Source organism: Vicia villosa, linkage group LG6, assembly GCF_029867415.1.
Source record: "Vicia villosa cultivar HV-30 ecotype Madison, WI linkage group LG6, Vvil1.0, whole genome shotgun sequence".
Taxonomy (NCBI): Eukaryota; Viridiplantae; Streptophyta; class Magnoliopsida; order Fabales; family Fabaceae; genus Vicia; species Vicia villosa.
The window spans coordinates 135,246,883-135,391,061 of NC_081185.1; the positions used below are offsets into that span (position 1 = coordinate 135,246,883).

Consider the following 144,179-nt stretch of genomic DNA (forward strand, 5'->3'; position numbering starts at 1 on the left):
TTTGAGTCTTGAGAGAATGTTGAACCTCTTGTGGGCCTCAAAACCCTAATTTCTTCAGCTTTCTCTTGATCATTCTCCTGTCTTTTTAACACACAAGCAACAAACTTTTTTTTCTTTCTTTTTTTTTGTTAGTAAATAAAAATATGCATGATGATAAATGATAATGATAAAGATCATAATACTTAGATAAATGATGGGATCTCAGAGGTCAAAAATTGGGGTATGACAATGACCAACAAGGAAGTTGTAAGAGACATCTTGAGGTTTCCAAAAAGTCCAAGATCACCCTCATATGATAAAAATTGAGCAAGTTATGAGATGCACAAGTTGGGCAATTTGGAGAAAATTCATGAAAGTCAAAATGGTAAAACTCGAATTTTTGAACCAAGTGACCTATCTTTTAAGGTCTATTCATATATTTTTGGTGATTTTTTATTTCTTTTTATTATGATTTTATTCAATTAAAATCAAAATAAATCAAATAAAATACCAATTAATATAGTTTATGCATGTAGATATGATTTTCAAATCAAATCATGAATCCAAAATCATATCTTTTTGATGGAGAAATCATGTGACAATTTTTGGTACAAGATTGAACAAATATGGAAACTTTTCATGCAAATTTTCAATAAAATCTCCATTAATCCAATCTCGTGATTTCTTTGCAAACAAATTGACCTAATTCACTCTACTATAAGTAGACAACAATTCCAGACCAGGAGGAGGAGAGGAGGACGAGAAAAATTCTTGCTCCAACAAGGACGAATTCTTGCTCCATCAACACTATTCCAAATCGCAAAAAAAGCTTCAAAAAATAGGGCAGACTGGTTCCAATCTTGCATCCATCTCCAAGCTTTCCTAAGGATCAAACAAGCATCCAGAGGTTGATCGGAAGCTATTTCAATCATCACCAACATTCAAAACCTCGTGAATCACTTCAACTAAGTGCCACAGTTTGTTTACTTTTTTTAATTCGATTACATTGATTCACGCATCATAAACATATATTGATCTTATATTATTGCTTGTATGAATGCATATAATGTTTCTAGGTCATTTGATGGATGAGTAAAAGTCTTTCATCAAAACGAAGATGAACAATGTTTAGCGCGAGTTTAATTAGTTTTAATTTTTGTGGTTTTGTTTTATTATGTTATTTTTTATTATTTAGGTTTATGAACATGTTTCCTATGAATTGAGTGTAAGTCATTCCTTAGCGCACCAACGTGATTGGCCAAGTGGATGGAGCTTTATCCTGTGACTTCAAGGGGGCGGATTCAATTCTCACCCCACATAATTCTTTGGCTTCTTAGTTTTCTTTGCTTATTTCACATTCTTTTCTAATTTATCAACCGATAATTAACATAATCACAAACCTTCATTAACCATGAATCATTTGTTAAAAAACCTTAATAATAAAGGTTTTGGCCAAATAATTAGGGTTAGTCTTAATTTTAGGTTTAGGATGATTAATTTAAATTAGGTTTTTAGCCAAATAATTAATTAATTTAATTTAGCTGATTAGATAATTAGGTTTTCTTGGCGGAATAATTTAATTAATTAACTTAGTTAATTAGGGTTAATAACCTTAGGATTTAGATTAATTTAGTTAATTAGGGTTTAATAAAATTAGTTTCGACTTAGATTTTAATTAATTACGTTTAATTTCAATTAATTAGAATTAGGTTTCTATTACCCCTAAAACTTTTTTCAAACATTAACTTTCTTTTTTCTGATTATTTATTTTCTTGCTATTTTTAATTGTAACTGTTCACCAATTGTAATAGCGTAGATTCAAATTCCATATTTTTTATAATTAAGTAACTGCTCACACGTTGTAATAGCGTAGGAATTTTATTTTTTTGCACTTTAAATTCCTGTAAATATTAACTGTTAGTAACTAGGGTTTGTATGGCAAGACTAAAACGAATTCTGGAAAACCCTCCAAGATTAAATAACTGAAAGCAAACACTCTTCACGCTTGCACCTCTAGGGTAACCCTCTCTTCGTTGCCTTACAAATGGCCACATCCCTCGAACGTAGGGGTATCTTAGAAAAAGACGCTTACGAATAAATCATCATAGTCCATTCGGTACAAAAGATCATAGTCCCCTGATGACCCTTCGATTTACCTTCGAAAAAGATGATCTTGTCCCTCGATGTCCCTACAAAAAATGATGACAGTCCCTTCTAAATTGCTAAGGTATCCTTACAAATGTTGCCTTCGATGACCCTACGCCTGCCCCTTCACATCCAAAAGAAAAGACTACTTACCAATTAATGGTAAGGACAGTCCTATCCCAAAGGGAGAAGGAAAATAACAAGAACGACCTTGAGCGAGTGAGACACTCTTAAATGCTTGCTCACAAATAAATTATTTTTCACACCTCACACCTCCAAAATATTTTCAAAAAATAAACACGTTGTATACATTCATATGAGAATTATTACAATTCTAAACTTTTACGAAATATTTTCTAAACACATACTACTTTTCAAAAAGCAAGTAAAGTGAGCTAAGCATTTAAGAGCCCAGGAATAACCAAGGATACAAAGGGTGTTAATACCTTCCCTTTGTATAACTTACCCCCGAACTCAAAATCTATCAAGGTCTTTCCTGTTATTTTCAGGATTTCCTTATTGGATAAAAGAAAATTCGATGGCGACTCTAGCTATCCGCACATTTGAATAAAAACCAAAAAAGTCAGTTCTCTCACTGTATTACAAATACTAATAAGACGGAGGAAATTTTGAAAAAGAAAGAATTGGCAAATAAGTTATTGGAAGATCTATATTCCCAGAAGCTTCAACTTTCATAGCAAATCAAAAACTTGATAAAACACCTTTGATGTTTACCTATCTTTAAATGAAATAAGGGGAAGAATATCACACTTGATAAAGTTGCATGTTGATGGAAGCAAAGCCTTGGATCATTCAATGGTAGAATAATCAAAATTATCATCTTCAATTTCATGTGGCTTTGTCAACCTTAGTGAAAATCATGAGTAGTGTAGAAAATAGTCTTGAATATGTTAGATGATGCATATGATAAGTAGTTGTGGATTCATATGATATAATTGATGCTATGAATATGTGAATGTACTTAGATGATGCATGATGAGGTTAAGGATTATAAATGCATGCTAAATGATGCATGGATGTACTTAGATGATGCATATGACAAGTAGTTGTGGATTCAAAATGTTGTTTATCTATTTCTTGATTTTCCATTAGAATCATGTATGTTTATGATTTGAATCATGAAAGCTTTTTAGCTCCTGATTTGATTCTGAGAAGAGCTTGGTTCAAACCAAGTAGTATCATTTCGTCCTCTAGATTTGTGATACGAATCATGGGATTTCATGATTTTAAAATACTCAAAAACCCTCATTTGGTAAAGTAAATGATGCTTAATATTAATGAGTAATTCCAGGTATAAACATCATTTTAATTGACTTAAAACCAAGGCAACATATTATAAGAAATTGGTACCATCAAGTGTACAAGAATGTATGATCGAGAAATAATTGATATAATCATGTGGGCACTATGTGTTTCTGGAATTTTTATTTTATTTTATTTCAAGTTTTGTTGATAGAAATTATTTCATGTTTTGTTGATAGAAATTATAATAATAACGTAACTTTAAAAAAATTCATTAACTTTTAAATTAAATTAATAAAATGTCAATATAAAATTTTAACTAAAAAGAGCATCTTTGTAAAAAAATAAACATTTAAAAAATCTTTATTTTTTATAATTTTTAATTCACACTTTTTTAGTAGGAAACTTTTAATTCTCATCTTAGCTCTTACTTTAATATCTAAAAATAATAATTCATTTTTTATAAACTTATATACTTAATAATAGATATAACTTCTAAAAAAGATTTTTATAATCAAGTATAATAAAAATAATAAAGTGTCTATAGTATTTTATAAATAAAAAATCTCTTTTAATGTTGGGTGAAAAAAACACTAATTTATGTGTTAATTGTGTTATTCGAATTTTGGGTATAAGGATAGAAATAAGCTATTGGACCTAATTAAGTGAAATAGAAGTAATAAGAGGGTGTGAGTGACTAAGTCCAATAACTAAAATACTAGTTAGTAGAGAAAGACTAGGTTAGCGAATCATTTTGTGAAAAACAAGAGAGGAAAACAAGAGAAAAGAAGAAGAGAGGAAGAGAAAGAGGAGAAAAAGGGAGAAAGTGAAGAAAACCTAGAAGAAGAAGATTTAACCTAAGGTAAGGGGGATAATCCTCATTATTATGGGTATATATGTATGCAATGGGTAGTTACAGGCTTATGATTTTTCATCTCTCTATTTCATAATTTTCAAAATGTTGGGTTTTGTGTATAATCTATGAAATGGTGTGATTATCATGTTTTGTGTTGTTATGTTGATAACTCATGGTAGAACTATGATAAGAAACCCTTATATGCATGATTGTAGGTCTTGTATTCTCATTATTTAGTTTCATGGGGGTTTTTTTCAAATTGATGAAATTATGATGTTTGTTTTTTGAAATGGAAGATGAGAATTGTGTTGAATTGGTTGTTATAACATGCATATAAATTATCAAATAAATGCTACTAGTGTGTTGTAAAAATTGGAATTTTTGGGGTTTGAATGAGAAATTTTGCAGCAGGGAAAATGGCAAAATTTGGGTTCTGGTTCAGGGGGAACCGGGTTCTCAGAAACAGAAACTTAAGGAACCCAGGTTCCCGAATGGGGGAACCGATTCCCCTTAGTAAAAATAATTTTTTAAAAAACTTCAAAAAGCCATAACTTTTGACTCGGGTTTCCGTTTGACGCGCCGTTTGGATCTTTAGAAAACTAAAGCAATAACCTTTATGATGGAACTAGGTTTGTTTCCATTTTATGATTTAATAATTATGTGGTTGTGTAAATTACATGTATTTATGTATACGTATGTCATGAATTGATGTTATATGCAGATAACATGTATTGATATTGTTTACCTTGTGTTAATTGTGATGCATGAGATTGATGAATGTTATTTGAATGCATTGTTGATGTTGTTTACATGATGAATGTATGTGGTACAATTGGTGGATAATTTAATATGTTGAATTATGGTGATATGCTTGAATAAGATTATATGGATAATTTCTAATTGCATATGTTTTGGTAACTGTATGAATACATGATGCTTAAATTTAGCAAATGAATATGTTGTTGTTGGTGATTTTTGAGAATGACATTGATTGGCTTGTATGCTATATGTTATTTGTGATTGATAAATGCTATGTGAATGCTTTATTGACGATGTATGCAGGTTGTGCAACATTTTGGTAGATATATGATTTGAATTGTGTGAATTATTGTGATATGCTTGCACATGCATTCATGGGGAGATGATACTCCGATTTTGGTGGCTTTGATCCTATTTTGGAAACGGAAGCGGTGAATTATAAGTTCATATTTGGTTACTTTGATCCTTGCGTGGAAATAGAAGCATGGCTTTGTTCTTATGTGGATCGGAAGCGGTGGACTATATGTTCATATTTAAGGACTTTAGTTTTGTGCGGATCTGAAGCGTGGCTCTGGTTCTTGAATATGGAATCGGGAGCGGTGAGCTTAATGTTCACATGATACCACATGCATGAGTCGCATTAATTGCATTTGGAGTCACATTAATTTTTCTATGTGATATTTGGATTAATGCGTGCTTATGTGATAATTGGAGATTTGTGTTATGTGCAATAATTATAGAACCCATTAAATTATGAAGTGTGATGAATTTGTTGGATTGTAGTGTACTATATTCATTGTACATATTATATGTATTCATTATGATGTGAGTTCTCACCTTTCTATTTGAATGATGTTCAATGCGACATCGCGCAGGTTCCGACGAGTAGTGTGCTTGCACGATGATTTAGCCGAGGAGCGTATAAGTTATTTTTTGTTTTGTTAGGTATTGAGTCAATGCTCTGATTATGTAATATGAGGGGTATTTAAATTCATGTTTGGATGTTTGAGATATTGTTCTATCTATCTTATTTAAACATTGTATTGAATATATTATGTTAAGTGGCCTTGGTGCTTATGTTTGAATTCATATGACACATTTATGATATGATATTGTCATTATGTTGATAGATGATTATAATATGGGATATAATCATTGAAATTATTTTTATAAGGTATAATTTCATTGCAATATGCATACTTGAGAAAACATGAAGTTCGATATGTGTTATAATTTGATCAGGCGCATGTTAATTGTATGTTTATGTTTGGTTTTCAATTATATTGGGAATGACATGTGGCACCCTTTATTGTATGCATTCTATTTTAGTCTGTGAATAAATATGTATATTTGGGGTTTAGACAGGCCCGGCCCTGTGCCTGTGCAGCATGTGCCACAGCACAGGGCCTCACAACTTTTGGGGCCTCATAATGTTACCCTTCAATTCAAGTATTGGTTACGCATGATATATATATACATACAGCGTTGCTATTTGGCATGTGTGTTGCAATGAAGAAGCAGCTCACAAGCAAAAGACCAAAGTGCTAGTAGCTTTTCCTATGCAAACATGTCAGGAGTACTATAATGCAATATCGGATTTAAGTCAAAATTAAATGAGATAAATTACATTAAAAAATTAACTTCTTACAATTGTGAGGAATAACTTTTTTGCAGGCATATGTTATTTACTATGTTTATCTTAATTGATTTTTTTTAAGATATCACTTTAATAAATTGTCAAAAAAAATTACATTAATACTGGTGCTCTTAATTTTAAATTATTTTAAGTGAACTATATACGATTATAAAAATCTTATTTTTTAATATATTATTTTTTTATTATAGAATAACATATTAAATAGTAAATCAATTTATTTTAATTTAGTTTAATATATTGTTTATAATATTTTATAATCTATTTTACTAATTAAATATTTTTCATGTCTAGCTTATAATAAAATCTTTATATATTTTTTCATTTCTTTCTTACTAATTTATAATATTTTATAATATTTCATGCTGAGCTCCTAATAAAATCTTTATGTATTTTCTTAAGACAATATTTAATATATATTTTGTATAAAAACTTTTGTAAATGGTAAATATCGGTATCACAATTTACTTAAGTTGATTTAGCATGTTGTATCTAAATTTTGATGATTTATATTTTTGTATAAATTGAATTGAAACATAATTACAATGATTTAATGTATACAAGATTTAGAAAAAACTCTATAAATAAAAAAGTTATACGGGCCAAAAAAACATATGTAAATTATATTTCTATGAGATAAATTTTTACCTAAATATTTTTATTTAATTTTAATATTATTTATAATTTAAATATATGATATATGATATAGATATATATATATATATATATATATATATATATATATATATATATATATATATATATATATATATATATATATATATATATATATATATATATATATACATACATATATATATATATATATATATATATATATATATATATATATATATATATATATATACATACATATATATATATATATATATATATATATATATATATATATATATATATATATATTAAGGGGCCTATTTTAAAAATTAGAACTGGGTCTCTAAATTATTTGGGCCGGCCCTGGGTTTAGAAAAAGGGTGTTACATTAGTGGTATCAGAGCATGGTCGTCCAGTTGGCCATGTTATTAATGAGTTTATTCTCTTTGGTATACGACATGTATGTGAAGCACTATCGGTACTAAGTGTGTTTCTAGCTGTTTGCCTGCAGAGGTGGGATTGAAACAAGTAGGGGAGAAGTTGTTTCTACGTGCAACATTATGCTGATGTAACTTTAAGCATAAGATAGAGGACACTATTGCAGTTGGGTAACGTTGGTTTATGCTACCATTATGGTTGTCGGCTAGATGGTGCAGTGTTGTTTATGTTGTTGGCAATTTTTGAGGTCCATGAGGAACGATTGAGGATTTGCCAATAGTTCGTGATTTTGTGGAGGTATTTCCTGAAGATGTAAGTGATTTACCGCGGGAACGTGAAATGGAGTTTGCGATTGATTTAGTTCCTGGAACTAGTCCTATATCGAAGGCTCCATATCGGATGTCGACTTCTAAGTTGAAAGATTTGAAGTCAACTTGAGGATTTACTCGAGAAGAAGTTTATTCGTCTGAGCGTGTCACGTGGGGTGCGTCTGTTTTATTAGTTAAGAAGAAGGAAAATTCTATGAGGTTGTGTGTTGATTATCGACAACTGAACAAAGTGATGATTAAGAACAAGTATCCACTTTTGAGGATTGATGATTTGATGGATCAGTTGGTGGGTGGAAGTGTGTTTAGTAAGATAGATTTGAGATATGGGTATCATCAGATTCGTGTAAGGCTGAAGATATTCAGAAGGTTGCTTTTAGAACGAGGTATGGACATTATGAGCATTATGTAATGCCTTTTGGTGTGACTAATGCACCTAGTGTGTTAATGGAATATATGAACATGATTTTCATGAGTTTTGGATAACATGATTTCCATTTAGAACATCAAAAACATGATTCATACATCAATTTTATGGATTTCTACACAAACCCTAAGATACAAAGTTATGAGAAATTGAAATTAAGAACACCCAACACACAATCTACCCATTGTATACATATACACCCATAATAACATAGATTCTCCCCCTTACCTTGAGTGTAGATCTCTTTCTAGGATTTGCCTCTTTCTCCTCTTCTCTTCTTCTCTTCTTCTCTTCTCTTGTTCTCTTCTCTTATTTTTCACAAAATGATTCTCTAACCTAGTCTTTCTCTACTAACTAGTGTTTTAGTTATTGGGCTTAGTCTCTCTCACCCCCTTATTACTATTACTATTACTTCTAATAATTGGGCACAATAGTCATTCATTCATTATTCTACCAATAATTCAAATAACCCAATTAACACAATAACACATAAATAAATAATTATCATGCCACTTAATAATTAAATAAATAATAAAATAATCATTTAAATAAATAAATAATAAAATCGGGATGTTACATAAACCGTCCTCGTTTACTTTCCTTTTCATTTAATGACATTGATGATTGCTTGACATGTTAAGTGCTTACTCCTTTTGTGATTCCATATGATTGTTATCGTTGTATTTTCTGCTCGCCATGGCCATGTTTATTTTCTTTTCTACAAAGAGGTCTAGTATTATTGACAACACCCCATAACCATCTAAAGGAAGTCATGCATGAAGACGTAAAGGCTTAGAGAAAACCTTTCCCCGTCAAGGCTAGGATGAAGATTCAAAGACCAATCCTAGATAGAGACTTCATATCCATCCAGCTTAACAACAAACTTAACATGTATAATATAAATTAGGGTGAATCTCCCCAAGCATGTGGAGAACAGACTCATCAAGTGCCTTAAGGCCAATAAAGACTTGCTCGGATACTTCTTGTAGGAGATGTCAAGCATTGCCCCTAGTGTGGTATGCCATAAACTCAACATATGCCCTTTTGCAAAATATGTCACCTATAGAATAAACCATTAGTAACTATAAAGGCTAAGGCCTTCAAGAATAACGTGAACAAACTCATTCAAGTGAATATTAACTAAGAAATGAACTACATTGATTGGATGTTAAATGTTGTACTGGTCAAGAAGTCAAGTTGTACTTGAGGCATGTGTTTTGACTATATTGATCTAAACATAACTTGTCCTAAAGACACATATCTACTTTGCAATATAGACAAATTGGCAGACAAGTCTACCAAATACTTACTCTTGTCCCTCATGGATGCATATTTCAAATACAATTAGGTCTAAATGCAAAAGACAGCCGATAAAAAGATGACATTCATGAGAGAGCATGCCAATTTCAAGTATAATGATATGTCTTTTGGTTTGAAAAATGAAGGTGCAACCTACTAGTTTATGACGAACAATATCTTCAAGTAATAAATTTGGGACATGCTAGAAGTCTTCATGGACAATATAATAGTTAAACATGGAGAGAATCTGTTAGAACAAGATTTGTTCTGATCAATTATCTTAGTTTTGATGATAACAATAATATGAATTTTGCTTAAGATAATATGGTACTCTAATCCAATGCAATTTCCTTTTCAGGAAATATATAAAGAGTATGCATAATTCAGCGCTCAGAAGCTTTGTCTCAAAGGGTTCAGCATGCAACATCAGAACATGGTCTGGCAAGACATCAGAAGATGGTCGAAGCAGAATCAGAACATGGGTCTATGGAAGCATCAGAAGAACATGAGATCAGAAGCACTGAAGTTCTGATGGTATCACGCTCAGAAGCACTTCAAGGTCAGAAGATCAGAAGATGCTTTGCACCAAGCTGTTTAACTCTGATGATATTCAAACGTTGTATTCACAAACATCAGATCAGAAGGAAGTACAAGTGGCAAGCTACGCTGACTGACAAAAGGAACGTTAAAAGCTATTATAGGCAACGTCAGTAGACACAGCGTGAACAAGGCTCGAGGTAGTTGACAAAAGCGTATAACATTAAATGCGATGCTGTACGGAACACGCAAAGCATTAAATGCACTCAACGGTCATCTTCTCCAACGCCTATAAATATGAAGTTCTGATGAGAAGCAAGGTTAACGATTCTGAACAAAACAACTCATATTAACTTGCTGAAACTCTGTTCTACTCAAAGCTCAGAATCTTCATCTTCATCAAAGCTCACTACATTGCTGTTGTAATATATTAGTGAGATTAAGCTTAAACGTTAAGAGAAATATCACAGTTTGTGATTATAGCTTTTAAGAAGCAATTGTAATACTCTTAGAATTGATTACATTAAGTTGTAAGGAACTAGAGTGATCGTGTGGATCAGAATACTCTAGGAAGTCTTAGAGGTTATCTAAGCAGGTTGTAACTAGAGTGATCGTGTGGATCAGAATACTCTAGAAAGTCTTAGAGGGTATCTAAGCAGTTGTTCCTGGAGTGATCAGTGTGTGATCAGAAGACTCTGGAAGACTTAGTTGCTGACTAAGTGGAAAACCATTGTAATCCGTGCGATTAGTGGATTAAATCCTCAGTTGAGGTAAATCATCTCTGCGGGGGTGGACTGGAGTAGTTTAGTTAACAACGAACCAGGATAAAAATAACTGTGCAATTTATTTTTATCTGTCAAGTTTTTAAAGCTACACTTATTCAAACCCCCCCTTTCTAAGTGTTTTTCTATCCTTCAATTGGCATCAGAGCGCCGGTTCTAAGGTGCAAGCACTTAACCGTGTTTAGAAAAGATTCAGGAAGAGAAAAACGCTTCAGTAAAAGATGGCTGATGAAACTGCAAAGTCTACACCTGCATCTACATCTGGCTCTGCTGAGCAACACAACGGTAACAATGGTTATACTAGACCGCCGGTATTTGATGGTGAAAACTTTGAATACTGGAAAGATAAACTGGAAAGTTACTTTCTTGGTCTAGATGGTGATCTATGGGATCTTCTGATGGATGGTTACAAACATCCAGTAAATGCCAGTGGCGTAAAGCTGACAAGGCAAGAAATGAATGATGATCAGAAGAAACTTTTCAGGAATCATCATAAATGCAGAACTGTTTTGCTGAATGCTATCTCTCATGCTGAGTATGAGAAGATATCTAACAGGGAAACGGCCTATGACATATATGAGTCCTTGAAAATGACTCATGAAGGAAATGCTCAAGTCAAGGAGACTAAAGCTCTCGCTTTAATCCAGAAGTATGAAGCCTTCAAGATGGAGGATGATGAAGACATTGAAAAGATGTTTTCAAGATTTCAAACTCTTACTGCTGGATTGAGAGTTCTTGACAAGGGATACACCAAGGCTGATCACGTAAAGAAGATCATCAGAAGCTTACCCAGAAGATGGGGTCCTATGGTGACTGCATTCAAGATTGCAAAGAATCTGAATGAAGTTTCTCTGGAAGAGCTTATCAGTGCCTTGAGAAGCCATGAAATAGAGCTGGACGCAAATGAGCCTCAAAAGAAAGGTAAGTCTATTGCATTAAAATCCAATATCAAGAAATGCACTAACGCTTTTCAGGCTAGAGAAGAAGATCCTGAAGAATCAGAATCTGAAGAAGAAGATGAACTGTCCTTGATCTCCAGAAGGCTAAATCAACTCTGGAAGAACAAGCAAAGGAAGTTCAGAGGCGTCAGAAGTTCAAAGAAATTTGAACGTGGAGAATCTTCTGATGACAGAAGATTTGACAAGAAGAAGGTCATGTGCTATGAATGCAATGAGCCTGGACACTTCAAGAATGAATGTCCAAAACTTCAGAAGGAAAATCCTAAGAAGAAGTTTCATAAGAAGAAAGGTCTTATGGCAACCTGGGATGAGTCAGAAGATGATTCAGACTCTGAAGATGAGCAGGCTAACTGTGCGCTGATGGCGACAGAAGATGACGGATCAGAATCTACATCAGAATCAGATTCTGAAGAGGTATTTTCTGAACTTACTAGAGATGAGTTAGTTTCCGGTCTAACAGAACTTCTGGAATTCAAGTCTCAGATTAGTCTCAAATACAAAAAGCTGAAAAAGCTATTTGAATTTGAAACAAAGAAGCTTGAGTTGGAAAATTCTGAATTAAAAGAAAAACTTTTAAAATTATCCAATAATGTTGGATCTCCTTCTGATTCAGAAAAATCCACTCCTAGTCTAAACCATATTCTGAAAGAATATGATTTAAGTTTCAGGAAGTTCTTATCTAGAAGTATTGGCAGAAGTCAGCTAGCTTCTATGATATATGCTGTGTCTGGAAACAAAAGAGTCGGCATTGGTTTTGAGGGTGAAACCCCATACAAACTTGAACCTGTTGATGAAATGAAATTCACATACAAGCCATTGTATGATCAGTTCAAGTATGGCCACTCCCATGATATTAGGCACACTTCACATGCTCAAAGTTTTCACATAACACACACCAAAAAACATGTGACACAACCTAGGAAATATCATGAAACTCACATTAAAAATTATCATGCTGTTCCTCCTATTGCTTACAATGTTAAACCCAAGTTCAATCAGAACTTGAGAAAATCTAACAAGAAAGGACCCAAGAAGATGTGGGTACCTAAGGATAAGATTATTCCTATTGCAGATATCCTTGGCTGCAAAAAGGACAAAGCACAACATGTCGTGGTACCTGGACTCTGGATGCTCACGACACATGACAGGAAGAAGGTCTATGTTCCAAGACCTGGTGCTTAAGTCTGGAGGAGAAGTCAAGTTTGGAGGAGATCAGAAGGGCAAGATAATTGGCTCTGGAACTATAAAGTCTGGTAACTCTCCTTCCATTTCTAATGTACTTCTTGTAGAAGGATTAACACATAACCTCTTATCTATCAGTCAATTGAGTGACAATGGTTATGATATAATCTTTAATCAAAAGTCTTGCAAGGCTGTAAATCAGAAGGATGGCTCAATCCTATTTACAGGAAAGAGGAAGAACAACATTTATAAGACAGATCTGCAAGATCTTATGAGTCAGAAGGTGACTTGTCTTATGTCTGTTTCTGAAGAGCAGTGGGTCTGGCACAGAAGATTAGGTCATGCTAGTTTGAGAAAGATTTCTCAGATTAACAAACTGGATCTTGTCAGAGGACTCCCTAATCTGAAATTCAAATCAGATGCTCTTTGTGAAGCATGTCAGAAGGGCAAGTTCTCCAAACCTGCATTCAAGTCCAAGAATGTTGTTTCTACCTCAAGGCCATTAGAACTCTTGCACATTGATCTGTTTGGCCCAGTCAAAACAGCATCTGTCAGAGGGAAGAAATATGGATTAGTCATCGTAGATGATTATAGCCGCTGGACGTGGGTAAAATTCTTGAAACACAAGGATGAGTCTCATTCAGTGTTCTTTGATTTCTGCATTCAGATTCAATCTGAAAAAGAGTGTAAAATCATAAAGGTTAGAAGTGATCATGGTGGTGAATTTGAGAACAGATCCTTTGAAGAATTCTTCAAAGAAAATGGTATTGCCCATGATTTCTCTTGTCCTAGAACTCCACAGCAAAATGGAGTTGTAGAACGAAAGAATAGGACTCTGCAAGAAATGGCCAGAACCATGATCAATGAAACCAATATGGCTAAGCATTTCTGGGCAGAAGCAATAAACACTGCATGCTATATTCAGAATAGAATCTCTATCAGACCTATTCTAAATAAGACTCCTTATGAATTGTGGAAGAATAAAAAGCCCAACATTTCATATTTCCATCCTTTTGGATGTGTATGCTTTATTCTGAACACTAAAGATCATCTTGGTAAGTTTGATTCCAAAGCACAAAAATGTTTCCTTCTTGGATATTCTGAACGCTCAAAAGGCTACAGAGTATACAATACTGAAACATTGATTGTGGAAGAATCAATCAATATCAGGTTTGATGATAAGCTTGGTTCTGAAAAACCAAAGCAGTTTGATAATTTTGCAGATTGTGATATTGATATATCAGAAGTTGTTGAGCCAAGAAGCAACGCATCAGAAGCAGAGCTTCTCAGAAGCAAAGAATCTGAAGATCAAGTATCAGCTTCTCTGGAGAATCTAAGCATTTCTGAAGAACCATCTGTCAGAAGATCATCCAGACTCATCTCTGGTCATTCAGAAGATGTCATTCTTGGAAAGAAGGACGATCCAATCAGAACAAGAGCATTCCTTAAGAACAATGCAGACTGTCAATTAGGTCTTGTATCCTTGATCGAGCCAACTTCTGTTGATCATGCTCTAGAAGATCCAGACTGGATAATTGCTATGCAAGAAGAACTGAATCAGTTTACAAGGAATGATGTTTGGGATCTTGTTCCTAGACCAGATGGATTCAATATAATCGGTACAAAATGGGTCTTCAGAAACAAGCTCAGTGAGAAAGGTGAAGTGGTAAGGAACAAAGCCAGACTGGTGGCTCAGGGTTATAGTCAGCAAGAAGGGATTGACTATACAGAAACCTTTGCACCAGTGGCCAGGTTAGAATCTATTCGTCTATTAATTTCATTTGCCACTCAACATAACATCACTCTCTATCAGATGGATGTTAAGAGTGCCTTCTTAAATGGTTATATAGATGAAGAAGTTTATGTCCATCAACCTCCTGGTTTTGAAGACTCTATGTCTCCTAATCATGTTTTTAAACTAAAGAAATCGTTGTATGGATTGAAACAAGCTCCCAGAGCTTGGTACGAACGCTTAAGTTCTTTCCTTCTGGATAATGGTTTCACTAGAGGAAAAGTGGACACTACTCTCTTTTGTAAAACCTTTAAAAGGGATATTTTAATTTGTCAAATATATGTAGATGATATTATTTTTGGAACATCTAATGCTACACTTGGAAAGGAGTTTGCTGAGTCTATGCAGGCTGAGTTTGAAATGAGCATGATGGGAGAACTCAAGTATTTCCTTGGAATACAAATAAATCAAACACCAGAAGGAACGTATGTTCACCAAACCAAGTATGTGAAGGAACTTCTGAAGAAGTTTAATCTTCTAGACTGCAAAGAAGCCAGAACTCCTATGCATCCAACATGCATCCTAGGTAAGGATGAGGTAAGTAAGAAGGTAGATCAGAAGTTATACAGAGGTATGATTGGATCTCTTCTATATTTGACTGCTTCTAGACCTGACATTCTGTTCAGTGTTTGTTTGTGTGCTAGATTCCAATCAGATCCTAGAGAATCTCATTTAACTGCTGTTAAGAGAATTCTAAGGTATCTGAAAGGTACTACTAATGTTGGCTTAGTTTACAGAAAATCTAAAGAATACAACTTAGTAGGATTCTGCGATGCTGACTATGCTGGAGACAGAATTGAAAGAAAGAGTACTTCAGGAAGTTGCCAATTTCTTGGAAGTCATTTGATCTCCTGGTATAGCAAGAAGCAAGCAACTATTGCTCTATCAACAACAGAAGCAGAATATGTCGCTGCTGCTGGTTGCAGTACACAGATGCTCTGGATGAAGAGTCAGTTAGAAGATTATCAGATATATGAGAGTAACATTCCTATATTCTGTGATAATACTTCTGCTATATGTTTATCTAAGAATCCTATTCTTCATTCAAAAGCTAAACATATTGAGATTAAACATCATTTCATAAGGGACTATGTTCAGAAGGGTGTTATATCTTTAAACTTTGTTGATACAGACCATCAATGGGCTGATATCTTTACAAAACCCCTGGCTGAAGATAGGTTTAAGTTCATTCTGAAGAACATCAGTATGGATTTATGCCCAGAATGAGAAGATGAGAAGTTCTTACGTATGAGTATCTTCTGAAATGAATGTGGATTTCTTTTTAAATCAGAAGTTCTGATTGAAATCTTTTAGAAATTATGATTCGGTTATTACTAACGTTTCATTGTCTAAGTTGATTCAGAACCTCTTTTAAAGCAAAACAGCTGTAACGTTTTATCTCGGGATGGTAAACCTGTCATTACTGTTCATGGATAAGCGCGCGTGCAGTTGAAGGGACGCCGACCATAGGTAACTGTGCTAGTCACCTCATCTGTCTTTATTATCTCTCCTCATGTCACGTAACATTAAATGCTATCCATCATTTGTTTCATTGTATTTTCTTTTAAATACTCTTCAAACGCTTCTCTTTCCCTCTTATATTTTCTCTATTACACTCTGTCTTTGTTTTCCTTCTCTATTTTTTTTTTGCATTCATATCAACCCTAGCTGTTCATTATCTGCAAATCCATCATGAACTCTTCATCAAGCCCAGGAAACCATGAAAATGATCAAAACAAAAAGAGAAAAGCTGTTGAAACATCTTCTTCCAAACCCAAAAAGATAAAGATCACCTATGACCCTCTCAAGGTGAATCCATTCGAAGCAAAGTTATCTGGAAACTATTCTAGACGTGTGTTTCAACCCCCTGGTGAAAGCCCTCCATCATCTCCATCTTCTTCCTCATCTTTTTACCTACTAGACTCAACTTCCTCCTCATCTAACCTTTCCTCTCCCTCAACCCATTCCAAAGAAATCTCTTCATTTTCACCTGCTGAGAATGTTGTCTCTGATAAAGATTGTGGAAGATCTGCATCAGAATCAAGTCTCCCTGACCCCTCGCCTGGAAGCCCAAGAATTCATGGCAAGGAAAACTGCAACTAATGACAGGGTTCAAGACATGCTGGCACATATTTTGTCTTAGCTAGGGTCTTAGTCTTTGGTCTTAGTAGTTTTCTTTCCTTGTTGCATCTGCTTGTCAAAAATCCTCTCATGTAATATCCTTTGATTATCAATGAAAAGTTTCTTTGTTTTTACATTCCAGTGATTTTATTTGTCGTTTTATTCATCTGAATCTTTTGAAATATTCTTTTTGATGTTATGACAAAAAGGGGGAGAAGATAAATGATAAATGATTTGATTAATCTATCAGTTGCTGGGTATAGCTCCCACACATTTACTAACAAGAACTGCAAGTTCTATATGGCTTAAGTGTTTTGCAGGTATAAAGAAGTGAAGAGAATCTTCAAAGCAAACACAGAAGCAAAACCATAAGAAGTGTTATTCTGTAAAAAGAATAAACTCATGGAAACTGAAGCAAGCTGAGTGCTGTCAAGCTTCAGAAATCAGAAGCAAGAAAGAAGAATGAATCAGAAGCACTGATAATAAGTGTTTGATCCATATTTGTCTATTTGCTCTGACAAAATTCTATTTGCTCTGATACATTATTTTAGCCTATATGGCTCTGATACATATCATGTGTTCTAATATACATTTTATGTTCTGACTCGTTCATGCTGACTTTTGTCGTTTAGTTTTTGTTCTGTAACATTTCAGGATGTAGAGATGCTCTGATGATGCTCTGGTACATTCAACAATGTTCTGATACAAATCTAGCATGAAGTGAGGTTGGTAGAAATTCAAGCTCTGAAGCTATCCGAGGGAAGCAGAAATCAGAAGCTGTGAATGTTCTAAAGATCCAGAAAACTCAAGTTCTGAAGCTGTCCTAAATGGAAGCAGAAATCAGAAGCTGTGAATGTTCTGAAGATCAAAGAAATTCAAGTTCTGAAGCTGTCCTAAATGGAAGCAGAAATCAGAAGCTGTGAATGTTCTGAAGATCAAAGAAATTCAAGTTCTGAAGCTGTCCTAGATGGAAGCAGGAATCAGAAGCTGTGAGTGTTTTAGGGATCTAAGGAAATTCTAGTTCTGAAGCTGTCCAATGGAAGCAGAAGTCAGAAGCTATGAATTCTCTAAAGACAGAAGCTTATGTGATCGTCTCTACCGAAATAATCAGGGAAGTCTTTTATTAAAGTTCTTCGAGTATTTATTTCAGGGGGAGATTATTTATCTCAGGGGGAGATTGTTAATCTCAGGGGGAGACATATTCATATGCTTATGCTATAGCTGTGTAATTTGTCTTTTGCCGTCTGCTCTTTCTGATCGCAAATTCATATCATTTATATATGTTTTTGTCATCATCAAAAAGGGGGAGATTGTTAGAACAAGATTTGTTCTGATCAATTATCTTAGTTTTGATGATAACAATAATATGAATTTTGCTTAAGATAATATGGTACTCTAATCCAATGCAATTTCCTTTTCAGGAAATATATAAAGAGTATGCATAATTCAGCGCTCAGAAGCTTTGTCTCAAAGGGTTCAGCATGCAACATCAGAACATGGTCTGGCAAGACATCAGAAGATGGTCGAAGCAGAATCAGAACATGGGTCTATGGAAGCATCAGAAGAACATGAGATCAGAAGCACTGAAGTTCTGATGGTATCACGCTCAGAAGCACTTCAAGGTCAGAAGATCAGAAGATGCTTTGCACCAAGCTGTTTGACTCTGATGATATTCAAACGTTGTCTTCACAAACATCAGATCAGAAGGAAGTACAAGTGGCAAGCTACGCTGACTGACAAAAGGAACGTTAAAAGCTATTATAGGCAACGTCAGTAGACACAGCGTGAACAAGGCTCGAGGTAGTTGACAAAAGCGTATAACATTAAATGCGATGCTGTACGGAACACGCAAAGCATTAAATGCACTCAACGGTCATCTTCTCCAACGCCTATAAATATGAAGTTCTGATGAGAAGCAAGGTTAACGATTCTGAACAAAACAACTCATATTAACTTGCTGAAACTCTGTTCTACTCAAAGCTCAGAATCTTCATCTTCATCAAAGCTCACTACATTGCTGTTGTAATATATTAGTGAGATTAAGCTTAAACGTTAAGAGAAATATCACAGTTTGTGATTATAGCTTTTAAGAAGCAATTGTAATACTCTTAGAATTGATTACATTAAGTTGTAAGGAACTAGAGTGATCGTGTGGATCAGAATACTCTAGGAAGTCTTAGAGGTTATCTAAGCAGGTTGTAACTAGAGTGATCGTGTGGATCAGAATACTCTAGAAAGTCTTAGAGGGTATCTAAGCAGTTGTTCCTGGAGTGATCAGTGTGTGATCAGAAGACTCTGGAAGACTTAGTTGCTGACTAAGTGGAAAACCATTGTAATCCGTGCGATTAGTGGATTAAATCCTCAGTTGAGGTAAATCATCTCTGCGGGGGTGGACTGGAGTAGTTTAGTTAACAACGAACCAGGATAAAAATAACTGTGCAATTTATTTTTATCTGTCAAGTTTTTAAAGCTACACTTATTCAAACCCCCCCTTTCTAAGTGTTTTTCTATCCTTCAGAATCAACTACACAAAGACCACTTCACAGTTGTGTTTAACCATACGTAGGATCAACATGATATTGAACTTGGAGAAATGCACATTCGGAGTCAATATTGGCAAGTTCATCATATTCTACTTCATTGAATGAGACACACCATCATAAAAATGGAGACTCCCTTAACCAAAACAAATAATATTGAAGTTGAACTGTATGTTCACCGCCTTTAACAAATTTATCATTATGGATATATGCTTGCAGGTATTATCAAGATGATCCAAGGTGGTGAAATTTTGGATAAGCAAAATTGCATGTTAACTAAGTAGTTATTTAATTTTGATTCTGACATCACTTAATATCAACTGATATTTAATGACGTGAATATCTGTTGAAGATAGCTTAAGCGGTCAAAGATGCCCAAGATGGTTGAATAAGCTATCCTCATGAATCAAGCCATGCTCTTGAAAAAGATCAAGACACTTATATGAAGTCAACACTATCGTCAAACGAAAATCAAGTGAAGACTTCTATTTCTAGCGTTTAACCTCTCAGCTCTAAATTGATGGTGTTCAACATGAAGATATCTCAAGCCTCGTTAAGAATATTCAAGGCTTTTGTGTGATGCTAAAGTCAAATATAATGATGCCAAGACGCGAAGCTTCAGAGTTATGAAAGAAAGGAAGTGTGAAAGTTCACTTGGTTGTGTCTGTCTGAGTGACCAATGTCTTGTAAAGACACAAAGGTATTTCAGGAATTACAATATATAAATTACACACACTAAAAACATTTAAGAAGTCTATCATATTTTATTTAAATAAAATAAAAAATAATTGTATGGCCTAATCAATTGATTAAGGGGCGTCTAATGGATTGGAATATCTTTTCTAACAGAATAATTGATTAGACTATTAACCAAATCAATTTGGTCTTGCTTGGTTGAGTCTAAAATCGATTATAGCAATCTCTTAATGATTGATAAGGACTATATATCAAAACCTTCCACAGTGGCCTTAACAATCAATTATTTAAGGTCTATAATTGATTAGTTTAATCGATTATGACATTCATTTGACCCATGGATTGTTTCCAAATTTATACCACGCCCTTGTTTATATTTAAAGATCCTCTTTATCATTTTTTCAAATCTAAAGAACTGGTTTGAATCTAACTTTCATTTCTCTCATCACTTTTTCTAAATCTCTCATTTTTGTCACACATATTTAACCATAGTACCTTGATTCTAAGTAAAGATCATTGTTCTAGGTGATGGGTAAATTGTAATTTACGAATAGTGTATCATATCTTGTGTGAAGTATCCTTCCATAAGAAGTTTTATGGTTTCGAGCTAAGTCGATAAAAGCTGTTGAATTTTGGGGGGATTATCTTAGGAAGACTCTGTTTGGCTCATGTGTTTCGTCTTGAAGAAAAAGCTCTCCTTTGGTTTATGAAAACCAGCCAGTAAAATCTCCAAAATGATTATTGAATTTAACCGGTTAAAAGCTTTATCAGTTCGAGATCATCCTGGTTAAAATATCAACTTGGCTTCTGAATTCAACCCGATAAAAGCTAAGTCAATTTGAGATTAACCAGTATAAAATCTCACTCGGTTTGTGGCCATCTTGTTCAAAATGCCAACTCGGTTTGGAGGATATCCAAATCAAAACTTCATCTTGGTTCGAGATTATCCTTGGAAAAATCTCTGTTTGATTTGGAAAATAACCACTCTAGACCTTATTCGTTGTTTTGTTGAAAGTTAGCCTTAAAATTTCATTTCCTCGTGTAAGGTGGTTCATGGGCACATCCTTCTAAAAGCTCTCAAGTTTAGTGGATATTTTCAAGAATAATTCTTGGGGATTGAAGTAGGTCATTTTAGGTCGAACTTGTATAATTCTCTAGTGTACTTTTTCTCCCTAATTTCCAGTCATTTTCTTTTCTTTGTTTTTCTACTGCTTATTTACTCGCTTGTTTTACAAAAAGATTTCAAACTCTGATTTCTCAAATGATTTTATTTTAAATTAGATTTTTTCAAACCTCCACGATTCACTACTCCCATGAATGGATTCACATGTAGAACAATATCCAGGTACGTCGAATACACCCTTCCATTATAAAAACTCTTAAGAAATGAGGTAGGAATTTAATGGACACTGGAGTTCGAAGAAGCCTTCACACAACTAAAGCATGCTCTCCCTAAACCCTTAGTAGAAACAAAGATCGGTGACCTTGTGAGATAAGTAGGGACAAACAAAAGCCTAGGCTACTTCATCTCCAATGCCTTAGCAATTCATCAATATATACATATAAACTTACATTGAGAAAATGCCGATAACCATAATAGGTTTTCGACCATATCGATCACCATTCCCTAACAGGTGATTTATAACGGCGGTACCCATAAAACCTATGATTCGAATGCCACCAGCTCACTACGCAAGAAGAACAACATCAAAACCATAATCTATTTCATTTTTTGTTACCCTCAACTGCAAGATGACGTTTGGTAAACAATGTTATATTTCAGTGGTTCTCTAAAACAAATATATCAAACATTTTATTAAACAGGTTGTGTGCATGTACAAAACTGAAATAAAATAACATAAGATTCAAAGATTAAGTGATACAGAAGATAACAGAGGCTATTCTTGACTATACAAACAATTTTGTTTAACTTTTCTTGTAGGTAAGCTGTAACTTGTCCAAGTTCTAAAAATCCCAACAAATAGTCACATTTTCTTCCATTTAAACACTAACTCGGTAGCAAATCTGCAAAATTAGTTGTAAACTACAAACCTAACACTTGAAATCAAACTAACTTAGTTGAAACAATAATAGTTTAAGATAAATAAAAGTCATTAAAGTTTTGTGATGATAAACCCAAAAATTGAAATAAAAAGAAATCGAAAAAATGAAAAGCCACTGTTGACAACAGAACCGAGAAATATTAGGAAAAATCAATATGCTAAAATTGAAAAAATTTGAGAAAATCTAAACAACATCAGGAACTTACAGGATCCACATTGATACCCTATTAAGAAAAGATTATAAATTGTTACAAAATAATATACAGATAAAACAAAAAAAAAGTGGGAAAAGAAAGTACCCTTGAGAATCTGATGGTCTTTGCAATGACGATTAGCGGGAACAAATTCGTTCTTGCTTTGCCCCTTTGAAAAGAACGGACGACGGCTGCAAAAATAGTAGTAGCGAGAAGAGATGACGGCGGCAAAAATAGTGGCGGTGGTAAGATGAGACAGTGACGGAATGCACGATGGTGGCGATGGTGAGGAATGATATGTTCTTTCAAGTTTCTAAATCTGAATAAAGAGATAGAGAGAAGTTTAGGGTTTGTTTTTTTTATGATTTTAGGGTTTCAGAGAAGAGAGAGGAAATAGGACGTGAAAGAGAAAATGAAAGTGAGGAGGAAGAAGGCTCTTGGAAAAACGTATGGACTATAAAATCAATCTGGGTTTGAATTGCTATCAGGCCTGAAGGTGAATTTTCTTAAAAGTAAAATGCTGGGTGTGAACGTGGAGGAGTCGGTCCTGGAGGCTGCCTCTCAATTTTTGTGTTGTAATAGGGAGAAGCTGCCGTTTAAATTTCTGGGTATTCAGGTGGGAATTAACTCTAGGAGATGCGATGCATAGGGAACAGTTTTGGACAATCTGAAGCATAGATTATCTTTATGGAAATCCAGGACTCTATACATTGGAGGCTGAGTAACACTTCTAAATACGGTCTTGTCTTCAGTTCCGATTTACCATATGTCTTTCTACAAGGCTCCTGTTAAAGTTATTAAAGATATTATTCGCATTCAGAGTCGGTTTTTATGGGGCGGGAGTAAGGATAAGAAGTGTATTGCCTGGGTCAGCTGGGTTAATTCTTGTAAACCTAAGGCTGAAGGTGGGTTGGGGATAAAGCATATAGGTATTTTCAATAAATCTCTCTTGATAAAATGGAAGTGGAGATTGTTATTGGAAGGAGATTCAATCTGGAGAAATATTCTGCAAGCTTGTTATGGTGATGTGCAAAAAGCTGTGATTATGGGGGCTGATTTCAAACCGAAAAAGAATGACTCCGTTTGGTGGAAAGACATGATGGCGGCAAGCTTGCATTCTAATAACGTTATTGATTGTTTTGCAGGTCATGTAAGTTTTGGCTTAGGCGAGGGTATCAAAATTCTTTTCTGGCATGGAAGATGGCTCGGTGGGACTCCTTTCAAAGGGTTGTTCCCTTCGCTTTTTAATCTGTCCAGTAAACCTTTGGCTACTGTTAACGAAATGAGCAGCTGAAATGGTGAGGACTGGTCATGGAATTTTCATGTCGAAACAGAATCTTTGTTGGGCAACCCGGAGGCACTGCAGGAGGCATTAGATCTGTTAGAAATTTTAGGAGGTATTAGGCTTGTAGAGGGTGGAATAGATACAATAAAATGGTGGCCAAGCGTGGATGGTTGTTTTACGGTTAAAAGCTGCTACTCACTTCGGAAGGACCGTCAATTAGAAGAGTCGGTTGATGCGAATATTCTGGAGGCTATTAACAGGTTATGGGGGACTGCGGTGTCGTCAAAAATCAAGATGTTTGGGTGTCGGTTTTTATTAAATAGACTCTCGTCTAAAGATCAACTAGTAAGAAAGGATATTATTTACAGGGAGGAGGACAAACTGTGTGTTTTTTGCTCTACAGAAGAAGAAGATTTAGCTCACTTGGGTTTCTTATGTCCATTTGCTAAAAGAGTGTGGGATATTATTGTTGTTTGGCTATATATTAGGAAGGTGGACTCTTTGGTTGGCTCTACTCATCTTTCATATTTTATTCAGGAATTACATGGGAAAATGAACAAGAAGCAGGTTTGCATAATTTGGATGGCTACGGTATGGTCGTTATGGAATTCAAGAAACCACTTCATCTTCAATAACTCGAATATTGTTATAGATGAAGTAGTTGTGTGCATTAAAATGGTGCCTTAGATTTGGCTCTCGAAACGTGCTTTTATATCTTTTTACTCTTGGCTTCAAGCTCCATTGGAGGTCTTAAAAAACTTATAATTCTCTGTTGTTGTATTGGATTTTGAGTACCCCTAATACTCTTATCTTATATAAAACTCAATCTTGCATATTAAAAAAAAAAGAGTGAGAGATGATTTTTGAAATGGGCAATGGGCCAATGAGAGACAAACACTTGGCACATAGAATCTAAAAAAGTTATAAAGTTAACTCTTATTTTGGTAGTTACTGAAATGCCCCTTAGTATGTGAAAAATATTTTTGATGAAAGAGTATTTTAGGCTGATTAGTCAATTGATTAGTAATAGTAAGTTACTAGTAAGATACCCGTGCTTCCGCACGGGTAAATTTATTTAATATTGTATGAAATTAATTAGATACATATAAATTTTTAATAAATAATTTAATTACAAATGAAAAATATTATATAAATTTAATTATATTAAATAATTATATAAAAAAAGAATCTAGAAGATGAAGATAAAAAAAATGAAATTTTAACATTTAAAAATAAAAATTATCTCTCAATTTATAGTAATTGTTGATTAAAATAAAATAGATACTTTGTTGATAATGACCCGTGAAATAAAAAAATTTATTTGATCTGATATAAAATATATTTAAATACAAATGTAGAATGAACAATAATCATATGAATTTTATTGTATTAAATAATCTTTAAAAAAATCTTGAAATGAAGAAAAGAAAAAAAAATTAAAAATAAGGATATTATCTCTCTAATAAAAACAATGATTGATTAAAATAAAATAAGTATTATGTTGATAGTGACCCGTGATATTACAATATTTTTAATTTTATTAAAATTAAAAAATAAATTATTTTTTAGAGTTGATACATAAATAGAGAAAAAAAATTAAAATGAAAGTAAGAAAGTGTGGGAAGAAAATTTGAGAGAAATTTGAAATTTTAATTAAGAAAGAGAAAGTGTGTAATGATCGATTAAAATAAATTAAATATTGTATTAATAGTGACCCGTGAGATAAATAAATATTTAATTTAATTAAAGTTAAAAAAATAGATTATTAATAATTTTTGTGATTAAATGAAAAAAAATTAAAACGAAAGTAAGAAAGTGTGGGAAAATGAAATGTGAAAGAAATTTGAAAATTTAAGTAAGAGAGAGAAGAAGTGTGTTGGGGAGAAAAAGTTGGTTATTGAAAAGTTGGACCAATGAGAGGCCAACAATTGGCGCTTGGTTATTGAAAGGTTGAAAAAGTGATATGTGATTTTGTTAGTTACCAAATTGCCCTTTTTTATTTGTAAAGAAATTTTTAACTAAGGGCATAATAGTCAGATTGATCAATCTTTTATTAATTGTTTGTATAGTAGAGTAGATAGATAGACTAGATATCTGTAATAAAAAATAATCACAAAAATAAATAAAAAAGTACCGTTTCTATTATTTTATTCCCACTTCCTGTCCCGTGTGTCAACCTACTTGGCGGTACAAATCTCGAGATAGCACTAAATAATACCAAAAAAAAGAAAAGAAAAAGTGAAAAATTTAACGAGGCATTTCTTGCAGGGGAGAGAACATGGATGATGGATGTAGCTACTTTCAGTCTTTCTTTCTCTCTCTCTAAAAACCGAATAACTGATATAGACAGTTACAAGAAACCCTAGCCTCTGTAGATTACTTGAATTCAACGCATCGAATTTTCTCCGTGATCCAATTTCCGTGAAATGTGCTTCGCGATCGATCATCGATGAAGCAATCTCATCGGTGGCAGAGGACTTTGCTCCTCTGTCTCCTTTCTCTCTCCGTCGTAGCTCCGGTCATTTTCGTCTCTCGCAGGCTTCAACTTGTAACTCGCGATGGTCAAATTCTTCTACACCGAATTCTCTGTTTCCATTTTTTTGTTAATTATATCGGTTTTTTATTGATTTTTATTTTCTAATTCATTTCAGGTCGGAGAGAGTTTCTTGATGATTTATCAAGTGTGGTAAGAATCTTGATCACTTTCTTTTCATTTTTTACTTTTCTTAATTGCTATATAGTTTAACACGCTTGTGATGAATCTTAGCGGCAGAAAATATTGTGAAACGTTCTTTTTTTTTTTTTTTTTAAAGTAGGTATTTGATTTATTTGTAGTGTTGGTGAATTGAAATTTCTTGTGCTCTTTTGAACTTTAATAATGGTTGACATGATATGAAAGTTCATGTTTAGTGATTTTAAACCTCAGCTGTCAATTGAACTTTCTACAACTTTGAATGATCTGCTTTGGAAATTGAATCGATTGTTATTTGTTTGTTGCAGAAATATAGAACAGATCCTTTAAAGTTAAATGCTGTAGAACAGGTAATGCAATAATTTGATAGTCAATTTACGCTGACGTGTGTTAAATACTTAAAAATATTTCTTGTTTTCACTCTACTGATTTGGAGAATTAATACATCTAAATTTGGCTTGTGATTTGGTCATTTGGACCCTTTTATGCAATTCAGGAAGACTCGGAAGAATTAGAAGAGCCAAAACAAGTTGTTTATAAAGAAAATGATTTTGGTTCCAAGAATAGCAATGATTCGGAAAAAAATAATGATTATGAGGACTCGGAAGATTTAGAAGAGCCAAAGCAAGTTGTTTATAAAGAAAATGATTTTGGTTCCAAGAATAGCACTGATTCAGAAAAAAATAATGATTATGAGGACTCGGAAGAATTAGAAGAGTCAAAGAAAGTTGTTTATAAAGAAAATGATTTTGGTTCCAAGAATAGCGACAATTTGGAAAACAATAATGAATCTGAGGACTCGAGAATTGAGGGGTCCAGAAATAATTACTTGGAAAAAAAAGGTTTGCATCCCTCAGTGCACTTCTTAACTTGTACGGTCAACATAATGCCTCTGAAATACGCCACACCGTTGTTACTGGCTAAAATTTTAATTGTAACCAATTTTTAGAATTTGACCATGATGGTGATGAAACACAAGACCAGGAAGCTCAGCAGAAAGGATTGTCCTCCACATATGAAGATCAGGTTTGGACTATCTCTTTTTGAAATTTTGGCATTATAAACTTGGAGCTGCATGATTGCTATTTTTCCTGTTCTAAAAGTTAAAGTTAAACACGAAATTGTTCCCTAAAGGAAGTTGAAGAGCTATGTTAAGATATAATCTTCTTGTCTGTCTATATCACTTCATTTCAAAGATTAATTATATAGAAAATGTTTTCAAGTTAAAGTTTGAAGCCTCTCCTTTGGAAATTGAGTTTAGTGTTATTTGTTTGTAGCAGAAATATAGAATAGATCCTTTAAGATTAAATGCTATAGAATGGATAATGCAATATTTGATTATAGTTTACACCATTGTATGCTAAATACTTAGAAATCTTTCTTGTTTTCCTTAATAGACTTGGAGAATCAATCCATCTAAACTTTGCTTGTGATTTGGGCCCTTTTATGCAATTTAGGAAGACTCGGAAGAATTAGAAGAGCCAAAGCAAGTTGTTTATAAAGAAAATGATTTTGGTTCCAAGAATAGTGACGATTCGGAAAAAAATAATGATTCTGAGGACTCAAGAATTGAGGGGTCCAGAAATAATTACTTGAAAAAAAAAGGTTTGTATCCCTCCGTGCACTTCTTAATTTGTATGGTCAACGTAATGCCACTGAAATATACTCAACACTGTTGTTACTTGCTAAAATTTTAATTGTAATCAACTTTCAGAATTCGATCATGATGATGAAACACAAGACCGGGAAGCTCAGCAGAAAGAATTGTCCTCCACGGATGGAGATCAGGTTTGGACTAATTCTTTTTGAAATTTTTTGGCATTATAAATTTGGGGCTGCTTGATTGCTATTTTCCTATTCTAAAAGTTTAAGTTAAACATGAATTGTCCCTTAGGCTTTGTTTGTGAGTTTGGAGGGGAAGGGAGGGGAGAGTTTTGGAAAATAGGAAGGATTGAGTGAAAAGAATAGAAAGGTTTTGGGTAGGAGGGTTTTGGAGGATTTGATTTTATTCATAACACCAAAAACCTTCTAAAATGGGGGAACTAAAAAATTATATTGAAGGATGGTTTTGGAGGACTTACATAAATTTTCCAAATATCTTTTAAGTTGTTATAGTATTCTGAAAATTAAAAATATAGTAATGATAATGACTCTTTTATCATTCTAAATAAAAACTTTTTTTCAAAAAAAGTCAAATATTTTCCTATATTTTTTTAAAATTTCGTTTTCGGAAGCCTTTTCCTCCCCTCCAAACTCGCAAACAAAGCCTAAAGGAAGTTGCAGAGCTATGTTAAGATATAATCTTTTATCTGTCAGTATCACTTCATTTCTTTAAAGCTTAATAGCAAATGTTTTCGAGTTAAAGTTTGAACGCTCTCCTTTGGACATTGAGTTGATTGTTATTTGTTTGTTGCAAAAATATAAAATAGATCCATAAAGATTAAATGCTATAGTATAGAATGGATAATGCAATATTTGATTATGGTTTACGCCATCGTGTGCTAAATACTTAGAAATCTTTCTTGTTTTCCTGAATTGATTTGGAGAATAAATACATCTAAACTTTGCTTGTGATTTGGTTGGGCCCTTTTTTGCAATTCAGGAAGACTCGGAAGAATTAGAAGAGGCCAAGCAAGTTGGTTATAAAGAAAATGATTTTGGTTCCACGGTTAGAGACCCTTCGGAAAAAAATATTGATCCTGAGGAGTCTAGAATTAAGGGGTCCAGAAATAATTTTTTGGAAAAGAAAGGTTTGCATCCCTTCTTGAACTTCTTAATTTGTTTGGTCAATATAATGCCACTGAAATGTCCAATACCATTGTTTTTGGCAATTTTTTTTTTTAATTATAATCAACTTTCAGAATTTGACCATGATGAAACAAAAGACCAAGAAGCTCAGCAAAAAGGATTATCCTCCACGGGCAGAGATCAGGTTAGGACTATTTAATTCTTTTGAATTTCCTTTATTATAAACTAGAGACTGCATGATTGCTATTTTCCTGTTCTAAAAGTCAAAGTTTAACACGAAGTTGCTAACTAGAGGAAGTTGCAGCGCTATGTTAAGAAATGGAGGAATCCATTATGAGAGGTATGAGCGCATAAAGTAGATAGTTGATCTCTCCAAGTGGATCCCACCATCATTAAATTTTCCAAATCCCACTGTATCTATCTCTCTCCAAATGGAACTCTCTAAATCTATTGAGAAATGGAGAGATCCTAGCCCGCATTTAGTGACACTGACAGTTAATGACCATTATGTCAATATCAAAGCTTATCTTATATTTTGGACATAAATTTCTCCGGCCATGTAAATGCTATTCCTAATAAGAAATTGGATCTTAGACTTGGACTTTTTTGCTTGACCTCCTATAGATTGCACTTATTATACAGTTTCTTTGTGCTAATATCATGAGGATTCAGGTTTACTTAGCTGCTCTTTAACTTGTGTCACTGTAGAAAGGAATGCTTTATTACTTGCTGATGTTATAATTTAAATTTAAAGTTATCAAAAAGCATAACCTCATGTTAATGTTATCAAAAATATTAGAGTAGAGTATTGTGTTATATTGTGGACTGCCACCTGTCCTTTGTATTTCCCTATTACCTGCTATTGCAGGTCACCTGTTACTAGTATATAAGTAACAGGTGCCTCTCTCTATCATGTAATGAAAATCATAATAATAGATTTCTAACAGAATCAGTTACAGCACCATGAAGTGCTTCTCTCTCTACTCTCTTTCTCTTTCTAACATGGTAAAAAGCATAACCTCATGTTAATGTTATCAAAAAGCATAACCTCATATTGGTTTCATTCTGAGATTTTGTTGGCCAATCAACTTGAGATTGATAATTGATTCCTTTGATTGCTCTCCATTTTGCTTGAACACTTTCAAACCTGAATTCATCCTTAGTGATTGGTTTTACCTATGCCTAATGGCTAGCTAAGTGGGAAGGTCTAGACTTTGAAGGAGTTTTACAAATCAGTAATCTGTGAGGTTTACTATGCACCTAGCTTGAAACTTATGATTTAGTCAGAGGATTGGAGTTTCTGGTCTGTTTCTAAAGGGATCGGTTTTTATAATTGAAGCCAATCTAGTTTTATTGGAGACTTTAAAAAGGTCTTATTGGTTACATTTGTGGCTTATATATCAACGTCCAGATGCGAGCTGATCTGCTATTGACTATTGTAGTAATTTGAAACAGATCAAGGATATAATATAAATGACGCATGTGTTATCACACATGTTATTTACGTATTCTATTTCTAAAAACACTAGTTTGTTTTCCTTTGTATCACTTCTTCTGGTCCTATATATCAGAAAAAATGTAAATCATTAAGGCGAAGGAACTTCACTTAATGTTTTGATTATGAAAGTTTATTATAATATAATCCTGACATTGAATGTTTTTACACCAACTCATGGAGAATAATTGTATTTCTTGTAAAAATAGCAAATATATCAAAGTAATTTCAACAATTAATATATCTTAAAATTTGATACTTTTCTTATAATAAGAACAATAAACTCCCAACTTTTTCTTATACATGAGACTAGAGGTTGTATTTGTTTTGCATCTCCATGCTTTTATCCAGACACATATATTTTTTTACTTGGCAGGGAACTGGATTATATTATATACAGAGAAATAATAATGATTGTAGATGGAAAACTTTCGCTGTGTGTATACATGTTCAATGTATAATTGCAAAATATATTGTGGAGAAACTTATTCATGTAATTAACTTTAACCTTTTGAAATTGCTTTTATTTTCAGAAGAAATTTAATACAACAGTTATGGACAATCGGAATATACAAACTCCCTTTCAAAGAAAGAAAGTTGAGAATATTATTAAAGTTACTGAAAAGCAATCTGGTATGACAGTAAGCCGACATCATCAGATTTCACGCCGTCAGTCTCGCAAAGTGACAAATCAGACAGTTATGGAGATTAAGGATCAAATTATCAGAGCCAGAGCATACTTGGGATTGTCTCCACCAAGCAGCACCTCACACTTGGTGAAGGAGTTGAAGATGCGAATTAGAGAGATGGAACATGCTGTTGGAGAAGCTACCAAAGATTCTGATCTTTCAAGGAGGTAAGTATTCTCAGTAATTCTGTGACTTGCATTTTCTTCAGCAATTATTACTTTTATCTGCTAAACACAATGTGATTGTCTGTAGAGAAAACCAATGCTCGGATTCTGTAAATTATAAAACCTTGTTTTTCCTCCTCTCCACTACTATCAATTTTCTTAGCTGACTCCCAGTATGTTTAAATTTGCTTCTATTAGTTTCGTCATATCCCCCCTGCTGATAAAAGCAAATCAAATGTACATACTTCAGTAAAAGAAATTAGAATTGGAGCAATAAAAGCAGTTTTTTCTCAAAAGTTCAACAAATTCCAATCTTCGAAAATATTACATCGTCTTTCAGTATAAAATTAATGATAGAGAGAACATTTGTGCAGACTTTAGGAGACATAAGTTGTTATAAAAAACAAGAATATTTTCAATCTGAAAACAAGTGAAGTTCACAGTGCTTTGCAGAAAATGAAACGCATGGAGGGTTCACTGTCTAAAGCCAACCGTGCTTTCCCAAACTGCGCTGCTATGGCTGCTAAGCTCCGTGCGATGCATGATAACGCTGAAGAACAAGTTCGTTCTCATCAACACGAAGTAACCCATCTTGTTTATCTTGCTGCTAGGACCACCCCTAAAGGTCTTCACTGTCTTTCTATGCAACTAACTGCTGATTACTTTTCCCTGAGACCTGAGGATAGAAAGCTGCCAAATGAAAATAAGATTCATGATCCGGAACTTTATCATTATGCTGTCTTCTCTGACAATGTTCTGGCATGTGGAGTGGTTGTTAACTCAACCGTGTCTAATTCCAAGGTAAATATTGATAATGTTTAAAAAATTATTTAGCATTTATTGCTTTTTTTATTCATTTGTTCTGTGCAAATTCAATGTTAGTAAAGATATGGACCTCTAGTTCTGCAAATTAGGATTAACTACGCAGAGTAGGATTAAGTATGCTGATTATAATTTATTATTTAATTTACTTTTAATAAGTTAGCATAACAAAAATTTTAAATTTGAATTTCAGTATTTTTAGGATATTATTTAGGATTAGAACAAATCTTTTTCTATTAAATAGAATATTATCATTTAAATTTGAATGACAGTAAGTTTAGGAAAGAGTTATTAATCTAGTCTAATCAGGACTCTTCTTCTACTAAGCCTATTTAAAGGCACTATGATTGGGAATAAAAATTATAAATATTTATTATAAAAAAACTTGTGAATTTAAGAATAGACTCTGTCAAGAACAAGTTTGCTTTTGCCTTCACCATAGGCCCTGACTATAATAATTTGGTATCACGGGCCAACTTGGATGACGCAAATTTAGCATCAATCATGAAGAATTTCATGGAACAAATGACTTCTAGACAGACTGCGCTAGAAGAACATATAGCTAAGATCTCCATCATAATTCAAAGAGCCAATAAAGGTTTCACAAAAGACAATTGAGGAGATGCAAGAACCCATGAACTTTAACAATAAGGGGACTTATTTACTTCTGAGCTGATCGATGAATTGAGAATAGACATTGAACTTTAACAACCACAAAATCTCGGAGTTGCTATGAATATGGCTCGAGCATTTGAACACAAACTGAAGTGCTCACAAGGAATGCTAACAACACAAGATAATATTAGTTGAACCTTTAGAAATGGTTGTGCTATTTCAAACAAGAAAGGTAACGTACCCCAAGTGTTAAATGACAAGGCCTTTCCTATCCCCAAAGGAGCTCTTTGCAATAGAATTAATAGAGGAATTAGAGAGTTGTTAATCAAGTGGGCACGATATACTCTAGATGATGAAACACGAGAACTTTTTGACCAGTTTCACAAGACTTATCCCGAATTTGAGCTTGAGGACACACTCAATGCCTAGAGGGGAAGTGGACCTCTAGTTCTGCTGATTAAGATTAATTATGCTGATTGGGATTTATTATTTATTTACTTTTACTAAGTTAGCATAATAGAATTTTATATTTGAGTTTATATGAAAGTAAGTTTAGGGAAAAGTTAGTTGTTAACCTTTTTTAATTAGGACAATTCTTCTTGTAAGCCTATTTAAAGGCATTATATAACAACAACAACAACTAAGCCTTATCCCACTAAGCGGGGTCGGCTACATTGATCATTTGAAGGCATTATGATTTAGAATAAAAATGATTAATTATTGTAAAACAAAAGTGTTTCCACAGGAATTTGTTCCTTGTATTAATTTAAGGTATTTTATGACTAGTGAAGTGTAATTATTCTTCTAATCTAATGCATTCTCAAAAGTGTAATTCATAGGGGAATTTGTTCCTTGTATTAGTTTAAGGTATTTTAAGAATTCCATCATTAAATATAGCGAATTTCATTAAATTTCCATATATTTGAAACCAACTAATACGAGTATTTTTTTTTTTTACTTGTATTCAAGACCATACGGAGTAATCTCTAGTTTTGACATTTTACACCTTTCTCAATTTCTCTATTGCTCCTAAAGAACTGTTTTGTAACTATTGTTATTTTTTGTTTCTGATAACATCACATACACAGTTAAATAATGAAGAAAACATAACTTTCCAGTGAGGATGAACTCTTCTACATTGTTAGTCTTCTTAGAAATTTATAGAAGTGCCTAAGTTTTAGCCAATACATAAAACACAATGAGATAGGAAAGCTATATGATATCTCTCTCCTTAGGATTTAAAAAAAAAACTAAAGTATTAAGTTTGTATAATATAATGGCAATAAAATTTGACAACGACTTTTAAATTGCAGGAACAGGAAAAACTGGTTTTACACATAGTGACCAATTCACTCAACTTTCCTTCATTCTCAATGTGGTTCTTATTAAACCCTCCTGGGAATGCCTCCGTCCACATACAGAACATAGACAATTTTGAGTGGTTGTCCAAGTACAATACATTCAAGAAACAAAATGCCAGTGATCCAAGATATACTTCTGAATTGAACTACCTTCGGTTCTACCTGCCAGATATCTTCCCCACTCTAAATAAGATTTTGCTCTTTGATCATGATGTGGTGGTGCAACAAGATCTCAGCACGCTATGGAATATTAACATGAATGAAAAAGTAATCACAGGAGTTGGGACTTGCCAGGAAGGTGAAACTTCATTTCGCAGGATGGATATGTTCATAAACTTCTCAAATCCATACATTGCAAAGAGGTTTGATGTCAATGCTTGTACATGGGCATTCGGGATGAACTTGTTTGATTTGCAGCAGTGGAGGAGGCATAATTTGACTGGTGTATATCACAAATATTTGCAAAAGGTATGCATACAAAAATATATATTTCGTTACATGCTTCTAGTTACTTTCTTTGTTTGGTCTATCTATTTTACACCCCTCTCCAAAATCTCTCGGTTGCTCCTTGTATTGGTTTAGTAATTTAGAATTAAAACAATTCTTTTATTGCTTTATTTTACACCACTCCCCAAAATCTCTCTGTTGTTCCTTGTATTGGTTTAGTAATTTAGAATTAAAACAATTTTTTTATTGCTTTCACTGTTCATTGTAAAAGAATAAAAACAAGGTGGCTTTTCTGTAATTAAAATTAAAAAATAAGAAATGAAAATAGAAAAAAAATCTCTGAATCCGAATAACAATCCCTTAGATTTGTTTTCCAAAACTATGTTTTTTTATTTCTAATTGTGGTGCTTGATTTCAATGAGGAATGTGTCAAAGTTAATGTTTAAATTGCATAAGATGGAGCAGAAATGCATTTTTTTTATTCCGATGCAATGATAATCTGATATGATTTTCTCTGGGTAATTAATTGCAGGGTTCCAACATGCCATTGTTTAGCACCGGCAGTCTGCCATTAGGCTGGCTCACCTTTTATAACAAAACGATGGTTTTGGACAGACGGTGGCACATTGTTGGTCTTGGTTATGACTCGGACATTGACACAAAAAAGATTGAGCAAGCTGCTGTTATCCACTTTGATGGAATTAAGAAGCCATGGATGGATATTGGGTATGCAAGATACAAGAGTTATTGGTCCAAATTTATCAAGTTTGACCTCCCTCTTTTGCAACGTTGCAATATCCAGGCGTAGCCCAACATCTAAAATGATTCTACCTGGCAGGTGTTGATTGACTAGTTTGCTGCTGGCACATTTATGGATTACCTGCTTTAGTCGATTCTTTCTTGTTCTTGGAAATTTTTCTTGTAAAGCCCTTTGTAGCTCACAGAATTTTTACATATATTCTTTTAGAAAATTAGTTATTTGTAGTGATATAAAGATAAAATAAGACTTGTAATAGACATGTTAGCTGTTTGGAGATGCCATTTGTTGTGTAAAGGCCATAGTTTATTGGTTGTGAAATATCGCGGAGACTAGAAGTTGAAGATATGTTTTACCCTGGAGGACAGATTTACATAATTATTGAAATTACTGCTTTCATTTCAATTGTTGAGTCAATGATGCTTGGTGCTCGTTTATCCTGTTGCATGAGGCTAGAAAGCAGTGGGAATTCAAGTATTATTCGTTCAATGTTAATTTTTAGGAATACATTTTCTTAATGTAATTTATGTAGGAATACTGTTAACATCATAGTATTATTTTTACAAAATTTCAAACCAATTTACTATGTAAAATTAATTACTGAAATTAAATTTACTTATAATTGATTAGAGAGTGTATTATTAAACATGTCATCTGTGGAGAATGATATGTGGTGTTCTGGAATTTACTGTTTAATATCTTCTAGTTATGGTTGGGGATTCAGGAGTGATAGGGAAGCAATGGTTGTGCAAGGAAGTGTTGGGCAGTAAACCAAACTGATCGTATGACACGTGGATAAACTTAATTGGATATCTGTAGATATGGATATCTTTAAACGTGTTTTCATTTTTCAATCTATCCACTGTGTGGTGCATAGACTGACACACTTTCCCATTTGTATGAAATAAACTAGATTGTGAAGAGAAGTTGGCTTCCTATACTTGGAAACCTTAATCGATATTGAAGAAAAATGGCAACAATTATTGCTGGCACCTCAACTTCTTCAATCATCCGCTCAGGTCTTGTGTACAAGCAACCTCTTGGAGTCTCATTCCATACCGTTGTTGGTAAGTTTCTTTATCCTCAATTAACTAATATTCCTGGTGAATCAACCCGTTTATACCAAAATTAATTCTATAGGGTTGCCATCAATGGCTAAGGTTGGAAGAGTGAGGTGTTCCATCGAAGGAAAGCCTGATGTGCAAGAAAGCAGCTCAAACATAGGAATGGGAGCATCCCTGATAGCAGCTATCTCTGCTGCAACCATATCAAGCCCGGCAGCCATGGCTTTGGTAGATGAGAGAATGAGCACTGAAGGAACCGGGCTTCCCTTTGGGCTCAGCAATAATCTTCTTGGTTGGATCTTGTTTGGTGTCTTTGGTCTTATTTGGACTTTCTATTTTATCTATGCTTCCTCCCTTGACGAGGATGACGATTCTGGATTGTCTCTGTAAAACCTCAAAGGATCTGCACTGTAGAAGTTGTACAGTCCAATCCTTTTTTTGTTGTATTAAAGAACTACTTTATTATTCATTCTAAATTTCTACTTAGAGTAAATCACACTTATCTAAACACAAGTGGAACTATGTTGCAGTTTAATTTTAAAAGCACCTGTGTGATGTCGAAAAAAAATATATCCACTGCAATTATTATATGCTTGAGTGACAATCTACTTAGCAAAATCTCTTGGAAACCAAATTTTATTCTAAGATGCAGTGCACATTTGAAATCATGTAAACACAATCTTGGTCCCAAGACATGGGAATTAAGACACTGTTGTGCAGCAAGCCTGTTCAATTTTAAAAAAAGAACGAATATTTGTATTTCTCCAGTGGAACTTTTGGCAAATTTTGATGAAAATCTTTCTTTGCATTTATATTATATTTTTCATATCAATATATAAGTTAAGTTAATTAGTTAGGAAGTTGTCATAGCAAACACTACCAAGCATTTTAAAAGTTCATTTAGACATGTTTACCATTTGGAAACATAATCTTGGTCCCAAGACATGGGAATTAAGACATTGTTGTCAGAAAGCAAGTTCTTGAAAGATCTTCTCGGCAAGGAAAATATGGTCTCTGCTAAAAGTATTGCCTCATCTATGGCATCTAGCATCAAACTGTCAAAGATAGGCTGAGACAATGTTCCTGATCCAACAAATTTTAGGTCTAGTATAGGGGCCTTACAATATGAACTATAACTAGACCTAAAATTTTGGTGATACATGGATCAAATGGATTAAATCATGCGTTTGCTCTAGCTCTTTTTCTGTCCTCATAAATGGAAGCCCGACTAAGGATTTCCAAGCCTCAAGAGGTCTTCGACAAGGGGATCCCCTCTCAATTTCTTTTCATCATCGTTACAGAAGGTTACAGAAGGTCTTGCCGGGCTCATGAAAAATGTTGTTTCTCAAGCAGCTTTCTAACCTTTTTCCCAATTGGATAACCTCATATTTGATCTTCAATAATTTGCGGATGACACTTTTATTCTAAATCAATTTCATGGGAAAATATCAGGATGCTCAAAGTGATTTTACGTGGTTACGAAATGGTTTCAAGTTCAAGAATAAATTTCCACAAAAGTAGGATCTTGAGCTTCAAACCCGACTTTTCTAGAGGCTGCTTCTGATTTCTTAGCTTATTCAATTTCTTATCTGCATATCAATTTGTTAGGAATTCCTTTAGGCGTCAATCCTAGAAGGCCTAGTGCTTGGTTTTGATTCTTGACAAATTGAAATGTCGTCTTTCATCTTCGAAGAGCAAGTTCATTTCCAATGGCGGTCGAATAATTCTTTTAAATGTTGTACTCAACTCAATTCCGCTCTATTTCTTCTCCTTCTACAAGGCACCTAAGGTGGTGATTAGTGAGATAATTAAGATTTAGATTGCCTTTCTTTGGAAAGGTGTTGAAAGTAAGAGAGAGATAAATTAGGTATCTTGGTCTTTGGTGTGTAAATCCAAAAATGATGAGGGATAGGAAATAAAGCACTATAGAACTTTTAACGTAGCTTTGGTCAGTAAGTGGATTTGAAATATTGTGGATAAACAGAACTTCCCTTGGGGGTTCATATCTTGTCTTTTAAGTACAGAGATATAAAAATGTAGCTTTAAAAATGTAGCTGCTCAATTCCTCTATTCCTGTGGCTAAACATTCCTCATTGTGCTGACGATACATTAGAAGTATTGTGACTGAATCGAGTTCAAATTATGGTTGGTCTAAAAGTAGTATTTCTAGTAAATTTGGTGCAAGTTTGGATACTGATTTTTGGCGGTCTAGATGGATGAGCCACCAACCTATCAGAGAGATCTATCCAACTTTATGTCTATATTTAAATCTTGTTGCGATCAAAGGATGACTGTTTTTTATGCAGGTATTTGGCCTAATGATGACTGGTCTTGGAACTTATAAATTCCCCCAAACTTTTCTGTAAAAACTGATTCGCAGCTGGAGGAACTTTTGGCATTGTTGTCTTTCTTCTCTCATGATCCGCTTGTGGAAGATTCGGTTGTTTGGTGGAGAGATGAGCATGGTTTTTGACAAAATAACCTACATAACATTGGTTGATTTTTAGGTTTTGGATTTTTCAATTAACGTAATGCAGTCTGCTGCCTTAGCACTTGCCTGGAGTTCTTCTATCCCAAGTAACATTAAATTCTTCGTTTGGAGGCTGCTTCTGAAAAAGCTCCAAACACAGGACGAATTGTTAATTAGAGATTGTTGGTAGTTGATTAGTTGATAAAAGATAGTTTTAGAGAATTGTTTAGAAAGAAGACTATGTCATTGATTTCTTGGATGATGAATTACAAGATACCAATTGCCTATTTATAGGCTCAAATCACCAACCTCTCAATGGTGGTGAATATTTCTACATTAGTTTAGTTCTTTCTAGAGTTCTCATGATAGATTAGTATCATATGATAGTTCTAGGTTCTTCTATCTTTTCCATACACTTATAATTCTAAATTCTTCTACCATATTCATATGTATTATAGTTCTAAGATATTCTACCATTTTCATACATATTATATTTAAAAATACTCAAGAAATTTGTAGCAATTTCAACAGAGATATTCTCTTTAGTGCACACAATCTCGTTTGTCCGCTTTGTCTTGACCCTCCTGAAGATCTTGATCACCTATTCTTACTCTGTCCTGTTGCTTTTCGCGTGTAGGACTCTACGCTAAACTAGCTTGATCTTTCTTTTATGCCTCTGGATCAAGACACAATTACATACATGCTTGATTTCTTTAACTGCTTGGCAAGTACTTTAAAGAAAATTTCGTCTTCTAATTTGGCTGTCGGTTGTTTGGTCTATTTGGTTGATGAGAACATTAGCATCACGAATGCAATGTCAATGGAAATGTGCCAAATCTGAAAAATATTTCTGCGTAAGCGATGACACTGTTTCAAAAGATACATTTGGAATTATGATATTTAACTGTGTGACTAACACAAACTACCAGTGGTTATACTTGCAAAATAGTTTTAAAACAATATATAAAAAATAACATTCTGATAAAATTCGCATTCAATCCACTCCATGACACATATAGCTAGCATTAGTGATTTTTATATCACAAGTAGCTAAAGATAATATTCATTAATTGTGCACACAAAATTACAATATGATATTACTAGTACTCTATATATCATGGATCCATTGAATGAACTAGCTTTAATTAATTAGGTACATTGATGCCCATCTGCGTGAGATAGGAGCCAATATCAATATCTTCATTAGGTGTTTCAGCAACTTGTGGTCGTTGAGCCAGAATCCACTTTCCATTTTCAGCCTTCACCATATTCCTGTTCAATTCTTGCCTCCACTTTGGTGGCACAGAGAACTCATCTTTAACAAAGTCACATCCCTTATTCACCAATGCGATGTCTCTATAAGTTGTTGCCTCATACTCACGGTTTTTCCCATGGTATCTGTTCATCATCATCATCATCAAAGTTTATTAGCATTTCATTAGCTAGTTAATATTTTTACATAAAAACATCTTTTTTATTATACAAACTTTGATACGAAATAGCATTGGAAAAAGACAGTGGCCGTGAAGTGGATATGTCGGATTAGAGATCTCTTTGTGGTGAAGAACACAAGTTATTTTTACTGAAACTTAGTTGTAGCTACTGGTCCCTTCAATCATTCACAAAAAACAAACAAACAAAAAAACAAAAAAGTTCACCTAAAATATCGTAAAGGGATTTTCATGTCTATTTTTAGTGTCATTTTACTTTTTATTTGAATTATTTTATTTAAAATAAAATATAATATAATTTTCAATTTAAATTCTGTCAAATAATTAATTAATTATTTTTTACTGTACAATCAGAAATTATTACAAAAGATTAGAAACGAAACTCTAGTATCATAGATTTTGGTTTTTTATATTATTAAAAAAATAGATTTAGTTCTTTCTCAGTCATATATTTTTGTGTGAGACTCTTCATAAAGAAAATGACTTGTTAGAATAAATATTTTTGAAATTTTATGAAGGAGATTTATGAAACGCAACATTTGTTTTTTTTTGTTGTCACAACCTCAAATGAAAGTGATTTATACCAACATATGAAAATATAGATTATGTAATTAACTTTCTTTTTTCCATTTATGGTAGTGTTCCAATTTTTTAATTCGATGTTGTGACCCGACAAATGGTTTTCTCCCGTAAACTAATTTATTTTCTAGGAATTATCAATAATTCTCTAAACTACAAAAAGTTTTTTTTTTTGACCCGACAAAAAGTTACTCCTATAACTTGACTAGTTGAATTTGCCAACAATTTATAATATATTCTTAAAATTATAAATGTAGATAAAACTTCTGAATATTTAAATAAATTATAATTAAGGATTTAAATTTAAATACCTAATTATAAATAGGGTCGTAAAGTGGTTATTATTAATGTAATATTACTAATAACATTTAATCCAAAGATTTAAGAGACATAATTAAATCTCATAAAAAATATATAATTATTATTAATAATTAACAAATGTTTTTCATAAAAAACAAAGTTTCTAAAATTCAAGAGGAATTTCTTATAATCAAAAAAAGAAAGGACCTATGTTTTCAAAAAAAGAAGAAGAAAGAACCTAATTATAAATTATTTAAATACAAGTCTGTTGTCAAGCTATTTTTTTTTATATTATTATTTTAACAGCTAATAAAGGGTTGTTAACATTTGAAAGTATAAATACTCTTAACACTCACAGAGTATGTATATAAGATCTACAAATTTTTGATAAAAAATATAATATTTTATAATTTAATAATTTATTTTTAGTGAAAATGTGGATATCAACTATATATTTATTAATAAAAATATACAAACTATCACTATTATTTTTCTCTTCAAATAATAAAATAATCTTTCAATTAATTCACTTTATTTCAACCAATATTTGTCACATGACATATTTAACATTTTTTCAACTTTTATTTTCTCCCGCTCTTTCCACTATTTTCACTTACCATATTTTTCTCTCAATTTAAATTAATTTTTTTATATTATTTTATTTTTTAATCTTTATATCTTTCTTATAGTTATTAATTTATTTTTATTTTTTAAATCTATCAATAATGCAAATGAATGTAACATAAAAACACGTGAAGAAGTAGAAAAATAAAACACAAGAATACAGATAAATAAAACACAAGAATACAAACAAATAATTTAAATGTGAATACAAACAAATAAAACAACTAAGTTAAAACAAATCTCAAAATTCAAATATAGATAAATTGATCTCATTTTACTTTTAAAAAACTTGTTATTGTTTTCATTATATTTGTAAAATAAATATATTTTCTTAAAACGTATGATTATATATAAATAGAAAAAATAATTATAAATATTTTTTTTTTAAATTACTAATAAAATAAAATATTTTTACATTTTTTATGCATATTAAAAAAAATTGATCTCAAGTGTGACTTTTATGCATGTTAATTAATATTACTAAAATTATTAAATTTTAATAAAATTAGCAATTTATTTTCTTAAATTGGATAATATTTAATAGTCGTACAATCCACTAATTTTCTGTTGCACGGTACAAAATGTCTATTTTATTTTAATTAAAATTTATTTGTATTTAAGACGTAAAAAATTTATTTTCAAATGTTAAATTTTTTTTTACTTTCTTCATTTCATAATTCACTTGACTCTTTTTTCTTTTTAGTGCAAAATATCTATTTTATTTTAGTTAACATTTATTTTTATTTAAGATATAAAATTTTAATTTTCAAATTTTAATTTTTTTAAATTTTATTGACATATTTTTTATGATTATTTAATATAATTAATTTTATATTATTATTATTATTATTATTATTATTATTATTATTATTATTATTATTATTATTAATTTTACAATTAAATTCTCACTGGTATTTTTCTAGGTGGGTATAACTTATAAGTGCTTATGTGAATACGTGTTTTCACTGATATTTTGAAAATGCGGATTCAAAATGAGATGGATCTTATCTAGTTAAGTCATGTATTTTTTGAAATTTGTGACATGGTTTGGTTACATTTAAAAAATAATTACTTATAATAAATTTTTAATTTAATTTATAGTTACAATTATAATTAATTCAATATTAAAATTAACCTTAATTTTAACATTATTTAAATTAAACATATACTCAACTAAATTTACCATAGTTTTACATATAATTAATTAATTAATGATGTACGAAAAAAGTATGGACATGAAACAATTTTCTAAAAATATTTATTTTTTCAAAATATCATCTATTTTTTTTAAAGAAAGCAATTTGTTTTACCGACCATTTGTAACCAAAAATAATACTATAAAAGTGATAGACCACATGTAAAATGAGTGGATGCATGGTGACAGAAATACTAACCCATCGAGTAAATGCAAGTGGGCCTCCAAATTATGAGCACATGCAGCGTTTGCATCCGGTATCAGAAATGGCGAAATCTTATGGTCCAACTCCAAATCAACTCCCACATGAGTATAACACCATGGAATATCAACATCCTCCGCCATCTTCAACAACCACCACGGCGATTTCTCATTCACCAAAAACCCCGGTGACTTTGGCACCAAATCATGCTTATTATGAACCCTCAAAACCTTAACCCCTAAACTCCTTTCCAACCTCCATTTAAACTTTATATTCCCAACCCTAGGCCCTGAAAATGAAAACACCGAAACATGAACCTTTGTTCCATCTTCCCTAACATTTATCTTTGTTTCCGCTATATCATAAGCACATAATGTTGCCATTGCACTTCCTAAACTATGCCCGGTTACGGTAATACTAACTTCCTCGTTAGAATATTTCTCTAACAACCTTCTCATCTCGCCTAAAACCTGTTCTCTAGCTGAGTATTTACAGTAACCGTCTTTCCTTTGTCTATCTGTGTACATTTCGAGAAAACCTGCCTCAGCTCTAACATCATTGTCGGGACAAGGAATGTGTTCGTAAATAGGTTTAAGGTAGTTTTGAAGATTTGCCACCCATTCCACATTCGTAACGGTTCCTCGCCATGCGATGACGATGTCTCTACGACCGATCCGTTTTGTTTCTTCGTCGCTTGCGACCGCGATGTAACCCATCCAGTTTGCGTGTTCGGACCAGTATTTATCTGGCCAGCGAGATTTCTTGAAGAAATCTGGGACGTTGACATTCGCCGTGGCGTAGAGGTAGCGTGTTACGTTGTATTTTATGTGAGGAAGATCTAAGGATGGGAAAAATTCTTCGTGATGGTGTTTGCAACTGCCGCAATACTTTGAATATGGATCAAAATCGAAAGCATCATAGCATGCTTGGGATAATTCGCCGTAACGGATTAGTTCGGATCGGATGATGGGGTCCATTGGGTCGAGAAGGCCTTCCCAATCATCTTCGCCGTGGATTTTTCGCCATGCTTTTTCAATTGGTAGTTCGGTTAGTTTTGAGGTTAGTTTTGTGTTTTTGGATTTGATAAGGTTTGGGATTGTGTTGACTTGTTGGGTTGCGGTGCATCTTGTGGTGAGTTTATTTGGTGTTAGGGTTTGTAGGTTTGGTGGTTGGGATTTGAGGTGGTTGGAATTGGATCCGAAGAAGGAAGTGGATTCGGTTTTGGGAAAGGCTATGAGTATGTTTGAGATTGATGTAGCCATGTTGGGTTGGAGAAGAAGATAGGTTTTGGAGTTAGAGTCTCACTGAATTGATTAAGTGAGTATTAAAGGGTATACAATATGCTTTTTATAGAAAACTCAATCCGCTGGAGCTGCACAACCATATTAATCTCTTCAATATGAAAAAAATAATAATTAAAAAAACGTTTTTATTAAAATTTTTATTTTTTACTAATATTGAAAATAAGATAACAATAAGTTAAAAAAATTTATATATATTCCGGACCGGCCTAAACAGTTCAAAGCGGCTCAATTCACTTTATTAGATCCAATGTATAAAACAGTTCAAGAGAAAAAAATCCAATTTCAATTTTCATTATACTGTTTGTGGTTGAGCACGTGCAAACAGTAATAAACTGAGGTAGTATGTACCATAAATTGCAGAGGTTCCATCAATGTGAACTTTCTTGGCAGCTATAGGATGAATCCAAGTAATACAGTGACTAACTGCCAACTTCTCTCTAAAAATGATCCAATTTTAAATTAGATCCAAACATATTAACATATTAAATAATATTTAAAAGTTATATTATAATTTAAATATGTGATATGGGAAATTGATGTGATCGGGGCTAACTGGCATTGCCATCTCAACGGTGCACCAGCTCAATACTAAGGAAAACCCAATAAATATTGAATTAGAAGACTAAAATATTGATGTCGGAACTAACTCCAAATTAAACTATGCCATCTCAATGGTGTACCAGCTCAATACTAAGGAAAACCCAATAAATATTGAATAAGAAGACTAAAACATTGATGTCAGAACTAACTCCAAATTAAACTATAGTGTCAAAATAAAAAAGAAAAAAAAATTAAAGTAAGGACACAAAAGTATATTTAAAATTTTTTTCTTTCTTTCTCTTAGGTTCTTTCATGGTGGACCATGATGCTATTGCTAGGTAACTTCGTGACTTTCTACTATTTCCTTTCAAAATCATCCCTTCATGTTTGACACATCTATGAATGCTTCCATATCAACACAAAGATTTTTTATTATCTTCTTCTGATTAAACTTGTTTACCCTTTCAATTTTATGTAATTTAAAACAAATTTAAATACAACAATTATACATATTCATCTACAATCTCTTAATATTTTTTAAGAGACACTTTTTTTCCCATTTACATCCTCTTCAATTTATTAAAATTTTGTAAAAATATTTTCTGCACCCGAAACAATTTTGTTATATTAATGTATGCATGCATTTGCAATTTTTATCCTCTCATCTTTCTTCTCATTTTCATTTATAATAAATCTGAGCCATCTGTTAAATATAAGGGATCTAAGGGTATTATTTTTTGTTCACCGATGACGGATTTTAATTGAATCATCATCCTAGTTGCAACCTAATTTATATATCGAGTGTGAATTTATTTTTATACATATATTTAATTAAATTGTAGCATATAAATTGGTATGAGAATATTTTGAAAACTAATTTATAAAAAGGGGACAACTTCTTTATCCATCACAAAAAAAATGGGTAGTGTACATTCTACCAATTAGATGACATCATTTAAATTTTATGTATTTAATTATTTATTATATAGAATAATTGTTTGATGTTTTCAATGCATTTTACACTAAAAATAACCTTACCCACCTTTTTAAGGTGGGTAAATAAAAATTCACCTATAAAAATGATACAATGATATGATTTGTTAAATTACTATAAAATTTAAGTATACCGTAACACATACCATTAATTATTTATTTTGTATGCAAATAAAATATTGGTTGAATAGACACTATTTCTTATAAATTATTATTACAATTTTTGACTAAAACTATACAAAAAAACAGAACAGTACTACAATCATCAACAACTAAAAAAAAAAGTTGGGAGAAAAAAAATAGGCTTAAATATGTTTTTGGTTCTTATAAATATCTTAATTTTAGATTTTAATCTCTATAAATAATATAGGGTTAATACTTATTTTCACCCATGTCATATGGGGTTGGTTCGAAAAATCTCCCTGCCAAGAAAAAAATTGTAAGAATTCTCCTAACATTTGAAGATTATCTCGTTTTAAGCCTTTAAAATTTTTATTTTTGAAACCAACCTTGACACTTGAAGGACTCTATCATTTTGAACTTTGTAAATTATTTTTTAGTAAAACCAACCTTGTCCGTCATATTCCAGATTTAAAATAACATAATGTACAAGATTATAGGGTTCAAAATGACCAAATTTTCAAATGGCAATGTTGGTTTTAAAAACAAATATTTTATTAGATTTAAAACGAGAGAATCTTCAAATGTTAGGGAAATTCTTGCAACTTTTTTTTGACAGGGAGACTTTTCAAACCAACACCATATGACAGAGGTGAAAATAAATATTAACTCAAAAATATATTTATTTTTAGTTCTATAAAATTACTTATGCACTCACTTTTGATCTTCTATAGCGATTAAAAGTGAGTGCAAAAATAATTTTATAAAGATTAAAAATCAATATTTTTTATAAGAATTAAAAGTGATTTTAAATAATTTTTTAGATACTACAAATATATTTAATCTAAACCTCTATATTAAATTGGATGCTGAATTGAAATCCGCCCACGTGCTTAGCTTCAAGACAAAGCTGGGAAGCCGTGTCGGATTCTTTACAGAAATGAAATAAACGTGAGTCATTTTACCTTTTTCTTTTTTATGTTAAATAAAAAATAATTTTAATGAGAATCTAAGAAGGACAAAACCCTATCCTTTTGGATATGGTTTGCAAGGTTATGTTACATCATATTCCTACATTTCTATGGTTGTGTTCTTACCCCTATAATTTTTAAATTATTTTATTTTTAACATTTTGACATTTTCATATTTTTAATGTATTAAATAATTTTACCATTTTAATTAACTTTTTTTTTTGAATTGGAGAATCTGCATCTTAGGTTGCGTTTGGTTCAAGAATTTAAAAAAAAAATCTCAAAAATCAGTTATCAGAGAATAAAAATAAGGAAGTTTGATTTCAGTGTATTTTTAAGCAAAATAAAATTCAATATAGAAAAAAATATACAAAAGAGGGGGGCATGAACTAAAAAATCCTCTGAGCTTAACAAAAACGAAAGTAAGGAAGACTTAGCTTATTATGAACCATATCATCAAAAACAGACACAAAAGCTTCATACCACCATACAAAACCATGAATGGTAAAGCCTAATGAAGCTAGTTTGTCTACGCAATGGTTCCCTTCCCTAAATATATGGAATGAAACAAAAGACATGCTATTAGTTATATGTATCCAATTAAGCCATCAGCTCTTCACCAATCAAAGAACAATGTTACTGTTATTAAAAGCTAGAGATATTAATTTGGAATCAGTTTTTACCCAAAAATGTCTCCAGTTTCTATGATAGGCTAATTCTATTGCCCTCATTACATCGATAAATTCTGCATTAATATCATAGTTTTTCCTAAGATTTTCTGCAAAACAACCAATAAAATTTGCTGAGTGGTCCCTGAAAATTCCTCCACATGTCGCCTCACTAGGGACACCAAGAGATATTCCATCATAATTGCATTTGATCCAGGAATTGAGAGGAGTCTTCCAAATGACTTCAATAATTCAAGCCCCTTTAGGGGGATGCACAGAGACTTTAAAAGTTATCGGAAAAATAGCAAGTGTACTATTCTCACCGATGTAGTAATAATATGAGTTTATCCTAGTATCAATCTCAAGGACTGGGTAAGAAATATAAATTCTTATAGCGATTCAATTAAACAAAATACTGCGTAAGAAATATAAATTCTTATAGCGATTCAATTAAACAAAAGAACAATGGGGTTTGGTGTTTGTTTGTAAATAATAAGCAACAACGAGAAAGTAAAGCAAATGAGTAAAATGTGTGTTTTAAACGATATGAGAAAGCATGCTATGGCTAGGTGTATAAATTGTCTTGCATTAACCTTTAATCCTTATTTACGAAAAGTTAGTTGGAGTGAACTATTACCGAATCTCAAGAGTAATTTTCCCTAATTCCTTAGTAAAAAATCTTTGATATTCATCTTGTATCCTAATTCCTTAGCTATTCAAGATGATATCAAGCAATATATAATTTAAATAAGATTGTTATGGCTACAACAGTGTGAAATTCTAGTATGACAGACTCAGGATGTCATTCACGATGTCAAGACATCTGATCTGTTATCAGCTTAGCAAAGGCAGAACAAAACGATCCCCAATTGTTGATTACCCTTAAGAAGGAGGAGTCCATGAGTACTGGGATCATGTTTGTTCAGTCAACATAACCAGATTGTACACTTCATTGGTTTTGTAAATGGACAAGCTGTCAAACCTGAACCTGATGTTATACACGATGTTACAACATCCAAGACTGAACAGACAATACAATGCAGAAGATAAATAACACAACGAATTGTTAACCCAGTTCAGTTTAACTACCTACTATGGGGGCTACCAAGCCAGGAAAGAGATTTCACTATCAGGAGTACTATTTTATGTAAACAACCTCTGGTTTACCTAGTCACTACCCAATGTAACCTTTATCTTAGAACTCCATCTAAGACAAGAGAGCCTGTCATACCCCAAAATTTTCCCATCATATTTCAATGTATTTTGACTCATATGATCTTCAGACTATGCAAAGATTGGACACTTACCTGTCTCATAAACAACAAGCCACAAATTAGGGTTTTGCTTCTCTCAAGGTGAAATCAACTTCGGATGCCTCAAGAGAACTCCATGGCCTCTCATATGCCTCACGGTATCCTCATGCCAAGTTTCAAGCTCTAATTCATAAGACTGCTCATTCAAGTGCTCAAATGGTCCACAGTCGACCTAAAAGTCAACTATGGTCAAATTATAGTTAAAACTCCTGATTTTTGGTCAACATCAACATTTTGAAGTCCCATTCATCATTTGATCAAGGGTTGATCATGATTCATCAAGGAAAGCTCAGAAATCATCAAAACTTGAAGTTGCTAAATTAGGGTTTCGAGGAGAAAGTCAATCCAACTTTGACTGATCATATCTCTCTCATACTTTATCAAAAATTCTCCAATCAAAGCCTATTCTCAAGGAAATTTTATTCTTTACAACTTTGATGATGGGCCTAAAGCCAAGAAATGTACCATTTGGGAGATATGAGCCAAAACATTATAGGTCCTTCTAGAAGCTCGCAAAAAGCTGCTTTTTGTCAGGAGTCATATCTTCAAGATAAAATCTCCAAATGCAATAAAGGTTTTAAAGTGGCTTGTAGAGGACATATTGAGCTTTCCAAAAAGTCCTAGAATACCTTCATAGGATAAATATTGAGTGAGTTATGACTGTCAGAAGTTGGCTAAAAATCAAGAAAAGCACCAAACCTTAATCGAGAGATATTGAGTTTTTTGAGTATTGGGCCTAGGATTTGTGATTTCTCACGTGGATAAAAGTTCATGAGAGGCCCATAAATCATTTCCTTGTATTTTTATGATTTTTATTTCTTTTATTTTGGATTTAGCCATTTAAATTCAAATCAAATCAAAAGAAATTATAAATTGAAAGGAAAAGATTGTATAATTTATTTCCAAAATCCAAATCATTTTCCAATCAATCCCAAGGGATGAGACACATGAAAAAAGATTGAAAAATAGCATGGGTTCCAGAATAGAAAGTTTGAATATAAAAGATTCCAATCACATTTTTTCATAAACCAAAATTGGATTTGATTTGATTCTTTCCAAAGAAGTTGACCTAAATTGATCCCATATATAAACACAAGATAGTAGCCTCCAAGGGGACGATCTCACAGCCTCCATACTTCTTCCAAACTTTCAACAAAAAATTCTAAAAGCTAGGGCGCGAAGAAAGTGACTTTCCCCCAAGATTCAATTCCTCCCATTCATCCCATTCGCCTTGCAAGAGGTTGTAAGGTAGGTGCAGGTATTCTCTATTCATGAATCGTGACTGGAAATCATATGCCATGATCACAACTTCACACATATTTTTGAATTTTCATATTTTGCATTTTAATTCGTTTTAATGTAATCTAATCGTTGGTACAAGTTTTTGAGATGATTTAGAACGCGTCTGGACCATTAGAAAGGAGCTTTGGCGTGAGGACACAGATCCACCATTACTAGGGCATAAGAGATGAAACCATTCGTTTTCATGTGCACAGGGTGTTTCAGACCAAACGGACATCACCAATAAACTCAGGGGATGTTTTTACATGAATCTGGGCTATGATTGTTCTTGTTAATATTGTTTTTACAGGTTTTATGTGTCGAAGGATTTTTCGCATCAAAATCCGCAGCTGATTGTACAGCCAAATCCGCAGGTAAAATGAAGAGGGGGATGAATAGGAGAGTGGACTCTTTGACTAACGCGTGGAGGTACTTGGTTGGCCAGACAACACGGCCAACTCTTTCCCCTATTCTGATTCGACCATCCAACGCAGTGGGCCCAGTTCTGATTGGTTTTTGACTTTTTCCATATACTCACCTTGTTTTGTATTTATTTTATTTTGGTCAATCCAATAACAACAAAAAAGTGCAGCACACATGTTCAGGTGGGGGAGCGTGTGACATTAAGGACATGGGATCGATCCTTGGCACTTACATGTATTTTGCTTATTTTCTTTGAAAGCCTTTGCTCTCAGATCCAGCGTAACGAGGTTGTACACGTGCACGGTACACCCATCTCTCTCCACCATCAGATTATCACGAAAGCTCATCTGAAGGTGCCAGGAGACGTGTTCCATAGTGTACCCCCAGGGGTTCGCCACACTTGATTAGGCGCCCCACTTTGTTTTCTTTTGTTTGCTATTATTTTTATTTGTTTAAACTTAAGTAATTACCACTAACCATTAATTAACAAAAAAGAATCAGTTAATTTAGTAATTTAGGTTTTTAGTTTTAGGTTTTATTTTTTAATTAGTCAACATCAATTTTAATTAGGACCTTAATTTAATTTAGGAATTAGGTTAGTTATTTAATAAAAAATAAAAAAAACATTAGTTCTAGGTTTTTAATTAAAATAATTTTTGACATAGTTTTTACTTAATTTAATTAGTTAGTCAATTAGTTTTTTTAAGATAATAGATTTAATTAGTTAATTAGTTTTTTCTAGCAAATAATTAATTAGAGTTTAATCAATTTAAATTAACTTAGAATTAGTTAGATTTCTAACTTTTAAATTTTAGTTTCTTCTCGATTCTCTTCTCACCTCACACTTCAATGAATGCCGCGTGCCTGTTTCGAATTCTGTCATTTAATTATTTACTTATTTATTTAAATACTAGAAATCAATGTATAGGTTGCAAGGGTTTTTTGTAATAGCTTAGGATTTATTTCCTCGCACATTTACCTTCCGCATATTATAACTGCTATTATTATCGATTTAGATGTATGGTTTAGGATTGTATGGTAAGATGAAAGTAACCGTTAGATCACTAAATTCAAGATAATATAACTGAAATTAACACACCCTTTTATTGCTCACTGTCATACCCCAAAATTTGCCCATACTATTTCTCCTATTCAAATTCATACCAAGGCACAATGCTTAAAGATACCTCCTCCTAAGCAAAGGCTCAGAGGAAATTGAATTCTCTACAAACTTGTCTCTCACATGCCAAGTCTAAAAATGCTTCATTTGAGAGATATGAGTTAATACATTACAGGTCCTTCTAGAAGATCGTAAAAGAGCAGTTTTTTGTCAGGAGCAATATCATCAAGATAAAATCTCCAAATGAAAAAAATATGTTCCAAAGTGGCTTGTAGAGGACATCTTGGGCTTTCCAAAAAGTACAAGAACATCTTCATAGGCTTAAAATTGAGAGAATTATTACTTGCTAAAGTTGAGTAATTTTTGAGGAAAACGCATGAAGCAAATATTATGCAATCTTAAATTTTTTTCCAAATGGGCCTACTTTTTTATGTTTGAAACATATTTCTCACATTGTCAAAGGCCTATAAATCCAGGCCCATATTTTTGTGAATTTTATTTATATTTATTTGAATTTTTTTTCATATAAAAGCCAAATAAATTGAATAAAATACAAAAAATGCAAGAGTAAATGTGGGACATTGTTTTAAGTCACTTGGAGGCCCAAGATATCAATCTTGGGAGTCAAGGAACCGAGCTAGCATGATTGGAGATGATTAAGGATCAAAAAAGGCAAGATTGAATGATGATTTCCAATCAAATTTTTTACAAGATTTCTCATCAAATCTGTGGACCTAATTCGTTCCACTACATACACACGAGATTTCTGAAGCCCTAGGGGGAGGATTCATAAGGATTGGCAGCCAGAAGAACTCGGCCAAAGCTTCAAAGTTTGGCTCAAGAAACATGAAATCGGTTTTGTAATTACAGGGGAATTCAAGGACTTTAGATCATCAAAACATCATCCTTGTAAGGTAGTGAGGCGATTCAAATCAATCCCCAGGCCCCAGACGTACCGAATCGCGTGTAGTGAGTCACGGTTTGCCTCTATCAAACTCAAGTTCGTTTCCATACATTCATGCATTATTAATGCGTTTTGATTGCTCTTTATGACTCACATGATTGTTTAGAATGTTTCTGGATACTTGAATTTAAGATTTGCTGCAGTGTTGAAGATCCGCCATGGCTAGGTTACCCAAGCTTTAAATTGGGGATTCTCGAATTAGAGGAAATTGGCTAAAACTATGGACACCATTAGATTTAGGGGGTGATTTACAGTTGATACATGTCCTTAACGATAATTTTTGTTGCGATTTGTGGAGGTTTGGATTTTGCAGGTCTTGTAGCTATGGTTTTGACCGTAGGGAAAAGCTGCTGAAACCGTTGGCAAAAGTCACAAAAAAGGGCAAGTGAAAACGAGGAAGAAGGTCCTTGGGCGGCGCGCGTTTCCAATTTAAATTCTCTGAATCTTTTATTTTTATATATTGTTTATGGTTTGATGCAATATCAGCGCAAACAAGTGGCATAGTTGGCTAGAGGGAAGGCGTTGGTACTAACATGACCTGGGTTCGAACCCCAGGCTATTACAAATTTTTTTTCTCTTCGTTTATTCGCAGGTCTGGTGTTTCTCTCCAATGCAAGACTATGATGCACATTCAGACGTCTACCCTTAGATCGAAGCCTGCCTGGATCTGACGCCTGTGAAGACTAAGGACCACCATGGACACTAAGAGCCACACAACACAGAATCCAGCTGAGTTTCTCTTTTATTTTTATTTTTATTTTCTTTTTCTTTATTACATAACTTGTTTTTTTTATATTATTCATTAAAAATCTTTTAAAAAAACAAATTTGTTTTTTTAACTTATTTTTTAAATACATAATAAAAGAATATATTTATTTTACTTTTCATTATTATTATTATTATCATTAAATAATTTTATTTTAAGTGTTTAAAATCAATTTAATTTATTTAAATCATTTGCTTAAATTGTTAATTAATTTTTATCAATTGATTAAAATATACATTAGGGTTAGGTAATTTAATTGAAACTCGATTTTCACCAATTTAATTAATTGGGTTGAAAACCAACAATTAATTTGTTTTTATTCTATTAATTATGGCTAACTTGTGCCCTAATCAGGGTTTGTGAAGATCACTCACTGAAGAATTTTCTGTTTCTTCGCTCAATTTCAGGGTTAGCAACAGGATTTCCTCTGACTACGAACCATATCAGATCAAATCAAAAGCTAAGTCTTACTTCATATTTATTTAAATGTTCCATATTTATTTAAATGTTCCATATTTATTTAAATGTTCATTCTATTTTATTTTTGCTTTTTTTTTAAGTTAGGGTTAGCCCTGACTGTCCTGGAATTAGCCATACACTCACTACTCTCTGTTTATTTCTTTTTTCCTAATTTGCAGGGTTTGCCAACCGCCAAAGCTCGATAGTCGGTAACCCTAAAACTCTAATCTCTTTTATTTTTCTACTTAATTATTACTTATGTCAAACCCGCTGGTTTCTTTTTCCCTTCCCCATATTCTTATGTATATGTTTCTGGTTTGTATTGTTTGGCCTTAAAGGCACTTAAGACTGTTTTATATTTTCTGCCATGGTTAGTAATTTAGGGAGTGCAACCTTGAATTGAATTAGAGCCATTTAATTACAAGATAATATATTTCGAATTGAATCACATGATTGTTGCACCCACGCACACTTTTTTGGTAACCTCTCTTGTTGTCTGTTGCCTGTTGCCTTGTGTTTTTTTGCAGAATAGCCATGTCCCTCGAATACGAGGATACCTCAGCCATGTTGCCTCGATTAATGCAAAGATCATAAGTCCCTAATGATGCTGCCTTCGATACACTAATATGATCTCGTCCCTCGGAAGTTGCCTACAAAAGGCTGAGGTGTCCTCTGGTTGCCTAACGAAAGGCTATTCTGATCCTTCCCTTAGACTACCTGCCTCTCTATGGCATGGGATAGTCTTATGGCGAACGATAACTCGATGACCCGTTAATATCCAAATGAAAGGCTTCCTGCCCTCTTATGGCATGGATAGACCCTTTCACCCTGAAAGGCTAAAAGAACTGATTTTCTGCATTATTAAGGTAATTGCCCTTAATTGCCTTGCTCTGGCTAAAAACTTTTTCATATTCTTTCTCATAAACCTTCAAAATGGCTACGCTCATTTACAAGCTAAAGTCCATATTCACTTCTTCTACATTTTTGAACGAAAAAGAGCAAAGCAATTAAGAGCCCATGGAAAACCATGGATGTAAAGGGTGCCTTACACCTTCCCTTTGCATAATTACCCCCCGAACTCAGTTTCTATTTAAAAGGTTTTTCCTGTTCTTTTAGCCTTTCTAATATTTGGATAAAATAAAAGTCGGTGGCGACTCATGCTTAACTGCGACATTTCGAATAAAGTCAGTTCACCGTATTACACTCACACACTCACCTTTAGGGTTCCCCCTCTTGGTTGCCTTCTCGATTATAATAGTCAAGTCCTTCAAGCGTAGGGATGCCTTTGCATATGCTGCCTACAATAAATTTAATGATCTTATTGTCTTCTAGCAATTTGACTATGATAACCATCCTTGCTTAACATTTCCATTTTATTGCTTTGTAACGTGAAGATAAACTCCTTTTAAAAACTCGTTTTTATGGATTAATATTAAGCTTATGTAGACAAAGAGTGTAGCAAACAGTACAGTGGACACCTTAGTGAAAAACTTGTGATGGTTCGATGCTTCCAAAAAAGTGCGGCCGCTTTAAATTTCTTAGAGATGAAAATTGAAAAACATGTGCAATGGAAGAAGAGAAAAGTCACTCAATATTGACTAGTAGGTTTTTTTTCTTATTAAAATAATTAAACAACGTCATTTTGATTTTTGGAAAATAAAAAATAATAAAAAAGAATTAAACCGTTGGTTTTTCCGGTTTTAGCAGTTTTTTCGGTTCGCAGCAGTTCGATGACATAGTCAATCCAACAATTAAATTAGACTGATTACTTGGCCGGTTCCTGATTCAACTGGTCCGACCGGCTGGTCGAGTTTTAAAACACTGACCTCAACATAACAACCTCATCAAAACAACATCATCAACATCACTTTTATCAACGACTTCAAATCAATTCCAAAAGTATCAATTAATTCGTAAGTTTAATTATATTATGTTTGATCATCAAAATCAAATCTACATAAAATTTATCAGCGCCTCAAATCATCACACAATAGTCAAAATTGGAATAGAGACTCAATTCCACGATCAGAGCTCATTATGCTCTTTTTTTAGGTGCATGACGAGTTACCCATTGTTAGATGACATGGACTTATCTAGAAGGGGGTTGAATAGATACACTAATTTAAAAATTAATTTTTAAAGATTTTGGAAGAGTTTAAACTTTGGCGAGCAAAAGTTTTGTGTTTAGATTGAAAGTCTTCCAAACCGAACAATTTATTGGAACTCAGATACACACAATCCTTCATGGTATAACAATGATACAATTGACGTTAACAATTGAATTCTCAAATTAACAGTTAAAGTAAGCATAAGCCAATCAATTTCCAATTAATTTAAGCACAAAACGTTAAAGTGTCAAATTATCAAACACTTGATGTGCGATTGATTTTTCAGAAATTTCTTTCAAGTTTGTTGATATCAAAATTCTCTTACAATCTAAGTTATTGTAAGACTAACAACTCAACAATGTTCAAAACAATTTCCAGAAATTTATTATGAATCAATCGATCAATCAATGTGCTTAATAATTTGATAATTGAAATTTAAATGCAAGAAATAAAGAGATAGATAAAGAGGACACACATAGTTATTTAGGCAGTTCACCGACCCTCCTTGCTATAACTACGTTTGCCCCCAATTATAATTCAACATTGAGATACCAATTACTACTGTGCAAAAATATTTTTTACAAGAGAGTGAAGCAATCCAACCACACAAAATCCGAGTTTGATGTTGATTCTTGCACTATTCTTCCCTTGATCTGAGTTTGATCAAGTCAACCAACAAACATCAGTCGATCCATCGTCTCGCACTATTCTTCACTCGGTCGAATCTAAATTGCACATTGTTGTCACCCAAGATTATAAATTGAGTCATCGACTCATGCTACTCCTTTGCAAGAACCACATGTTCTTCAAAGCTCTTCACTCGATCGAATCCAATTGTGTAAATCTTGTCGAAAGCCTCCAAATCCACACTTTGATCTTGGAGTAAAAACCCTCACAATTTTTCCGATGAAACCCCCTATGATTCTCAACTCAACCTTAGATTACAACTAACCTAAATTGAACTTTATCAACCAAGTCTATATGGAACATAAACAACGAATGATTATGGGTACTTTGTTTGTGTGTATCATAGGTGCAAGGTTAAAGATGAAGAGTAATCAATTAAGTGTTTATAGTTTCATCAATTTGGAAAGATGCATGTATGATGTATTTATAGTGGTGTAAGTTAAAGGAAAAATAGAAACCCAAAAATATGAAAAAGAATGCAATTTTTTTTTAAAAATCAATAGCATGTGTCAACATATGTAAGTCATGTGTCTACCTATGTAATACCATGAGTCGACATGTAACGGGTTATGTGTTGACACAAAATTACATAAGCTACAGGCTTTTAAACTGTAGCACATGTGTCGACCTGAAAATCGTATGTGTCGATACATAGAAGTAATTTCTTCTGTATGTGTCGACTTAAAATGCTGCATGTGTCGATACATAATTACAGAAGCTACGTGCTTTAATACAACAGTACATGTGTCGATCTGTACCCTGTATGTGTCGACATGTTCACTTGCTTTTTGAGTGAAAATAGATTTTTCAAGCCATAAATTGATTTTTGATGCTATGTAAACCATTTTTAATACATGATATCTTTTCAAACATGTTTTGGATGCATTTTAAGATCCTTAATGCATAGGCACACATGATGACTCAGAAATACTGTTCAATATACATAAATGCTAATAGTTTTCTAAGTTTTGACATCATGCAAAACATCTAGTGGGCAAGTGCACTCACATACCCCCCTTTTCGATGATGGCAAAACTTGTGACGATATGCTTTTTATGTCTTCATGAAGGCTCCCCCTGGATATATGCATCCCAAATTTGTACCGCGTATGCTTTTCCCCTTTGATAACATCAAAAATAGACAAAGCAAACCATGAGAAGTATCATATATGCATACATACTAATAAACCATACAGGGGCGTTTCGCAATAGAAAGAACATGCACTCACATATACCCATATACATGGAGTGATGTAAAATTTAAACATAAGTAGACAAAACTACCAATCATCACAATTAGAAGCACAAAGACATGAAGATGATTAATGAAATGTAATGGTAAACTCTTGAGTCGCTTTAAACACGTCATGTTTATGCAACTCTTCACACTGGTGCTCCCGATGCTGCCCACGTATGTGCCTAGTTTAGTGAAACAATATATCACCACTAAAACCAAAAACAAAAACCCAAGATGCTAGCATAAAATGTGACATAGATTCATCAAGAATTACACAGACACACATATAATCAACTTAATTCATGTAAACGTAGGTAGAAAGCATACCTATATGCAAGGAACAATAATACATATCGTGCTAAGACACAAGATCATATATTTCAAATGTACAAACATTATGTAAAATTAACGTATAATGAAGTACAACAATTAAAACATGAAGTTACTATAAGCATATGGACTGAAGAGCACTCATAGTTTAATCAACCAAAATGGAAGTGAACATTCATGATATTGTATCATACATCAAGTATTTGGAACCAAAAAAACATTGTAATGGTAAAAGTATTACTTTCAAGGAGAAAAAATGGAATGATATTACATCAAGGATGAATGGAACGAAGGATGCACCCGCATAGTGTAAGACACTCAGAAAAAAGTGTTCGGCAAGTAGTATATAGAGTGCATATATCAAGTATATTTAGGAAATACTTGAGATATCAAGTATCCCTATTTCCCTTCTAATGTTGAAAAATGTTTCGATTGCAAGAGGTTTTGTAAAGATATTAGCAAGTTGATTTTTACTATCAACATGCCCAAATACAACATCCCCTTTTTCAACATGGTCGTATAGGAAATGGTGACAAATCTCAATATGTTTTGTGCGAGAATGTAACACCAGATTTTTGGTTTGGTTGAAAGCCTTAGTGTCATCGCACATGATGGAAATACGTTCAAATTTAAGATTGAAATCGAGTAATTGTTGTTTTAGCCATAAAATTTGAGCAGAACAACTACCGGCTGCAACATATACCGCTTTAATTTGGCCATTAACAAAGCAACATAGGCATCTTTCTTGCTATGCCAACAAACTGAGGAGTTTGAAAACATGTAGCAAGTTCAACTAGTACTTTTTCTATCCGACTTGCAACCGAAAAAGTTGGAATTGGTGTAACCAACCAAATTACAATCGCTTCATTTAGAATACCAAAGCCCATACTTAGGTGTACCATGAAGGTATCTAAGGACGCGCTTGACAACTTTTAGATGTGATTCATAGGAGCCAATTGATATTGAGCGTACATACAAACACTAAACATTATGTCAGGCCTAGATACAATAAGATATAAAAGAGAGTCAATCATACCTCTATATTTCTTGACATAAACATCCTTACCATATACATCTTTATCTAGATTTCTATTTGTTGGCATTGGGGTGTCATTTAGTTGCTTGATCATTTTTAGCAATTCGGAGCAATACTTTCTTTGACACATAAATGTTCCTTCATTTAGTTACTTGATTTGAAGTCCGAGAAATTATTGCAACTCCCTTATTAGACTCATCTCAAATTCCCATTGTATTAGCTTAGAAAATTTCTATACTAATTGCATATTAGTATAACCAAATATGATATCATCGACATAAATTTGAACTAGAAATATGTATTTTCCCTGACATTTAATGAAAAGTGTAGTATCTACCTTCTCTCTAGAGTATTCTTGGTCATGTAAGAACTTGCTAAGTCACTCATACCAAGTCCTAGGGACTTGTTTGAGACCATACAAAACACGTTTTAACTTGTAAACATGATGGGGATACTCATAATTTTCAAAACCGGGAGATTGTGAAACATACACTTCATCATTAATGTCTCTGTTTAAGAAAGCACTCTTTACGTCCATATGAAATAACTTAAAATTATTAGATTATGCAAAGGCTAGTAAAAGGCATATATCCTCAAGGCAGGTAACCAGAGCATACATTTCCTCAGAATCAATTCCATTTTATTGGTTATATCCTTGAGCCATTAGTCGTGCCTTATTCCTAGTAATCACTTCATGTTCGTCTATTTTATTCCTAAAAACCCATTTGGCGCCTATTACTTGATGATCTTTTGGATGAGGGACAAGGTCCCAAATATCATTCCTTTAAAATTGGTTTAATTCATCTTGCCTGATCAAGAGCCAATGATCATCAAGTAAGGCCTCTTTTGCATTTTTAGGTTCAACTTGAGATACAATTGCAAAGTGATAACTAAAATTACTTATCTTAGAGCGAGTAGTTACTCCCTTGGTGATGTCTCCAAGAATATTGTCAATTGGATGGTTCTTGGATGTTCTCCATTCAAATGGAAGATCATCCTTGTTATCTTGACTTTCATTCTTTTCCTCTTCATGGTTGTCGTCTTCATTCTCCTCAGATTTCACTGATTTAGGTTGATCAATTATTTCTTCGGTGTCCTTGAGTATGTCTTTTGTAGATGCACCTGTATCATAAAAAGAAATACCTTTCCCATCATTTCTTGGAAAAGACTTATCAAAAGTAACATGTACCGACTTTTCAACAATAAGCAATATTTTATTATACACTCTATAAGCTTTACTTGTTTGTAAGTATCCAAGGAAGATACCTTCATCGACTTTCACGCTAAAATTTTCAAGGTTATCCTTTCCGTTGTTTAGAAAAAAAACACTTGCATCCGAACACAGAAAGATGTGATAAATTTGATTTTCTACCCTTTAAGAGTTCATAAGGTGTTTTGTCTAACATGGGACGAATAAGTATTCTATTCAAGACATAACACATCGTGCCAATATCATCGACCCAAAAGTATTTTGGTAGAGAACTATCATTGAGCATTGTTCTTGTCAACTCCTCTGAAACATGATTTTTATGCTCCACAACACCATTATGTTGTGGAGTTCTAGAAGTTAAAAAGTTCTGCTCAAAGAGGTGATTTTTAAATCCACCTCTATGATCACTTTGGATGGATCTAGATCGTCCATCTCTGTTCCTAAACGAAACAAATAGCATCGACGGAAACCGACCGAAATCACTAAAGGCTTCCATGACTTCCTTAATGCTCGACAAAGCCTTGGGGGAAAAGGTCAAATAACTTAGACACAATTCATCTCAAATCCAATACACTTGACCCAAAGTATAATGGTCTGTTCATAATAAAAAAGTTACTTTATCTGATCTCCACTTTTCACTACACTCATCTTGAATTTTGAACTGACTTTGGCACTGAAGTGTTAACCTTACAGGTCCGCTTCACGGCACTTTGTCAGAGATTAGTGCTATCAGTTCAAGATCAATATTTCATCAACTTCATCCAATTATGGTCCATGAACAAAACAACTTTCTTATAATTTTCATCTTTATCACAATCAAAGATTAATTTATTGCTTTTCTCTCTCTTTCGTGTTTCCGTATCTGAACAATTAATGATAAAAGTCATTTTATCTCTGGTTTCAACCTCATTAATCCACCATGTCACTTTTTCTTGTGTATCAAATTTCTGTGTAGTCGAGTATGATGAGTGGGATCTACCCATATATAATTTTTATCGCATATCTATAAGGGATCTCTGTATATCTGGAAAAAAAAAAGCATATAAAATTACTTATAAGAAAGCTATCCAAAATTACTTATAAGTAAATTATCTAATGAATAAACAAAAAAAATAATCGAAAAAATTTAAAATCAAGTTATCTGAGAAGTAAGTTATTTGATGAACAAATATAAAAATAATTAGAAAATTTATAAGCAAAATGTCGGGAAAAATTGCACATACTATAATTTTTAAAGTAAAATTATCCGATACATAAATCTAAGGTGCAGATTCTTCAATTTTAAAAAAATAAATTAAAATGGTAAAACTAAATGATAAATTATTTAATATATTAAAAATATAAATGATAACATTAAAATATTTAAAATTGTAGGGACAAGATAACATAACCGTAGCAATGTAACCTGCAAATCATATATAAAAAGGTTATTTTCCTCCTTTGATTGTCAATAAAACTAGTAACAAACTCGTGAATTTTGTTCTGTTACGCAAATTTGGATACATCATTTATTTAAAATAAAAAGTTAAAAAAGAAAAAAAAATATAGATAAATAATTGATTATTTTGTAAATAAAAATATTTAGATCAATAAGAGATTTTTTCCCGTATACCATTTTTGGATCAAAAATATTTGATCATAAATACCTTTTCTTGTATATAAAAATATTTAGATCAATAATTAATTTTTTTATACATACTTCATTTTTGTTTAGGTATCATTTACAAAAATATTTGGATCAATAGTAAATTTCGGGTATATAAAAATATTTAGATCAATAAATATTTTGATCATAAATATCATTTCTCGTATATATAAAAATATTTAGATCAATAATAGATTTTTTCTCGTATACCATTTTTGGATCAAAAATATTTGATCTTAAATACCATTTCTCGTATATAAAAATATTTAGATGAATAATAGATTTTTTCCTCGTATACCAACTTCATTTTTGTTTGGTATCATTTACAAAAATATTTGGATCAATAGTAAATTTTGTATATAAAAATATTTAGATCAACATTAATTTGTTTTCCCGTATACCATTTTTGAATAAAAGTATTTGGATCATAAATACCAATTTTGGTAAATAATAGATTTTTTCCCGTATATAAATATTATTTTTGTTTAGGTAACATTTACAAAAATATTTTGATCAATATTAAATTTTCGAATATAAATTTTTTTAAATCAATAATAATTTTTTTCCCTATGCCATTTTTGAATAAAAATTATTTGGAACATAAATAACATTTTTGTATATAAAAATATTTAGATCAATAACATATTTTTTCCCGTATATAGACTTCATTTTTGTTTAGGTATCATTTACAAAAAAATTTGGATCAATAGTAAATTTTCATATATAAAAATATTTAGATCAATAATAGATTTTTTCCCGTATATCATTTTTGAATAAAAAATATTTGGATCATAAATATCATTTTTTGTAAATAATAATTTTTTCCGTATACAAATATTATTTTTATTTAGGTATCATTTACAAAAATATTTGGATCAATATTAAATTTTCGTATATAAAAATATTTTGATCAATAATAGATTTTTTTCCATATACTAGTTTTGGATAAAAAATATTTGATCATAAATACCATTTCTCTTATATAAAAATATTTAGATCAATAATAGGTTTTTTCCCGTACACAGACTTCATTTTTGTGTAGGTATCATTTACAAAATTATTTGGATCAACAGTAAATTTCGTATATAAAAATATTTAGATCCATAGTAGATTTTTTCACTAATCCTCTGAATAGCCAGGGGTAAAACTTCCCACAAATAAATGAGGTTGCTTGGGGTTAAGCCCCTCGCAACACACAATTAAAAAAAAAAAACAAATTGCACATACCTTGGGGACACCCCTCGCAAACAGAAGAAGAGGGAAATTTTGATTTTTGAAAATATGCATTGCGAGGGGCTACCCCAAGAAAAGAAAAGTGGCGCCAAAAATGAGTTTATTTGACAGCTAATACTACACTCAACGAGGGGCAACCCCACGAAAAAGTTGGCACTGATTTTAGTGAGGGGCAGCCCCTCGGAAAAAAGACAACATTGTCTTATCAACTGGTGCAGGCAGACTCCGCGTGCAGTCCCTATTTTCAAGGTGACAATTAGCGAGGGGTCCCCAACACCTGTTTTGACCATTTAAATACCGAGGGGCTGCCCCTCGCTGATTCTTTCCCCATTATTATTCGACCGTTCCACCAATACTTATTTTCCTTTAATAAATACATTCATTTTAAACCCATCTCTCAAAATTTATGTTTCTCTCCTCTATTTCTAACAAAAAAATCCCAATGCTCTCAACTTCTCAACAACATTATAATTTTGCAGGTAAAAATTCTCCTCTTCTTCCTCTCAACAATATTTTACATTCTTTCTGATTTAATGTATATTCTAATTTTTGTTTTCTTTTTTATTTTTGATACAACAATTGAATCATAAAAGACAAAATCTTGGAAAAAAACTCTGATATTTTGAAGGAAATCTTCAAAGTCTACACCAAAGTTGTCTTCAAGTAAGGTACACATATAAAATTTATGAATTTTTATGTATGTGTTTATGATGGAAGTGTATATATATAGTGTGTATGTATTTATATATAAATTTATTGTGTTTGTTATATATAGATTCATTGTATTTGTAAACTGTTTTTAAATTTTTTTATTTAATTTTTTTTCGAAATAAATATTTTAATTACAGTTTATTTATTTTAAAAAATAACATATTTATTGATGTGAAAAATAATATATTTACTGATTTTCGAAATTAATAGTTTAAATGTAGTATTAATATAAATAATATAATTTATGTTTAGTATTAAAAATAAGATTATGTTTGGTATATTTTTATGTGTGTTAGTAAATATTTTGAACTTATTTTTATATATTATTGTAATTTTGTATGGAGTTTTATTTTTATTATATTTGCTTAAATATTAATTATTTATATGTATTATATTAATTTTGTTTTAATTTAAATTATTATATACATATTTTAATTTAAATTATATTATAATTATATTTTTATTTTAATTATTAGGTCTGATTTTGTAAATTATATTTTTTTTCAAATGTAAAACATTTTGCCAGGGGCTTATCCCCAAGCAAGGTGAAAAGTACTGCATTTTGCGAGGGGCTTTTCCCCAAGCAAAATATCTGACGCAGTCTGCCTCCTTGCTGACTGCTAGCTGGTGCCTACGTTTGCGTGTTGCAGAGAAGAAACTTGGTATTACATTTAGCGAGGGTATATGCCCCTGGCAATTTAGCAAAGTGTAACGCTCCTCGGTAATTAATTTGCGACCCCTTGTTTTTCTAGGGGAGCTGTCCTCTCGCAAATTTTTGTATTTGTGAGGGATTTTTGCCTCTAGTGAGGGGTTTAGCCCCTGACAAATTTGATTTATTCTTGTAGTGTTTCCCGTATACCAATTTTGAATAAAAATATTTGGATCATAAATACTATTTTTCATAAATAATATATTTTTTTCTCTAAATATTTAGGTATCATTTACAAAAATATTTGGATCAATATTAAATTTTCTTACATAAAAATATTTAAATCAATAATAGATTTTTTGGCCTATGTCATATTTGAATAAAAAATATTTGGATCATAAATAACATTTTTTGTATATAAAAATATTTAGATTAATTTAAATTTTTTCTCGTATACCGACTTCATTTTTGTTTAGGTATTATTTACAAAAATATTTGGATCAGTAGTAAATTTAGTAAAATTTTTTCCGTATACCATTTTTGAATAATTTTTTTTTGGATTATATATACCTTTTCCGTAAATAATAGATTCTTTTTCCCTATACAAATATTATTTTTATTTAGGTATCATTTACAAAAATATTTGGATCAATATTAAATTTTCGTATATAAAAATATTTTGATCAATAATAGATTTTTTAAATAAATTTTTTCTGTATATCATATTTGACTAAAAAATATTTAGATCATAAATACTATTTTTCGTTTATAAAAATATATTTATCAATAATAAATATTTTTGTGGAAGAAAAAAGTGAGAAAGTAATGAAATATTAAAAATATAAATGATGACATTAAAATATTTAAAATTGTAGGGAGAAGATAACATAACCGTAGCAATGTAACCTGCAAATCATATATAAAAAGGTTATTTTCCTCCTTTGATTGTCAATAAAATTGTCTTTTTATAATAAAAAAAAGAGAAAATTTTTAAATGTCTCACGTTTATATCATTTCTGTAAAGACAACGACACTGCTTCCACGGCTTTGTCTTGAAGCTAAACACGTCGGCGGATATCAATTCCGCTTCCAATTTAACATTTTTTTTTTCTCACATGTAGTACTATCTTTTATCGTTGTTGATTGTACGGCTGAGAATTGATTGGTTTGAGTTAGCGTGTTCAGAACTCATAAACTTAATCCAACCACTCTTCATCATGAGTCCAATGAATCATTTAATGCTAAAAACAGTTTTTTTTTTTGTTTGGAACGAGGGCCTAAGTCCAAAAGAAAAAACAGTTCTATTAGCAAAAATCTTTAGGGATTGTATTAGTTTTCCAAATTAAAATATTCTACTTCTCATTTCTTTTCTTTTAGAACGTAGAAGCTTTTAGTTTTATTATTTTGGGCGAAATATCCTGTATACTCTCTTTTATAAGTTAATTGACTATTAAAAACAAAAAAAATATTTAATCAAATATTTAGTTTTTGTTACAGATACTTATATTACATAAGACATAAAACTTTAATTAAACTAGTATTAGATTTTAGATGCGAGGAAGTTTTGCACCGACAATATTTTAATTATTCACCTCTAAAAAAATTGATATTTCAGTTTTTAACTACTTAACTACTTGACTGTGGGTTTTTTTTATCACTTATTGTTATCTTATGTTCATGAAAAATAAAAGTCAATAAAAACGTTTTGTTAATTATTATCATTTTCACATTCAAGAGATTAATGTATATGGTTGTAGTCTCCAACAGATTGAGTTTTCTATAAAAAACATGTTGTTTACCCTTTAATAGTCACTTAAATCAATTCAGTGAGACTCTAACTCCTAAACCTATATTCTTCTCCAACCCAACATGGCTACATCAATCTCAAACATACTCATAGCCTTTCCCAAAACCGAATCCACTTCCTTCTTCGGATCCAATTCCAACCACCTCAAATCCCAACCACCAAACCTACAAAAACCCTAACACCAAAAAAACTCACCACAAGATGCACCGCAACCCAACAAGTCAACACAATCCCAAACCTTATCAAATCCAAAAACACAAAACTAACCTCAAAACTAACCAAACTCCCAATCGAAAAAGCATGGCGAAAAATCCACGGCGAAGATGATTGGGAAGGACTTCTCGACCCAATGGACCCGATAATCCGATCCGAACTAATCCGTTACGGAGAATTATCCCAAGCATGCTACGACGGTTTCGATTTCGATCCATATTCAAAATATTGCGGCAGTTGCAAACACCATCACGAAGAGTTTTTCCCATCCTTAGACCTTCCTCACATAAAATACAACGTAACACGCTACCTCTACGCCACGGCGAACGTCAACGTCCCAGATTTCTTCAAGAAATCTCGCTGGCCAGATAAATACTGGTCCGAACATGCAAACTGGATGGGTTACATCGCGGTCGCAAACGACGAAGAAACAAAACGGATCGGTCGTAGAGACATCGTGATCGCTTGGCGAGGAACCGTTACGAATGTGGAATGGGTGGCAAATCTTCAAAACTACCTTAAACCTGTTTACAAAGACATTCCTTGTCCCGACAATGATGTTAGAGTAGAAGCAGGATTTCTCGACATGTACACAGATCGACAAAGGAAAGACGGTTATTGTAAATACTCAGCTAGAGAACAGGTTCTAGGCGAGATGAGAAGGTTGTTAGAGAAATACTCTGACGAGGAGGTCAGTATTACCGTAACAGGACATAGCTTAGGAAGTGCTATGGCGACGTTAAGTGCTTATGATATAGCGGAAACAGGGTTGAATGTTAGGGAAGATGGAACAAAGATTCATGTTTCGGTTTTTTCTTTTTCAGGGCCTAGGGTTGGGAATATAAAGTTTAAATGGAGGTTGGAATCGACTTTGGGAGTTAAGGTTTTGAGGGTTCATAATAAGCATGATTTAGTGCCGAAGTCGCCGGGGTTTTTGGTGAATGAGAAATCGCCGGCGTGGTTGTTGAAGATAGCGGAGGATATTGATATTCCATGGTGTTATACACATGTGGGAGTTGATTTGGAGTTGGACCATAAGATTTCGCCATTTTTGATACCTGAAGCAAACGCTGCTTGTGCTCATAACTTGGAGGCTCACTTGCACATACTTGATGGGTTAGTATTGTTCTGTCGCTACCGTGCATTTTACATATGGTCAACACTTTTAATTTCTTTTTTTGGGTATGTTTTGGTGAAACAAATTACTTTCTTTAATTGGTATGAATGGTATTTTCTCAAGAAATATTTTTACATCCAATTTTTACTGCATCATTAATTACATAATTGTGATAAATAGTTGACTATATATTTACTTCAAATAATATTACAAATTACCGTTGATCTTCTTATTGAATTAATTATAATTTTACTGTTAATGTTTATTCAAACAAATTAATTGTATAGTTTCTTAAATTGTTAACTTATAATATATTTTTGATGAAAAATACTATACTGTATAAGATTTAAAACATATTTATAAATGGAGATATTTGTTACTAAATTTAAGTTAGTATCAAAACAAATTTGAAGATAATATTAGAGCTTCAATCAAAATCCTTTTGTGATAGTTTGTGTCGGCTTTGGCTAATATGCATAAAGATCCAATGATCCAATGATGAAAGGATCCATAATAATCTATGTACGGTGCATAGATTTTTATCTATGCACGGTAACTGCAACCGTTTGTGTCTATAGTTAAAAATAAGGTGAATTCTTATTTACTCAGGGCCGGTCCCGACCTTTTAGAGGCCCTGGGCTAATAATAAATGGACCTCTAAAAAAAATTAAACAATTAACCTTAAATTTTAATTACATAATAATTTTTAAAATATTAAATAGTAAAATATTAATATATTTAAAATTTATGTTTATAAAAGAAAATAAAATTAAAATATTATTAAAGAATAGAGTAATTAATTTTAGAATTGGTGTTAAGAAATGGATGAAAAGCAATAATATTGCTGGTTGATAGTTAGTTACACCATTAAGTTTCAGAAATACTATATATACTTCGTTCCATATATAAACATAGAATGATAGCATGATGTTTCAGTGATGCAATTTTAGTTTAACTTTTCAACAAAATATATATATAAAATATTTTATTATATTACTAAAGTCCATCACCCAATTTTTGAGGCCCCATTTTGTTTTGAGTCCCTGGGCTGTGGGCCTGGTTGCTCTGGCCCAGGGCCGGCCCTGTATTTACCCAATTCAAAAAGTTGGGTAAAGTTACATTCAATGTAAATTTTTTTAGAAACAACAAAAAATTGTACTATTTTATAATTAATTAAATATAATAAAATTAAATGGAACATTGTGATTGGTTAAAGGTACATTACCCAACTTTTTATGATGAGTAGAAAAGTTGTCCTTTATTTGAGTGTATTTTAAAAGAAAATTATATATTACATTTTAAATAAAATGAGACTAAAAATTATAGCACTAACACTTAACTTGACATCCCTATAGGGACCAGTACTTTTTGGTGAATTATTTGTTTTCTTGTTGAATGATTGAAGGGACCAGTAGCTATATAATCCATCCCCATTCACAAGAAAACGTAGAATTAAAAATAACTTCTGTATTACACAATAAACACGCAACAAATTAAGGACCAGAAAGAGATATCTAATCCGACCTATCCACTTCACACTCACTGTCCTCTTAATGCTATTTTGTATCATAGCTTGTATAAGAAAAATATAATCACGCTAAGGAATCTATGAAAAGGATATTTTTATGTAAAAATATTGTCTACTTAATGAAATACTCACTCCGTCCCAAAATAAATGTCGTTTAAGGTTGTTACACACAGATTAAGAAAAGTAATGATTGAGTCAATAAAGATAACATTTTTACAAAATTACCCTTAATTACTATTGGGTGTTATATATTATCATATCTTGAAAAGAGTGTAGATAAGGGGTAAAGTTGATAAAAGTTAGTTAATATTGCATTGGGAAAGTAAATAGACTATTATTTTGGGACAACTTTTTAGGGCTAAAAAGACACTTATTTTGATGATGATGATGATGAACAGGTACCATGGGAAAAACCGTGAGTATGAAGCAACAACTTATAGAGACATCGCATTGGTGAACAAGGGATGTGATTTTGTGAAAGATGAGTTCTCTGTGCCACCAAAGTGGAGGCAAGAATTGAACAGGAATATGGTGAAGGCTGAAAATGGAAAGTGGATTCTGGCGCAACGACCACAAGTTGTTGACACACATCATGAAAATATTGACTCTTATCTCACGCAATTAGGCATCACTTTACCTAATAAAATCTAGTTCATTCAGTGGATCCATGACATATAAAGTAATACCATACTGTAATTTTGTATGCACAATTTTTTTTAAAAGCCAATAAAATTTATTAGATAAAACAAGTCATAAGTAATGCCTGCGTACCAAACTTAACGAAGGTTGGCGACTTGATTTTTTTTGGTCTACTCTGATTTTTTTTGTCACTGATATATTATTACTATTTAATTAAACGCGTATATAAATATTAATTTGTCATCTATTAAGGCTCTGTTTGGTAAAACTAGCTGATAGCTGATAGCTAGTAGCTTTTAGCTTGTAGCTGATAGCTTTTAGCTGGTAGCTGGTAGCTGATAGCTGGTAGCTGATAGCTGATAAGCTAATGTGAGTGTTTGGTAAATTAGCTGTTTCATTAGCTGATAGATACAAAATGACATTAATGACATTTTAATTAATGAGGGTAATAATATATTTTAGTTAAAATAATAAGGGTATTAATGGAAGAAAAACTCACAAGCTAAAAGCTACAAGCTCAAAAGCTACTTCAATTAGCTTTTGAAAAAAAAGCTAAAAGCTAGTAAAAAAAGCTACAAGTTAAAAGCTAAAATAGAGTTACCAAACAGAGCTTTTTTATTAATACGAGCTGAAAAGCTAAAAGCTAAAAGCTCTTTTTTTGGTCTTACCAAACAGACTCTAATAATTTTTTATCAGATTTTAATTCTTTATTATTTAGGATCTATTTGGTAAAATTAGTAACGGTTGATAAGTTAGTTGATAGTTTATAACTTATGGCTGATGGTTGATATAGTTTATAGTTTATAGCTGATGATTGATAACTAATAAGTTAATTAAAGTGTCTCATAAAATTAGTGGTTTTATTCTAGCTGATAAATGTAAAATGACACAAAAAGATATTTTTTATTAATAATTAAATATATATATTTAAAATAATTAAAATTTATAAGAATAATACTGGAAGAAAAAATGATAAGATATAAGATAAAACGCTATTTAAAATAACGTCCAAAAAATAAATTATAAGTTAGTAAAATAAACTATAAATTTGTGATAAAAAGACTCTTACCACACAGATTTTTTATTATCATACAAATTTATTTATAAGTTATAAGCTCAAAATATAAAATTTGCCAAACAAAATCTTAATGTACTAGCATCCAAAATGTACTAGCATCCAAACTGATATTTTCATTTCATTTTGATTTAAATATTTCTCTAAGAAAAAAATAAGTCATACACATGCCTATTAAACAAAAAATGTAGCATCATAACTGTAATAATGTTAACTTAACAGCAACAAATAAAATTCATTTAAAATTGCAAAAGAGGAGAAAAGTTAAACTAAATAAAACAAATGAAACCAAAAATAATTTAATAGTTTATCAATATGATATGAGACTCTGTTTCTAATGTACAATATCCTATGTGTTTGAGCAATATCTTAAGAGAATATTTTAACTCATCTCATGTGTCTCTTATGCATTATCTGAGTTGTCTAAAATATTTCTGCTTTCGTAGATGTATCTTTAGAAGTATTTTTTTTGTTTAACGTTGTTTTGTTCTTTAGATGCACTTAGGGAAGACTTCTTGAGATGCATCTACGGAAACACTTTATGTTATATTTGCGCCAGACTCTTCTCCTTCCTCATTCTTTACTTTTCATATTTTCAAACTCTCAATCTCTCTCAACATCAAAACTCAAAGTTCCACCAAAATCTGGTGTTTTCTATCGAGTTTGGCTTTGAACATCAACATCAACAATCAACACATTCCAACATCTTCAAAACTCAATAATCGATAAGTTTTCAAGTTATTTTCGAATTTTCATGTATAAAAGTTAGAATTCAATTTTTAGGTGTATAAATGATTGAATAGTTTTAGAAGCATTGTTTAGAGACAATGTAGGTATTTTTGGATGTGTAAAACGGAAGATCAAGCCACCAAAATGGAGTTTTTAAGCCCCTAGAATAGTGACAAATGCCATTGCTGCGTCCTTAGAGTTTCAGAATCTTTTGTAGATGCATTTATGAAACATATGAAACGTTAGGTCGTTCCGTAAATGCACCTACAGAACAAACTTAGATTTTTGAAATGTTAGGTTGTTCCATAGATACATTTACGAAAGGTTTCCGTATGTGCATCTACGGAAATTTATTTGTTTTTTTTCTTTTCTAGTTATAACTAAATTGTATCTCATTCAATTTCATTTATCATACAATGCAAATATTATGGCCGATCGTCCAGACTGCATTATATATAGGAGGACTGCACAACATACCTCCGTGTGACGTGCGCAAATGCAGGTAGTATCACAAGTTACGAATGTAACTGTCGTTCCTGCAGATGTACCTGCTACACTTATTCCACCAAAGGGGCCTTCTACATCTGTTCCAGTTTATGGACCTTCCATGACTATTACTTTATCACGAAGGCCTCGAGATGATGGTGACAGTTCATCACAGACGCCCTCCGCCCGCAAAGGTCGTCGGGGCAATTCTTCCACTCCTGTGCCTGTGCAAGTGACGCCCGATGCAGGATCTTCGGTGCCACTTCCCGAGGTGCACGAGGATGATGAGGTTTCGAAGCCTGTCCGTTACCTGAAGGGTCCTATAAATGCATCCTTGTTGATAGGGTATGCACATCATTCAGCCAGACATATTTGGAACGGGGAGGTAAATTTTCTTTGGTTATTACTTATTACTTTTTTCTTCAATTTCTGATTAGTTGTTTCTAACTCTGCTTATTAATAATAGTGTTTTTTTGAGAAATATTCAGGATAGGGGTCCCCAAAAGTTATACAACCACACCCGGAAGAATGCTGCTCTCGCGCAGCCTACTGAGCTGTGGTTCTAGGATGTTCTCGCAGCTTTTGGGCCGAGGGACCTATGTCAGGTCGGGTTTCAGACGATACATAATGGGATGCTCATGGAATTTGCAGAGAGGTGGCATCCAGAGACTTCGTCATTTCATCTTGCTTACAGTGAGATTATCATTAATCTTGATGACGTAGCATGCCTCCAGCATTTACCTATCATGGGTATATTCCTTGGTCAATGTACACTGACGAAGGTGGAAGCAGTGAAGATGCTGATTAAGGAGCTCGAGGCTGATCCTAGTGACGCACTTGAGGAGGTGGGGAGGACCCGCAAGGCACACATGAGGTTTTCCTTCTTGCAGCAGAGATATGATGCCGAGCTTCTTGCGGCACATAAGGCTACTAGTGACTTGGTAGATGTGGAGATACACAGAGAATAGGTGCTGAGATGTTACTTCCTATACTTGTTAGGCACCCAGCTGTTTGTGGACAAGAGCTCGTCGTACATATACGTCGTTTACATGAGGTACTTATCGGACACCGCACGTGTCCATGAGTACAACTAATGAGCGGCTACACTGGCGTACAACTATCATAGACTCGGAGAGGGATGCCTGTGGAAGACAAGGACTTTGGAGAGGTGTCGGGCTACACTAAGGCCATGCCGCATGCTAGTGCGTACATCCCACTCAGATGGAACCAAGTTCTGGATCCTTACAGGTTCTCTCTTGACCGCATGGCTGCAGAGTACATCCGATACGACTGCTATGCTGCTCACCATGAGACGGTTCCGTGGGATGACATTGCCCTATGTTCTGGATGGTTCGCTGCCTGTCAGGGATGTCAATGGGGCGGGGCGGGGACGGGGGATACATTCCCATCACAATCCCCGCCATTGAATCTATTCCCCATCCCCACTTCGGATCCCCGCTTCGGGGGAATTTTGTCCCCCATCCCCGTCCTCGCGGATCCCCGCGGGTCCCCACGGATCCCCACGGTTCATGCGGAGATCTATAAACATGATTTTTTTTATATATAATTTTAAACCAAATTAATAGTAAAAGCTTCAAAAACTAACCAATAAATATATTGTTTTTACAATATTTAATCTATAATATCGAACAAAAATTTCAAACTAAAAAAATGAAAAAATCATTTATATCACTCTTTTACTAACAATACATATATATTTTAAATTTGTGTATAAGATTAATTATATAAAATGTCAAATAAACTTACATAATAATTTAAAATTATATATAAATTAAGGACATTATGCTATTTTATTCGGGGCGGGGACTCCACGGGGCGGGGGATATTTACGCCACCCCCGTCCCCGAAGTGCCTTCGGGGAGACTTTGATCCCCATCCCCATCCCCGCGGGGGGAAAATTCCCCATCTTTGGGGCCCCAAACGGAGAATCCACACGGAGATCCCCGCTAACGAAGGCAAGTTGACATCCCTACTGCCTGTTCGTCCATCATTGTTCATCATATTCCAAAGCGCGTCATGCAGCAGTTCGGGTACTGTCAGATGATACCTCGCGACCCTCTTGTCTCCGCTCCTATCTTGATGATCCGTCGTGAGATAGATGAAGTCTTTGCAGACTAGGAGCATCACATGGTTCCTGCTGAGGCTCGGACGACCACATAAGAGAGAGACTAGAGCTGCGGCGACGGGTACATCACCTGGTACTATAGGATGTCACACTCATACATGATCTCCACTACACCGGGATCACCACTTAGACCAGCCCACAAGCAGATTTTGCAGACTCATCTGTCTCAGATGGACCATACTGACGATGTTCTTCCTTGGTGTCATGAGATAGATGCATGGCGTAGGCAGACAATGTCGATGGTTTATTCCTTGAGGGGTATGATAGCAGGTGTCTAGTTAAAGGTATCATTAGGGTGGAAGATGGGACATTTTTGTACCGTAGAAACCGTGCCAGGACTGGTGGGGCACATGACGGTAGATGCAGAGTAGCCAGCAGACGACGTGGTGTACGCAGAGGCAGAGGCGGGGCCAGAGGCAGAGGCAGAGGAGAGGCGCAAGATGATGTTCAACACACACAATAGTGGTGCCTGTGATTTTTTTGATATATGTATTTTGACTTCATTTCTGTACGTTACTTTGATTATGTATTCGACGATTTATGTATTCGACATTATGACCGACGATTTATACGATGTATTTTTTGTGCCTTTAAATTGCATTACTTTAATTTGATATTCCACAGATGTTATAAAAATTGAGTTTTGAATTGAAATGCATATGATTTGAAAATATAGGAGAGTGTTCCGTTGGTATATCTTCAGAACACTATGTTTTTAACACGTTTCGTAGATGTAGCTACGAAAGAATTGCTGAACTGAAATAATTTATAATTTCCCAATATTTACTATGGTTTTAACGCTTCCGTAGTTGTACCTACAGAAAAAACCAATTTTTTTTAAAAAAAGATGCTTCTGAAAGTGCATCTATAAAAATTAGGGACATTATTGAAATTTCGCCAAATATCTAAGATATTCAAGTGGTGTATTGAAATATTCTCTATCTTAAACCAAAATAATAACACTTATAATTAGTTCTCTCCGTTTTTGATGTGTTCTTCTTTAAGGTAAAAAATGAAGATGTTACAATAAAAAAAGTGGTATTTCTTTATTTATTCCAATCACTTATCCTCTAAAAATTTCTCATACCCGTTGTAATTCTTTATAGGTTATATTAACAAAACAAATATCATTTAAATGTGATAAATTAGGGGATTTTGTATTTGATATCTTCACCATATATTTCTTTCATTCTTCCTCGATATCTCAATTCATTTGTTTAGGAAATTGTTATCACTATATATATGGGGCCCGTTTGTTTTGGCTTTTTAAAAAAATGATTTTTATAGTGTTACTAAATTTTGTGAAATTTTTTTTTTACAAAGAAACTTTTTATAAAAGCTTCAAATGAAAATTTTGTTTGAATAGTTATTCCTAAAATGTGATTTTAGGTATTTCATCTATTTATGGGGAAAAAATTTGGATATCAAAATTTCAAAAAATCACCTAATTTTGAAGCTATTTCAAATAGATTTTCATAAAAATCATTTTTGAAATACAACTTTTTAAAAAATTATGATTTTGACTAAGTTTTGGTCTTCAATTATGTATGTTTATGTTATAGGATGTCAAATTTAGTGTTTGATTTTAGAAAAAACAAATATAAAAAAACTTGTAATATTTTGAAAAACGGTTTTAGAAAATCTATTTTAAAAAATATAAAAAAAAATTCATTTTTTTAAAGCTGAAACAAACTGGCCCATAAATTGGTTTTGTGTTTCACTTCTGTAACTAATATGACTCTTATAAAGATTAGAATTGTCGACTCTTATAAAGGTTATAATTAGAGATGACAGTGAATATTCATGCACACGAGTATTAGTTCCTCACTATATGTCTTATTTAGTAGATATGACATTTATACCCGTTCATATTCGTGAGGGTATATACGAAATGAATATCCGTGAATTTTGAGATATTCACAAATATTAAAAAAATAACAATAAATATTACTACCTCCGGTCCTATTTATAAGAAAAAATTCTTTTTTCAGATACATTGAATAAATAATGTATCTGGACAATATGTTGTCCAGATACATTACTTATTCAATGTATCTAAAAAATGAATTTTTTCTTATAAATGGGACCAGAGGGAATATTATTTTTGGAAAAACAATATAATTAATTAATTTTTTTATCTCTATTAAAAACAAAATATTTTTAAATTTAATCTATAATAATAATAATAACAAAAATAAATCACCTTCATTTTATTTCTTCTTTTATCAAATAAATAAATTTAACAAAATAATAATAATTACATATTCAATTAAGTAATTCTAATCATATATATAAATAATAATAATTTTATATTAAACAAATTAATATTTAAATAATTTTGTTAATTATTAACGGATACAAATACTCCCAGGTACGGACACCCTAAAGTCCGTATTTGTGTCTGTAAAAAAATGGATAATTAAATATCCGTTTATTTTATTTGTACATATCCATTAAACCATTTAACCCGTATACGTGACGAATTTTATCCGTGGATACAAGGTTTTTTTCAACCCGTATATGCGACCCTGTAATTTTAGTCCCTCTAAAATTTTTCTTTAATGAATGGTGCTTACAAATTTTTTTCCCTAACTTTGGCCCCTCTTATTAATTTCTACTAACAGAGGTTGCCGTAAATCTCCTCCGACGGCGCTCCTCCATCAAAACATCACCCAAGAATATCACCTCACCCTCTTCTCAGCGCGAATCCACCCATGGAACTCAACTCCTCTGATTTTACTGCTAACCTCTCAAATCATTGAAACCCTTATGAACCCTAAATCTAAAAAATCAAAATTAAATGATGAGGAAGAGGAATCAGAGGGGACAAACATAGGAGTTTTACTCAGCATGGCTCAAGCATTCATGGGGTTTCAGGAAAAGTGAATGGAGATGAAGAAATCTGGATAGCCTATATTTTTTCAATTTTCTTGATTTTTTCCTGTGTGCCTCTGTTTGTTGTTGTGTTGTTGTGGTGTTATGGTGTTTTTGTTGTTGAGAGGTTGTGAGTGGAGTACTAAGAGTGAGGATAATTGACACTATGTGAGGAAGAGAATATTAATTTGAAGCTTAGAGAAAAAGGTTAGGGTCGAGGGAGGTGAAGATTGTAGAGAACCAGTGATAGTGAGTTGTTGAATGAGAGGAAGAAGATGAAGGTGGAGAGAATGGTGAAATGGTGTGTTAGTGGTTCCAAGTTTTTGCAGAGGGTGAAGATGGGAGATGAAGGTGTAATTGAGAATGGTTGAGGTTCTGAAGCTCAGAGAGATGGATGGTGCCACGTCAGCCTCAGTTAGTGGAAACTAACGAGAGGGACCAATGTTGAGGACGGAAAAGTTTGTGAAGACCATTCATTGAAGAAATTTTTTAAAGGGACTAAAATTACAGGGTCGCATATTTATAGGAACTAAAAATATATTTAACCCTTTATTTAATCATAGTAGTCACTGATATGTTTATTTCATTTGAATCTCAAACTGTAAAATATGAAACAACAAAATATTATAAATAAATAATGTAATGTAGCTTAAGTTTATCAACAACAATATTTATGGGCTCGTTTATTTTGGTTTTTTTTAAAAATAATTTTTATAGTGTTATGTAATTTTTGTAAAAAAAAATTTTCATGGATATTTTTTCAAAATGTTATTTTAGATATTTCATTTTTCTATTGAAAATTTTTTTAACATGAAAATTTTAAAAAATCACTTGATTTTTAAAGATATTTTAAATATCACTCTTTGAAAAAAAAAAAGGTGATTTTGACTATATTTTGGTCTTCAATAATATTTGTTTAGGTTATAAGATGTCAAAAATAATGTTTCAATTTAGAAAAAAGCGAAAAACAAAAAATTTGTTATATTTTGAAAAACAATTTTGTGAAGTCTATTTAAAAAAAATACAATTTCTTTTATTTTTTTAAAGCTGAAATAAACGGACTAATATTTATATGTTATCTCATGTGAGCTTAAAAAAATACGGGCACATAAATAATAATAATAATAATAATAATAATAATAATAATAATAATAAGAGTTTAAAGGTAGTGCACTGATAGTGTAAACAAACTTTACACATAAATCCAATCAAAATCCTTACACTTGCCATGTCATATTAATTTTTTAAAATTAAAATTGTGTTTTAATTGGATGCATGGTTGTGATTGATTGACAGTGTAAAAATATTTTACACTGTCCGTGCATATCCCTTTTTCTCTAATAATAATAATAATAATAATAATAATAATAATAATAAGAGTAGTGCTATCTACTAGTAGGAAGCAATTTGAAGAAGAAATACACGAATGAATATGTGTCACTATTTTGTAGTAAATTATAAATTAATTTTAAATTTAATTTTCTTTTTAATAGGGATCATAGAGTTGTGGTGACCATGGATAATTGAAATCTATTATTGCATTTTTTATTTTTTCATTTTCTTACTAATAAGCAATTTCCTAATAATAATAAGCAATATTGTTGATGTTGTTTGGTTTCTTTTATACACTCGCCGGTGAAGGTGGTTTCAAATTCAGGGAAAATGGAAATAACATTCAACTCAACAACGGCAAGAGGTAAACTTCTTTCAAATTCTGGCCACCATGATTTCGATTTCATTTCTCAATTCAAATTATTTCATCTCCGATCATATTTCTCGCCGCAGTTCCTTCCTTGCCGCTAACTAAATCCGACGCTCGCGATCGGAATCCGTGCTCACTTTCCATCGTGCCGCGTAACGAATTCGTGCAGCTTTCTTCTTCTCCAACGCGCTTTCGCACTAACAAGAATTCTCTCTTCAAGGTACATATCGATAATCGATTCATCATATTTATGTTATTCCAATAATTCATTTGCATGTTTGATATTCCACAAGCGCTATTGTTAATTCAGTTTTGGTACTTTTTCCCCTCGCTCTTTTAGGTTTTATCTGCTGAAAAGAATCATGTTCAAGTTGTAGAAGGAAGGTATACAGTAAAATTATATAGTGTTACTAATTTGATTGTTTAATTGAGATGCTTTAGTTACTTTTATGGATTTGCAGTGGTGTTGATGAGATCTATGATGCATTGGTTAATCGAATTCTGCCTCTGCCGTCAGTGTCGTTAAATCCTAATTATAAGTAAGTTCCTGCTACTAGAGTTACAGAAGTGAGAAGCCGGTAAAGTTGCTTATGAGTATTGAATATTAATGCAATTGTGTATAATGAAACTTGTTCTTTCAAAATGATGCATGTCTGTTACCAGCCGGCCGGATGTGTATTGTGTATATAGTAGTACCATTTAATGTGGGCGCATCACTTGTTTTGTTTCCTATATGCTTTGATGATTGTTGTTATGTCATCAGTCCCATTCATCTTATCATTTTGCAGAAGATTTCTTGGTTTGTCATTACTTAAACTAAACCTTCACCTAGTTGTCATGTAAGAAAACTTTCTTAATTGTATTTTATTGTTTCAAAGTATGCAATTATTCTATTGCTAACACTTCTGTTTTCCAGATTTTCTATGTCCTTCTATGTTAAATTTTCAAGTAGAAAATCATCTTTATCTTCTTTGATTAGATGTGTTTCCGATGCTAGGTTATTTGTTATTTGTTATTTCATAAACTTACAAATAAATTAGTTATGTCTCCCTCCTTTTCGACTATTGGTTTTGGGAGGTTGGCAAACTAGAAGATAAAACGTATGTATCTTGCTTTTGTGCGCTATTCCTCTATGTATTAATTTAACCTTCTTATTTTTTATGATGCTGCACAGGTTTTTTGTTGGCCTGGCTGGTCCTCCTGGTGCTGGGAAAAGCACAATAGCACATGAAGTAGCTAGACGCATAAACAAGCTTTGGCCAGAGAAAGCTTCTTCCTTTGACTCCCAAGTTCAACCTCCTAATGTCGCTGCTGTGATTCCCATGGATGGTTTTCATCTTTATCGTTCTGAACTAGATGCAATGAAAGTTAGTATCGTTATATTGCTCACAATATTTGTTATCCATATAGTTTTATTTCTAGTTAATTTCATTGTTCATATTAGTGAGCTAGAATTGGTAAGTTGTAGCGATCAAATTGTATGTCGTTGAAAGTGATATGATTGATTGATAGACTATCATTTTTCGTGTGATAGAGCAAGGAAATAGTTTGGATAAGAACATGTTCTGAAGTTTTGCTTATTGATTTCTTTCCTTGAAGACTAAATTGATGTTTCATTTAGTTCAGACTAATGGGATATTAGAATCCATATTTATCATCATGAATGAATGATCATAATTCTGACATTCTAATACTTAAGTGATCTTATGTTTTGCTATGATTCTAAGTGATCTTTTTAATAATAGAATCCCGAGGAAGCGCACGCCAGAAGGGGAGGTGAGGTACCTCTTCATATTCCCCACCATTCTCAAACACTATTCATAGAAAAGCATTAATCTTTTCATTGGTCTATCAGCTCCATGGACATTCAATCCTACGCGCCTTCTTACGTGTCTCAAGAATCTAAGAGTTCATGTAAGGTTTACAAGTTTTTAAAGATCTAATGGTATTATTTATTTCATTATTATAATTATTACTGTTGTTGTTGTTATTATTATCATCTTTTATGGCTTGAAAACTCTAGAATTGTTATATGACCATAACATCTTCCTCTCTCTCAAATAATATGTATTATCTTTATTGGCCAGTTCTTGAGTAAAGCTAGGATGAATATAAATAATTGTAAACATCTGTGCATTGGCGTTGAAATAGTTCTTATCCGCTTTGTTTGATTGCATTTTGGTGTAACATAATTCTTCAGGGATCAGTTTATGTACCATCATTTGATCATGGTGTTGGGGATCCAGTGGAAGATGATATCTTTGTCAACCTTCAGTGAGTATCTTAACATTTCGGTGGGCCCACTTGTCAACATTTTATTATCTTGTTACAAAACATGATATATTCTAAATAACAGTTGATCATACATTTTAAGCTAACATTAAAAAAAGAAAGGAGAAATGACTATTATGAAGGGGTCAGTATTTTCCTCCAGACTATTAAAAGATTAAAATTATGTTGATATTTGAATTTTGTTATGAAATCTGTTATCTTAAAAACTTTGTAAGGCCAGCCTATGGTAATTCTAATTAAAAAAAATGCCAGTAATATCTTGTGTTTTTTTAAGATAACAGATTTCACACACTTAACAACTATAGATATTTACTGCAACATTTGTATCATTATTTCATTGTTTGTGCCCAATGAGCTATCTTTTTACAAAATCAAGGGTAATTAATTTTTTATATAGTTGCTACTTGCAACATGCACATTCAATTTATTTTCCTATTTCATGAACATACTCATTTCTTTTCTTCCTTTCTGTAGACATAAAATCATTATTATTGAAGGTAACTATTTGCTTCTGGAAGATGGGGTATGGAAGGATATTTCATCTTTGTTTGATGAGAAATGGTAAGTACTGGATTTTTTAAATATTTTTTCCATTGCCCTTGATAGTTTTGGAAGTTGTATGTGAACTTGTGTTTTCTGCTAGGTGAAAATTCTGCTATGAAAATTACATTTATGGACTTGTGTTTTCTAAACCACATTCAGATTATCATTAGCATTTGCTTGTTTCATGCCAGGAATATGTCATTGTTGTTGTGTTTACATAGTTATATATGGTTTTCAGAGCCCAAGTATAGAGGTTCCATAGATTTTTTCCTATAAATCTAATATTTGGCCAAACCCTCACACTACTTTAACTTGTAAAAGAATATTTACTTATGCGAGTTTATTCAGCTAGAAGAACATATTCATGTGATATCATGCACTTTCGTTTTCCTTTTTTTATTCTGCGGTATGTATTATTTACCCAATACATTTTCATGGATTAGGTAGTTCTCTATTTTTTTTTTTTGGAATTATACATATTTTAACTTAACATAATAAAAGTCTTGTCTTGAACATTAGTAGCCTTTCTAATGCATTATTTGTTGAAAGAGTTAAACGAAATCTCAGAATCCATTTCTATTTTTTGACATTATGATTGGTGTATGTTGTCCATGCCTCTTGTTAGCAAAAGGCACTTTCAACCGGGTAGAACTTGCATTATGCTTATGATCAGAAGAGACAACCTAAACAACCTATTTGACATGGTCGGTTGATTATTGTGAAGATTTGACCCTTGGCTTCCCAGTTTTAAAATATATATACATATTCTTACACTATCAAAAAATATACAACCTAGCACAAGGCTACTATATGCATTTTCAATACTAGGGAATTATCAGGGTACCAGTTAGCTTAATTTGTTTGTTCTTATTTTTTTCAAGGTTTATTGATATTGACATTGACAAAGCAATGCATCGAGTTTTAAAGAGGCATATCTCTACTGGTATTTTCGATACACTTTTTCTGGATATTTTTCTATATATCAACTTCCACGCGTAGGAAATTCATTTTGTATTTACATTAATTTTTCTTTTCCCATTCCAATCTATAGGCAAGCCTCGAGACATTGCTAAGCAGAGGGTAAATTTCACATCTTACAACTTGTGATGCTTATTTATTTTTCTAATTATCTGTCGAGTTGAATGTTCATTATATATTTGTTCTATTGTTTTTTTGGCAATGATTTATTTACTACTTTCAACATATTCATAATGCAGGTAGAGAACAACGACAGACTCAATGCAGAACTTATAATGAAGTCTAAGAAAAATGCTGATATAATAATTAAGTCAGTTGATTTTTGAGGAATCTGTTTGTACTTAAGTCATGCAGAACTTGTAATGAAGTCTAAATAAAATGCTGATATAATAATTAAGTCATTGATTTTTGAGAAATATGTTTGTACTAAGTCATGCAGAACTTATAATGAAGTCTAAGAAAAACGCTGATATAATAATTTAGTTGTTTTTCGAGGAATCTGTTTGTACTAAGTCAAGTTGAAACGAACAAGAAAAGTAAGCATTATAACTTTAGAAGTATGTTAAACAAAGAGAGAATTTTCTTGCTATAATACTGATGCAGGTTTAAACAAATAGAGAAGTTTTGGTGATGGTGATAGCTTAGCATGTTAATTGATTCCTTCCGTTTTTAGGGTAAGAATGACATTGTGGAAAATTTCACTGTTGTTTTGAGTGATTTTAATTTCATTTGATGGGTTTTTATAGCACATTATCACACTATTTTCGATACATGTAGTTAGCACTTTCAACAAACACATGAAAATGTCTAACGTGTTACACTCTTTTTTTAAAGAATATGTAGTTGGCACTTTTTTAAAGAAATTTTGGTAAACAATGACAATTTTGATTTCACTTAAGATCTTGGGACGAATTGTATAAAAATCATAAATTTGAAATATATTTGATAATGAATGTCGAAATTAAAAAAATTGTAATAAGTGAAACAAAGTAAATGAAATTGAATTTATAAATGAAATGCAAATGCATAATTGATTCAAATCACTTGCTTCTCGCAAACAATTGGATATTTTGAGTATATAGAATTTGTTTAAAATTGTGGACCTCTAATCCTACAAACATGAACTGCTTATATACTAGTTCTAACATAACCGTCACCAACGACTGATTAAGCAACGTTCAACACGTCTTCATTTCCATGCGTCTTTCGTCTTCGATACACTTCCATGTGTCCCTAGTAACTGTCTGGTCTTATCTATTTCCCATATTTCGATAATGTTAATATCTGCAGTGGTAACATTAAACTGAAAGCTTCCAAACTTCCCAGTCCCACAATTCGAACATCTTGTCTTTGACTCGACCTGACGCTGATATTCATACTTCGACCGACATTCCAATGCATGTCTCGATCGTATGTAACTCAGACAAACAGGTCTTTTAGTCGATAATGATTAATTTCAACTAAAGTACAACTAAAGTTAATTTATCACCATTGGGATTGTCTTTAAACCTCTCATTCAAGTTGTGTTGAAAATATGAGGTAACAAATTGCCCCCAAAATGCCATTTTTCGACAACCCATATGTCGAAAGGAATAAAGGTGGCATAATTGATTGGCTTTCGACACTGTTCAAGTCACTTTGTTGACTTCAGTGTTATCATTGCGCCTTTCTGCAAAACATCACTTCTGATAGATTTTGGGGCTATTCATCATTGTTCCTAGTTTCTAGTTCCTAGGAGATCTTGGGCGATAACTTCCCACTAATTTCCACCATCCTTTTCACTTCTAAGAAAACAAAACGTCTTCAAACGCCAACTGTTTCGCCACTTGTCGTACATCTATCAGATCATAAAACCTTATATAGACTCGCTCCCACTTTCTCTTCTCATTTTGTTTCATTCACATTCTCAATTTTCATTCCTTGCTCAAAAGGAAAATAAACCTTTTTCCTTGTTTTTTTCCTAGAAAAATGATGGCAACCACTTTAAATGATGCAACAACCACCAGCAACATCCCTCTTGCGTACACTATTTCAGATTTTCAGCATATAGGAAGATTTGGAGAGAAACCATGTTCCTGAACCGTCGTTGGAAAAAGAGAAAAACACTATTTGGAGTTCACATGTACTTATCCCATTTTCTCTTTCTGACAAAACCTTAGCATTTTTAGGTCTATTTCCAACTCCAAAATCCCATCCTGAGAAAGTGAAAGCTTTCTTTCCTTGTTTTTCCGCTGCTATGCTTTATGCGCTCGTACAATGTGCCCTCGACTTAAGGTTTATGGATTAACCCGTGTGCGTCTTTCGATCAGCTCCCCTTAAAATAAAGACCACCTTGCATGGTTAAAGAAAGTGTAAAGTAAAAGACAAGCACAATGGGAATAACTAGGTATCTTTGACCTTATCCAAATTTATAGAATTGGCCCGAGATACAACCCTTGTATGTTGCTTGCCTCAATATTTCTTTAGGAAGGATAGACATATAGTTTCCAACTCCCTTGGGGAATGATTACGCCAACTCTATTCGACGTAGCACCCATCACTATCCTTCGACTCACAGGAGATACATTTGATCCCACTTTAGAAACCACAACTGGTGTTGACTTTTGAATCGACCATGCTGGCTTTAAAAACTATATTGTTGATCATCATTAAGAGAGGACCAAAGAGGTTTCCTACTTATAATATATTAATTTTGTGACTCTCTAGCTTTCTTAATACCTTTTATTCTCAAGCTCTTTGCAAATAGCTAAACAGAATATTCCTTTAGTGACCCTACTTCATGAAGGTCGAAACGTAGGTTTGGGCGAATAACTCCTGGCCAATCTGTACAAAGCTTTAGGCCTTGCTTCCTATAAATTGAAACACCTCCCTTATATCAGCAAAAATACCTCATCTCTGGACCCATGTGGCTTCTATAACTATGGTTGAATGATAATTTTGAGCCACAATTAAAGGTTACTGATCAGTGCATTTTTATGCACGTCCTTTCATGTTTGTACTCAGACATTTCATTGCTTTATTTTGATTATTTTTATGTTTTAATGTGTTTTTATATTTTAAATTATTTTAACACTTATTTAATTTTCGCACTTTATTTTTCAGCTTAAGCAGTCTGCACGGAATCAATCATAATTGGAGTTCCGAGAGTCCAATTGAGGCGTTCTAATAATCGCCGGAAAGCTAAGAGAGAGAGCTACGACTTTCATGTTGGAGTCGAAGTCAGATTCAGAGTCTATTATTCCCAGATTTGAGTTTGAAGCTGCAACACTAGTTTATTTTCAGTTCTGGGTCGTTACTAGTGGGCCGAGTTTTGTAATTCGACCCAGTTGGGTCATAAACATATTTTGGCTGATTCTTAATAGGTCTAGCAGCCGCAGTACTGTTCATGACAAACACTATTCATGAAAATTTGAGTTTTGTACGATTTCATGGAGAACTAATCCATCTGAGTCGATCTACCGTTTTCAGGTTCTAATACTATGAGATTAGTATAATTTTACAATTTAATTTCTATTCCTTTCAATGATATTTTGTATTCTTGTATTCTTAATTCAATTGTATGAAATATATTGATTCAATTTGGTTGATTGTATGATCCTAACATAGACACGTTATGTTTGCTTAATTCGTACCGTGTCTGATCGATCGTGTTTGCTTAATTCATGATAATTTATCCTGTTTGCTTAATTCGGACATTAGGATCGTACATCTTGCAAACCTCACTGCGCTTGTCAATGAGTTTGTATCCAAATAGGAATGGAATCCGCTTAGGATAGTGAAATTATAATAATCGATGATTGGTAGGAATCGGATCGGTAGATTGGCTTATTTTATAATCACTTTTTCAAAACAACTTATTTCAATAATCACTTAATTCATAATCACTTATTTTGTTTAATCGAAACTTAAATCAAACCCCCCAATCGATTTTGTTCAGTTGATAAAAAACAAGAATCTTTGAGAACGATATTCGAGTCACTTGTCGCTATCTACAGTCTTTTCAAAATAACTCGTTATTGATCCGTGTGCGACAGCAGATCAAATTGGCGCCGTTGCCGGGGATTCTTATTATTATTAACTAATTTTAGAGTCATAGGTATAGGGTTCTTGCTAGCATTTTCTTATTTTGTTGTTGTTGTTGTTGTTGTTGTGTTTGTTGATTTTTAGGGTTGCAATACCAGTTACAGACAGTGGTAAGTTTTCTAGCCTATCAGGTAAGTTTCAAAACCTACTGTTTCGATTTGCTCCAATTTTTTTCCAGAAAATCAGAAAAAAGTTCAAGGAACAATACTCCTTTAGAATAGAATTCTAAAAGATTTCGACCATAAAAATCACAAATTCCTCTTTTTTCTATTTTTAATTAATTTTTTACTGTTTTTATAGTGTCAAAAAATTCCAAAATAATTCTCAAAATTTTTATTTGTCTTCATTAGATTAAATTTTGTGCTTTTGTATTTTTTTTAATTTATTTTAATCATATTTGTTCTTTCGTGTCAAAGAAAAAATATTAAAAAAAGGGAGACTCATTGGATCAGTTGGCTTATCTTATTAATTTGATGGAAGGAAGAGAACATCAATCGTGCTATCAAAATCATATTCCACTTGCAATTTGCATTATTTGTTCTTCAAATTTTCATGGTAATGATGCATGTCCTATGTTGTTAGATACTAATTTTTGTGGTGAGGCCCAAATGGTAGGTGATCTTCAAGGACAATACTCATATATTGAAGAGCAGCCTATTTGGCCATATCAACAATTTCAACAAAATGTATCATTGAAAGTTGAAACACAATCATATTTGGAAGAAATTATCAAGCAAATGGCTGAAAATAATAAGCGAATGACTGAAAATAATTTGCAATTTCAACAACATATGCAATCCATGTTTCCAGTTAAAAAAGTCCAAGGTGAACAAGTAAACTCAAGCGTCCATCAAATTCAAGAGAACGTGATGTTTCATGATGATGTACAACTTGTTGCATCATTAGAGTTAACACAGTGTGATACCAATCTTGATGAATTTCCAGGTGAGCCCATTAAAACAGTGTTTGTTTCATATGATGAACTCATAGTAAGAAACAAAAATTCAAGTGAATGCATGAAAGAGATTATGCCACAAAATTTCTTGAAATTTGATTTGGATGAATTATATACTTCTCTTGAAGTAGATAACTCTCTTGATATTTTTGCCTGAGAATGTGGTGTTTGTAATGTTTGTCTTGAGATCAGTGCAGCCATTTTAGGTGAAGATAGTTTGATGCCGACAACCACTTGCCCAGAAATTCTAGCAAATTCAACAACTCTTGAATTTGACACAAAAAATGTGGATTTTGGCCATAAGCAACCATTGTCCATAGCATAATTTTTTTTGGTGGAAACTCTAATTAAGCCAAACAACATAGAGTTATCTTTCACCATTTGTGCATCTCTTCCACATATTTTATCTTACTCACAAGCTAAATGTGGATTTTGTATTTTTCATACTTTTGTTATTGTAGGTTTATCATATGTGCAGACTATTTCTCCTAAGCCACCAAATTTTTTACTAATATCCAAGTTCACTTGCTATTTATTTTTTCCTATTTCATGTGTTCGTAGTGCAGAAAGGCCTCCACCAAAACCACCATACATGAAAGCTACATTCCACCTTAACCCCTTGGGTGTGTTCTTTCCTTTATCTCACTCTTATTTTATATTTAGGTTCTTTCATTGAGGACAATGCATGTTTTAAGTATGAGGGAGGGAATAATTTATTTTCTTTATTTTCTTTGTTTTTTTTTTGTTTCCTTTGTTTTTTTTTTTGTTTCCTTTGTTTTCGTTCTTAAAAAAAAGCATCTTTTTGAAAGTTTTGGGCTATAGATTAATCTGAGGTTAGCTGTGAAAACTTGAGAAAAGTTCACAAGACCGGTATCGTCTTAACACCGTAAGTCTCTTGCATATGGAAATTAATTTGAATACTTATTATGACATAGCCTTGAATTCTCATTCTCTGACAGCTCTTGAGTAGTTTATTTTAGTAGTCTACACGGAAACGATAATAACTGGAGTTCCGGGAGTTCGATTGAGGCGTTCTAATAATCGTCGGAAAGCTAAGAGAAAGAGCTACAACTTTCGTGTTGGAGTCGAAGTCATATGCGGAGCCCATAATTTCCAGAATTGCGTTTGAAGCTGCAGCACTAGTTTATTTTCAGTTCTGGGTCGTTACTAGTGGGTCGAGTTTTGTAATTCGACCCAGTTGGCTCATAAAAGTTTTTTGGCTGATTCCTAATAGGTCTAGCAGCCGCGGTACTGTTCATGACAAACACTATTCATGAAAATTTGAGTTTTGTACGATTTCATGGAGAACTAATCCATCTGAGTCGATCTACCGTGTTCAGGTTCTAATACTATGAGATTACTATAATTTTACAATTTAATTTCTATTCCTTTCAATGATATTTTGTATTCTTGTATGCTTAATTCAATTGTATGAAATATATTGATTCAATTTGGTTGATTGTATGATCCTAACATAGACACGTTATGCTTGCTTAATTCGTACCGTGTCTGATCGGTCGTGTTTGCTTAATTCATGATAATTTATCCCGTTTGCTTAATTCGGACATTAGGATCGCACATCTTGCAAACCTCACTGCGCTTGTCATTGAGTTTGTATCCAAATAGGAATGGAATCCGCTTTGGATAGTGAAATTATAATAATCGATGATTGGTAGGAATCGGATCGGTAGATTGGCTTATTTTATAATCACTTTTTGAAAACAACTTATTTCAGTAATCACTTAATTCATAATCACTTATTTTGTTTAATCGAAACTTAAATCAAACCCCCCCAATCGATTTTGTTCAGTTGATAATAAACAAGAATCTTTGAGAACGATATTCAAGTCACTTGTCGCTATCTACGGTCTTTTCAAAATAACTCGTTTTTGATCCGTGTGCGACAGCGGATCAGTTACCGTCTCCAAAGCTTTGATGGTGGAAGAGGATGCTAGGAGCACCAAAGGTACTAGGCTTTCCCTAACGACTCCTGATGATCTTCCCACAGAAAAAACTTTTATGAGATACATTTCCATGTATCTCGACACCAAAATTTTCGTTGCAACCATGGAACCTTTTGTGGATCGATGTGTTGACCTTGTTGGTTTAAAAAATAGATTTTCCTGAGTTACTCCAGCTGTTCCTGCTGCTGAAGGAAAAGATATTTGGGAAGTTTTTTTAACCCTGCGCTTTTGTCAACTTGAATAGAGGCGGGAACATCTGGCTTATGGTTCACTAGTTACCAGCCAAATTTAGTGGTACGACAACTTGGAGAATGATGTTTGCTGGTCAAAATGATGCTTTACTGCATCAAATACTGATCAATTGCATTTTTAGGTCCTTGTTCGGACAGAAGATTGGGTATAGGATTCGAAAAGATCTGAGTCTTTTTGATCAATTGCTGGTCAAAAGTTCGGGCAAAAATAAAAAAACTCACATCTTTTCGAATCCTATACCCAATCTTCTGTCCGAACAAGGAACGAGTAAAACAAAAAAAGGCTTGACTCGAAAGCAGAATCTTTTTGAATTATGTGTTGGATTGTGGGCTTCCAATATTTTGCTTTACATGGATTCATAATAAGTTTGTAAATTTGTTGGTAAATACGATGGATTCATATATATAAATGAAAATTTTACTATAAAGTTTAATAGTCTCTCTCTCAACATTTTAAACTTCTATCTATGAAATTGTCTAGGTAAAAACTATTTTAAGACTTATACCCATGGATGTTTGCTGTCACTAGAGTATAAGTAAAATAAATTAAATTTTATAATTGTTTTTTAATAAATGAATTGAATTTCATCATTTTGTCCAAACAATAAATTTAAAATTGGTGATTCTCATTTAATGTGTGTTTTTTGTGATTCTCATGTCGAAGAGGCGGACCATTTATTTTCTAAATGTTATGTGATTAAATTGGTTTGGAAAGAAATTGCTTCGTGGGTGGGTTTTTCAGGTTGGTCGGAGGAAGAGTGTATCCCGTTTTTCGTGGAATGGCATTCTTTGAGCCGTAGTAAAAAGATTAAAAGCGGCAAATTGGGAGTGTTTTGGTTAGCTACAACTTGGATCATATGGATGACAAGAAATGGCTTTTGTTTTAGGAATGATGTGTGGAACATAAACAATATGGTTTGGAGCATCAAGTTTTTGGTTTGGAGGTGGTCCTCTTACGGCAATATTACTTATCCCAATTGTAGTTTTTACGATTTTTACAAAGACCCTTGGTCTTATTTATCGTAATTGTAATTGGTTGTAATATTGTTTTTTGTCGGCTTTGGGTCGTTTTTTGTATACGGGTTGGAGAACCCCTAGTTCTCCCTTCAATATATCCCTTGCTTACAAAAAAAAAATTTAAAATTGAAGGATTCAAATACTTCATCTGACTAATAAATTTTAAAAATAAAGGAAATTTAATTGAAGCATTCGTATTCCATAAAATTTTCTTTTGAATTTTAAATCGACTCATCTAATCACTCTCTAAAATAATATTCAAAGCAAATTAATGAATAAAAAAACAACTATAGTCAGTTATCCAATTTTTTTTTTGGAATAAAGGATATTTTATTACCAAAAACAATCAAAATACACCGATCCGAAGATCTAGGTGATGCATTATGCATCCATATAAACTAGTTCTCCACTTAAGATGATATACTCATTGTTTCTAAATTAACATGATGTCTAATTCTCTTGTGTAAAGTGCTGCGAATACAGATATCTTGAACAATCAATTTCCAAAGGTGCGGATCACTGGGTGTATGGTTGAAAACCATGTCATTACGTTGCCTCCAGACGCCATACACACATTCAGTCAAGGCTATCTTCAATAAATCTCTGCGCCAACCCTTTCTTTTTGTCTCAGCTATAGCCCATGTCATTTCTTGATTCCAGCCCAGGGGAGTACGATGATAGCCAATGAAGCATAACACCTTGCTCCAGGTCTGCCTTGTATCATAGCACTCAAAAAATAAGTGGTTTAAGGTTTCTTCCTTGTTGCAGAAAACACATTTATCATCAATATCACTGCCATGTTTGCTCAGTCTATCCTTAGTACTTAATCTGCCTAGCAGACTCAGCCACAACACAAATCTTGCGCGAGGTTTAGCAAAGTTCCTGCACAACAAAAAATTCCAGTCAACTTGTCCTCTATCTCCTCGAATCTCATCATAGAAGGAAGCAGTTTTGTAACTGCCAGTTAACATGCAATTACTCCATGCTGCAGTCATCTTTATTTTATCCCTGCATTTAAAAACATTAGCTAAGATCCAAGAACAATTCTTATGCTGCCAATCCAGTGCATCAGCATGTTTTAAGTAGTATGTATTGACCCACTTCACCCACAGTTTGTCTGCCTTAGCCTGTATGTTCCAGAAAAGTTTGCCCATGGATGCTATGTTCCACTCCTTCAATGATGTAATTAGTTATCCAATTTTAATTGTTAGTGTTTGTATTAAATTAACATTTGTATACGTATATCTTGAAAATATCAATTTTTCAATTGCTGAAATTATTCATTTTATTATGCAATAGGAGGTAGATCCATCCATAAAATAAACTAGTAACAAATCCGTGCATACGCACGGGTTCTAATTTGGTACGCGCATTTGTTTACATAATATATTTATTTTAAATGGAAGGTTAAAAAAGAAAAAAGAAATATTTAAATTAATAATAGATTTTTTTTGTATATAAATATTATTTAGATCAATAATAGTTTTTTTCCTGTATACCTTTTTTGAATATTTTTTTTGGATAATAAATACCATTTTTTATATATAAATATATTTTATATCATTAATAGATCTTTCCCATATAGAAATATTATTTAGGTTTAGGTATCGTTTACAAAAATATCTGAATCAATTGTAAATCTTCGTATATAAAAATATTTAGATCAATAATTGTTTTTTTTTCCTGTATACCTTTTTTGAATAAAATTTATTTTGATCATAAATACCATTTTTCACATATAAAAATATTTAGATCAATAATAAAATTGTTCCCGTATACAAATATTATTTATGTTTAGGTATCATTTAGAAAAATATCTGGATCAATAATAAATTTTCGTATATAAAAATATTTAAATTAATAATAGATTTTTTTCCTGTATACCATTTTTGAATCAAAATTTTTTGGATCACAAATACCATTTTTCATATATAATAAAGATCATTAATAGATTTTTCTCATATACAAATATTATTTATGTCTAGGTATCGCTTACAAAAATATCTGATTCAATTGTAAATTTTCGTATATAAAAATATTTAGATCAGTAATAATTTTTTCCCGTATACCTTTTTTGAATAAATAATTTTGGAATATAAATACCATTTTTCATATATAAAAATATTTAGACCATTAATAGATTTTTTCCTATACAAATATTATTTATGTTTAGGTATCGTTTACATAAAAATACTTAGATCAATAATAGTTTTTCCCGTATACCTTTTATGAATAAAATTTTTTGAGATCATAAATATCATTTTTCGCATATAAAAATATTTAGATCAATAATATATTTTTTTCCCGTATATAAATTTTGTTTTTGTTTAGGTATCATTTACAAAAATATCTTATTAATCACTAGAATTTGATACTAATAGCATTTGACTATAAATAATAGCAATATGTTACAATTGAATAAGTGATACATTTTTTCCCGTAGATATATATATATTTCTCCTATTTACATTGATAACATATATTTGTGAAATGACATCAATAACAAATAATTTTTCTAATATTTAATTGTGCAAACATTATTTTAATTATATAAACTTTATTAATGACACTTATTAATATAATAATATTTTGAATCATATAAATTAAAGTTAATGATTAGTGACACACATTTTTGTATTTTATCCAATAACACATCTTTTCAAATATATTTTTAAGTTCATTTTAGTTGAAATAATTTTTTTAAAACTAAAATTATTATTATTTTCTTAAAAATATTGTATCTTAAAATAAAAATTATTTCAAATTATATTTCTTCGTTATTAATATTCAATTACTAAAGTTAATTTTTAAATGTAAATTAATAATCATTTAAAATTATCATAATAATCTTTTTATTAACAAATAATTTATTGGAATATTTTGATTAATAATTTATTAGAAATAATAATAATATAGTAATAAAAAATGAAGAGTGAAAAGTGAAAAGTGAAAAAGTGAAAAGTAAATTGAAAAATGAAAAGTGAGATGAAAAAAAATCAACCAAAGATATTTCTTACTCCTAAATTATTAATTTAGAATAAGATAACAAAAAGATATTTTTGTGATTTCCAAAACAAATTTTTTTCTTATATTATAGATGGGTCCATTAGCACATATCGAAGCCTTTATATTTTCGTCCTCATTAGTTTATAAAGTATGACAAAATTAGACAGGAATCTCTTGAATGAAATATGATACCACTATGGGCATGCATAAATGTTCCATGAACAAGCACATGTTATTGTTTCCCCACCCATTCCACCATGTTCAGGGAACATTTCCAGCTATTTATTCGGTTCTTAATCTAAAATAAAAACACAAAAAATATAAATACAATTTTATTATTAAAAATAACTAACTTCATTGCCAAGAAATCACATAAATTATTAAGCTACCAAACACACTAATAGGAAATCAAATATATATAATTTAGAGTCGATTATTGTGTCTGTTCTTACTAATTACTGCAGTACTTATTAAGACTCTTAATTATATTTTGTTTTAAACAATACTATATAACAAAACAAACCATATAATATAATACACAAATTAATCATATTGAACATCCTTTTATGTCCATTAATTTGTGGCTGCTGTATTCTTAATTATCTTACTATAATTCAAACTGGTATCAAAATATGACAATGGATGGAGCAGGTAGTAAACTAGCTCCTGTTTTTGCATTTCTCCATAGCTCTTGGTGCTGAAATAAATAAACCAATAGATATTACTCTTAAAATGAAATTCCCAAAGTTTTAGCATTTTCATGACTAAAATAAAAGATTGATACTAACCAATACCAATAGCCTCCTTTCCTTTCATGATACGCAGACGTTTGCATGATTCAACAAACATCCTGGTTGACAACAAGATAGTCGATGTTAAAGTGCTAAGCTTATAACTAGTTAAATCCTTATGATAATTAACTAGATTCATTCATTTACAATATTACATTATTTTTTTCCATATGTTTACATATCAATATTTTAACTCTTTAAAATGTATTATGTTAACCATTTTCATCTAAGCTAAAAAAAATAATTGATGAATTTACGGTTAATCAGACAAAAAATATAACATTGTATATTTTAAATATAGTTAAGGAATCAATATGATATTTTTTTTTTAATTATAAAACTTAAATTTAACATACACAAACAGAAAATGTATACGTTAAACCTTTGTTAATTAAGAGAGAGGTGCTAGAAATGTACCTCGAATTAATCGAGCATAAACCCCAATATCTCCAAAAAGTAACACCCCGAATCGCTTAAATATTGATAAATTTTAGTCTATATGAGTATGGACTTAGTTACCATTACAATTAGCAATCAAATGATTCACTTTAAAACCAAAAAGGAAGACATAAAAGAAGACCTATATATGAGATCAAAGCAATACAATCCAGCATGGGCTGATCGTGAATATGCATTATCGAAGAACTAGTGAAAATATCTTGACATTTCCCCTCAATAAGGACATAATGATTTTGAAAGAGAGAAGAAAAAACCATCATACACTTAACTCTTATTCTCATCACGGAGAATCACTACTAAATATATCTATCTGCTACGTCGGTGGCATAGTTGGAAGATGCTTTATCTTCATAAATGAGGGATAAAAAAGATGTAAAATCTTAAAGATCTGACCTAATTAAAGCTCCACCAACAATATTATTGTTGAAATTGCTACAAGTTTCTAGAATATTCATAAATATAATATGTATGAAAATAGCTGAAGAGTCTAGAACTATAATGTGTATGAAAATGGTGGAAGAGCCTAAAATTCTAAGTGTATGGAAATGATAAAAGTATCTAGAATATCATGATATTAATCTATCATGAAACATTTAGAAAGCACTAAAATAATGTAGAAGCATTCACCACTATTGAGAGGTTGGTGACTTGAGCCTATAAATAGGAAATTGGTACTTTTGTAAATTATTATCGAAGGAATCAATGACATAGCCTTCTTTCTAAACAATTTTCTAAAATTATCTATATCAACTATAAACTATTCAACTATCAATAGTGGCATAAGAGCTACGTTCGGTCATACATTGGGTGTATTTATATTACCTACCTAATATTCTAAAACCTTTCCAACTACTCCAAAAAATATCCCTTGTACTATTAACCCACTCCAATAATTTTTCTAAGCTATGAATAACACCACTCAATGGTGAAAATAATTTATGTCGTGTTAAAATGGAGACATTTTTCTCATCTCAAGATTTATGGAATATAGTTGAAGAAGGCTTCATCGCTTCCGTGAATACTTCAACTCTTAATGCAGCTCAAGAGAAAGAATTGAAGAAAAATAAATAGAAAAGTTCAAAGGCATTGTCCAGCTTGTAACAAGCGGTGACTGATGTAATTTTTCCAAGAATTATGAGAGCTAAGACTGCCAAAGAAACATGAAACTTGTTGGAGAAGGAGTTTCAAGGAAGCGACAAGGTACATATTGTTAAACTTAAATATCTAAGAAAAGATTTTGAACTATTTAAGATTAAGTAGTTTGAGACAATTAAAGATTACTATTCTAAAGTTAAAGAAATAATTAATCAAATGAGAGCTTTTGGAGAGAATATTCTTGACAAGAAAATTATTGTGAAAATTCTAATTACGATTCCCCCAAAGTTTAACCCAATCGTGACAATGATTGAGGAAACCAAAGATTTGCAAAAGATTAGGCCATGCAGAGAAAAAAAATTCGGTATCGTAATATGCCACAATACAGCCAATGCAAGAAGTTCGGGCACATAGAGAAAATTGTGGCAACAAAATTAAGCATCAAGCTAATATCCAATAAGAGCATGATCAAGAACAATGTATGTTTTATGCCACTTATAACACCTGAAGCCAACGAGATCGAGGATTAGTTATCGATGTACGAGGTATAACAATGAGACACTCCTGAGTCCGAAGAGGACGAAGAGTGATCGCCGAATTCATATTTGAATGAGAGGGATTCTAAGGCTGTGCATGTATGGGGATTGCATGGTTGAAGGAATGATTATAAGAATTTATTGATATTACCTATACCAACAAGATACATCTTCTTTTTGGTAGCCTAACAAATAAGAACTCCATAGTTAAGCGTGTTTGACTTGGAGTAGTATTTGGATGGGTAATTTTTTGGGAAGTTTTTCAGAAAGCATGTGACTAAGGAAAAAGCTTGCAGAAAAGACTCATGTTGATTTGTGGGGGTCAGTCCGTAATGATGAAAGCAGTCTGGGGTTTTACAAGTTGTATCAGAGCAAACCTCTTCTAGTACGATGTGGTTCGGGGATGAACCAAGCGGAAGCTGGTGGGCATGTAACATCCGAGGCCAACGAGGGAAAGGATTGGTTATTGATGCATGAGGCATGACAATGATACACTCCTAAGGCCGAAGAGGACGATGAGTGGTCACCGAATTCATATCGGATAAGAGAGATCTTTAGGCTATGTAGGTATGGGGATTGCATGGTTGAAAGAATGCCTATAAGGATTGATTGGTACTACCTATACCAACAAGATGCATCTTCTTTTTGATAGTCTAACAGATATGAACTCCATAGTTAAGCGTGCTTGACTTGGAGTAGTATTTGGATGGGTGACCTTCTGGAAAGTTTCTCATAAATCATGTGAGTGAGGACAAAGCATGCTGAAAATATCTATGTTGGTTTATAGGGCCAGTCGTTAATCTTGAAAGCAGTCTAGGGCGTTACACCACTCAAGTATCAATCAAAGAAAACAAAGGAGGAAACCGGTACTTGGATAGTGGATGCAGCAATCACATGGCCAAGGATGAGACTATTTTCAAAAGCGTTGACGAGTCTGCAAATTCAAAGTTCAACTCAAAAATAGTAGTGTGGTTGAATCAAAAGGCAAAGGAACTGTCATGGTGGAAACAAAAAAAGGTACGGGACTCATCCCTGATGTCTTACTAGTTCCCAGCCTAAAATAATGGAGAGAGGCTACACACTTCACTTTGAAGGAGGTGTATGCAAAATCTCAGACAACAAAAATAAAATGGCTGAGATAGCCCAATCATAGATGGATACGAGCAATAGAAGCTTCCCGTTAAATTTTAAATATGCAACTAACATTGCCATGGAGGTACAAATTGATGATTCATGGCTCTAGAATCGAAGATTTAACCACCTCAACACACATACCTTGAAGTTGTTACATGGGAAGAACATTATGAGATATCTTCCGATCATAAAGGAGAACAATGAAGTGTGCGAAGGGTGTCTCTGTTAGAACAAGATTTGTTCTGATCAATATTCTTAGTTTTGATGATAACAAGGATATGAATTTTGTGTAAGATAATGTGGTACTCTAATACACTGCAATTTCCCTTTCAGGAAATATATGAAGAGTACGCACAAATCATCGCTCAGAAGCTTTAACTCAGAAGGTTCAGCATGCAACATCAGAACATGGTCTGGCAAGACATCAGAAGATGGTCAAGCAGAATCAGAACATGGGTCTATGGAAGCATCAGAAGAACTTGAGATCAGAAGCAGAAGCACTGAAGTTCTCATGGTATCACGCTCAGAAGCACTTCAAGGTTAGAAGACAAGAAGATGCTTTGCACCAAGCTGTTTGACTCTGATGATATTCAAACGTTGTATACACAAACATCAGATCAGAAGCAAGTACAAGTGGCAGGCTACGCTGACTGACAAAAGGAACGTTATAAGCTATTAAAAGCAACGTCAGTAGACACAGCGTAAACAAGGCTCGAGGTAGTTGACAAAAGAGTGAAACATTAAATGCAATGCTGTACGGAATACGCAAAGCATTAAATGCTCCCAACGGTCATCTTCTCAAGTGCCTATAAATATGAAGTTCTGATGAGAAGCAAAGTTACCAATTCTGAACGAACTTATTCTGAAAAACTTGCTGAAACGCTGTTCAACTCAAAGCTCAGAAACTTCATCTTCATCAAAGCTCACTACATTGCTGTTGTAATATATTAGTGAGATTAAGCTTAAACATTAAGAGAAATATCACTGTTGTGATTATAGCTTTTCAGAAGCATTGTAAAACTCTTATTTGATTACATTAATTTGTAAGTAACTAGAGTGATCAAGTGTGATCAGGATACTCTAGGAAGTCTTAGCTTGTGTCTAAGCAGTTGTAATTAGAGTGATCACGTGGTGGTCAGGATACTCTAAGAAAGTCTTAGCTTGTGTCTAAGCATTTGTTCCTGGAGTGATCAGGTTGTGATCAGGATACTCTAGAAGACTTAGTCGTGGGCTAAGTGGAAAACCATTGTAATCTGTTGCGATTAGTGGATTAAATCCTCAGGTGAGGTAAATCACTCAGTGGGGGTGGACTGGAGTAGTTTAGTTAACAACGAACCAGGATAAAAATAACTGTGCAATTTGTTTTTATCGTTCAAGTTTTTAGACTACACTTATTCAAACCCCCCCTTTCTAAGTGTTTTTCTATCCTTCAGTCTCTTCGGTAAGCATGGAGAGCGAAAGACCTATTGGAACTAATACATACTAACGTCTGTGGACTGATGAGGATACCATCACATGAGAACAACAGGTACCTCATACTCTTCATTAATAACTTCTCTAGAATGACATGGGTCTATTTCCTAAATGAAAAATCAGAAGTCTTAGGAGTATTCAAAATTTTCAAAGCCCTTGCTTAAAATCAAAGTGGAAAAAAGATAAAAGTACTAAGAAGTGGTCGTGGCAAAGAGTACACCTCCCGTGATTTTGATAGATTTTGCGAGAATGAATACATAGAGCGACAACTTATAGTCACTTATTCTCCTCAACAAATGGTGCTTCCGAGAGAAATAATCGTACAATTATGGAGATGACTTGATCAATGCTTAAAGAGAAGGGGCTGACTAACACGTTATGGGCTGAAGTAGTCTACACTGCTTTTTACATATTCAATAGATGTCCAACTAAGACAGTACAAGATAAAACTTTAATTGAAGCTTGAAACGAGAATAAGCCGTTAGCAAATCACCTAATGGTCTTTGGATCTATATGCTACATTCATATTCCAGATAAAAAGAGGCACAAACTTGAATACAGGACTATAAGAGGTATCTTTTTGGGGTATAGCACAATCTCTAAGGTCTACCATGTCTGTAAATTTCAAACTAAGAAACTCATCATCAATCAATATGTTGAAGTTGATGAGAATTATTCTTGGAATTGGGATTAGAAAAAAGTGGAGAAGAACATCTTTATACCAGCTTAACTACCTTAAGAAGAACCTAAGGAAGAATACCCAAGTGATCCTCTTTCACTTCCACCAAAACAACAAGAACAAGAACTATAATCACTAGAGGCTACTTCAATATGAGTAAGATCTTTTGTGGACATATATGAAACCTGCAAGTTGGCCATACTTGAACCAGGAAGGTTTGAAGAAGCATCAAAGTAGAAAGTATGGGTCAACGCAATGGAATAAGAGATAAAGATGATCGAGAAAAACAACACATGGGAGTTAGTAAATCGTCCCCATGTAAAAGATATCATTGGGGTTGAGTGGGCCTATAAGACAAAGCTCAACTCTGAGTGCACCATACATAAACACAAGGTGAGGCTAGTAGCTAAGGGTTACTCACAACAACTCGGGATTTACAATAATGAGAGATTTGCACCAGTAGCTCGTCTTGATACCATAAGAGCTCTAATATCTCTTGCGGCACAGAAAGGATGGAGTATCCATCAATTAGATGTCAAATCTTCCTTCCTCAACGACGTACTTGAAGAAGATATCTATGTGGAATAGTCACTAGGATTCATGTCTGAAGGCGAAGAAAGCAAAGTGTTAAGACTAAGAAAAACACTCTATGGACTGAAGCAAGCACCTTGAGCATGATATAGCATAATTGATCAATATTTCATGGATCGGGGATTCAGTAAGAGCAAGAGTGATCCTACACTATACATCAAGTCTCAATGTTAGTTTACTCTCTCTTTATATGTAAGTGATCTATCTACAGAGGAAACATTACTAATATGACGAAGATTAAAGAAGACATGATGGAGACCTTTGATATGGTCGTTGGTTTGATGAGTTACTTCCTCGATATATAGGTAAGTCAGAGAAATGAATGGATATTTATCTCGCAAAAGAAATACATAGAAGGCTTACTTAAGAAATTCAAGATGTATGGTTGCAAACCTGTCTCTACTCCACTCATAAAAAATAAGAACCTACAAAAGAACAATGGAGCATCAGATGTTGATGCATCTAGATACAAAAGTCTAATTGGAAGCCTCTTATATTTGATAGCTACACGACGAGACATCTTGTATGCTACAAGTCTTCTATCAAGATTCATGCAAAGCCCAAGTCAAATACACTTTGGAGCAGGAAAAAGAATTTTGAGGTATCTACAAGGAATAAAAGAATTTAGTATATGGTACACTATCGAAACCAATTCAAGATCTTGGCTACACCAATAGTGATTAGGCACGTTCGGTAAATGACAAAAAGAGCACCTCTGGAAATGTTTTCTCACTAGGATCATGAATTTTCTCTTGGGCATGGAAGAAGCAAACTACAGTTGCACAATCAACAGCAGAAACAAAGTACGTGGCAACTGCTTAAGCAACAATTCAAGTTATATGGCTTCGCAGGATACTTGAACAAATGAAAAAAAAACAAGACGAGCCTAAATCAGCAGTTGCAATGGCGAAAAATCCAGTGCATCACAGTAGAACAAAACACATGGCAATCAAGTATAACTTTATCAAAGACAGATAAGAAAATAAAGAGATCAAACTCGACTACTGCAAGACAGAAGATCAAATATCATGATATTTTCACGAAGGCGTTGTCGAGACCTGGATTTGAAGAGCTACGAGCTACATTTGGAGTCATAGAAATATGCATCAAGGAGGAGTGTTGAAATTGCTACAAATTTCTAAAATATTCTTAAATATAATGTGTATGAAAATGGTAGAAGAGCCTAGAACTATAATGTGTATGAAAATGGTAGAAGAGCCTAAAACTCTAAGTGTATGGAAATGATCGAAGAATCTAGAACTATCATGATACTAATTTATCATGAAACCTCTAGAAAAACACTAAAACAACGTAGAAACATTCACCACCATTGAGAGGTTAGTGACTTGAGCCTACAAATAGGCAATTGGTACTTTGTAAATTATCATTTAAGAAATCAATGACATAGTCTTCTTTCTAAACAATTTTCTAAAACTATCTATATCAACTATCAACAATTACTAAAATTTTTAATGAGAAAACTTAGATATAATTCCTTTTGTGTGGTTCTTACTATTTTTTCCCACACGTAATTTTCTTTTATTTTCACTGCCTAAACGATACTTAAGTACACTTGTCGTTAGAAAATAGTAAAAAAAAAAAAATCTAAGTTTTTATTTTATTTTTTAATCCAATGATTTAGTTGATAAAACCTATATTTAGCATGACTATTTTTGAAAAATCTATGTTTTGATGTTTTAAAATTAAAAATTCTACATAATTGATTAAAACACTTACTCCCATGGAACATCACCGACAAGCATCCAGTCACCATCCTTGTCTTCATAGGTTGGGACATAATCAGAGTTGTTTAGAAGATCCATCAACTTACTCTCATTCATAAAATCCTTCATTCCTTGAGATTCACAGTTTCCTTACATACACACAACAATAATTAATTACCAATTAGAAAAGAAGGTAAGATTAAGCTTAATGAATGAATTAATACCAATGGTGAAGGAGCTGAACATTTTGCCTAAGGAATCAGAAAGTTGTGAGTAGTTTTTGTACATCTTCAAGTCTACTTTGCGGAGGTAAGGTGCTCCATCCATGCTAACTTTCACAAAGCTGATTGCAATGGCATTTGGACTGCCAGTTTCTTGACTCTTTTGTGTTGCTAATATGTTCTTCCTGAACGACCGCACTGGTGGCCAACCTACCACTTGCGTCCTATACATACAAAATAAAAATATCAGCCCAGTATTTTACAGTACTTATTACAAATCTGAACAAAATTCAGTGCCTCTTTCTTTCTGTTTTTAAAATTTTTTTTTTTAATTTTCATAAATGAATTTTATAAAACTGTTTTTAAAATTATTATAAGCTTATATATATATATATATATATATATATATATATATATATATATATATATATATATATATATATATATATATATATATATATATATTTAAAAAATGCTATGACTATTTATGAAATTAAATTGAAACTTTTTTGATCAAGTAGTACATATATACACATATTATCACCAGAAAGTTGCAGCCATATTTAATTGTAATTATTCTGGCCTCTTTAAGTGACTAGGCATATATAGAACAAATTTGTAACATGAAGTGGTACTCTATTCCATATTTATATTTTGCACGATATAATCAAGAATTTTTTATAGTACTATACTATAGGTTTTTTAAAAAACAAAACTTTTTTTTAAACAAAAAGTATATTTTTATTTTTTTTCATAGTCTCTTTGTCTAACTCACGATTCCATATTTCATCCTCTTTCATTAATTATTTCCATCTTCCATATCTATACTTCTTTCTTTCACACACATGCATAGAAAATTACTACATGCTTACACCTAACTATACCATGAATTTGTTCATGGCAAATTTTATAAGTTATAATTACAAATTTTAATAAGAAAGTTAAGAAAAAATAAGAAGCGGTCTAATCTTTCTGATAAAAAAACATGGTCAAGTGAATATATTTTTAAAAATATGCAAATTTTTGTTTCGTCTTATCAAATTGATAGTCGTTAAATCTCAGTGAATCATGGCAGTAAAATTAAACTTGCAAATTAAAAATGTCAACAATTTTTTACTATGTAACTTATTAATCAGTTACTTACTTTGTAGGAGGCTTTGCAGGATCGGCAAGCAAAAGAGTCTTCTCTTTTGGCAAAGTCTTGGTGCTCTTATGATTTGGATCTATCTCAGCACTAGCTTCCTTAGAGGAAAGATTAAGCATCAAATCCATAGTAGTTTTCTCATCATCATCATGATCAGTTTCAGTCTCAGAAAAGCCTCTCTTCCTTACAACTTCTTCAGAAACTATGGCTGATCCAATTCCAAGTCTGAGCTCAGTTTCTTCAAATCTCATATTCTCCTTCTTCATGCCAACAACCTCCATGATCAGTTTTCACTCTTTCTCTCTCTAAGCATTCAAGTGAGTATGCGGAAATAATAATAGTGGTGGTAAAGGGTAAGTATAGTGTAGTATAGGGGCAGGGAGAGAGTTTTGGTGGGCATTAATAGAAGAGAGTATGGTGCGGTTTGTCTTTCTTTTTTTTTTTCCTTTCTTTTTTTTTAAAAAATAGAGAGTTTTAATTAGTAGAAATTATGGGTTTATTAATTACACGTGGAGGAATGTGTGAGTTGGACATGTTGGGCTTGGTGACGACAAGGTGATGTTATCTTACTATGATTGTTCAAGTTGAAGATGTGGAAGTGGACACTCCATGTGCATTGCCTTTTAATATTAGTATCACTTTCTCTCTCTCTCCTAGGGTTTCATTTCATCATTTCAATTAAAAGGCCAAACCATCACTATTGGTTTAATTAAGGATGTTTAATATGAATTTTAGTTAACATTATGCCCCTTATTGAGTAGAGTAGTTATAAGCAGCGGTGACAAAATATTTCCGGTGCGCAATAAAAAGTTTGTTTTACTTGATTTTTTTATGGGTTTAATGGATATGCACTGTTAGTGTAAAATTCTTTACACAGTCAGAGCATCACAACCATTCACATATATTATTTTATAAATAATTAAAATAAAAGTCAAAATTTAATAAATATTTAACGGCTACGATTCACTGACAGTGTAAAACTGCTTTACACTGTCAGTGTATTTCCATTAAATCCTTTTTTTATGGTGTACTCCCTCCGTTTTTTATTATAAGTCGTTTTGGAAAAATATTTTGTATTTTAATATAAGTCGTTTTACAATTCCAATGAATAATTAATGCTATTTTTCCTATTATATCCTTAAATATTTATTATTCTTTCTCATTTCAATTATATAAATTTATCTTCCACATGTCATTAATGAAGGATAATTTTGTAAAAACCTTCATAATTTCTCATTTTCATGCAACAATTATTATTTTTCTTAATCTGTGTGAAAAGTCTAAAACGACTTATAATAAAAAACGGAGGGAGTAAAGTTTTAGGTATGCTTCTTTTAACGTATCACCCTGCTCCGTTATGTTTTTCGGACTTTTGCGAGTATGAGTTTTTTTATATAATTTTATTATTTTTAAGCATAAAAGATTCAAAGCTCCCGGATTTTTTCCGTCCTCATTATTTTGCAGAGCAGAACAAAATTTTAGATTTGCACCCTCAAATATGTCTGTCCCATCCTGTTCCATTTTTTACAGACTTTTGCGTGACGGACTTAAACGGGCGGGCATTGCCAGTTTGCCACTCCTAATTACAAGTGTAACTAAGATATTATTGTAATATAAATATTTAATTGTCATTGTTTAGATCAATATATTTCACCATATCTCTAATTCAAAAATGAAACTTTATTAATGGTAAAAATAAATTATAAACTTGTGCGGATGATGTAAAACATTGCAATATATAGCTCGCCTCATTTTGATAGATGTCAATTATTTAAGTATAATGTATAATTTTTTCCTCTGAATAATTCTTTTACCGCATAACTTTTGAAAAACTTTTATATATTGATTTGAAACCTTGCATTGCATAAAAAATAGTTTTTTTTTTTTTTGGATTTTTTTTGGATTTTTTTTTATGCATCTTGAAGTGTTTATATACCAATTTTTAAATTCAACTGCATTTGATTCAAATCACACTTTTAATTGATTTGAATCACATTACTAGGGGTCAGTTTGTTTGATCAGCTTTAAAAAAATAGATTTTTCTTGTATTTTTGAAAATAAATTTTCTAAAACCGTTTTTCAAAATATTACAAGTTTTTTTATATTTGTTTTTTCTAAAATGAAACACTTAATTTGACATCCTATAACATAAACATACATAATTGAAGACAAAAACTTAGTCAAAATCATAATTTTTTTAAAAAGTAGTATTTCAAAAATGATTTTTATGAAAATCTATTTGAAATAACTTCAAAATTAAGTGATTTTTTGAAATTTTGATATCCAAATTTTTTCTCCATAAATAGATGAAATATCTAAAATCACATTTTAAGAATAACTATTCTCATTTGAAGCTTTTATAAAAAGTTTCTTTGTAAAAAAAATTTTCGCAAAATTTGATAACACTATAAAAATCATTTTTAAAAAAAGCCAAAACATACGGGCCCTAGATCACACTATTTAAAAAATTCATGATACACTTGATTTAAATCGCTCTTTTATTAAAGTTAAATCATATTGTAAAATCACCCACTTAGCAAAGTTTTTGGTGAACTTGATTCTAATGAATTTGTTTTATGATTCAAATCACACTATGAAATCGTATTGTAAAATCAGCCACTTAGCAAAGTTCTTGGTGAACTTGATTCTAATCAATTTGTTTCATGATTCAAATCACACTATGAAATTTCTTACTTGAAAAAGTTCCAAGTGCTTATGATTCGAGTCATCGTACTTCATGGTTCAAATTACAGGTTATTTTCTCAATAAAATAGTACAATGAGTCAAATCATAAAATTACAAAAAAAAAAAATAAAGTAAATCACAGTTCTTCTATTTGCTTTTTTTTTTAATTAAAAATACTCAAATTAATACAAATGAATGATATATTCTAGAGTTTAGTAGGATTTTTTTAAAGTTTTAAAGAATTGTGTGTATTATGGATGTGGATGCTCTTAAATGTTTTTTTTCTAGTAAGATATATTAAAGGGAGCATAAATGATACTCCATCCCCATTACAAAAATGCTCGAGAGACCAGCACGAACAAAGGAAAAATTTCAAAACCAAATGCACCCTATGACAAATAAAACAAAGGTCTTTTGTTGAACTCATAAAAGTTACATTTTGGGAAGATAATTTCACCAATAAAGGACCAACTCCACACGGAAGTCTTAATCTTCCAAACAATATCCAAAATGCTCCAACCGACATTTCTAAAAATGATGTTATTTCTTAACAGCCACAGATTCCAACAAACCTCCAACCAAATGCATCCTTGTTTTCCTACCTTCACGTTGTTAACCTTGCAAAAGCGATGCTAACGAAGGAAACTACTCTTCAAACATACTCCCTCATGACCCTTAAAGTCAATCCAATCCGTTATCACCTTCCAAACCATCAAGGAGACACGACATAACAAAATAGAATGAGAAAGAGATTCTAACTCATTAGAACAAAAAAAGCAAGTAGCATCAGCAGATTGGGGCAAAATTCCCCTAACACCAAGTTGATCTTTCAACGATAATATATTCAAGAAACATCTCCACCCAAACGTTTTCACTTTGAAAGACACCACAACTTTCCAAACCAACCCAAAGGAAATTTCGAACCAATTAAATGGACCCAACAAAATTTGATCTCTTCCTAAAGAATCATAGGTCGAACGAACCAAAAAACGACCACTATTATCACTCTCCCACACGACCGAGTCCTAGACCGAAACAAAAGGCGAAATATCCTGCAACAAAAAATGCAATTGCAGCGGCTCAGCATCAACCGCTGGATTGACAAAAACATTTAACCCAAAATCCCCCTAATACCAAACGCCGTCACACCACCCCCTCATTCCCACAACTGACACTTCCTGCAAGGCAGAGGCCGAGAACAACATAGGAAAACAGTCCCTAAACAAACTATCTCCACACCATTTAACATGCCAAAAAGCAGTAAAAAAACCATTACCGACAATGAACCTGCAGTTACTAATAAAATGGTCCACCTGAAAGTTATTAAACACAAGCAACAGATCCGACCACCACACCGATTTTGGATCCCTACAATTCAAAAAAGACCCCGAAACTGAAATCTTCAACCGAATATCCCCATAACGCCCAGCACACTGAACCAAAGGGCCTCCAAACCTTCAAGGATCCTCCATCTCCCCTTGAGAAGTATTGCCGAATTAAAATCGTTTATAAGGAGAATAAATCTCCCTCCAACCCACCAAATGAACTTTTCTACGAACCTCCGTACCTCCCCAAAGAAAACCACTCTAAAGCTTAATAATTTCACATCGGTTTTTCACTGACACTTTGTAAAAAGATAGCATAAAAATGGATATGCTACTCAAAACTGATTTAATAGCCCAAATATACTTCCAACTACCATCCCCAACCATAAGAGTATCATCGGTGAATTGAATAATATGAATATTGCATCCACCATTGATGTTGAACCCCGCAAAATCTCCAAGCTCCAAAGATCTATTAACTAGAACTGATAAAGCTTCCGCCAGAATCACAAAGATAAAAGAAAATAATGGATCTCCTTGTCTCAATCCCCTCCTAGCCGCAAACTCTTTAGTGGGGATACCGTTCACTAAAAACTGACATTTTACTTGAAAAAACAGTCGCTCTCATCCAACTCAACCATAAATCACCGAATGCCAATTTGCGTAACACGAATCTAAGAAAATTCCAACTGGCTTTGTCTTAGAGCTTCTTTAAATCTACCTTAAAAAGAAAATATTCCTTCTTCTCCTAGGACGCAAAATCCACTAACTCATTAGCCATCAAAACTCCATTGGGTAATTGTCTTCCCGGCACAAACGCACTTTGACATGGGGACACTATAAAATTTAAAACAACTTTTAATCTTGCCGCTAGTAATTTAGCCAAAGCCTTGTAAAGGCAACCAACTAGATATATAGGTCTATAATCGTTCGATCCCAATAGATTAGAAGATTCAGAATGAGCATCAAGAATGACGAAGTGATTGATTTAGATAAAAATGTCCCTCCATGGAAGTCTTTCAAAAAATTCCTAAAGTCATCTTTTAGAAAGAACCAACATTTCTTAAAGAACATAAAGGATAAACCATCCGGACCCGGACTTTTTGAGCCATCACACCCCTAAATCGCCTCCTTTATTTCCTCATCGAAAAAGGAAGCCTCAAGAAAACATCTACCATATTGAGATAACCTACTACCAAAGTCCCCATCAATGATCGATCTATTCGAATTTGTTTCCCTAAACTTGGAAGCAAAGTGATTAAAAACCTCTTCTTTAACCTCTGCAACCGAATCCAGAACACCCGTATCCGAGTTAATAGAGCTAATAAAATTACGTCTCCTTCTATCCTTCATGACACTATGAAAAAACCTGCTATTCGAATCCCCGTCATTAAGCGAAAAACTAGACGTTACATCCCTTCTCTTCACCATTATATCCTCTAAATCTGATACCAAACAGTTCTCTAATAAATCATCACCTTTCGTTATGCCCCGAACTCCTTCATTCACCTCCAAATTAAGTTTCTCAAAAATTACCTTGGTCCATCATTTAAGCCTACCCTTGATGATTTTCAGCTTCTCCTTAAGCACAAAATCACTTCTCCCTTTTATCACCAAACCTTTCCATTCGCTCTCAATGAAATGAATAAAATCTTTATTACCAAATCACTCATTGTTGAATTTAAAAGGTTTTGGACCCCAATCTACACCATCCATAGTCAACCAAATCGGGCAATGATCTGATAAATCTACCAACCTTATGAATTGACCTACCACCCCCATATGGAAATAATAGTATTAGAAACAAGAAAGCGATCAATCCTACTTCGGAACTTCCCATCACCACTGACTCAGCGGAATAGCTTCCCTTTATAGGGAACATCAACAAGGTTGCTATCAACAATAAACTCCGCAAAACCCCTCTGTTCAGAACCCTTTTCCCATACTATATCTACATTTCCTCTCGCTATCCTCCTTAATAATGTTGAAATCACCACACAAACACCATTCCCCACCAGTTAAACGAGCTTTTAACTCCAAAAGCTTCTTCCACAAAACTCTTTTCAACTCCAACGAGCACGATGAATAAATATTGAAAGCATAATAAATATTATTCTTCCAATAGAATTTCACACCCAAGTAATTTGCCCTTTTGAAACTACATAAAAAATTAACTTTGATTAATAGTATATAAAAAATTATTTAATATAGTTCATAAAAAAAATTTGAAACCGAATTAGAGACCGAATTAACTTTGATTAATAGTACATAAAAAATTAGCTTTTAGTGACCGAATTAGAGACCGAAAAAGCTTAAAAATCGGTCACTAAAACGTTTAGCGACCGATTTAGTGACCATTATTTTTCGGTTGAAAAAGTGCTAGTCGCTAAGCATTTGCGACGAATTTAGTGACCGAAATTTAGAGACCAAATTCAGTGACCGATTTAGAGACCGATTTTAGTGTTCTTTTTCATAAAATAAAATCAAAAGTTGTAATACCTAGGAATCAAACTTGTGACCTCCACATATTTTAAGAAGAACTTACCACTACATCACTTTACATATATTGTTATATTTTATATTTAAACAGATATACATATAGTTTTTTACAAATATATATATATATATATTAAAACAATAAAAAATATGAAAATTTTATTAAAAATTAAAAATTGAAAGAGAATTAAAATATTTACAAAAATGGAAAGGAAATAATAATATAATAAAGAGGATTAAAAATAAAAAAACAAAATAAAAAATATTAGTGACCGAAATTTCGGTCTCTAATTTATATATATAAATTAAATTGCATAAAAAAAATATTTTTTGTGACCGATTTAGTGACCTCTTAAAATTTGCTCATGAATATCAAATTTTGGTGGCTAATTCGGTCACTACAGTGACTGAAATTCCGGTCACTAAATTTTGGTCTCTAAATCGATGGCTAATGTATTTTAGTGACCGATTTAGTGACCTATTAAAATTGGCTCATGAATATCATATTTTGGGGGCTAATTCGGTCACTACAATGACCAAAATTTGTTGGTCACTAAATCGGTCACTAAAAGCGAATTTTCTCATATAATAAAAATTATTCTCATATGATAAAATAAAGTTTCTAAATAGAGTGTCAAAAACTAATACATACATTTCAAAATTTATAGTCTAAAAGTTGATGACTACATTTATATATTTTTGATTCACTCCCTACCAAATTCAGCGTCAATCACCTTTGTACCAACTGTACCAACTAATAATTGGTGTGTTAATGTTATATTTTATTGGTTAATGAAATAGTGAAGTAGTTAAAGAGTTATAAATAAAATAAATAATTTATAAAATATATTTTTGTGATTAATAAAATGTTGAATTTAGTTAATCACACATTCTTATATTTATTTTATAAAAAATTCTTTATTTTAAAAAATAGATTTATTATAAATTATATTTTTATTTAAAAAATCTGTGTTCAATGTATTTATACAGTTTGGTGAAAAGTGTGTGATATAAATATTTGATATCAAATTGTGCGTAAAAAGAACATTGCTTTATTCCTTTATGGTGAAAAGTGGTTCTCACAATAGAATTTGTGTAAGGAAAAAGTATTTTCAGATTGCAATTATTTGACAAGCACACTTAACTGTTTTATTTGTTACAATGTCCATACATAAAAGATTTATGACCCGTGTTTCCTCAAAATTGCGCATACAGATGGTGGCCATGTCCACTAATATATTATTATTCCTAATCTCGTCTCCCACAATATTTGAGGTCAATCAAGTTTGGCAAAAAAGAAAAGCAACCCAAGATTGTGTTAGAGACAATGTAATCTTGATCCTATTGAGACATTGAAATCTTGTATTTGGGAATGGCCTTTTACTTGTGGGATGAGTGTGATCCTCTTTTATGCAAGTTGATAGACATAATATCTAAGAAATTCATTTTGTGATAAATCTGTTAACTAATTATTGTGTAACCAAATATACTTTAAAGTGAATAATTGGATTTTCAAAGATTATAAGGCAGAACGATTAATTGGTTATTTAGTCTAAGAATAATTAAACATTAACCATATTATATTGAGGTTGTTGCAGAAAATTATGTGTTGAGCTCTACCAAGTATCAGTCCTTTACCTTTATATATATATATATATATATATATATATATATATATATATATATATATATATATATATATATATATATATATATATATATATATATATATTCTTTTGAACTCCTATCATCTCCTCGGTATTCCGGTAGGTACTCTTTTGAATTCGGTCCTTAATATTTCTATTTTTATGCTTTCTTTTTTCAAAGCACCTCGCATTGTCTTGGAGGAGATGATTAAAATTCAAAAGAATTTTCTGTGGGGCAAAGGAGATGATAAGAGAAGTATGTGTTGGGTTAGTTGGGACAAAGTTTGTTTGGCTAAGGAGGATGGCGGGTTAGGAGTGAGGAATCTAGAGTTGTTCAACCTTGCTTTAGTTAGTAAATGGGGTTGGCGTTGTCTTGTGGACCGTGATGTCATTTGGTCGGAGCTTTTGTTTTTTAGATATGGAGATCCTTTGACTTACCTTCATAAGGATGTGGCTGTGAATGCTTTGAAAAAGACATCGTTGTGGTGGAGAGATGTCAGGCTTGTTTGTAATCTCAAGGTTAATGGTAATCCTTGGTTTTCTGGTTGTTTTTCTTACAAGTTGGGAACAGGTTTGCGGTTAGAGTTTTGGAATCATTGTTGGATTGGTAGTACTCCTTTGAAGTGCCTTTTTCCACTTCTGTTTGATGGTTGTTCTTCGAAGGATTGTAGAGCAGCTGATATGGGCTTTTGGGATGGTGATCAGTGGATATGGGATTTTGGTCTTGATTCTGTTGATTCGGCAGGTGGGTTGCGTGATCGTTGGCTTAGCTTATTTTCGTTACTTGTGGGCCTTGCTCCTTCTCAGCATGTGGGGGATTCGGTTGTGTGGTGGCGTAATCAGGACGATTTCTCAGTCAGGAATTGTTTCCGTAGGTTGTATGGTTTGATGGTGGTGGGTTTATTGGTGGATAGTGATAGGCTGTTGACCGTTGGTTGTTTGTGGAAGGCTAAAGTTCCGAATAAAGTAAAGATTTTTGGTTGGCGTTTTATCCTCAATAGTTTACCTTCCAAAACGGAGTTGTTTCGGAGAGGTGTCATTCGTGACGTGACTCAGCTTCTTTGTCCGGTTTGCTCTTTGTTTGACGGAGATTTATTTCATCTGTTTTTTAATTGTGCTGGAGCGAAGCGAGTTTGGGAGTTGGTGATTAATTGGCTTGGAGGTGATTTCAGTTCGTTTGGAACTATTGATTCGGAGCTCTCTTTGGTTGACCAGGTTTGTTGTAGACTTTCTGGTTTTCTTCAACCTTCCTACTCTATGTTCTTTTGGCTTTTGGTGTTTTGGTGTATTTGGCGGGGTCGAAATAATCTGGTTTTTTGTAATAAGAGGTGGCTAGTGGATGATATTATTAGTGGTATTAAATCTTTTGGTTGGGATTGGTTTTCGATCATTGCCAATAGAGGTTTAGAGTTGGATAAGGTTTTGTGGTTTGATCGGCCGATTGAGCTGGTAGGCCTTTAGTTTTTCTTTCCGTTAGTGTGCTTGTCGTTGCTGTTTGCTTCCTTGTTTTGTATTAGGTTAGCACCCCTTGTGCTATTTAATACAAAGTTGCTTATAAAAAAAATTAGGATAATAAAAAATTATAGGTATTATAGATAAAAAATTATTGTTTAAAAAACAATAATAATCATTAGCTTTATCAGTACGTGTAAAAAAATAAAAAAATAACAATTAAGTTTATATATCTAAACAAAATTCATACTAAATTTGTGTATAATAATGACTAGGAAGATGAGTATATGTTTATTTTAAAATTAATAATGATAGTATTTTAAAAACTCGCTATCATTTGTTTGGTTAGTTAGCATAACAAACAACTCCCTATATAAAAGGTCATAAACATCATCTAGTTGAACATGAATCTCTAAAAAAAATAATACTCCTCCCGGTCTCAAATATAAGAAAAAAAATAAAATTTTTATGGTCTTAAATATAACAAAAAAAAATTAATATTTATTATATTCAATGTCACTATTCCAAATATACCCCTATATTTTTTTACATTTTAAATGTTTGCAACAATTTCCAAAATAAAAAATAGGGGTAGAATTAGAAAGAGAGTAAGAGTTAAATGCATTGAGACATTCTTCTTAAAGGGTGAACTTTTTTACAAATTTACTTATATTTGAGACCGGAGGAACTACCAATTATTTGGTGAAACATGTGAAGTTTCATTAAGATGAGGGAATAACATCATACTAGGAAGCAACTAATTAATACAACACCTAAGGCTACCAAAAATGGTGTGAAAGGTGATTTCTTTTCACTTTTTCCTTTTCCCCAGCCCTACAATTTTGGGTATAGGTAGAACCGTAGAAAGGTAAGTGGAGCCTACGTGAGAGATGCATGTGGAGAGATTGGTTAGGTAGAAGTGTGTGGCCCCACAGAAGAAGCCATGTGAATTTGTTGGGTTTGTGTATAGCCTTTTAAAGTGTCAAACCCTATCCCATGTGCGCCGTTAGAGGGCACCCCCACAGCCCCACTCATATATATTCTTGTCCACACATGATATCACCCTCTTTCATTTCACCAAATTTTAACAACTTTTTTTATCCTAATATTAAAATTTTGCAGATTAAGGAAATCGATGTTTTGAAAATAAATTTAAATAATTTAAAATATAATATAATATTAAAATTTAAGGATAGAAATAATTATTATATTAATTAAAATATTTATTATTTATAATCATCTATAAAGAATAACATCTATCATTATATTTTTTCGAATGGAATTATTGTAATATTCCTAACCTAACAAACCAGTCTAAATAAAGTTTTTAACAAATTAAATATTTAAGTGAGGTATAAATCGAACAACAAAATATATCTTAAGTGATGTATAAATTCAACAACAAAATATATCAAAGTAGATCGGTTTTTTGAAAATAAATTAAATCATATCATAATAAAATATAATATAAAAATTAATTGTTTTAAATAATTATTATATTCAATAAAATATTTATTAATTATAATCATTTATAAAGAATAACATCTATCATTGTGTTGTTTCGACTCGAATTAATGTAATATTCCTAACCTAACAAACCAATCTTAATAAAGTCTTTAACAAATTAAATATTTAAGTGATGTATAAATCTAACAAAAGAAATAATTAAGTAATATATAAGTCGGATAATTTTGTGCATTAATGATTGTGAATAGGGCACTTAATACTTTATATTTAAATATTATTTACTTATATATATATATATATATATATATATATATATATATATATATATATATATATATATATATATATATATATATATATATATATATATATATATATATATATATATATATATATATATAAATTAGTTTTTAGTTAAAGAATTAATTGATTTTTATTTAAAAAATAAATAAATTAGTTAAATATAAGTAAATTTTACGATGACAATAATGTAAATCCTAATTGATGATAAATTTATATAATAAATGCTTCCTAATATATTTTTATTAAAAAAAGCTCAATAGTAACGTGAAATTCACGCCACAATAAGCAAAAACATTTCACAAACTACAATTTACGACGAGATTAATTACGCCGCGGGAGAGCGGGTGACAACTAACTAGTGACGTGAAATTCACTTCACTAATTAGTGACATGAATATGACGTCTTAAAAGTTTGCACAGATACTCATACACTTTTAGTTAGAGCAGGCGTAGCAGGGCATAGCAGTTGATGTGCAGAAAAAGCAATTTTAATTGCAACATAATTTTCATGTCACTACCTAGTGACGTGAAAATCACGTCACAAAATAGCACTTATTAGAATTTTAATATTTGAATTTATTGTGAGTTGCGACGTGACATGTAAATCACGTCACTAATTATTATTATTTTTTTACATTTTGAAACTAATTTTTTTAATTATAAAACTAAATTATATAAATTAAATTAATAAGCTAAATATATTAAAATATATAAATTAATAAACTAAAATATATATAAATTAATAAACTAAAATTATAAATCAAATATCACTAAATATAATGTAATTATAAATTAATTAATATCTCACAAAAATTCAAAATCAAAAGTAACAACAAAATTAAATTAATGATCAGTCTGGGTCAGGATGTTATCATCATTTTTCGTTCTCCTGATCTGTCGATGCATAACTACCCACGTTTTGGTTTCCACCAAACGATTGCATAAATTGTCGCATTTGCGCATCCATATCAAATTGCCTATTCGCCATGACCTCCATTTGCCGCTGATGCTCACTCTACATTGCCTCCATTTGGGCCTTCAAAGTCGCCTGATGTTCCGCTGCCTCGCGTTTCGCCTCATTTACCACCAATTGTCTTATGGTTTCTCGCTGTTCTAGTGTCAAATTTAATGGACTAAATCTCCTTAGCCGTCAGTAACTCTTTGATGTAGAGTTCTGTCATCACTTCTGAAGGCGCCTGCCAAATTTCCACCACCAAAAAAAATACTTGTTAGACCTCTTTTCGCCAATGACTTCACTCCAAATATAAAAGTCCACATCTGGATGAAGCGGCTCTCCCGATCTCGAAGTATACTGAGGATTAATATTCAGAAATCGTACAAGCAATGTCTGATAATCATCCTACACATACAATACAAAAATTAAGTTAAATATAATTTAAATTAAATTTACTTAAATAATATATGAAAAATAGCCACGTGATTTTCACACCACAACTAAAGTGGTCATATGATTTTCATGCCACAACATCTCACATGCCACGTGAAAATCACGCCACAAAAGTTGTCAATAAATTAAAGAAATATATGAACAACGTAAATTAAATTAAATAACTTACCAAAGCTTTTGTGTACGATCGTCAACAAAACCCCCCGTTTTCTTTGTCCGAGTCTTTATAACCAGCTCGGTCATCAGAGGCGGTCTATTCAATTCTTTAGTCTAAATAATAAAATTAACTATAATTAATAATATATATTATAACTCAAATTATAACTTTAAAAAGTGGTAATAATTATTACCAAGCGTCGAAGATGCTCAACAGTGCTTATACTTCCAACAGCATTAAGGCAATCCCCTTTTTCAGACGCCCTCATCTTTGCATTTTTTCAGATTTAGTCAGAAACTCATCAGTCTCCTAATATTTAAGAAGTTCCTGAAAGATTTCTTTGCACGCCGTAGCATATCAGAAAGTCGTCTTGCAGTTCTGCCATAATAATTTATTAGCAAAATATCCTTTTTCGTCCCTTAACTTTCACTCGGGGTCCATTTTGGTCCCTCAATTTTTAAAAAGTTCAAATAACTCCTTTATCTTTTAAAATGGTCTCCCGTAAGTCCTTTCTGTCTATTTTATGGAAACGGCCGTTTGGAGTTGCTAGCGTGGCATATGATGTGTAGCTTCTTCTCCTTCATTAAAAGGAATTTTATAGAAAATAACGTTAACCAAGTTTGAACAAATTGGAGGCTTGGGTTTCTAGAGTAACAACCATCATGAGAAGAAATTAGGGGCTGCTAGGGTTTTCCAAAAATCCAAAGCAATGAAATCGTCCACTTCTTCTTCATCTATGTTACAAGGAAGCCATGAAAGTTTGATCTCCCAGCTTTGTACGACGTCGAATCTGCCATGGAAACCAGTTTGCTATTGTGGAGATAAGGCCATTCCACGAAGGGCAAAGACGGCTAAGAGTTTTGGAAGACAATTTTGGGGGTGTCCTCATTTTAAGGTACATTATTTGTTCACAGAGTGTTGGTTTTTTTAGATTTATGAAATTGAACATGAATGTGTGTGACATGTAGGGACCTGTGCATCATGGGTGTGGGTTTTTCGAGTGGTTCTTCGAATAATCTGAAGATAACAATGGGAAAATCATGATGGTTAGGTTGGAAAAGCTTGGAAAGAATATTGAACACATACAAGAGGAGGTTGTCAAAATGAGATTCTCAATTGAAGGAATAAGGAAAGAGACTGATTAGATACGGAGTCAATTGAAGAAGATGATGAATTTTGGAAAATGGTGTAGCTTGATGATTGTCATAATTTTGTTTGTTACCTGTTTTTTTACGGTTTAGGTTATGTGTTAGTGAAAGAGTATCAGTTTGTCTGGTTATCTGTACCAGTTATGTACCAGTTTTATGAACAAATTGTTTGCAGTTTGTTGTGTATAATTATGTACCAATTAAGTCTTATAATTTTGAACAAATGGAAGCAATAGATTTTGTTGGGTTATAATGCATCCATTTTTAATGCATCCAATTTAGATGTTCAAAAGATACATGTTCAAAAGATTACATAAGACTACTTAAGACTTGAAGATACATGTTCAAAACAGTTATGCATTAAACCAGTTTGGGTTCCAAGATTACTTAAGACTTGAAGATTACATGTTCAAAAGATACATGTTTAAAAAGACATGTTCAAATACACATGTTCATAAACAACATGTTCAAAGCAGACAAGTTACATAAACCCAAAAGTGGTTCCAAAAGTGCTAAATAACCAAAACAAAATCTAGAGTGCTAAATATCTAAAACATAATCTAGACATTCTTCTTGGATGTGGTTCTCTTTGTTCGTGTTGTCCTCCTAGTTGTTGGCCCAATTCTTGATGCACCTAATCTTTTGGTTGGTCCTGGTGGTACCCAAGGAGTGTGTGGCCTTCTCACACCCAGCTTTTTTGCCTTGCTTGTTGTTGCCTTATTTGTAGGACTTTGTCTTGTTCTGGATGTCTGAGAAGCTGGTTGACTTTGTTGTGCAACATGTGAAGTAGCTTGAGTAGGTTTTTGTGATGTTTGTTGAGTAGCTGGTTGTAAAGTAACTTGAGTAGTCAGTTGTGATGTTTGTTGAGTACTTGGTTGTGCAGGCCCTTGAGGAGTCTGTTATGATGTTTGTTGAGTAGTTGGTTGTGCAAGCCCTGTCACCTTACATGTAGCTTTTTTGTGCCCTGACTTCTTGCATCTATTGCACTTCACAATCAGACATGTCCTCCTAATTTTTCTGCCAGTCCCATCAAGCTCTCCTTGTTCAAGATTCCTCTTCTTCTTTGGTCTACCAGGCATCTTTCTGTACTTTGGAGGATGCACATCTGGGTAGTGTGTCCTTGCCCATAAGTTTAAACAATTCACAAGATATATAATTGGTTTGTAGACTGCAATGTACCTACTCTTCCTATAGTACTCTGGAATGAAATCTTCAAATTTAAAGTTCCTACAATTCATACATGACAATACATGAACACATGGCAAACCAGATAACTCCCACTTCCTACATGAACATATGTGGTCTTTCAAGTTCACAATGAACATGTCAGCTGGATCTTGCACATGCTTAACTTCAAAAATATGTTCATCAGACATCCTACATAATAGAATAACCAATTATCACATTACAGCCCATGCATAATGAAATACAAGAATTAGGCAAGCATATTTATACCTTACAATCCATGTGTTGGTGTAGGTGCTTGTTTTTTCCACTTGTTTTCTGATGTTTGGCAGCACTGCATCATCAGACAAATTCTCAAACCTCATCCTATTCCTAGCTCATCTCTCCATAAAATAGGTCCTGATCTCTTCCAGCATTGTTTTTAAAGGCTTGGACCTTGACTCAAGGATCACACTATTGAATGTCTCATACATGTTGTTGAGTAGAGTATCACATTTGTTAGTTACCTGATCACAACATAGTACAACATTATTAAACCAAACAGCCAGGTTCGGATTTCAAGTTAGAGCAAGTTACAGGTCCATATTACCTTAAAGTGTGATTTACTCCAGAATCTTTGAGATGTCTTCATCATATGTAAATATGCCTCATCACTAATAAGTCTCATAGACCTCATTTCTCTCTCCCAATCTTGTACATATGTTGACCTTGCAGCCTTCCAGATAGCATCTTTCAACATTTTACCAGGGTACTTCTTCCTAAAGTTATTATAAAGGTGCCTCACACATAATCTTTGTTCAACACCTGGCAAAAGTTCATCCATTGCTAGTAGTAGACCCTGAAATTTCACATAACAATATAATGCATAACCAAACAATATAATTCAGGACTAAAGACATAATTCTGAACAAACAATATAAACCATAACCTTTTGTTGGTCTAAGATGAATGTGTATGTCAAACACTCTTCTTGACCACCTAGGTCATCAATCAACAACTGCAAAAACCAGGTCCAGCTATCTCTGTTCTCTCCTTCTACAACTGCAAATGCAACTGGGAGCATCTTGTCATTTGGATCTCTCCCTATTGCAGCCAGAATCTGCCCACCACACATCCCCTTTAAAGAAACAGTCATCTAGACCTATGATGTGTCTAGATAACTTGAAGCTTTCCTTACATGCTGCAAAGCAAACATACAACCTTTTGAAATATGGTCTTTGGTCATCATTACCTTCTGCAAAGATCCATCAACCATGTCTCTAGCTTTAAATCTTTCCCTTATAGCCTTGGTCTTGTTAATACCCATATTCCACCTCTTTTGAGCCTTTGCGTTTATGTCCTTAATCTTCATCCTTGGGTTATTTTTCAGAGAGTTTTGAATTCTCTTTCTCAGCCATTTAGTGGTCAATATTTTCACATTATACTCTCTACTGCACTCATGTTTGTCAACCAATTTGCTTAATTGCCATGTTTCTTCATTTGGAAATTTAGCACAATAGGCTTCCTATTGACACCCATCCTTTCATTTAACCCTCACCCTCACTTTGTCATTCTTTGTGAACCTCATATTTTTACCACTTTGGACAGCATATGATGTTATAGCTTCCTTGAAGTCATCCTTTGACCTAAAGTACACTCCAACTTCCCATTTGTAATCTGCCATGTCCTTCTTCACATTGAACATTGGGTAACTCTTCTTTCTAACATCACCTTCTTCACTATCACAACCACTTTCAAGTTCCTCACTTTAATTTCCTATTTCCTCTTCCAAACCATCATTATCCAATTGTTGTTTGCTTTGTTCCCCCTCTAGATCTTCAAGAAAATCATCCAAATCTTTTTCCTCTAAATCATCAAAACCATCAGATGAATCATCAAATCCCACTTCCATAGCACTCTCATAATTTTCATCAGCACTATCATCTCCACTATCATTCTCTTCACCCCTCATAACATTGCCCTCTTCCCTCACAATATTCTCTTCATCCCTCATAACACTGCCCTCATCACTCACAATATTCTCTTCATCCCTCACAACAGTGCCCTCTTCCCTCACAACATTCTCTTCATCCCTCACAACATTGCCCTCTTCCCTCACAACATTATCTTCATCCCTCACAACATTAGCTTCCTCCTGACCAATAACCACTTCCTCTTAAATTTTTGAAATTAACTCTTCTTCATCATGTGCAATATCATCCTTATCCCTCACAACATTTTGTTCATCCCTCACAACATTCATTTCTTCTGCTTCTATAGGCATATCACAAAATTTTGGCTCAGCTACTGTGTGTTGAATATATAAGTCAACCCTTAAATGCACCCTGTAAAGATCAGCTATATCTAAGGCTCATTTGTCATTAACTAATTCAAGCATGCCTTCAGTAGGATCTCTGTACCAAATTCTCTCAAACTCTCTATAACCTATTTCCTTAAGAACACCAACAAATTCAAAATAACCCCACGTGTTTGCATCTATTCTCAACTTTGCAATGTCTCCTCCTTCATACTGACCATTGTTAATATCAACGAATCCACCACTATGGTGAATGGTTAAATTCAGAAACTCGTCCATTACACCTGAAGCAAAGCAAACCCTAAATAAAAATCATGTTTTAAAAAGCCTAAATCAGAACAAACAAACCCTAAAATAACAATCCCTGATTTACGAACGTACCCTAAATACGAACGAACCCTAAAAAGTACCCAACAAAGAGCGCAACAGTAGTAGGAATCACAACCATTTAGGGTTATAAATGATAAACCTGTGGTGATTCAGTGGTGTCAATCCTCGCTCTTTCTTCTTATTGCAATCTACAAATGGTCTTGTTCTCAGAGCTTCTTGAACTTTTTCGTCTTCAGTGGATGCTAAGTGTGGAAATGAGACTTGAAGAATAGAAACATATAATACTGTATTATCCACATCAGCATTCTTAAAGGCCACATAGATAATAAAAACATAAGACAACTAAAGGAACCAAACTGAAGGATAAACATGAGACCATTTTAAAAGATAAAGGAGTTATTTGAACTTTTTAAAAATTGAGGGACCAAAATGGACCCTGAGTGAAAGTTAAGGGACGAAAAAGGCTATTTTGCCTAATTTTTTTAATCTGCTTCTCTTTCAGTGGATCCCATACACATTTTTCCTGCAATGTTGTATGACATCAAAATAAATAGTTAGATAACTATAATGAAATAGTCATTAAAATAAAAAAACTTAAAAGATAAATTAAGTATACCTGAAATTTCATAAACCAATGTTCTCTATCCTTGCTCTTAATATCTCTAAAACTTTTTATCATTTTTTTATATAATTCTGCTGAATTATATAATTTATAAAAATTTGGCAGCAGTCCGACTCGGCCTGAATCTAAACAACAATAATTTAATTAGCATTAATTATAAATTTATTAAAAGTAGAAATGTATACTTAAATAAAAGTTTATAAATAAGAAACTTACGAGCTTCCTTCGGCCAAATCCAAAATCTCTCCTCAATGATATGAATCTGGCTTGGATCATCATCCCCTTGAAGATTGCTCATATCCAAATCATCATTGCCCTCGCTTATCTCATGATCGTAATCCTCATCCTCCGCCTGATCATCATCCTCATAAAACACAGGCTTTGTGCCCACTTATTGAAAGTAAGATAACTTGGCGATTATTGGGTTCTGACTTTGATTTTGCATGATATCCGAATAGCAGACGTTCCACATCTAGTTACATCTTTCTTTTGGTTGGAGAAGTTATCTCCTGAAATTTTGTAAAAGAGACTTTAGTGGGCTCCCTATACCATGTCATCCAAATTTAAGGCTTGCTATGAGGCATATCAAACAACGAGACTTAGTTGCAGAAATTTGTCATAGACTTACACATCGTTGAGAGCATTAAGAAACTCTTAATTTTGAACAAATTATTAATGATATAATAGAAATAAATGTAATGAGGTTGATATTTAGGGTCCATTTGGTTCAATTGAGGGGAGGGGAGAGATTTTTATTAAGGGGATGAGAGGTGAGGGGAAGGGAAGGGAGGGATTTAAATTACATATAAATTTCGTTCAAAATATGAAGGGGGAGGGGAGAGAAGGAATTTTATCTACAAATATGTTTGTTCACAAGAGTAATGGAGGTATTTTATAACTAATTTACTTTTTTATCCTTGTAACTTCACCACAAAATTCAAGATATTAACAATTTATAATTCAAATATCAATTCATTGACTAAATATAAGTATTCAATCAGAGAACATCATGAAAGATTTTATAAAAACATAATGATTATAATATATAATTTTTAAAAAAATTGTCAAATACGATAAAGTCTAACAAAAAATTTTAAAAACAAAAACATTACAATAATTAAAAAGTAACATAAAAACATAAAATAAAATAAAAATTAAACACATATAATAATAATAATAAGATGAAGATATAAAAATTCAAGAAAAATAAAAAGAAGATAAAGTCTGTTCAAAATATAACTTTTAATTTTTTAATAAATTAAATTTATATTAAAATAAAAAATATAACTACCTTATATAATGATAAATATGTAAATATATTTATAATTAAAATAAAACACATTCCCTCCCTTCCAAATCCCCAAAATCCAAAGAAAGTGAAAAGTGGCTTAGGAGTAGGGATGACAACGGGGCGAGTAGTTTAATAGATATCCACAAATAAAATAAATGGATATCTAAATACCCGTTTATTAATAGATATAAATACGAGTTTAATGTTATTCGTACCTGCGGATATCCGTATCTCTTAATAAATTATAAAAATTACTTAAATATTATTAGGTTATTATACTCAATCTTTTCATCTTCTAAAGAACTAAAAAAACTAGTCTCCATATATATATATATATATATATATATATATATATATATATATATATATATATATATATATATATATATATATATATATATATATTATCCATTTCTTATTTATGTTTCTTCTATACTCCATACTTCACTTCAATAATTTCACCGTCCAACCAACCAGTACCACTCTTTTCCCGTACAATCAGTGTCATTCTTTCTACTTATCTGTCGTTCGCGCTTCCACCATAACTCACAATCACAATATCATAATTTTTGTTTATTAAAAATAAAATGTATGGATATTATGCTTTGGTGAAAATGAAGGAAATTAATGTGATGAAATTTTGTTGTTAAATTAAGAGAAATTTATATAAATGTTATGAGATAATAACGTCTTGTGTCTTTATTAGAAGTTGAAAATAATTTTTCAAAACATAATTTAAAAATAAATAGTGTTATTCATGGATATTTATAAATATATGCGGTATCTTAAAACTCGCGGATTACCCGTTTAGAATATATCTGACAGGGACGAATATGAATATCATATTTATCCAACGGGACGGACACATGTCAATATATTATGCTTTCTTGGGCTCCATGACAATACAAGCATTCCGTGCTTACCAAAAGTGCATGTAGACACACCTTTAAAAGCTTTCTCTATTGATTATATATACTACCATCCTTGAAATTGAAATTCTAATTGATACATAATTACATATAGTCTAAACTTAACTTCCGTGGTATTGTTTTGCTAATGTTTTACTACATTCATCGGTTTGTGTCAGTTCTGCACATGTCTCTGGCTGTGTTCTACACTATAGCTAGCTAGATCCTTTACTTCACATGCATAAATCGTAAATTTGGCGATACAAAAATATAGATCCAGCATGTAACCTGTTTTGTTTCTTGAATAAGAAGTTTTATGCTATAGTTTGGTCTCCTTGATTACTTATGATGCATGCATGCTTTTTTATGGGACAATTTTTTTATGCATCATAAAAAGTTGGATAGTATACCTTCAACTAATTATATCACATTATTTAATTTTATTATTTTTAATTATTTATTAAATAATATACTTTTTAATTGTTTTTAATGTAGTTAATACTAAGGGTAGCTCTACCCAACTTTTTATGATGGATTAATAAGAATTCACCTTAAAAATAATTTATCTTATTACTTTGAATTGAACACATTCAATCACCATCAGTTTTGAAACCAAACACAAAGTTCTTTGAAAATAGAGATGAAAAATGGATTATTAAGTAGTGACTCATCATGGTCTATAATTTTAAGGAGATTAAACTGGTTTGTTTCAGCTTTAAAAAATAGAAATTTTTATTTTATTTTTGAAGATAGATTTTTCAAAACTGTTTTTTAAAATATTACAAGTTTTTTATATTTTTTTTTTAAAAAAATGAAACACTAATTTTGACATTCTATAACATAAACATACATTATTAAAGACCACACTTAATCAAAATCACAATTTTTTCAAAAAGTTGTATTTCAAAAATAATTTTTACGAAAATTTATTTGAAATAGCTTCAAAATTAAGTGATTTTTTAAATTTTTAATATCCATTTTTTCTATAAATAGATAAAATACGTAAAATTATATTTTAAGAGTAACTATTACGACTTTTATAAAAGAAATTTATACAATTCTTTAACACAAAATTATATAATATTATAAAAATCATTAAAAAAAAGAGAATTTCTTTATTGACCCCTCTATGGGGTGACCCCAGCGAAATTCCCAAGTTGCCCCTGCTTCAGAGATGTATCTCCGAAGTATTTTTTTTTTAGATTTTTCCAGACTTCGGAAATACACTTCCGAAAACTCCAGATGGGGGGTGTTTTCAGAGATGCACTTCCGAAAACACCTTTTTCACATTTTTGGGGGTTTCGGAAGTGCACTTCCGAATTATGCAGAAATTGTTTATTTTTATGTTTTTCTTAACAGTCTCGTATTTTTAATTAAACAAAAAACGCCGAATAAAATAAACGACATATCAACATAAAATACTAATATAATAAATACAAGTCGAATAATATATACAAGCCGAATAAAATAGTAATAGTGTGTGAAATACAACCCGAATACAATAAAATCCAAGAAAAATAATCTGGAACCCCTACTGTGTATGCCTAACCCTCTCTCTCTGGGACCTCATCTGCCTCCTATATGTCGTCGCGCGGCTCGCATCACCGACCATCCTCTCCACCGCGGCGACTGCCTCTGGACCGCCCTGATCAATGATACCTCGCTCCAACGCATCCCGCCCAAGCATCTCTATCCGTTGGCATATCGGCAGGAGATCAATAGAATGATCATCCTCGGCCTGCTGGTTCTCCACGAGCTCCTCGTATGATGGCCTAGGAGCGCAGAGACCGTCAGCTGTCATCAGAGGATGTGACACCAGATAGAACCATGTGACGTACCTCTCTACACAATGCCAGTCTTGGGTGGCCTGCATGCGACGATACTCCTCCTGGACCACATGACGCTCCCAGTCCGCAAATATGGCAATGAGCTCCACTCGGGTAACTGTATCGGGAGCAGCCTCAAACGGCGACCTCGGTATCATCTACACATGTCCAAACTGCTGCATGCACCGATTAGGAAGATACCTCACTATGGTGTTGGTCCCGCATGCAAACCAGCCAGAGTATAACGTGATGCTCTCAAAGGGGACAACAGTAGTGTAGTTACTGAATGGCCTCCAACGAATGTCATTGTGAGCTATGCGGTCGAGGTACCCATGATATGGTCCCACTGCATTGTTCCCCCTTTGGATAACGTATCAGGCGGCCCTGGGCATGGAGTCCTCATACGCAGGATCAATGGCGAAGCCGTGGATGCGGGGGAATTAGGAGATGATCCAGCCCTGAAACACAAACACGATAATGTATTAAAAATAAATACGAACCATAAATAAATGTGAAACAATTAAAATAAAACGTACCGTCAGGAGTGTGGCAGATCTGGTCAACTGCCTGGTCCTCCAGTTGGAGGCCTCATTCAGCTTCTGGTATAGGTATACCAGAATAGCTGACCCCCAGTTCCACTGGTGAATGATAGTCAAGTCCATGAAGTAGCAGAGATAGGTCACGTCGACGTATCTTGCACTTTTGTCCACAAAGAGTGTAGTGCCTACCAAAAACATGAACCAGCACCGGAGAGCGCAGGCACGGTGATACTCCATAAATAGGTTGTTACCCGCGTCTTCGGATTCGACCGCCGCCACCAAGTGGTGCTCATAATAATTGCTCAATGTGGAGAACCAGATATGAGGCCCATTTTTCATTCGACACTCAAAATCAGCCATATTTGGGTCCATACCCAGATAGATCGCCGTCCAGTCGATCGCATCAACCCTCTGGATCCGGGAATGGTTCAGCAGCATCCCCCTAATCGGCAAGTGGAGAAGACAGTGCACATCGTGCAAGGTGATCGTCATCTCTACAACCGGTAAGTGAAAAGAAGACGTCTCCCTATGCCACCGCTCCACAAAAGCCCCCTGCATGTCGTGGCTGATGGTGGTATACTCGGTCATGCACAACCCACCTAGCCCAGAAGCAGTCACCGCATCATTAAACCACAACGCCTCTGGTTTAAAGAGACCAAAAATCTTCCGCGCGTGGTTCACCATTTTTAAAGTCGGCCTTTTCTGTTACAACAAAAACAAAAAAACATTGTTAATTAAACCATTAAGAAAATATGGAATAAAAAGCTAAATAAAAAACGGTTAAATAATGAAGTCGGATAAATTATAAAAATACCTCTCCCTCCCAGACACGTCGAGCGACGTGCTCGTGGTAGGAAATCAGCACGGACGTGTCCCTAGGCCCTCCCGGGTAGCCCTCCTCGTCCTCCTCCTCCTCCTCCCCGTGTAGAGGATCAGCATCAGGTATCTCCTCCTTCGCCTCCTGGTATCTCACCTCCTCCTCCTCCTCCCGTACCTCCTCCTGACGGGAAGAAGATACCCAAGCCAGTCGACTCCTCGATCCAGACGAGGAACCAGGCTCATCTGTCTGTAAGGATGCTCGTACTCCACCCGGTCCCCGCATCGATGCAAGCTGCGCCGCACGCTCACATCTAGCTGACGCTGTCTGTGTCTCTCTCCCCTGTCTGAAATCCATAAGAATGCGAAACAATTAAAAAAATTAAAAAAACACTTCTGGACACATTTCGGAAGTTCATTTCCAAAACTGGTGAGGGAGGTGTTTTCGGAAATGAACTTCCGAAACACCCATGCGAACACCATTTCTGCATGTTTCATGGCAGACTCCAAAACACTTCAAAACCAGTTTTTATGCTTCTAAACAACCCTAAAGACTACTAACAACCTACCCCTATATCATTTTTCTAATTTCTAACAACCCTAACATGCATTTGAATCATAGATCTAAAGCTTTAGAAACTTACAAATTGAAGGTGATTGAGATGCTTTTGAATGTAGTAGAACAAGTAGATGGAGCCTTTGATGTAGCCTTGGAAGTTGGTTTCCAGAAAATCTCAGAGAGGTTGAGTTTGAAATTTGTTTAGGGTAAATGATTTGGGGGGAGGGGCTGTTTTGTTTAAACTGCAAAACACGCAGTATTTCGGAAATGCACTTCTGAAATGGTGTTTTCGAAAATGCATTTCCGAAATAAGAAAAAATTTGAAAAAAAAAAGGTATTTTCGAAGATACATCTCCGAAAACACCTTTTTTTATACTTCGAAAATGCATTTCCGAAGTAAAGGGACAGTTGCGAAATTTCGCTGGAGGTCACCAAAAAGATAGAGAGGTGGATAAAGAAATTTTCAAACAAAAAGTAAAACAAATGGGCCCTATATATTGGAGGACCAATCTGACTTTAACTCCATAAACACATGTAGGAAGTCAAAGGTATCCTACAAGGACAATACGTTAAAGTTTAGAGTTTATGTATTTGAGATTCTAAATATCATGCTCCTAAGAATGAAAATATGATGAATTTTGAATGATAGAGATGTAGGTGAGTTGGTTTGGGCCAGTTTTAACTTAACATGTGAACCACACAAATACTTGAGATTTGGATTGAATTTTCTAGATAAACGGTTTAATTAGGTTTAGGTTTAGAAAGGATAACACCAACTAAGTTCGGGTTGAGTTGACCACATCCATGTTTCAAAAAAGAATATTTTAATTATGTTTAAATATTTATTGTATTTAAAAAAAATTTACAACCTTCTCTTTTCTGCCAAAAGCAATATAAAAGGCAGTATCAATAGATATAATTTAAATATCATATTTTATAAAATACATCAATTTGACTCTAATCCATGATTCTTAGGAGAGGAAGATTCGTATAACTAAGAATTTAGTAGAGAGGTAAAGCACATGTCATACACAGTAGCTCGCCACATAACGTTTTTGGCGAATTCATTCGTTTAAGAGAAGTCGCCCGACTCTAGATCAAGAAGTTGCCCTAACTTCGCTCACTAAACTATGACTCATATAATGATTTTTGATATCAAGAATGCTAATTTTACACAAAAATATGACATTACACTGTATTTTATACGGTTTTTTAATTTATTATAATATTTTATTTCCACCTAGAAATTTGTGCATCCATTTAATTGTATCATACTCTCATAATATATACGTTGTAGGCTTGAGGTGTAAGTTTTAAATGTAAGTATAGCATTCCTCTTTTTGATATAGGTTACATATACTCTAACAAAAAGACAAGACAGTAAATTGCAATAACGACGTAACAAACCAAGATCATGAAAACAAAATTAATGATGCTTGAATATAGGTACAAACGAAGCCTCATTTTTCCTACAAAGGCGAGGTAATAGATAGTGTATTTTTTTCAATTACATTTGACGCTCATTGTGAAGCCCGGTAAATCCAGATAGAATCCACCCTATGGTTGGCCCTTACTAAGAGGTCAAGATATTTAAACGAGAGGGTTTCAGTCCTACAGTAGAGGAAGTCACCAGCAGAGGCCAAAAAGAGAAGATCCACATTGATCCTAATAACTCCGCTTTTGAAGAAGTTAACCCTAAGGCCTAAAGGTAACTCAAACTCCTTAAAGATTTCCTTAATACTCCCCAAGTTCTCAACAGTAGGATCTGCCAATAAAAGAGCGTCATCTACATATTGAAGACGAGTAACCACAAAATCAGATGATTGTACTCTAAATCTAGAGTAAATACCAAGCTCAACCCCCTAGAAACTAAACCACTAAGACCCTCAAACTGAAAGAGAAATTGGACCATTAACCAGCCGCACCACGAATTCTCACAAAACAAGGGGACTCAAGAGAATCAAATAATGGATTCCTAAACTGGATGATAAGCATATAGTCAAAAAAAAATCAACTAACTGTATCATACATATTTAAAAGTCCAAGTTACATATAATACAGTCTTTCTTCGAACTCTTGGCAAAATCTATCACTTTAATGACAACCACCACTCCATCTACCAACATCATTGCTTTAAGAAATATTGATTGATTAGGAAAAATAAGCTTCATCATGACCATCTCAAATCTATCAAACTGTACTTTAGCAACCAACTTATGAAGAAGTCCAACTAAAGAAATCGATCTAAAATATCCCAATTAAAAAGGAGACTTAACTTTAGGAATCAAAGTCACACAATAGAATGAAAAAATATAGGGTAGAAAAAATAAATAGTAAACTTAATCAATCTAACTCCTGGAGATAGGAAAAGGCTGGCAAAGATATATTATCATCATAAAGGGAACGAAAAACAATATCGTCAAAACAGTGTATAGCAACATTTGGTTCTTTAAATTGTTCTGGAAAAAATTTATAAAAGATTTTCAAAATATTATTTAATTAAAAGTTTATGTTTCTATGATAATTTATATTAACTGCAAGCACACATTACTATATTGGATTCACCATTCCTAAAGGTGTGGGTTTTGAATCCCCACATTTGGTCACTTTTTGAATAAATTTATTTTACTAACGATGATAAATTTATTTTACCTATAATTAATACAAGTAACCCTCTTTTTCAATGTGTAAAAAGTTGTTCCTTTTCTTGGATCATGCGTGAATAAATTAGTGATTACATTTGAGATTATTAGCATTTTCCATGCTTGCCAAAAGTGCATGTACACACCTCTCTCTAAAGATTAATACCATCATCGAAATTGAAATTCTAATTGATACATAGAATCTGAACTTAATTTCTGTGGTATTGTTTTGTTAATATTTTACTATATTCATCGGTTTGTGTCAGTTCTGCACATGTATCTCTGGTTGTGTTCTACACTAGCTAGCTAGATCCATTACTTCACATGCACAAAAATATAGATTCAGCATGTCACCTGTTTTGTTTCTTGAATAAAAAGTTTTATGTTATAGTTTTCAATTGAAGGCAACATGCTACTACTATATAGCTAGGGAATTTCTCTTATCAAATGAATATAGGTAAGCTATTAGGTATCTCAGTACTTTGAACACATTCATTAACCAAATACAAAGTGACTCATGGCCTGTAATTCTACATAGATTATAAATTGGGGGACCAAATCTGACTTAAACTTCATAAACACATGTAAGTGAGAAGTCGGAGGTAACATCCAACAATGACAATACGTTAAACTTTAGGGTTTATGTACTTTGAGATTCTAAATACTTTAAATTTGGATTGAATTTTTAGATATTTTATTAAGTTTGGCTTTAGATTGGATACATGGCCGGCCGAATCAACGCAGAGGCCATGTTCTAATTTTATAAATGAACTCAAATTTAAAATATAAATATAATTATAATAATTAAAAAAACACATAAAAATTACATTTATGTATTAATCAATAAGATATTAAATTATAATTATTTTGAGTTTTGATCTATTCAATTTTTGTTTGTATTGAGTTTTTATTATAGCATTTTTTTATTTATTAAATTTTTATTATAACATTTTATTTATTTCGATTAAAATTTATGAAAAAAATTGAACCTTTTAAAAATTTGGAGCCTCCCAAAATTTGGGGCACTGTGCTGTAGCACTTCCTGCACATGCACAGGACCGGACCTGATTAGATATTAAGTATCCTTACCATCTTTGAGGGCTCAAGACATTTCGGTTTAACAAGTTTTGGCTGAAGAATTCAAACTTTGAGTGGGTAGTTTGTGAGTCCTACCAGAAAAAGATGGGAGAGAGTAGGATAAGTTGAAAGTTCTTCATGGTCTTTAAATGTGGTTGGTCTAACTCACGTCCAGGACTAGACAATTCGAGCGTGGAAATAAATGGACAACTTGAGCGTGGAAATAAATGGTGGGTGGCCCGATAACAGAAACCTAATAGTAGGTGGTTTAACCGATCTTAAACCAATCTCTGATATCATGTTAAGGAATGTGGTTGAGTCTTGGGATGGCAAAACGGGCCGGGGCCCGCCGGGCCGCCCGCGCACCCGCCAAAAATTAGCGGGTTGGGTTGGGATTTTAGGCTCGCCGCTCGCCAAAGTCCGCCCCGCCAAAACCCGCCGCCCGCCATACCCGCCCCGCCAAAGCCCGCCGCTCGCCAAAACCCGCTCCTCCTCCAAAATTCACTTTTTTTTAGTTAATTCTAGTAATTGTAATTCTTGATGGTTTATTTTATACATTTATTTATAAATATATGTAATATTTTTTAGAGTAAATTTGTTAAAAAATTACTTTTATAAAAAATTGTTTTAAAAAAAAATGAAAAGTTTAATTAAAAGGTAAAAAAAACATATTAATCTATTAAAAAAATATAAATAAAAATAGGCGGGTAAGCCCGCCGCCCGCCAACCCGCCACCTTGGCGGGGCGGGCATGATTTTGATGCCCATTTTACATGGCGGCCCATTTTACATGGCGGGCATGCCCGCCCCGCTCGTTTTTTGGCGGGCATAAGGCGGGGCAGGCGGGCGGCCCGTTTTGCCACCCTTAGTTGAGTCTAAATCAACCCTACAAAATCGACTAGTTTGGTGAGGATTGCCCCACTTATAAGCACATGTTCGGGTCATATATTGTCCGATGTGAGACTCTTAACAGATCTTAAGAGCATCTCCAATGGAAGAAATTTTTTGAGTTGCTTATGTCATATTTTTTGGGTTCAAATTGCCACATTGTATTTAAGCAATCTCTAAACAATTTCAACTACTTTTACTCCAATTGTAATTATAAATAAGCAACATGAATGTGACCCCACCAACTTATATTATTTTATTTATATTACAATTTAATGATCACTTTTCAATTGAATTGGTTCAATAATAATTATATGGGATAATAGCTATTTTGCCCCCCATAGGTATTGAACCCATGTCTTAGTAATTGCAAGGGGGCACCACCAAGCACTAGGCCATTTTACTTTTCTTGTCATATTCTTACATTAAGTTGTATTTATCTACTTTACTTTTGTCAAATATTAGTTACTTTTGTTGTTCTATTTTACTTTTGTAAAATATTAACGTTAACATATTTATCTACTAAAATATTTTCTAATAAATTAGTTAATATATTAGTTAATTAAATTATAAAATATATCAGTTAAAATATAATAATTATATTATAGTTATTAGTTAATATTAGTTAACATTATTATTAATTAATACTGTTATAATTAATATTTATTTTATTTTTAAAATTAATTAAATTATAAAATATAAATTAATTTAGTTTTAATTTAAATTATTTTAGTTTGGTGTTAATTTGGTTTATTTTTAATTACATAAACAAATTTAATTTAGTCATGTTTTATAAACTAATTTAAAAAATACTGAACCAAATGAATTTAGTTATATTTTATAAGCTATGTTTTAAAATATACTGTTAGTCATGTTTCATAGGCTATGTTTTAAAAAAATAATGTAGCTTTTAAACTAATTTATTAACGTTATTTTTAATTAATAATTTAAATATTTAAAGTTATTTAAATATTAACGTTTTTAAATATCAATAATATTTAATATTTTTTAAATATTTATGTACAATATTTTAAATATTAACGATAAATATGCAATTCATGTAATATATTAATGTTAATATATTAGTTAATAAAACATTATTAATTATTAATAATAATAATAATAATAATAAAACATATATTAAAAATTCATAACCTAAATAAATATATTAACGTTAATATATTGATTAATAAAACATTATCATTGATTAACAATAATATTAAAACATAAGGACCTAAATAAATACTTAATAAACATGTTTTCAGAAATTAATATAATATATATACTTTAATGCAAGATTAGAACAACAAAGGTAAAATAGCCTAGTGGTTGGTGGTGCCCCCTTGCAATTACTAGGTCATGGGTTCAATACCCATAGAAGTCAACATGTCACGTGGAATTAAAATATTTAAAAAATAAATAAAAACTCCAACTAAGTCTGCCACGTCATTAAAAATAATTTTAAAAAATAAAAAAATGGTTGCCACGTCATTAATTTTGATGATTAAATTTCTTGAAGGGGCAAAACAGGGGAATCTTCATATGTTAGGGGGCGAATCCAAATTTTTTATTTTACAGGGGCGTTTTTCAAACCTCGCTTTTAAATTTAAGCAATCAATGTTGTCACATCAGCACACTCATGGTTAAAACAATAAGCAACGAAACTCAAAAGTTAAAAAATCAAGGGTTAAATAAGTTTTTGGTCCCTATAAATATCTCAATTTTGGTTTTTAGTCCCTATATAAAAAAAGTTGACTTTTAGTCCTATAAAATTGTTTTTGCACTCACTTTTAGTCCCTGTAGAGGGACTAAAAATGAGTGCAAAAGTAATTTTATAGGGACTAAAAGTCGACTATTTTTTTATAGGGACTAAAAGTAATTTTTAATAATTTTATAGGGACTAGAAACATATTTAACCCAAAAATCAATAAATTCCCACCATTGAAATTTTAAGATTAGTGTGCTCGAAAAAACTTCAGAATTTGGAGGCATTGTTAAAAAAAATCCACCTTAAAAGGTAAAAACTCTCTCACAAAGCAAGAAATTCCTTCACAATGCTTACTTTTCTGAGGGACTAGAAGACCTCTAAAAATTTCTTGTTGAAACTTTTTTGTCACGAGAAAAATCCTTTGCAACTTTGCTAAGTTTAAAACCACTCTTAAAGTTCTATAGAGTGTGCTAACTACATGTCAGATAAGGTACAAATATTTGACATTTTTTTGCCATGAATAAAACTCGTCGCAACACATAATTATGACAAATGAAAAATCTCTCATAACGTTGTACAGGACGACTGCATGTCAACTACATTGTTGTGGTTTTTTACCCCCTCCAAAGATCTCACATTTTTCAATAAAAATTATTTATTATAAATTTATTATATACTATTTTAAATATTAAAATAAATACTAGTATTTATTTAATATTTATAATAATATAAATATAATCAATTAATTTTAGACATATATAATAAAATTTTGTAAAAATTATATTAAAAAAAATTAATAAAATTCAAATATTAATACTTGAAAATTAAAAAAATTCAAATTACATTAAAAATATTCAACAATTATGAGAATATCACTCATATGATATGATCTTCATCGCTCTTATTTTTTCATTCTCGCTTATTGCTCTTTGTCCACCAATTGCACCAAATCCGCCAACTTCACCTTATCCACCAAATCATTGATTTTCACCCACTGAACCATGAGTTTCGTTCCTTGGTGAGAATATATATATATATATATATATATATATATATATATATATATATATATATATTCGTGCATGCATACGATCTTGTGAAACTCCCACGACTTCCTCCAACTCAATTTGTTTTTTCCTCATTTCCTCCATTTCAGCATTTCGTGCTGTATAACACGTCCTCTCGTTTAGAACTAATTGTCTCACTATTTATGTCATTTCAAGGATTAATAGTGATGGACGTGACGACCGTTCTCCATATGCAATTCTCCTATATAAACTTATATCACTTTTTATGTCGTTAGAGACCAAAGGTCCAACCAATATAATAAAGTTTCTCATTATTCTTCCTACCACTTACATCACTCCAAGTATGAAGTGACACAGTTGAATCAGCTACTTCAAGACGTTGGCCCCTCATAACAGCTACTTCAAGATGTTCAATTAGGAAATGATAGAGTTCTGTCTGATAATTCTCCAACACATACATAAAAAATTAAATAAAATAGAGTTTCTTAGAGTTTAAACAATTTAGTTATATAAAAGAATTAAATATAAATAACAACTTACCTTTATTTTCTAGTACAATTATCGACATACTCACCGATTTTTTTGGTACGAGTCCTACGATGAAGTTCATTAAGTAGTGGGGTTATTTCTTTCTTCTTAGTTTAATTAATACAATTAACTTAAATTAAAAAATAAATAATAAATGAAAGTATAATTTTAAAAAATTATTATTTATAATTACCATCTGATGAACATGTTGGGCGATATTAATGCTTTCTACTCCGTGATTGCATCCTCTTACTTCAGGTGCTTTATTTTTTTTTATTTTTTTTTGCTTTTTCCTTAAATGCATATGAATCACAATAGACAAGTAGTTCTTAAAATACATCATTTACTATCCAATAAGGGCGGACCATTTTTGTTTCCAATGAAGTTTAGCATGTCTAAGCATGTCAGAAAGTCGAGTTGATGCTCTAGCACAAAAATTAAGCTTAATCTTATCTGCATCTCTTATGTCTCAGACACACTTCTCCTGCAATGTAGAAAAAATTATCAGGTAATTAAAACATGAAAGTAAATAAAACAAAAATTACTTAAAAGGAAAGCATTATAGCCATTGTTGGAGATATGAAGTTTTGGAAGGTGAAAAATGTGTTTGAGTTAGTTTTTGAAGAAAAATGCAAAAGGAAAATAGAGGTTATGAGCTCAGGGACGGAAAATTTCAGAATGATGAAGAAGAAGAACTTTTATAGGGGGAAAAACCGTTCCAGTTTCCTTTGAAAAAACAAATGGAAAAGTTAGTGGGAATGTGTGTACACTTTTGAGAGGTTGAGGAAGCAATTACCTTTTGGATTGCCACATTACTCCTACAATATAGGGATAATGATGATATTCTACAGCATCACAGTAGTAAATATTGTCATGTCGAAGGCTATCAAAAAATGTTCCTTTCTCCATTTGATCGAAAAAGATAATTTTGGAGGGAAATTTGTTAGCTATAGTTTTGATGCTCAAGAGGATATAAAATGTCAAGTAAAACATTAAGGAAATTTTTGAAATAAATAAGCTGATTGCGACACAATCTTGGAGAAAAAGTAAAGACCTGGCGAAAACAACATTGAATCTTCTTCTTGTCAAGCTTCTCCCTTCTCTTCTGATGTTTCTTCTCATTAGAGTTGGAAGCTTTTGACTTTTGAGAATTACCATGTCTCTTCTTGGCTTCTGACCAAAAAGGCTTCTGACTCTTTCTACCAGAATACGCTTTTAGAATCTGCTATACATCTCTTAGAGGTTCTCTCAATTATACATAACTCTTGTATTTCTAGACTTCTCTGCAAATACTCATGATGCTCAGATCCTTGGAATGTTCAACAACTACAACAATGTAATCAAACCGAGGAGTAAATGATTGTAGTAATTTCTCAATAATCACTTGTTCTGAGAGAGTTTCTCCACAATCTTTCATCTCATTAGTGATCAAAATCACTCTGGAGATGTACTCAGGTACCTTCTCATTGTTCTTCATGTTGAGATACTCATACTACTTACATAAAGACCAGAGCTTCACATTCTTCACTGATGCGTCACTGCCACATCATTGTACCTGTATATCCAACGTATCCTTCGTCGTTGTCGAATCAGAGATCTTCCCAAACACATTCGCATCCACACGCTGATGGATGTAGAACAATGATTTCTGATCCTTCTTCCTCATTTCTCGTTCCGCGTTTCTTTGCGCTTCGGTTGCATCCACATCAACCGGCATGTAACCGTCGTTGGCGAGATCAAGCACATGTTGAGCGTCAAACAACACACACATTTGACACCAAATAAAATTCTTTCCATCAAACACCGGAAGTTTCAGATCAAAACTACCGTTTCCACCGTTCATCTTCGATATTATGCAAGAAATCATTCAGATCTCACTAAACACTCCTGCTTCTCGATCCCTCGAAATCAAGAAATGTGATCTGAAATCAAAACAATCATACACTTCATGCAGCTTGAAAATAGTTTATATAGAATGACACTCCTCACCTTACCAACCGGTTTTGTAAGGATGAGTTAGGCCAAACTCTAATACACATTGTATCAAGACATTAAGGTTGGGTTAGAGGATGAGTATTCCAAATCTTACATCTTCAATGGTTCAAGAGATGTTCTGGCTAGTTATAGTGATAACCCAAAGGTTAAAAGATAAAAAGAGTTGCATCCTACAACATGTACACTATGGAAGCTATGCTAAAATCCTCCTTTAATAGCAGTTTCAAATGGATTAAAAACAAGCTTGTTGAAGATCATTGGTTGTGATGAATGATTCAGAACAGGTGATAACTTTTTCGATTTAATTATTTGTCCTTTTTTAGCATTGCTTAATTTGTGTTTGTCTAATTTGTGTATGTCAGTGAGTTTATATATTAATGAAGATATATGTTGTAATGGAAATGGATCTGATAGGTGTCATCAGGGTTTTAAAAAGTGGTCAGCAACCGTGAAAACGGACATGATAAAATGGTATCGACAAATGGTGATACTAATACAATTATTATCGTTTGTTATGTTAAAGAACAAATTGTGGTTAATTTACACCACGACGATCGCAATAAATATCGCAACACTTGTACCAATCGAAATTACAAAAGTCTTAACGTAACCACGACAAATTTTTAAACACCTGGGTGTCATCAAATCATAAGGAATTAAATTAGATACATTTCTGAACAAATATATTAGATATAAATGTATTCAAGCTCTATACGTGATTTATATAAAATTCAGTGTGTACATGTAATTAATCTTTCCACCTTAATCCAGAATTTTAATTTTAGGTATCCCTCTCCTTCAATTTGGAAATTTCTGAGTTTGGATAAAAATCTTATGTAATAAGGCATGCATAAAAAGGAGATTGTAATTTTTTTATGGAGTTGTATGGAGATTGGAGATGAAAATATAAATATTTAGAACTCAACTACTTATTTGGTTGCTAAATCATTTCCAAATGACCAATATAAATTTAACAAAATAGAAGGTTGCATGTGATATGTGATGATAAATAGTAAGGTTTATGGTGTATACATGGTGTTTTGTATGGTACATGCTTTGTTATGGTACATGCTTTGCAAAAAACATTTGATGTTTTGTATGAAAGACAAAAGACAAGTGTCGACTCAATGCATGTAAGGTACCTTTGACTTGCTTCTCCTATAAATAGGACCATTGACAAACATTCAAATCACAACACACAAGAGAAGAACAACAAGAAGCAAAAGAGAAAGAGAGTCTTGCTAAAGAGAGAAAAAGTTAGGTGTAAATTGAGAGATACATTATAGTGAATTTTACTTAAGAGTGAAGTTGTTATATTCTCATTATCATTATAGTGGAAGTTTAAAAGGTCTAAGGATCCATTGATTTTTCCTTTCTCATGTTAAAAAAGTTTTTCACACTAAAATTTCTTTGTATCTTTAAACTTATATTTCACATTTTTTTCGTTAGTGTCTATCTTTGAATTCACGGATAAGGGAAATTATGGAAATTATATCTTCGTCCTCTACCTTTATATTTTCATTTAAATTCATAATTTTATTTTAAGTAGATTTTTTACCAACTTCAATTTAATGTCTAGGATCTCAATTCAGTTATTATAATTCTCCTAGAAAAATATTTATTTTGGCATGGTTGATTTTTTTTAAGATTGAAATTGTATGAGAAGACCAAGAAGAAGGAAGATATGAAGATAAATTTTTAATTTTAATATTAATTTAAACAATAAATTTAATAATTAAATGTTATGTGCCTTTAAAAAAATAAAAATATTTTAATTACACATTCAACATGCCAAATGACAAGGAAGAAATATAATTTTTTGGTTTTTTCTTCACCCACCTCCTAACCTTCTTGCCCACCCCTGGTGAATTTACCACAATACCCCTTGTTTCGGAAGTTCATTTCCGAAACGGTACTTTTTTTTGGAAAAAAGGTGTTTTCGGAAATGAACTTCCGAAAACGTGTTTTTTTTAATATAAAATATTGATTTCGGAGATGCATCTCCGAAATAAAGTCACTTTTCAGAAAATGTGATGTTTCGGAAGTTCATCTCCGAGCGCACCCCCCTTGGAGGAATTCGGAAATGCACTTCCGAAAATAGGTCTGGACAGAAGAAAATGAACAATTCGCTTTATTTAATCGGGTAAAAATTACAACGATAATATTACATAAAATTAAAGTTACATATTGTTAAACACGGGTAGGTGGGGATGAGAGAGTGGTGGGGAGAAAAAAAGGCTTCCAAATTTCAAAAGGTTTATTTATTATTTTAATAAAAATACGTACAACTGAAAGTAACAAATGACGGAGGAGGTGTAACCGGAGCCGAAACATATGACGGAGGAGGTGGATGTCCGGAGGAATAAGTTGGTTACAAAAAATTGGAAAAAAAATCTTATTATTTTTAATCTTGATTTTTTAGAAATGACGTCCCCAGATGATAATCATAAACTATAGCTTACATTGATTGGCTACTTTGTCTCGTGGTGGACGTATCTCCAGTTCTACTTCCTCCAGACATCCACCTCATCCGTCATATGTTCCGACCCCGGTTACCACTTCCAAAAACTAACATGATAAATCCAATACAAATACACTGTGCGATACAATCCGAAATCAGAACAAAACAAAACAAAAACATGTTATTCTGCCCGACGAGCGTTACAAAATACACATCAAACAAAAAAAACACGTTATTCTTCCCGACGAGCGAACTCCTCCGAATGAAGATAATTATACCAATCCTCATCCCACTCAGTCTCAGAACCATCAGCGTTGATCACGACTCTAACGCCTGAAGACTGAGCTTGAGCATCCGGGCCCCGGGCCCCCTGGGAACGAGAAGTATAGCCGGTCGAAACCTTCTTCTTCTCCTTCACCTCCTTCACCTCCTTCACCTCCTTCACCTCTTTCACCTCTTTCTTTGAAGAATCCTTTCTTCCCTTAGCGCCCTCTCTAGAAGACATGTTCCTGTAAACAATTGAAATCGATTAATATGCGAGACAAAATAAAAAACAAAAAAATTTGAACTTCTGATATATTTCGGAAGTTCATTTCCGAAAACACCTCCAACCCAGTTTTCGGAAATGAACTTCCGAAACACCCCTGCGATGCAATTTCCTGCAACTTCCATGGCAGACCCCTAAATCAACCTTCAAACCAAATCAAAATGCTTCTAAACAACCTAAATACTACTAACAACCTAGCCATATATCATTTATGCAATTAAAACCCTAAATAACATGCATTTGAATAATAGATCTAAAAATTTCAAAACTTACAAAGTGTTAGGATTGAGGGCTTTTGAATGTTGTTTAGCAGTGTGATTGGAGCCTTGATGCAGCTTTGGAATTCTGTTTGCACAAATTCTCGCCTCTGCCACTTTTTGTTTTGATTTAGGGTAAATGATTGGGGGAGGGGGAGTGTTTTGATAAATCTGCAGAAATCGCAGTATTTCGGAAGTGAACTTCCGAAATAATTGTTTCGGAAATGAACTTCCGAAGTAAGTCAATTTTTTTAAAAAAACACGCTTTCGGAAATGAACTTCCGAAGCAGGGGTAGTTTTGGTTTTTCGCAGGAGGTGATCACCCATAGGGAGGTGGGTAAAGAAATTTTCAATTTTTTTTACAAACCTAAGTTATGTATATATACGAACCTATGTATGAGCATCAAGAACTCAAGTATTATGATAAATTTTGAATTGAAATTACTTCCTTTTTTCCAAGAGTTAAAAGGTAGTGCACTGACAGTGTAAAATAATTTTACACTGTCATCCAATAGAAAATCATAAATGTGCCAAGTCATTAAATTTTTTTTAAATAAAAAAATGATTTAATTGGATACATGGGTGGTGATTGGTTGACAGTGTAAAAAAATTTTACACTGTCAGTGCATCACCCCTTTTCTCTTTTTCCAATAACTTGTTAATAGTTTGTATTATTTTTCTCCTTTGTCACAGTTTTAATCTATGGTCCTTCAAATGAGAATTACTTGCATAAACACAAACTTAAATCTATATTTTTAAAAATAACTAAAAAAAATATTTAAATTTATTTAAAATTTCATTTCATTTTTAATTAGAATTATGGGGAAATTGTGATAATGGAAGAGAAAAATAATTTTATTTTTACATTTTAACTAATATAAAAGTTGTAATTGATTATATGTAAATCCAAATATTATGGATGTCTATTTAAAGTATTTTTCCTTCGAATTCTTGTATCGCTTATCTCGACTAATTTAAATGAGTTGACCTATCGCATTCATCCCTTAAAACAACATTATTGCTTAATTGTCTGTACTAGTGCTAGTACTTTCACATTAGTTGTTCATATGTCATGACATTTCAAAAGTAGGAGCATTGAAAGAATCTCAGAGCAAATGTATGGCCTAAACCATCAACAATTCACATGAAATACTTTGACATCAAGGGGAACAATGAAACAATGAGAGCGTGGGAGTGGGGATAAATCACTAGTCTCTTATTGAGCCTTCATTCCCCACCTCCATTAACACTTAAAAGCCTCCAATTCCATCACAACCCACGTGTGCCTCAAGGCCCTCTCAATATTTCATTGTCAATATTAATTAGTTGCCACTAGTATGCTTCCAAACCACTGTTTTATAAACCAAATTGAATCGACGCTCAGATCAGTTGAATAAAAAATCAGAAAGATCATTGATTTAATCTGATTGTTGGATCAGATATGTTATTGAATTGATGAAAATTGATAAAAATTAATGAACTAGCAGTTTTAGAAAATCAACGAGTCAAATGCATGTTTTTTCTCTCTCGAGAAAACCAATGCCATTTTTATATTTTTTTAAAAAATAAAAATATAATATAATAAAACTTTATTTAAAATTTATTTAGAATAATCTTCTTCTGTTTTTTTTTTTGCAATTAGATTTGGTTTAAAATTAATTTTTTTATTATTTATTTGTGAGTGATAATTATATTTAGAATTTAAATTTAAATAATGAATAATTGAAATTATAATATTTTAAAATTTTGTAAGTGTCATGATATTTTTAGAGATTAAGTCATTTGATTCGATTGATTTAATAAATGTATAGTTTTGTTATAGAGACTGATTTATTCAGCTAAATTATCTAGTTTTAATCATGCGGTTTGACTAGTAATCCACTGATGTCACCAATGAACCAGTGATTCAATATTCACCGATTTGATAATCAGTCCAATTTTTAAAACATTGTTTTAAATACTAAATTAATTTAAAAATAAA

At 32.6% G+C, this 144,179-nt stretch overlaps 7 protein-coding genes across 8 annotated transcripts; 4 read left to right on the top strand and 3 right to left on the bottom strand.

Moving 5' to 3' along the window:
* Positions 1–26,119: 26,119 nt before the first annotated feature.
* On the top strand, positions 26,120–36,423 carry LOC131610120 (probable galacturonosyltransferase 6). Its single transcript, XM_058881993.1, has 13 exons — positions 26,120–26,476; positions 26,567–26,601; positions 26,916–26,957; positions 27,104–27,449; positions 27,557–27,633; positions 28,065–28,212; positions 28,322–28,395; positions 29,210–29,357; positions 29,469–29,539; positions 31,384–31,706; positions 32,147–32,504; positions 34,454–34,969; positions 35,481–36,423. Exons 1-13 carry the CDS (start codon positions 26,365–26,367, stop codon positions 35,754–35,756), a joined length of 2,526 nt encoding a protein of 841 aa, XP_058737976.1. The 5' UTR covers positions 26,120–26,364; the 3' UTR covers positions 35,757–36,423.
* Positions 36,424–36,557: 134 nt separating this feature from the next.
* On the top strand, positions 36,558–37,238 carry LOC131610121 (photosystem II reaction center W protein, chloroplastic-like). The gene is made up of 2 exons (XM_058881994.1): positions 36,558–36,772; positions 36,846–37,238. The coding sequence occupies exons 1-2, from the start codon at positions 36,676–36,678 to the stop codon at positions 37,157–37,159; spliced, it is 411 nt and encodes a 136-aa protein (XP_058737977.1). The 5' UTR covers positions 36,558–36,675; the 3' UTR covers positions 37,160–37,238.
* A 2,950-nt stretch (positions 37,239–40,188) lies between these two features.
* Positions 40,189–44,921, bottom strand: LOC131610122 (phospholipase A1-Igamma1, chloroplastic-like). The gene is made up of 2 exons (XM_058881996.1): positions 43,588–44,921; positions 40,189–40,637 (listed from the first exon to the last, which is right to left on the bottom strand). Exons 1-2 carry the CDS (start codon positions 44,850–44,852, stop codon positions 40,385–40,387), a joined length of 1,518 nt encoding a protein of 505 aa, XP_058737979.1. The 5' UTR covers positions 44,853–44,921; the 3' UTR covers positions 40,189–40,384.
* A 22,283-nt stretch (positions 44,922–67,204) lies between these two features.
* On the top strand, positions 67,205–70,771 carry LOC131610123 (phospholipase A1-Igamma1, chloroplastic-like; the record flags this gene model as incomplete). Its single annotated transcript, XM_058881997.1, has 2 exons — positions 67,205–68,493; positions 70,421–70,771. Coding segments are annotated over 2 exons (1,542 nt in total), but the record flags the coding sequence as incomplete, so codon positions are not given.
* Positions 70,772–79,509: 8,738 nt separating this feature from the next.
* LOC131610124 (ATP-dependent kinase-like protein notR') lies at positions 79,510–83,984 on the top strand. 2 transcript variants are annotated; one of them, XM_058881998.1, is made up of 12 exons: positions 79,510–79,667; positions 79,757–79,893; positions 80,014–80,057; positions 80,135–80,212; positions 80,848–81,040; positions 81,419–81,449; positions 81,529–81,587; positions 81,874–81,947; positions 82,440–82,526; positions 83,390–83,451; positions 83,560–83,588; positions 83,726–83,984. In XM_058881998.1, the coding sequence occupies exons 1-12, from the start codon at positions 79,634–79,636 to the stop codon at positions 83,810–83,812; spliced, it is 915 nt and encodes a 304-aa protein (XP_058737981.1). In that variant the 5' UTR covers positions 79,510–79,633; the 3' UTR covers positions 83,813–83,984. The 2 variants fall into 2 exon arrangements, with proteins under 2 accessions (XP_058737981.1, XP_058737982.1); XM_058881999.1 differs by lacking the exons at positions 79,510–79,667; positions 79,757–79,893; positions 80,014–80,057; positions 80,135–80,212 and adding an exon at positions 80,219–80,512.
* An 11,176-nt stretch (positions 83,985–95,160) lies between these two features.
* On the bottom strand, positions 95,161–105,038 carry LOC131610125 (auxin-induced protein AUX28-like). The gene is made up of 5 exons (XM_058882000.1): positions 104,610–105,038; positions 103,469–103,689; positions 103,258–103,393; positions 95,551–95,612; positions 95,161–95,459 (listed from the first exon to the last, which is right to left on the bottom strand). The coding sequence occupies exons 1-5, from the start codon at positions 104,888–104,890 to the stop codon at positions 95,422–95,424; spliced, it is 738 nt and encodes a 245-aa protein (XP_058737983.1). The 5' UTR covers positions 104,891–105,038; the 3' UTR covers positions 95,161–95,421.
* Positions 105,039–119,595: 14,557 nt separating this feature from the next.
* On the bottom strand, positions 119,596–121,565 carry LOC131614751 (uncharacterized). The gene is made up of 6 exons (XM_058886307.1): positions 121,457–121,565; positions 121,113–121,354; positions 120,810–120,980; positions 120,471–120,719; positions 120,317–120,387; positions 119,596–120,073 (listed from the first exon to the last, which is right to left on the bottom strand). The coding sequence occupies exons 1-6, from the start codon at positions 121,563–121,565 to the stop codon at positions 119,596–119,598; spliced, it is 1,320 nt and encodes a 439-aa protein (XP_058742290.1).
* Between the last annotated feature and the right edge of the window lie 22,614 nt (positions 121,566–144,179).

What these genes read in the sequence shown, in the direction of transcription:
- LOC131610120 (XM_058881993.1), top strand. Translation starts at nt 26,365, where the DNA reads ATGAAGCAATCTCATCGGTGGCAGAGGACTTTGCTCCTCTGTCTCCTT. An exon ending in TAATTACTTGAAAAAAAAAG is followed by an intron (nt 28,213 to 28,321) that starts GTTTGTATCCCT and finishes ATCAACTTTCAG; the next exon opens with AATTCGATCATGATGATGAA. An exon ending in TAATTTTTTGGAAAAGAAAG is followed by an intron (nt 29,358 to 29,468) that starts GTTTGCATCCCT and finishes ATCAACTTTCAG; the next exon opens with AATTTGACCATGATGAAACA.
- LOC131610121 (XM_058881994.1), top strand. Translation starts at nt 36,676, where the DNA reads ATGGCAACAATTATTGCTGGCACCTCAACTTCTTCAATCATCCGCTCA. An exon ending in CTCATTCCATACCGTTGTTG is followed by an intron (nt 36,773 to 36,845) that starts GTAAGTTTCTTT and finishes TTAATTCTATAG; the next exon opens with GGTTGCCATCAATGGCTAAG.
- LOC131610122 (XM_058881996.1), bottom strand. Translation starts at nt 44,852, where the DNA reads ATGGCTACATCAATCTCAAACATACTCATAGCCTTTCCCAAAACCGAA. An exon ending in CACTTGCATTTACTCGATGG is followed by an intron (nt 40,638 to 43,587) that starts GTTAGTATTTCT and finishes GATGATGAACAG; the next exon opens with ATACCATGGGAAAAACCGTG.
- LOC131610124 (XM_058881998.1), top strand. Translation starts at nt 79,634, where the DNA reads ATGGAAATAACATTCAACTCAACAACGGCAAGAG. An exon ending in CAACTCAACAACGGCAAGAG is followed by an intron (nt 79,668 to 79,756) that starts GTAAACTTCTTT and finishes TTCTCGCCGCAG; the next exon opens with TTCCTTCCTTGCCGCTAACT. An exon ending in AGCGCACGCCAGAAGGGGAG is followed by an intron (nt 81,450 to 81,528) that starts GTGAGGTACCTC and finishes TTGGTCTATCAG; the next exon opens with CTCCATGGACATTCAATCCT.
- LOC131610125 (XM_058882000.1), bottom strand. Translation starts at nt 104,890, where the DNA reads ATGGAGGTTGTTGGCATGAAGAAGGAGAATATGAGATTTGAAGAAACT. An exon ending in CCTGCAAAGCCTCCTACAAA is followed by an intron (nt 103,690 to 104,609) that starts GTAAGTAACTGA and finishes TTGTATGTATAG; the next exon opens with GACGCAAGTGGTAGGTTGGC. An exon ending in AAAGGAGGCTATTGGTATTG is followed by an intron (nt 95,460 to 95,550) that starts GTTAGTATCAAT and finishes TATTTATTTCAG; the next exon opens with CACCAAGAGCTATGGAGAAA.
- LOC131614751 (XM_058886307.1), bottom strand. Translation starts at nt 121,565, where the DNA reads ATGTTCAATGTGAAGAAGGACATGGCAGATTACAAATGGGAAGTTGGA. An exon ending in ATCATATGCTGTCCAAAGTG is followed by an intron (nt 121,355 to 121,456) that starts GTAAAAATATGA and finishes TTCCAAATGAAG; the next exon opens with AAACATGGCAATTAAGCAAA. An exon ending in AGTGTGATCCTTGAGTCAAG is followed by an intron (nt 120,074 to 120,316) that starts GTCCAAGCCTTT and finishes TCTATTATGTAG; the next exon opens with GATGTCTGATGAACATATTT.